This window comes from Eumetopias jubatus, unplaced genomic scaffold (assembly GCF_037043125.1).
Source record: "Eumetopias jubatus isolate StellerSeaLion01/CBP00866 unplaced genomic scaffold, mEumJub1_p1.0 scaffold_6, whole genome shotgun sequence".
In the NCBI taxonomy this organism is placed as follows: Eukaryota; Metazoa; Chordata; class Mammalia; order Carnivora; family Otariidae; genus Eumetopias; species Eumetopias jubatus.
The window spans coordinates 120,133,186-120,267,640 of NW_028274812.1; the positions used below are offsets into that span (position 1 = coordinate 120,133,186).

The following is a 134,455-nucleotide window of genomic DNA, read 5'->3' on the forward strand; positions in this document are numbered from 1 at the left end:
AAGTTAGAAACCAACAACAACAGTAAAACTGGAAAACTCATAAATTTGTGGAAATTAAACAACACACTTTTAAACAATCAGTGGATCAAAGAAGAAACCACAAGGGAAATTAGAAAATACTTAAAGACAGATGAAAATGAAGACACAACATACCAAAACTTACGGGAGGCAGCAAAAGCAGTATTAAGAGGGAAATGTATAACTATAAACACTTACATTAAAAAACAAGAAAGTTCTCAAATCAATAACCTACCTTTACAACTTAAGTAACTAGAAAAAGAACAAACTAAACCTAAAACTAGCAAAAGGAAGTAATGAAGGTCAGAGCAGAGATAAACAAAATAGAAATTAGAAAAACAGTAAAGAAAATCAATGAAACCAAAAGTTGTTTCTTTGAAGAGATCAACAAAATTGACAACCTTTTAGTTGGCTGGACTAAGAAAAAAGAGAAGACACAAATTACTAGAATCGGAAATGAAACTGGGGACATTAATTCCAGAAATAAAAAGGATTGTAAGTGAGTATTGTGAGCAATTGTATGCCAGCAAATTGGAAAACCTAGATGAAATGGTCAAATCTATTTTTAATAACATGTGACACTTCACCTTTGACACACCCACTGGCATTATCTTTTTTAATTGAGATATAACACACATATAGTGCATTAATCTTAAGTGTACAACACATTGACTTTTTTTAAAGAATTTATTTCTGGGACGCCTGGGTGGCTCAGTCGGTTAAGCATCTGCCTTCAGCTCAAGTCGTGATCTCAGCGTCCTGGGATCGAGCCCCGTGTTGAGCCCCAAGTTGGGCTCCCTGCTCAGTAGGAGGTCTGCTTTTCCCTCTCTCTCTCTCTGACAAATAAGTGGATAGAATCTTAAAAAAAAAAAAAAGGTAAACTATAAAAAACTTTAACCCCCTTTGACCATTAAATGACTAAGATCAAACAAGCAAATAAAAAGACTAGACAAGACAAAAAGATCCTGCCACACAATAGGCTCTCTCAAAAATATCAAATGAATAAATTATAAAGCTCAAGGAACATAATTATCAAATCATCTTGCAAGTTACACCTACCATTGAAATTAATAAATGAGCCATTTATACATTAGACTTTCATGAGTGTTATTGGCATGAGTCAGTCCTTTGGAGCCCAGTCATATCTGCATTTTTAAAATCCCATTTCTGAGATAGACCTTTTTGAAAAATGACCAGACGAAGGTAAAGCCACCCCGTCAGAGCCACCCATTATGCTTTGCTCTGGGACATGCTACCATCTTTCTATAAATTACCACAAAACCTACCTCATAATGTTGCTGTACTAAAAAGAGTAAGGTACATAAATTAGCACCTAGCACAGCAACTGACAGAAAGCAGTAATTTAAGAAACCTTAGGCCCCCTGTAGCAGCCACTTTCTGTGCCCTGTATCTTCTCTGCCCCTCTCTGATTTCAGCTATGGCTGAGGTGGACAGTTCTTTGGAGCTCAGACTCAGCTTGTGCTAAATCATCCCAACCTGGGCCTTTTCCAGAGCCTCGGTGCCCATTGGTGGCTAAATGCACCTGCCTCCTGTCCTTCTGGTGGGCAATTTCTGGAGATGTTCTGTTTCCCTCCTCAGAAAGTTGCAGTGGAATCAAAGTCCCATCGCGCACAACAGTAACATCGCTGTCCTCCTAAATTGGCTTTTCCTTCTTCACGATATCACACTGCCTCACTTCTGCATTCTTGAATCACCTAAATTAACTGCCTAAACCTACATCTCCGCTTCTGCTTTTAGGGACATGCAAATTAAGACTGTCCCTTTCCCACTCTCCTCTCCCATAATCCATTGCTCTTCTTTCATGGGTTTTCCCCAGCCAACACGCCAGCCAAACCTGGACTGTAACAGGAACATGGAGAATTATAATCCATTGATTTACTGGTCTCTGCCCATTCCTGGGGCACAAACCGCTCAAGGGCAGGGACCCTGTGCCGTGCTTGGGATCCGCAGTGTCCAGTGGAAGAGAGAGATGGAAGCAGGTAGGCACTTCACCAAGCTGTGGAAGTCATGGAGGCCGTTCTCTAGTTTTCCTATTTTCTGCCTTCTTCCGGGCACATGGTAGGACTGAATTTCTCAGCACTCTTGAAGTTAAGCATAGCCACATGGCTAAACAGACTGGGCAGGAGAGTCTGCCCTACTCAGGAGCCAGGTTGGTGGCTTGTAAGGCAATTAGTTATATGGTATTTGAGGCAGGGAAGTGATATGATTTCTTCTTTTGTTTTGTTTTGTTTTTTAAGATTTTATTTATTTATTTGACAGAGAGACAACGAGAGAGGGAACACAAGCAGAGGAAGTGGGAGAGGGAGAAGAAGGCTTCCCGCCGAGTAGGGAGCCCCATGCAGGTCTCGATCCCGGGACCCTGGAACCATGACCTGAGCCGAAGGCAGACTCTTAACCGACTGAGCCACCCAGGCGCCCCAGAAGTGATATGATATCATCAGCATTTCAAAAAATATTATTCTGGAAACTATGGAAGGTGAATTGGAAGACCAGTTAGGAGACATTTCTAATCCTTGTAAGAGACCAGGGGCTACACGGAAGCAGAGCAGTGGGGAAGGAGAGCCAGGACAAGTGTTGAGGGGTAGACCTCGGAGGCCCCTCTGTGCTCTCTGTTGGGCTCTCACCACACCCAGGCTGCCCCCATCTCAGCGCTTACCCCAGCATACTCTGGCTACGTAGTTATTAACTGTAGTCTTCTTGGAGGTAGGAATTTTTTTTTCTTTCATTTTTGTTTTTGTTTTTGTTTTTACAAATTAACGTTTTATTATTCAATTTAAAAGGCAGTGAAATAGGGGCGCTGGATGGCTCAGTCGTTAAGCGTCTGCCTTCTGCTCAGGTCATGATGCCAGGATCCTGGGGTCGAGCCCCGCATCGGGCTCCCTGCTCGGTGGGAAGCCTGCTTCTCCCTCTCCCACTCCCCCTGCTTGTGTTCCCTCTCTCGCTGTGTCTCTCTCTGTCAAGTAAATAAAATCTTTAAGAAAAAATTAAATTAAATTTTTTTAAAAAGGCAGTGAAATATTAGAGAGGTTTTAGCTTCCTGGGAAACCAATAAGAAAAGTAAAATGTGTCCAATAAATAGGTATGGGTTTTTAGCTTTTAAAGAGATAGGTTTCTTTTTCAAGGGTTATATTTGACAGGACAATTTTCTGTATTAAAATGATTGTTCCGGGGCGCCTGGGTGGCTTAGTCAGTCAAGCGTCTGACTGTTGGTTTCGGCTTAGGTCATGATCTCGGGGTTGTCGGATCAAGCCCCACGTCAGGCTCTGTGCTCAAGGCAGAGACTGCTTCAGGTTCTCTCTCCCTCTCCCTCTCACCCACGCTCTCTCTCTCTCAAATAAATAAATCTTAAAAAAAAACAAAAACCTGAAACTCTATACCCATTAAACACTAACTCCTTGTTCCCCACTCCCCCAGCCCTGGTAACCACCATTCTGCTTTCTGTCTCCATGATTTTGACTGCTCTAAGTATCTCATATAAATGGAATCATACAGTTCTTGTCCTTTTGTGTCTGGCTTATTTCCCTTAGCACAAGGTCCTCGAGTTTCATCCATGTTGTACCATGTGTCAGAATTTCCAACCTTTTTAAGGCTGAGTAATATTCTATTGTATGTGCACCCACATTTTGCTCATCCATTCCTCTGTTGATGGGCATTTGTACTGTTTTCATGTTTTAGCTACTGTGAGTAATGTTGCTGTGAATATGGGTATACAAGTATCTCTTTGAGACCCTGCTTTCAATTCTTTTGGATGTATACCCAGAAGTGGAGTTTCTGAATCACGTGGTAATTCTATTTTTAATTTTTTGAGGAACCACCATGGTGTTTTCAGTACCATTTAGTATTCCCATCAACAAGGGTTTCAGTTTCTCCACACCCTCAGCAAATGGGTCTTACTCTCCTTTGAACTACCTGCACTTTCAGCATTGGCACATTGTAGGAACTCATATATTTATTAAATGGATGGGTAAGGGATTTGGTGGCTAAGTATATATGAGGAATGAAGGACAAAGAGAAGTCCGTATCGAATCCCAAGTTTTTAGCTTGGGTGATGGGATGGATGGTGGCACCTATATGGAGAAACAGGTTTGGGGAGAAAGAGAACAGATTCTATCCAGGACATATTGTGTTTTAAGTACCTTTAGAACATTCAGGAGAAGATGGATATTCTAGACCCGAAACAGGAGGCAGGTCTGGTGGGAGACAGAAACATGGGAATCTATATCAGTCATGGTTCTCCAGAAAAGCAGAAACATAAATACAAAAAGATTGGGGTGCCTCGGTGGCTCAGTTGGCTAAGCTTCTGCCTTCAGCACAGGTCATAATCCCAGGGTCCTGGGATCGAGCCCTGCATCGGGCTCCCTGCTCAGCAGGAAGTCTGCTTCTCCCTCTCCCCTTCCCCACTCCACCCCGCCCCCCCCCACCCGCTCATGCTCACTCTCTCTCACTCTCACTCTTGCTCTCTCTCAAATAAAAAAAATAAAATCTTTAAAAATAAATACATACAAAGAGAGTTATTTTAAGGAATTGGCTCATGCAGTTATGGGAGCTGCCAAGTCCAAAATCCGTAGGGCAGGCCAGCAGGCTGGAAACTCAGGGAAGAGTAGATGTTGTGGTCTTGAGTTCGAATTTGTAGATCAGGCTGGCAGGCTGGAAACTGAAGCAAGATTTCTATGTGATAGTCTTGAGTTTCTCTGGGAAACTTCAGTTTTTGCTCCTGGGGCCTTCAACTGATTAGATGAGGCCCCCCCACATTATCAAGGAAAACCTCCTTTACTTAGAGTCAACTGAGTGTAGATGTTAATCATATCTACAAAACACCTTCACAGAAACATCCAGAGTAGTGTTTGACTAAAGGACTGGGTACTATAGCCCACCCAGTTGACACATAAAACTAACCATCAGAGTCTCCCAGGTGGTAATCCACCTCTTAAGCGCACAAGCTATGGCCCGGGAGGAACAAGGAGAATAAAAGCCAAGGACACCAACAGTTAAGAGGTGGACAAAGGAAGAGAGCAAGGGGTTGCAGAGGAGCCTGAGGTTGTAGAAGAAAGGGAAGCTGGAAGAAAGAGGTGTCACAGAAACCAGGGGAAGACAGTGTACCAGACAAGCATAGTCAAATGCACCCCCGGCTACAGAAGGCTCAAGCGAGGTGAGCGCTGGGAGTCAGAAAGCCTAGGGTGACCCCTCACAAGCAGTGGTGGGGCCCCTGCTGGGGAGTGTAAATTGGTACAACTACTTCAGAAGATACTTCAGCATCAGGCAGGGGAGTGGAACATGTGAAGATCCCATCGTCCAGCAGTTCCACTGGTAGGAATACAGCGGTACCCCTCTTTTCCATGGCAGCATCCCCCCTTATCTGCAGCAGCATCTCCCCCTTATCCGCGGCAGCCCCCCCTTATCCGCGGCAGTTAACCCCCCTTATCCGAGGCAGCACCACCCCCCCTTATCCGCAGCAGTAGCCCCCCATCCGTGGCAGCATCCCCCCTTATCCGCGGCAGTTAACCCCCTTATCCAAGGCAGCACCACCCCCCTTATCCCTAGTTTCACTTTCCACAGCTGCTGTTACCCGCAGTCAACCTCGGTCTGAAAGCAGATGATCCTACTTCTGACGGATCGAGTGGATCAAGTCAACAGGAGCCTAATGCCAGTCATTCATCTCACTTTATCTCTCAGGCAGCCGCTTTATCATCTAACGTCCTTACAAGAAGAGTGAGTACAGTTCAATAAGACATTTGAGAGAGAGACTGCATTCATATCACTTTCATTACAGTATATTGTTATAATTGTTCTGTTGTATTATGTTACTCTTGTTAATCTTACTGTTTATAAATTCAACTTTATAAATTTATAAATTATAAATTCAAATTTATAAATTCAACTTTATCATAGGTATGTATGTGTTGAAAAAATAGTATCTATGGGGTTCGGGACCTCTGTAGTGTCAGACATCCACTGAAGGTCTCGGAATGTATCCCCCACGGATAAGGGGGGGCCTACTGTGTACTGATGCTTGCTACTCAAAGCGTGGTCCACAGACCAGCAGCGTGGGCATCACTGCGAGCTTGTAGAAATGCAGAACCTCAGGCGCCATCCAGACCTTCGACTCAGAATCTGCATTTGAACAAATCTCCAGATGATTCACATGCACAACAAAGCATGAGAAGCACTTCATCTTTGTTGCTCGTGTTTAAAAAAGTTTGTAAACTATGTAGGTATCCCTTGCACATTTTTTTTTAGATTTTTTTTTTATTTATTTGAGACAGAGAATGAGAGAGAGAGAGCACGAGAGGGGGGAGGGTCAGAGGGAGAAGCAGACTCCCCGCCGAGCAGGGAGCCTGACGTGGGACTTCATCCTGGGACTCCAGGATCATGACCTGAGCTGAAGGCAGCCGCCCAACCAACTGAGCCACCCAGGCGCCCACCCCTTGCACATTTTTATGTTACTATCTAAAATTTTCCTGAAATGTTTAAGTCATTGCAAGAAAATGCAATTTCCAGTGTGTTGTAAATACTGACCCTTTACCCTCTCTGATTCATTAAAAAGCCCATGACCACTCTCTTCTGTAACAATCAGAAATTTCACATGTTCCATTTCTTCTGAATTCATATTTCTCTTTTGACCTACCAAAACATTATCTTAATAAAATATGGCTTATGTTTGAAAGTCTTCTATTCTCTGCAATGAAAATATGTATATAGATAAAAATTGATTTTTAGGGGTGCCTGGCTGGCTCAGTGGGAAAAGCATACAAGTCTTGATCTCGAGGCTTGGGTTTGAGCCCCATATTGGGTGTAGAGCTTACTTAAAATAAATAAAATTTCTTTAAAAAACTGAATTTTTAGGAGCACCCAGGTGGCTCAGTCAGTTAAGCATCAGATTCTTGATCTCAGCTTAGGTCTTGATCTCAGGGTCATGAGTTTGTGCCCCATGTTGGGCTCCACGCTGGGCATGGAGCCTACTTTAAAAAAAAAAAAAGGAAAATTTAAAATTTCCTGTGGCCTTACAGCACTAAGTTTCAAACTTTTCCTTCTGGATTAAGTAATTGTTATGATTATCATTAAAAATTAATTTGTTAAAACAACATGAATATATGATAAACTTTGCTAACTAATGATTAAGCATAAAAAATAAAATTAGAGGGGTGCCTGGGTGGCTCAGTTGGTTAAATGTCCGACTCTTGATTTCAGCTCTTGATTTCAGGGTCCTGAGATGGAGCCCTGGGTAGGGCTCTGCACTCAGCGGGGATTCTGCTTGAGATTCTCTCGTGCTCCTTCTTCCTCTGCCCCTCCCCCCACTCACACACACTCTCTCTTTCTAAAGTAAATAAATAAATCTTTAAATAAATAAATAAATAAAATTAGATTAGAAGTGCAATTCTAGGGGCACCTGGCTGGCTCAGTCAGTAAAGCATGCAACTCTTGATCTTGGGGTCATGAGTTCAAGCCCCACATTGGGTGTAGAGCTTACTCTAATTAATTAATTAATTAACAATTTAAAAAATAAGTTAGTAATACATAACATTTTTTTTAAAAAGAAGTACAATTCTAAATAAGATGGTTGGGCCACTTTCTTTTCAATTAGTTCATGTATTTATGAACTACATGAATGAACATTATGGCTAGAATTAGACAAGATTCAGCATGAATTCTATTCCTAGTTTTCATTTTTTTTTAAGATTTTATTTATTTATTGTCAGAGAAAGAGAGCACAAGCAAGGGGAGTGGCAGGCAGAGGGAGAAGCAGGCTCCCCGCCAAGCAAGGAACCCGACACGGGACCCAATCCCAGGACCCTGGGATCATGACCCAAGCCAAAGGCAGATGCCCAACCGACTGAGCCACCCAGGCATCCCCCTAGTTTTCATTTTTATAGATTTAAGAACTGAAAATTTTGCTCCCATAAATATGTAGATGTAAATGGAAGTTTTGTCATAGCAATGTCACTAAGTTCTTTGAAATCATATGATGTTATATACCAAAACACAGTGACTTACCATCAAAAATCAATCAGCTGGTCTCCTCAACAAATGGTGCTAGAAAACTGGATATCCACATGCAAAAGAAAGACGTCGAACCCCTATCTCACAATGTATACAAAAATTAACTCAAAATGGTTCAACAACCTAAATACAAGAGTTTAAGAACGGTTAGAAGTTCACAACCTTGGATTTGGTGATTTTTTTTAAGTTTATTTATTTTTTTTAGTAATCTACACACAATGTGGAGCTTGAACTCATGACCCTGAGATCAAGAGTTGCACACTCTTCTGATTGAGACTGCCAGGCACCCCTTGGTGATTGTTCCTTAGATATGGACACCAAAAGCACAAGCAACAAAAGGAAAAATAGTTGGACATCACCAAAATTTAACATATTTGTACTTCTAGGGGCGCCTGGGTGGCTCAGTCGTTAAGCATCTGCCTTCGGCTCAGGTCATGATCCCAGAGTCCTGGGATCGAGCCCCACATTGGGCTCCCTGTTCAGTGGGGAGTCTGCTTCTCCCTCTCCCTCTGCCTCCGCTTGTGTTCCCTCTCTCGCTGTGTCTCTCTCTGTCAAATAAATAAAATCTTAAAAAAATAAAATATTTGTACTTCTAAACACTTTATTACTATTTTTTTTTTTTTTAGTAAGCTCTATACCCAACATGCAACTTGAACTCATCAAGAGTTGCACACTCTGCTGACTGAGCCAGCCAGGTGCCCCAATCTAAAGACATTTCATCAAGAAAGTAAACAAGACAACCTACAGAATGGGAGAAAATATTTGTAAATCGTGTATCTTATAAGAATCTAGTATCCACAATATATAAACAACACTTACAATTCAACAACAAAAAGGCAAACAATTAAATTTAAAAATGGTCAAAGGACTTGAATTGATATTTCTCAGAGAAGAAATACAAGTGACACCAACAACCACCTGAAAAAATACTCAACATTGTGAGTCATTAGGGAAATACAAATCAAAACCAAAATGAGCTACCATTTCATACCCACTGGGATGGCTTAAAATACATATATATATGGAAAATAAGTGATAGCTAAGATGTGGAGAAATTGGGATCCTCATACAATGTGCTGGTGGGAATACAGAATGGTTCAGCGGCCGTGGAAAACTGTTTGGTGGTTCCTCCAAAGTTAAATATGGAACTACTCAGAAATCCAACACCTAGGTGCATACCCCCAAAAAACTAAAAACAGGTACTCAACAAATACATGGGCATAGCAGCACTATTCACAATTGCCAAAAGGTGGCAATGCCAAACATCCATCAACGGAGGAATGAACAAACCAGTTGTGGTATATCCATACACTGGAATATCAGTCGGCCATTGAAGGGAGGGAGTATCGATCCACGTTGCAGCATGCATGAACATGCATTACACCATGTGAAAGAAGCCGGATCCGGGGCCACATAGTGCATGATTCCATTTACACAAGATATCCAGAATAGATAGTTCCAGAGAAACAGGATACCTACTGGGGGTTGCTGAGAGCTGGAGGGAGGAAGGGAGCACTGTTTAGTGGGTATAGGTTTCTTCTGGGGTGATGAAAATGTTTTGGAACAAGATAGAGGTGGATAGAGGTGGTGGTTGCACAACATTGTGAATGCACTAAATGCCACTAAATTGTTCACTTCAAATGGTTAATTTTATGTTATATCGATTTCACCTCAATAATAAAAAGGATAAAATAATAAATCAGCTAACACTCAACTCTGTTGAAAGGACGGAGAAAGTAGCTGACTTGCAGAATGATGTCGCTAGGTCACTCACTTTCTCAGAACCAACACAGATTCTGGAACTGTCCCTTTGGTGCCCTGGTGTTTTGACCCTCTTGAATGCCCCTGGGGCCTAGTTTCTGTGGTAAGGGAGGGCTGGGCAAGGGGATGGGGCACGTGTTTTTCCTTCACAGGGGTCTCCTCAGGACCCTACGCCTTTTGGGAGAGTCAGATCTGAAAAGGGTTCCCTTACATCCATCCAGGTCCACCTACTCCTTGGACAGTCCTCCTGCACTACAGAGATATAGGTCCCTAGTTTGAAGCCTGCTGCCCGGAAAAGCTGACATGTCCCACTCAGAGAAGAGTAAAAGAGAGCTCACAGAAGCATTGTTATGATAACCACCAGTTTAAACAACACAAATGTGGGGCGCCTGGGTGGCTCAGTCAGTTGAGTGTCCGACTCTTGATTTCAGCTCAGGTCATGATCTCAGGATTGTGAGATCGAGCCCCGTATCAGGCTCCATGCTCAACAGGGAGTCTGCTGGAGATTCTCTCTCCCTCTCCCTCTGCCGCCCTCCCTGCTTGCTCTTGCTCTCTCTCTCTCTCAAATAAATAAATCTTTAAACAAAGCAAATGTCCATCAGCAGGACAAAGGATTAATTAATTGTGGTGTAAGCATGCAATAGAACGAAAGTGAATGAATTACAACTATACAACCCAACAAAATCAGAATGAGTTAAAAAGCCTGCTCCAGAAAAAAATACATAACATATGATTCCATCTATATGAAGATGGAAGCTAAACAGCATGCTATTTAGGAATACCTACAACATGCATAGATAGTGAAATTATGAAGACAAGAAATGGACATATATTTAAGAAATTCAGGGTAGAGGTCATCCTGCAGGAAGGGAGAGGGATGCAGTTAGTGTGGAGCCCACAGGACATCAAAGGTCCTGGGAATTTATTTCTTAAGCTGTGGTCAGGTGCCCAGGTATTCTATTTCATTTTTTTTAAATATTTTATTTATTTACTTGAGAGAGTGCATGAGCAAGAGAGCACAAGCAGGGGGAGCAGCAAAGGGAAAGGGAGAAGCAGGCTCCTGATGAGCACGGAGCCCGATGTGGGGCTCGATCCCAAGACCCTGAGATCATGACCTGAGCTGAAGGCAGATGCTTAACCAACTGCGCCACCCAGGTGCCCCTGTTTCATTTGTCTTTAACTATACATGCTCATTTTTTTTAAGATTTTATTTATTTATTTGAGAGAGAGAATGAGAGACAGAGAGCACATGAGAGGGGGGAGGGGCAGAGGGAGAAGCAGACTCCCCGCCGAGCAGGGAGCCCGATGCGGGACTCGATCCCGGGACTCCAGGATTATGACCTGAACCGAAGGCAGCCGCCCAACCAACTGAGCCACCCAGGCACCCTACATGCTCATTTTATACGTTCTTCTATGTGTATAATGTATTCACAATATATATTCTTAGGAGACAGGATGAGCACGAAGGCCTGGGGGACAGTCGGAATGCTGGCTGCACTGAGAAGGGTAAGGTAAGATGTGGTGGCAGCCAAGAGGGACCAGGCTGAAGAAGGATTTTTTCTTTTAAGGCAGCAAAGGCTTGTCTGGGTTTAAAATAAAGAGGCGCGTATAAAGCCCAGGAGGGCAAGGAACAAAGCAAGGTTAAGAATGGGATGTAGGGTGACGCCTGGGTGGCTCAGTCAGTTAAGCGTCTGCCTTCAGCTCAGGTCCTGATCCCAGGGTCCTGGGATCAAGCCCCGCATTGGCTCCCTGCTCAGCAGAGAGCCTGCTTCTACCTCTGCCTGCCACTCCCCCGTTTGTACTCTCTCACTCTGACAAATAAATAAATTAAATCTTTAAAAAAAAAAAAAAAAAGAAGGATGTAAGAAGGATGGATGGGCTTTCAACAGGCTCTGAAATTAAGGAAAGGGAAATAAGGATGAGCAAAGAAAGAGATGTTTGGAGTGTGAAGGAGGGCACTTCAGTCTGCTGCGAGAAGGGGATCGGGAGAAGGGTGGGGGCTCAGGAGAGGGGGCAGAGGGGTTCTTCCAAGTGCACCAAGGGGCACCAAGAACCCAACTGAAGGGTGCCACTACGTCATAGCAGCTGAGTGCTGCACGTGAGTGCTCTCCTGGCTGGACAGGGAGAAAGGGGAAGACAAGATGCCTGGAGGTCTCCCTGGGGAGTGGGGCAGGTATACTCACTGCCCCGCAAGAGGGAGAGATCCAAGGGCTACTCAGAGAATGGTGCACTGGCATTCCAAATTTCAGAAAGGAGGAAGTTCCAGATGCTGTCAATCACCAGAGGGCGAGCCTGGCAAGAAAGTGGATGAAATGGAGTGAAGATAAAAGTTGTCAGCAGGTCAAGCAACTTTGAAGAAACCAGTAATATTGGTGGCCGGAGGGCAGGGGAACTGGGTGGGGAGGTAGCGGGAGACCTTTCAGTATGTACCCTTTTACACTTTCTGAATTTTGTGGGTTTGGGGGTTTTGGCTTTTGTTTTGTTTAGTTGGTTGTTTGTTTTTGGGGGGTTTTGTTTTGGTTACTTTTGGGTTTTGGTGTTGTTTGTTTTTGGAGTGAAGAAAAATAGGCCATTTATTGGTGTGGCATCACCCAGGAGAACAGAGAGCTAATGCTCAGAGGCCTAAGCTCCCCACCGGCTTCCAAGCAGGGGTTTTTAAAGGGTGAAAATTCAGGGGTTCCTTGGTGGCTCGGTTGGTTAAGTGGCTGCCTTTGGCTTGGGTCATGATCAGGGGGTCCTGGGATCAACCCTGAGTTGGGCTTCCTGCTCGGTGGGGAGCCCGCTTCTCCCTCTCCCTCTGCCCCTCCGACCCCAGCTCGTACTCTCTCTCTCTCTCTAATAAATAAATAAAATCTTTTAAAAAATAAAATAAGGGTGCCTAGGTGGCTCAGGCAGTTAAGCATCTGCCTTCAGCTCAGGTCATGATCCTAGGGCCCTGGGACGGAGCCCCGCATCGGGCTCCCTGTTCAGCGAGAGCCTGCTTCTCCCCCTCCCCTTGCTCCTCCCCAGCTCACGCTCTCTCTGTGTCAAATAAATAAATAAAATCTTAAAAACAAAAAAATAAAATAATAAAATAAAGGGTGAAAATTCAGGGTAAGGGTCTTGGATCATGCTGATTGATTGGCTATTAGGTCGACTATAATATTTCCTTTCTGATCATCTTCTCCTGTTTGGCATCTCCTTGTCTGGTTTTGGTGCGATTTGTAGTGAGGTGGTCGTTCTGCAGCAGGGGCCTGTTTGTTCCTCTTTAGGGGCCTGGAACTGCAAAACATTCTCGGCAGATTATGTTTAGTGATGTCACCTCTAGAGTACAAAGGCAGAAGTTTTAAATCCTGTGACTATTACTAAGCTGCAAACTATTATCTCTTTTCTTGCAAATGTGGCACATGATGTTTATCATCTCAGGCAGAACAGCATCCCACAGACTTTTCAGGAGGCAACAGAATGTGATTTCCTGAGGCAATCTTACAGGTTTCTTTAACAGTAACTACGGGCTACATGGCTGGTCAGAGGCAGCTATGTCTAAACCATGGGGTCTGTGGGAATTTGCATCCCCAGTCTCAGTGCCCCCGCCCCAGTCTTTAGTCAGTCCTCAGTCTTGAGGTATAGGAACTCTAGCTAGTTCCTGCTGAAGAGGGGTGAAGATCAGGATTAGAGGAATGAAACTGGTTTGCTCCTAACTGTAAGTCCTCTGGCCTGGCCTAACTTCAAAGCTTTGGACAACCATTAAGTTAATTCCTGCTTTTGCTGCTTTTGAGCAGGAACTCATGCCACATTTATGAGTAGATAAATCATAAAAAGCACAGTCGAGATAGATAATCCCACTTGGGTTATTGCCCAGAGTATTGATCAAATTCCTTGAGGAATCCAGAAAAACAGACCAGAAAACCAATTCCATTCTGTTCCTGGGATTTCAGCAGCAATTTGTTGCAGCCAAGTGGCTTGTTCTCTAATCTTGTCTAGGCGGATTTCTACTTCAGCTGAAGAATTAATGTAAATGCAGCAGGAAGAGTTAATTACCTTGCATATCCCTCCCTGTTCTGCCAAAATATAATCTAAGGCCATTCTACTGTCCAGAACTACCCAGGCCAAGGAGTCTAATGATTTTTGTTGAGCTACTTTTGCTTGAGCAATTTCATTGGCCAGAATTCCCAAGGTGATAGATTTTTTTTTTTATCATGTGCTTATGAGTCCTTATTCCCCACCACGGTAAAAATGTTCTCCCAAATGAAAGATATTTGCAAATGACATATCAGATAAAGGGCTAGTATCCAAAATCTATAAAGAACTTATCAAACTCAACACCCAAAGAATAAATAATCCAATTAAGAAATGGGCAGAAGACATGAACAGACATTCTTCCAAAGAAGACATCCAAATGGCCAACAGACACATGAAAAAGTGCTCAACATCGCTCAGCATCAGGGAAATCCAAATCAAAACCTCAATGAGATACCACCTCACACCAGTCAGAATGGCTAAAATTAACAAGTCAGGAAACGACAGATGTTGGCAGGGACGCGGAGAAAGGGGAACCCTCCTACACTGTTGGTGGGAATGCAAGCTGGTGCAACCACTCTGGAAAACAGTATGGAGGTTCCTCAAAAAGTTGAAAATAGAGCTACCATACGATCCAGCAATTGCACTACTGGGTATTTACCCCAAAGATACAAATGTAGGGATCCATAGGGGTACGTGCACCCCAATGTTTATAGCAGCAATGTCCACAATAGCCAAACTGTGGAAAGAGCCAAGATGTCCATCGACAGATGAATGGATAAAGAAGATGTGGTATATATTTACAATGGAATATTATGCAGCCATCAAAAGGAATGAGATCTTGCCATTTGCAACGACGTGGATGGAACTGGGGGGTGTTATGCTGAGTGAAATAAGTCAATCAGAGAAAGACATGTATCATATGATCTCATTGATATGAGGAATTCTTAATTTTAGGAAACAAACTGAGGGTTGCTGGAGTGGGGGTGGGATGGGAGGGATGGGGTGGCTGGGTGATAGACATTGGGGAGGGTATGTGCTATGGTGAGCGCTGTGAATTGTGCAAGACTGTTGAATCACAGATCTGTACCTCTGAAACAAATAATGCAATATATGTTAAGAAAAAAAAAGAAGAAGAACATAATAGGAGGGGAAGAATGAAGGGGGGGAATTGAATAGGGAGACGAACCATGAGAGACGATGGACTCTGAAAAACACACTGAGGGTTCTAGAGGGGAGGGGGTGGGGGGATGGGTTAGCCTGGTGATGGGTATTAAAGAGGGCACGTTCTGCGTGGAGCACTGGGTGTTATGCACAAACAATGAATCATGGAACCCTACATCAAAAACTAATGATGCGGGCGCCTGGGTGGCTCAGATGGTTAAGTGTCTGCCTTCGGCTCAGGTCATGATCCCAGGGATCGAGTCCTGCATCAGGCTCCCTGCTCCTTGGGAGCCTGCTTCTCCCTCTGCTTCTCTCTCTCTCTCTCCCTCTCTCTCTCTCTCCCTCTGTCTCTCATGAATAAATAAATAAAATATTTTAAAAAAAGAATTTAAAAATTTAAAAAAAAACTAATGATGTAATGTATGGTGATTAACATAACAATAAAAAATTTAAAGACGAAAAAATGTTCTCCCAAATGAATATCAAACATATTCTCTTGATAATCAAGCAAGTAATCCCCATCTGGTATTGATTCTCTTTCTGTTCAATAAAATATGTTTTTTGAGGGTGCCTGGGTGGCTCAGCTGGTTCAGTGGTTGCCTTTGGCTCTCATCATGATCCTGGAGTCTCAGGATCAAGTCCCACATAGGGTGCCTGCTCAGTGGGGAGTCTGCTTCTCCCTCTAACCCTCCCCCCCTTCATGTGCTCTCTCTCTCTCATTCTCTCTCTCTCAAATAAATAAAATCTTTTAAAAAAATAAAATAAAATATACTTTTTGAATGTTGAACCATGCAAATGACTCTAAGAAAGCATAAAATAAACCGGACAATTTATTTTTTAATTGGGGTGTGGATTAGGTCACCTGCATGGACACTGGCGGGTCTGAGAGGATGACCTGAGCCAGGTGCCACAGGCCTGGAAGTCAGTTGCTCAGGCAACAAGAAGACCGAGGGAGCAGCAGAGCAGGACTCAGGGTTCTTACAGTGAGGGTAGAGCTGAGTGTGAGTCAAAGAGAGGAAGAGATTTTGGAGGTTTTATTGTAATACAGGAAAAGTTTTATCAGCCTATGGATTTAAGTCCAATATTTCCTATTGGTAGCTCAAGGAATATACTAATTCCAGTCTAGGCTAAGCATATGGCAAAAGTACACCCACTGCCAGAACTACCTTGAACGCCCCAGAGAAACATGTAACCCTTCCTGTTTGGGATTATCTAGACCACTGCTGGCCTCCATCAGTAACCAGGAGTGGTTCTCTAAGCCACGAGCTAGCTAGTCCTCCATCACTTCTCCCACACATAGACACAAAAATACACACACCTCTCTTCAGATTGAACTTTTAAAGACTCAGGGCTGAAAGAGACTTCATAGGACAACCCCTCCTTTTTTTTTTTTAAAGATTTTATTCATTTAATGGGGGGGGGTGGGCATGAGCAGGGGGCAGAGAGAGAGGGAGAAGCAGACTCCGGGCTGAGCAAGGAGCCCGATGCAGGCTCCAGGGATCATGACCTGAGCCAAAGGCAGACGCTTAACTGACTGAGCCACCCAGGTGCCTCCTTCCATTTCTTGAAGAGAATACTGAAACCTCTGGGACCTTGATGGCCTCCAACCTGAACTAGAGCCTAGACCTTCTGTCTCCTACTTGTTTCTCGCTCCCTAGTCAGACTTTATTTCTCAAGCCCACTAAGAATCCTGAATTTACCCATCCTTGACACTATGCCAGGGAGTTTAGTACTGCAAGCCAGGGACAGGAGGGCCCCTCATCCCACACTAGCAGAAGTCTGTGACCAAGGGACAAGGATCTAGATACCCCTACATGGGCTATGTGGGAAAATAGCCCCTACAGCATCTCCCCACCAGGCTGCACAGGAGAAGACAGCCTTGTGCACTACGGTTTGTTTCCATATAAAACTGTAACTGGAGGGGCCTGGCACTTGAAGGACTCATCAGCTCTCAGCTCTACCTGCCACCAAGAACCTGTCTTAAATTCCAAGCTGAGATGAGGCCCCTCGTCCCATTCACACTCCCCTAGAAAGAAGACGTAGCAAGAAGGTGACAGGATACAAAGTTTTACAAACTTCAGTTCTTACTTTGACAGCCTTTATATTTCTGATTTCACTGGAGTGTGAACTGTTCTTTTGAGAAGTTTGGCAATGAGGGAGAGAAGAGATGAGACAGGGAAACAGAATATCCAGCTAAAGTTCTTTTGAAGATTTTGTAGTCTGTCTCCAAATTAGGCAAAGGGGAAGAGAGCTATCTCTTCTAGCACCTACTGTTTGCCAGGCTCCCTTACACCTCACATTAGCCCTGTGAAAAATCAGGGTCTCCAATTCAAAGACAAAGATGCTGTGATTCAGAAAATCAAGTAACTTGCCCAAGGGTCCTCTTTTAAAAAGTAATGGAATATGGGGGCACCTGGGTGACTCAGTTGGTTGAATGTCCAACTCTTGATTTCAGTTCAGGTCATGATCTCAGGGTCCTGGGATCGAGCCCGGGGTAGGGTTTCATGCTCAGCAGGGAATCTGCTTGAGATTCTCTCTCTCCACCCCCTCTCTCTGCCTCTCCCTCCTCTACAATAAATAAATAAATCTTAAAAAAAAAAAAAAAGGTAGTGGAATATGGCTTTGAGCCTAGGTGTGTCTGACACAAAAGCCAAAGTTCTTTCTCAGATTTATACGGCCTGACTACAAAGGAGATTTCTACAAAGAGGGCATTTTAGAATAAAGAGAACTGGGTGGAGGCATAAAAGGCAAAGAATTTAAAAGGGAAAGGCAAGAGTCAAGTACCACTAAATACTGCCCCCACTCTCCCACCAAAGGTCATCCCTTTGAGTTCAGGAATTCAATTTAAGTCAGAAACAAACTTTTTCTGGGTGGATGCTGGCTGAGCTGAAAAGGAATGACTTCAGCAGTCAGTCATTTATTGCATGCCTTTTATTTGCAAAATATAACCCATGACATAATTCCTGCAATCAAGAAGTTTACAATCGGGGCGCCTGGGTGGCTCAGTCGTTAAGCGTCTGCCTTCGGCTCAGGTCATGATCCCAGGGTCCTGGGATCAGGCCCCACATCGGGCTCCCTGCTCCACGGGAAGCCTGCTTCTCCCTCTCCCACTCACCCTGCTTGTGTTCCCTCTCTCACTGTGTCTCTCTCTGTCAAATAAATAAATAAAAATCTTAAAAAAAAAAAGTTTACAATCTAACGGGGGAAACCAGATATTGAACCCATTATTTAACAAGCAGTTTCCTCAAAATTGTTGTGTAAGAGAAATGCTCTAATCTCCTGGAGTATGTAACCAACCAATCCAACCAATGGGAAGGAGGGGCTTTTTCACCTGGACTTGGATGGGTAGGGAAGTGAGTGTGCAGGAAAAGGGGGCAGGGCAATCTCCAAGGTGTTAATAAATGCTGTTGGCGAAGCTGTGGAGACCGCAGGTTAGTTGGGAGTGACAGAGAAAGAGAAGGCAGAGGTGCAGAGTTGAGGAGAGGTTTTGTTTAGGGCGATGTAGCTCTGACCTTGCCAGCCCCGCCATCGGAAGGACAGCGGCAGTAGGAAAGATTAAAGATGGTAAAATCGTACTGATACAAATAATCGCACAATTAGAAGAATTAGTACTAGGGCTAATTATACAGTAGGGGTGAAATGGGCAAGGTCATCACAGTACACACAAGCGGAGGACGTTTGCCTTGCCACGAAGTAGGATCAATTCTAAGAACGGAGGGGAAGGTCGGATGGGTGTGATGTTACACTATCGTGAGACAGAGGAAAGTGGAGGGCACTGGATTGTTTGTATAGGAAGTTAAAACTTCGTTCAGGCCAGGAGGGCTGGGGTGGTGACTAGCTTCGGAAGAGTTGAAAGAGTCTTGAAGCGTGGCCAGAGGGACTGTGAGCATACGCAAGAGGATGCACCGCGTGGGCAACAGCGACCAACAGCTCCGATAGCCGTGGGGCGGTCTGGGTCCCTGGGAGGGGCTGCGATTGCAGCCCTGTTCCGCACAGCACAGCTGGGCCACAGCGGCACCACCCCTGCGAGCAGGTGGCAGCACCGTCGGCGGGAGCGGGGCAGGCGGGGAGCGCAGGCGGGGGCGCGCGCTGGGGGGCGCGGAGCAGAGGGCGCCGCGGGCAGCCGGGAACGGGGGGCGGGCCCGAGCAAGCGGGCCTCCGCGCGGCACTTGGCACGCACGCGCAGACGGGCGGCGGGGCCCGGAGGCACAGAGGAGGGGGAGCGAGAAAGGGGGGTGTGGAACGTATTTCCGCTCTGGCGGACAAATAATACCGGCCAAAGGGGAGGCCAGGCTATCCGGCCCTTTAACCGTGTGGGGGGGCCTGCTGCAGAAAGGGGGGTCGGGAAAGGGGGAATCCTGCTCCTTTAATTCCCTCCCCTCTTCCTCCTCCCCGAGTTCTCGCCGACGCCGAGGCGCGCGGGGCCTGGAACACACTGCACGAGCCGCCCCCGCCCCTCCCTCCTTACGCCCACGCGGAGCTGGCCCCGCGCGCGCGCCTCGTGCACCCCCGCGCCTGCGCGCTGCCCAGGCCCTGCCCGTGTTTGGGGGCGCTGCCGACCCCGGGGGGGGTGGGGGAAATAGGGGGGGAAAAAACAGCACGCGGAACCGGGCCAGGTGAGAGGCGCGTGCACTCAGGGTCGTGGGGCTGGGGGGGCGTGCCACGGAGCTATGAACGTGGGGGGGGCGTGCACGAAGCGTGCAGGCGGCGGGGGGAGGACGTGAAAAGCGCGTGCAAACGTGCAAAGGGGGGGCGGAGGAATGAAGCAGCGGGGAAAGGGGGCGGGGTGAGAAGAGGCTGCAACCCGGGCCACCCGGGAGCCCAGAGCCCCAGGCCTCTGCTCCCGGTTTTTCCTACCTTCCCCGTGGGCGCGCGGACTCGCCCGGTCCTCGCGGGCGGTCGGGCTGGGGGGTGTGGACGCCGCTGCCCCGCCCCCGGGAACCACGCCTCCGTCCTCTCGGAGGGACAGCGCTTCCCCAGGGACTGGGGAAACTGAGGAAGAGGCCTGAAGACTGGGAGATCTGAAGCTGGGAGGCTGGGCAAGAATGGGGGCGAGGGGCCTGGAGCCTTGGCTTAGGAGAGCCAGAGACCTTTGTCTCTGACCGGTTTCCTTCCCAACCAGGGTTGCCCACCCCCGCCACAATGGCCTCTGGGGTGGAAGTCCTGCGCTTCCAGCTGCCCGGCCACGAGGCCGCTACTCTGCGGAACATGAACCAGCTCCGCGCAGAGGAGCGGTTTTGCGACGTGACCATTGTGGCCGACAGCCTCAAGTTCCGTGGCCACAAGGTCATCCTGGCCGCCTGCTCGCCTTTCCTGAGGGACCAGTTCCTGCTGAACCCCAGTTCTGAGCTGCAGGTCTCCCTGATGCACAGTGCGCGCATCGTGGCCGACCTGCTCCTCTCCTGCTACACGGGCGCTCTGGAATTCGCTGTCAGGGACATCGTCAACTACCTGACGGCTGCCTCCTACCTGCAGATGGAGCACGTGGTGGAGAAATGCAGGAACGCCCTCAGCCAGTTCATTGAGCCCAAAATAGGCCTCAAAGAGGATGGGGTCAGCGATGCCAGCCTTGTGAGCAGTGTCAGTGCCACCAAATCCCTCCTCCCTCCTGCCAGGACCCCAAAGCCAGCCCCCAAACCCCCACCCCCACCCCCTCTGCCCCCTCCACTTCTACGGCCTGTGAAACTGGAGTTTCCCCTGGACGAGGACCTGGAGCTGAAGGCCGAGGAAGAAGATGAGGACGAGGACGAGGACGTGTCCGACATCTGCATCGTCAAGGTGGAGTCGGCCCTGGAGGTGGCACACCGGCTCAAACCTCCCGGAGGTTTAGGAGGGGGTCTGAGCATCGGAGGTTCCGTGGGCAGCCACCTGGGAGAGCTGGCTCAGAGCAGCGTGCCCCCCAGCACTGTGGCCCCACCGCAGGGTGTAGTGAAAGCTTGCTATAGCCTGTCTGAGGATGCAGAAGGGGAGGGCTTGCTGTTGATCCCCGGAGGCCGAGCCAGCGTGGGGGCCACCTCGGGCCTGGTGGAGGCAGCAGCGGTGGCTATGGCTGCCCGGGGGGCGGGGGGCAGCCTGGGGGCAGGGGGCAGCCGGGGACCCCTGCCTGGGGGCTTTTCCAGTGGAAACCCCCTAAAGAACATCAAGTGCACCAAGTGCCCGGAAGTGTTCCAGGGCGTGGAGAAGCTGGTCTTCCACATGCGGGCGCAGCACTTCATCTTCATGTGCCCACGCTGCGGCAAGCAGTTCAACCACAGCAGCAACCTCAACCGCCACATGAACGTGCACCGCGGCGTCAAGTCGCACTCCTGTGGCATCTGCGGCAAGTGCTTCACGCAGAAGTCCACGCTGCACGACCACCTCAACCTCCACTCCGGAGCGAGGCCCTATCGCTGCTCCTACTGCGACGTGCGCTTCGCTCACAAGCCCGCCATTAGGCGGCACCTCAAGGAGCAGCATGGCAAGACAACGGCAGAGAACGTGCTGGAGGCCAGCGTGGCCGAGATCAACGTCCTCATCCGCTAGCGGGGCGGGCTCGGAAGCCAGGAGGCAGGGGTCCCTGGGCTGAGTGGGAAGGGAGCTCCCTGGCCCAGGAGAACAGGGGGGTGGGAGGGTCGGGAACAGGCAGGTAGGTTGGGGGAACCTGAGCAGACACATCCTGAGGGAGGGACTGAAGATTCCCTGGAGAGAAGACCCCTGTCTTTTCAGAAGAAAAAAAAAAGAAGGAGAGGGTTCTTTGAGAAGGCCAAGGGGATATGGGCTCCCAGAGAAAAATTTTCTTCTCTTAGAGGTGCATGGATATGTGGAGGGAGGGAAAGGGTCTTATAGATTGAGAAGAAAAAAAGAGGAAAATACTTTATTCCTGGTTAAGGCTGCCCAGGGAGAGGTTCTGATATTTCTTGAGATGGGGGGTGGGTGGGTGGGAATTGGGAGGGAATTTGGCAGGAGGCAGCTTACATGCTCCTGCATAGAATAGATCCTTGGGAGAGGGAGTGGTAGGGGGAAAGGATTATTGAATCCCAGAAAAGGAAGTGGGGAGACAGTTCTTGCATGCTGGGGGAATGGGACTGTGGGTAAAGGCTCACCGAAACTCTAGGGAGAACCATGTCAGGTGCCAGGTAAGAGAACTTGGGGGTGAGCATCCTGGGTAGATATGGAAAAGTGGGGGACAATAGCAAGAAGGATGAATAGTGGCGGGGGTGGGGGTAGGGCACTTAGATGAAAGGATACAAGGAGGGCTGTTGGGGGGGAGGGAGAGGAGTAGAGACTTATACAGTATTTTTTAAGAAAAAACATATTTTTTAGGATTTTTTCTGGAGTTTGGGGTTTTAGTTTTTCTGCTTTTGTTTTCCACAAAATAAATAAATTAAAAAAAAAAGCCAAACCCTTTTTTTTTATACTCTGTCTGGCAACTGCGTGTATATGACTATCCCACCCTAGACAGCGTCTCCCTCCTTATTGCATTTGCTCAATCCTCAGCAAAGCTCGTGCAGGTCCCATGTCTGAAGGAGACTTGACAAGAGCACGGGATCGTGACAAGTGGGCTTCTCTGGCTGGGGACCCTCCCAGTTCTGCAACCTCAGCATCTGGCAGGTATCTCACGCTTATGTTCCGTGATTGGCCATGGTGGTAACACACAACTTCCTCTTCTATTACAAGAGTTTGGTATCAGCCTTAGGGATGAGCTATAAAGGTGATCATTATGCCCACCAAAATTGTAAGCAGGAGCCTATGTTTGGGCATTTATGTTCTGACGAAAAGGTTCATGTCCTCTGAAAAAGCTAAAAAAACACTATGCTTGGATTAGGGTATGGAGAAGACTACAAGTCCCACAAAGCTCTGGAATAGTTCTTAACCAAAGAGAACTACAGTTCCCAGAAGGCCTTGAATTGGCCTCAGGTGCCCCATAGCCCAACTACGGGTTTCTATCAAATACTGCGTGTGAAATCATAACAGGGTTTTTTCTTAACTTTGACCAGAATGTAATCCGTAAAGGGATGGTACCCTAAATAATGCTATCAAGGTTGTATATCTTGGTGTAATATTCATAATTCCACTGTTAACTGGGCTTATGACCCGCGTAGTGCCTGACTATGCTTGTGAGGTGTTTGGCAAAAAAAAAAGGTTACTTAGTAGTGTCACCAGGCAGTAATAACTCTTGGGCCTCTGGGGGCTTACTTGGATCCCTAGTTCATATGGTGGCGTAACAGGTCTGGCATAAACAGAAGAGACATTTAGCCCCAGGTTTTCAAAAGGGGACGCTGCTCCAGGAAACATGAAGCAGCAAGGTAAAAGCAGTCGAGCAAAGGTGTCCTCCGCGCGTTCCCACTGCCCCCTTCCTGCTCGTTAGAGAAGCGAGGCCAAAACTGAGCCCAAGTCTTCTTCTATCTGGCGACCCAGAAACCAGAAAGCACCCAGAGGCGGGAGAAGCATAGGCGGGCCAGAATGGAAAGACAGCCGCTGCCCAGAGCCGTGAGGGTCAGACACTTCTTTCGTTACCTAAAAACAGGCGGGGGATGGAGAAGCCACACCTGGACCCAGGCGTGCCTCACCTTCGGCTCCCCGCTGAGCTGACGCCGGGATTGGCAGGAATTCTCCCCTGCAGCCCCCAGCTTAGGACAGCCACTGCCATTTCCGAAGCGGCTCTCGGGGGAAAATGGCCAGAAAGCGCGTAGTGGCTCCTTTAAGGCTCCTCCTAGCCCTCCCTCCCCCGCCCACGTGACCCGGGGCGGCCGCGCGCCGGCTCGGCCCCCCGCGCAAGCGGCGATGGCGGCGGCGGCGGGAGCTGCAGCGGCGGCGGCCGCCGAGGTGCGGAAGGGGAGGGGGAGAGGCGGGTGCATGCCCGCGCGCGCGCCCGGGGGAAGCGCGCGCCCGTGCAATGCTCCGGGGGTGCAACGGGGCCGGGGGGCCCGGACGGGACCTGCAGCAATCCGGAGGGCCAGCACCGGGGGCGGATGAGGGGACCAGGGGGTGGGAGGTGGGGGGAGTGGGCACGGAGGCGCGCGTGCAGCCGCCGGCTGCCCCCGAGTGGGCGGCGGGCGCCGGGGCCCCAGGAGCACGCGCGAGGGGCACGAGGGGCCGTCCACCGGGCTGGGGGGCAGCGGGCGCTGGAGGGGTTGGTGCCCGGGGTCCCCGCGGCCTGGGGGACAAAGGGGGAGCGGCGCGTGCAGCCGGGAGGAGGGGGCGGGGCCGGGGCGCAGAGGCCCCGCCCCCTCCCCCTCCTCTCTTCTCGGCCCCTGAGATGCGGGGTCTGCCGAGAGGGAGGGGGCTAATGCGGGCCCGGGGGAGGGGTCGTGCGGCCCCCCCGGGCAGCCGAGGCCGCGGAAGGGGGGGGCCCCATAGAGGAAGAGGTAGGCCCCGGAGCCTACTCTCTCTTCCCAGAGCCCAGGCGTCCTGGGCTCCCCAACTTCCTACTGGGCTGACCAGCGCTCCTATACCTTGTGTCCCCTGCCAGGGGGAGGCCCCTGCTGAGATGGGGGCGCTGGTGCTGGAGAAGGAGCCTAGAGGAGCCACTGAGAGAGGTGAGTGCAGTAGAAACGGGCCCAGTTGGACCTTCACCTCCCCCAACACAGGATTCCCTGAGACCATAGCCCTGAACTTTTTCTTTTCCCTTACAGTTCATGGCTCTTTGGGGGACACCCCTCGTAGTGAAGAGACCCTGCCCAAGGCCAGCCCTGACTCCCTGGAGCCTGCAGGCCCCTCATCCCCCGCCTCTGTCACAGTCACCGTGGGCGATGAGGGGGCTGACACCCCTGTGGGAGCCACACCACTCATTGGGGATGAACCTGAGAATCTCGAGGGAGATGGGGACCTCCATGGGGGCCGCATCCTGCTGGGTGAGAGGCTGGGGAGCCTGGAGGGGTGAGGTGGGGTATCCTCTGACCACTTTCCCTCTTATCTTGCCTCTGCCTGCCTGCCTGTCTGTCTTCCAGGCCATGCCACAAAGTCATTCCCTTCTTCCCCCAGCAAGGGGGGTGCCTGTCCCAGCCGGGCCAAGATGTCAATGACAGGGGCTGGAAAATCACCCCCATCAGTCCAGAGTTTGGCTATGCGGCTGCTGAGTATGCCGGGGGCCCAAGGGGCGGCCACAGCGGGGCCTGAACCCCCTGTAGCCACACCCAGCCCAGAGGGGCAGCCCAAGGTCCACCGAGCCAGAAAAACCATGTCCAAACCAGGAAATGGGCAGGTGAGAATTGGGGGGAGGGAGGCAGGCATGGGGGTGGGGAGACCAGAGTAATCCACTGTGAACCCCTTGTGGACTTTTTTTTTACAGTTTAGCTTCAGACTTTTTCTCATCTATTCATGGCGCCACGTAGTTACCTAGGGGCCACTGTGTGTTAAATTCTGGGCTGGGCTTAATCTGAACAAACAGACAAGTTCCTGTCTTCCTGGAGTTTACATTCTTGGGGAGAGGGGACTAGAAAAAACAAAGGTTCCAGAGTTAATGATGTAGTTAACATCGTAATTATTCTTATGATAATGACTGTCTAAGGAACTTCAAACTCTCTACCTCAAAGTAGGCCCCAAGGGAGCTTTTTCCTCCCTTTGAAACTGCCCCTACTTCCTTTTTCAAAGGGTTTCTAAGGGTTTCTACTGTGAATCCCTACAGGGAAGGAGGTGAGGGAAGGAAAACCCCAGAATTTCAGAAGCTTTATGACAATGTTTTTGGGGCTCCTGGTATTATTTTGTTCTGGATATGGTTTAGGCAGCTTTGGGCAAGGCATGAACCTTTGTTTTCTCGTCTGTAAAATGGGTAAAGAGGGCCTGCTTCTGAGTGCTTGAAGAGGTAAGTGTTAGGTGTGGGATGTGCTTAACACACTTTCTCTCGGGAGAAGGAGTTCTCAGTCATTGCCACATTCTGGTTTATTGGAGCTTCAGATGGCATTTTTGAGGGTGTGGCTCGCCCACCCCACCCTCATCCAGGGCTCCAGGCTAATCCAGGCAGAACTACAGATGTTCCCTGACCCTAAGTGTGCTCCCTCTTGTCCCCTAGCCCCCAGTCCCTGAGAAGCGGCCCCCTGAAGTGCAGCATTTCCGCATGAGTGATGACGTGCACTCGATGGGGAAGATGACCTCAGGTCAGTCCCAACCCCCACCCGCTGGCCACTTGATAAGACCTGTCCTGAGGGTTTAAGGACAGGCCTTGCTCCTTTTTCTCTCTCTCTCTCCTTCCAGAGGTGGCCAAAAGGAGGAAGCTGAACGCGGGAGGTGGCCTGGTGAGCCTGGAGAGGCAGAAAACAAGGCCTCTCCACCTGGGGGGCGGCGGGGGGGGGGGGGGGGGGCGCTGCATCCTGTCCCCAGGGGAAAGGGGAGGCGGGAGTACCAGCAGCTTCCATTTTTCTGATCTTTTCTTCCTAGTCGGAGGAGTTGGGTTCTACGCGGGGTTCGGGAGAAGTGACCGTGGAGAAAGGGGATCCAGGGTCCCTGGAGGAGTGGGAGACAGTGGTGGGGGACGACTTCAGCCTCTACTACGACTCCTATTCTGTGGATGAGCGTGTGGACTCCGACAGCAAGGTGAGAAGGAGCCAGCCTACCTCCCTGCCAGCACCCACCTCGCCCAAGGCTCACTCTCCAGGCCTTCCTGCCCATGCCCCCCCGCAGCTTTCTTTCCTTTTTACCTTGTGACACCCCCTAATTCACCACCCCATCCTCTTTATAACTTCTTCCCCGTGTGTGCTCCACCCCCATCCCCTTGCCCCTCCCCAAGGTGGTAACCGCCCTCCTCAACTTTGGGTTTAGCATCCCACTTTGTTGTTTGTTTGCTTATTTATTCTTTTGCTCTTGGTTTGGTTTTGTCTCATACGTGTTTGCTTATGCAGTATAATGCTGTCCCACCCGACATGCTTTTTATTTAACATGATATCATGGGAAATTTCAAATACATAAAAAAGAACAAACGGTAAGCTCTCACGAAGCCTCAGCCGGCTCCAGCAATTGTCAGTACACGGCGGCTCTTGACTCAGCTCTTCCTCCCCCAGCCTGCCCACCTCCCAGACCGTTGTAAAGTAGCCATCACATCGTTTTATCTGGAACTGTTTCCATATGTATCTCTAAACATGAGGCCTCTTCCTGTGTTTTAATATCACGGCTTCACTGTGTTCACAACCTCAAAAATGTCCCAGTGACTCCTTAAAACCATCACCCTGCTACCAGGGTTCACAGTGCCTCCGTGGTTTCGTAAATGGGGTTTTGTTTGTCCGGATTCAAAAGTGCTCCATCCACTGGTTTGATTGACATTTGCCTTAGGTCTCTCTTGATGCATGGGTGCCCCTGGCTTTCAAAAAGAAGTTTTTCTTGTCATGTATTTGTTGAAGGAACCAGGTCACTTGTAATACAGAATTTCTCAAATGTAGGTATTTGCTGATTGGGTGGGGACTGACATGTTCCTCCCTGCCCAATATTTCTTGTAAACTAGATCTAGAAGCATGATCAGCTTCGGGTGATTTGGGGTTTTTTTTGTTTTGTTTTGTTTTTAATGGTAAGAAGATTGATAGCTAGTATGCATGCTTCCTATTGCCTCACATCAGGAGGCATAGAGCATCTCATCTTTTTATCGGTCCTATTTAAGATTGGTCAGTGGATTTATGGAATGTCAACTTCGTCCTTATTGTAAAGTTCCTCATTAGCTTTTCATCTAGCGTTTTGAGCAGCCGGGGGTAGTCTTATCTCCGTGTGAACTTCATAAAGAGTATTAAACCATGTGCTTGTTTTCTGGAACTTGTTTTTCCTTACTCTGTTGCCAAGATTCACACACATTGTTGTAAGTGAGTTTTTGACAGCTGTCTAACATTCAGCACCCTTTCTCTCTTTTCCTGTCCGTGCTCACCTCCTGCAGGGAGCCATCCTGGGATAGTAGTAGCAGCTCTTTATCCTGCTTCATTGTCTCAGTCTTGGGGGTTGGATATGTCCTGCCCTCTGCCTGTCTCCCAAGCTCCCGCCAAGAGAGCGCTGTGGCCTGGAGGTTGCTGTTTCCTCAGACCTGCCTTGCCTCTCTCCCAGTCTGAGGTTGAAGCTCTGGCTGAACAACTGAGTGAGGAGGAAGAGGAGGAGGAGGAGGAGGAAGAAGAAGAAGAGGAGGAGGAGGAGGAAGAGGAAGAAGAAGAGGAAGACGAGGAGTCAGGCAATCAGTCTGACAGGGTAAGGGCTGGAGGCTAGCATCCCAGGAAGTGGGGGGCTGTGGGGCCCGATGTCTGAGTCCTCAGAGGGGAGGAGGGGAGAGGGGTCGTGGGCTAGGGGCCAGGCTCTCTAGTTCTTCCTCCATCCCAGAGTGGCTCCAGTGGCCGGCGCAAAGCCAAGAAGAAATGGCGGAAGGACAGCCCATGGGTGAAGCCGTCCAGGAAACGGCGGAAGCGCGAGCCTCCCCGGGCCAAGGAGCCACGAGGTGAGGAGGCTCCTCTGCTTTTGGGTCCCCTCCTCCAGCCCCCCTCCCGGCCCCCAGAGAGCGGGCACTAACACCGGCCCACGCATGTGCTCACGCACGTACACCCGCACGTACCCACGCGTCCGGGCATCTGTGAGCTCGCACTCTCACTCTCTCTGTCTCTGTGTCAGGAGTGAATGGTGTGGGCTCCTCAGGCCCCAGTGAGTACATGGAGGTCCCTCTGGGGTCCCTGGAGCTGCCCAGCGAGGGGACCCTCTCCCCCAACCACGCTGGTAATTGCCGATTGCTGGGATGGCGAGCCACTAGGGGGCACCCTCTGGGCTGGAGGGAATGGGGAGGAGCGGGACCCCACTGGAGCCGAGGTGTCCGTCCATGGCCAGGCTTTGGGAGTTCTAGAGTGCAGAGGGAAAGGCATGGCAGGGGTGAGAGGCCCCACCAGGGGTCCCTGTGGGTGATGGGAATGGCCTCCTTCAGCTCCCTTTTCCCTCCGTCCAAGGGGTATCCAATGATACATCTTCCCTGGAGACGGAGCGGGGCTTTGAGGAGTTGCCCCTCTGCAGCTGCCGCATGGAGGCTCCCAAGATTGACCGCATCAGCGAGAGAGCTGGGCACAAGTGCATGGCCACGGAGAGTGTGGACGGAGAGGTGGGCCTGAGGGCCAGTAGGAGAGGCACCGGCAGTGGGGGCCCGGCTCCAGGCCCCAGCCTCACCCTCTCCCTGCCCGTTCTCACCGCCACAGCTGTCAGGCTGCAATGCCGCCATCCTCAAGCGGGAGACCATGAGGCCATCGAGCCGCGTGGCGCTCATGGTGCTCTGTGAGACCCACCGTGCCCGCATGGTCAAGCACCACTGCTGCCCAGGCTGTGGCTACTTCTGTACAGCGGTGAGCGACCGGTGGGGCGGACAGGCAGCTGTGCCCCGCGGGGGAGGGCTCTCCCGGAGCCTGACCGCCTTGTTCCCCAGGGCACCTTCCTGGAGTGCCACCCTGACTTCCGTGTGGCCCACCGCTTCCACAAGGCCTGTGTGTCCCAGCTGAACGGCATGGTCTTCTGTCCCCACTGTGGGGAGGATGCATCTGAGGCCCAGGAGGTGACCATCCCCCGGGGGGATGGGGTGACCCCACCAGCTGGCACTGCAGCCCCTGCCCCCCCACCCCTGGCTCAGGATGCCCCCGGGAGAGCAGACACTTCCCAGCCCAGGTACTGGCCTCCCCCTTCCCAACTGTCCGTTCCCTGCCCAGCGCCATTGCTTGTAGACATCATCACCTTCTCTCACAGTGCCCGGATGCGAGGGCATGGGGAGCCCCGGCGCCCACCCTGCGACCCTCTGGCTGACACCATCGACAGCTCGGGGCCCTCCCTGACCCTTCCCAATGGGGGCTGCCTGTCAGCTGTGGGGCTGCCCCCGGGACCCGGCCGCGAAGCCCTGGAGAAAGCCCTGGTCATCCAGGAGTCCGAGAGGTGAATGAGGGGTTGCTCTCGGGGAGGGCGGCTGGGGCTGGGGCTGGAAGGTGGGTCTGCAGGTGCTGAGGGGGATGCTCCTTCTGAGGAGCCCACCCCTCTCCCTCACCGTGGCAGGCGGAAGAAGCTCCGTTTCCACCCCCGGCAGTTGTACCTGTCAGTGAAGCAAGGGGAGCTGCAGAAGGTGATCCTGATGCTGTGTGAGTATTCCGCTCACTTGTTTGTTTTGCGAACCTTGCTGGAACAGCACTTACCCGCCAGATGCTGGGTGCAGGGCCGGGAGCAGTGAAGGTCATTGTCCTTCCCCAAGTCACTTAGCGGGGAGGGGAAGACAGACACACAGATAACCTGTAATGATGGGGACAGTGGTGACAATGAGTACATAGGTGCTGGGGACGGTGCTGAATCACTTCAACCTTCCCAGTGGAAGCCCAGAGAGGTTAACTACGTTGCCCAGGACGGGGCCCTGACAGCCTTCCCGGAGGAGGTCCCACCCCCACCCCCCACCCCGCCAGCTCACTTACCACTTGTCCTTCCCTCTTCCGGTGTGGCGGGCTCTCCCCGCAGTGGACAACCTGGACCCCAACTTCCAGAGCGATCAGCAGAGCAAGCGCACGCCCCTGCACGCGGCCGCCCAGAAGGGCTCCGTGGAGATCTGCCACGTGCTGCTGCAGGTCAGCCCGGGCCCGGCCCTCTGCCTCATGGACCATGCCCTCGCACCCCCTCCCTCGCCCAGCCCTTCTGTGGCGCCAGCCCACGTGCACCCTCCTTGCAGGCGGGAGCCAACATCAATGCGGTAGACAAGCAGCAGCGGACGCCTCTGATGGAGGCCGTGGTGAACAACCACCTGGAGGTAGCCCGCTACATGGTGCAGCGTGGCGGCTGCGTCTACAGCAAGGTGTGCTGGGCGGGCCAGCGGGGCACGGGCCAGAGGCCGGGTCTGACCTGCTGGCAGGGCGCTCATCTGCCCGCATCTCCCTCAGGAGGAGGACGGCTCCACCTGCCTCCACCACGCAGCCAAAATTGGGAACTTGGAGATGGTCAGCCTGCTGCTCAGCACGGGACAGGTGGACGTTAACGCCCAGGTCAGCGGCCTGGCTGCCTGCCCAGCCCCCTTCCTCCAGGTCCTGGGCTCAGCCTCAGGCTTCGGGCCCCCTTTCGGCCTCCACGGACCTCTGACCCTTTCCCTGAATCTCAGCCCTGTTCCAGTCTGTCCCCATCTCTTTCTCCCTCCTCATTTGTATTATTTTCTTTACTTTTCTCTTTTTTGCTTCTTTCTATCAGTTTCCAGAATGATGAGTCGCTGCCTTAATCTCTAGAAATGTGCAGTGATGCTCTTTTTTACCTCTGTTTGTTATATGTTGGGTGTGTTTTAGCCTATTACAGTCACTCTTTAATCTGAATTGTTCCATTGTTTGTCCAGGAGGAGCCCTTCAACTAGGCTCCTGTGGCTTTTGATACAACCCAGCAACTTCTGAGAGCATCTTTACCTTTTTAGCACATTGCCTGCACCAGGCTCAATCTGCCATTTCTCTAAGAGAGTCTGGTTCCTTTAAATGGGAAATATTTTTTAGAGACTGCAGTCTGGGTGCTTAGGAGTGGTTTTGCTGTTGGGTCATCATACTCTAGGACTTGAGTGGAAAGACCTAGGAAATGTGTGTTTTCTAGAAAGAAAAAAATTACTCCACAACTTTGAGTAGTAGATGCTATTAGTCCCGTTTCATAGATCGGGAAACTGAGACCCAGAGAGGTGAAGAGAGTTACCCAGGGGCGCCTGGGTGGCTCAGTTGGTTAAGCGACTGCCTTCGGCTCAGGTCATGACCCTGGAGTCCCAGGATCGAGTCCCACATCGGGCTCCCTGCTCAGCAGGGAGTCTGCTTCTCCCTCTGACCCTCTTCCCTCTCATGCTCTCTCTCTCTCATTCTCTCTCTTTCAAATAAATAAATAAAATCTTAAAAAAAAAAAAAAAAAAAGAGAGTTACCCAGGGTACCACAGCATGTGAGTGGTGGAGCTGAGACTATGCTTGGAGTCTAGCTCTGGGGCCTATGCTCTAGACCACACGCTGCTTTGGTAAGCAGGGCCAGCTGCTGGGCGGACCCCAGGCCCCTCACCCTCCTCCCTCTCTCCCCACCCACAGGACAGTGGGGGGTGGACGCCCATTATCTGGGCCGCAGAGCACAAGCACATTGAGGTGATCCGCATGCTGCTGACCCGGGGCGCCGACGTCACGCTCACGGACAACGTGAGATTTTAGCGGGGGTTGGGGGAGGTGGGGGCTGCCCTGGCCCCCTCTGAGCTGGGTTCAAGGGCTCACGGCTTGGGCCCACCCCCGCCCCTCCCACCTGCATAGGAGGAAAACATCTGCCTGCACTGGGCTTCCTTCACCGGCAGTGCAGCCATCGCCGAGGTCCTCCTCAATGCCCGCTGTGACCTCCATGCAGTCAACTACCACGGGGACACGCCCCTGCACATCGCGGCACGGGAGAGCTACCACGACTGCGTGCTGTGAGCCCCTGCCCGCCCCATAGCCTGGCACCCCGATGCTGGGTCGCGGCCCCAGGCCCCACAGGCTTCCTGTCCCCTCCCAGGTTGTTCCTGTCACGCGGGGCGAACCCGGAGCTACGCAACAAGGAAGGGGACACAGCATGGGACCTGACTCCTGAGCGCTCCGATGTGTGGTTTGCGCTGCAGCTCAACCGCAAGCTTCGGCTGGGAGTGGGAAATCGGGCCGTCCGCACTGAGAAGATTATCTGCCGGTGAGGCCCTCTGCACCTGGAACAGCCTTCTGCCCCCTCCCCAAGCCCTGTTGAACCCTCAGAACATCCCTCAGACCCTCCCCAGGCTCCGTTGAATCCCCAGAGCCAACCCCCAACCAGGATGCCAGATACAGTAAATGAGAATAGAGCTAAATGAGGATTTCAGAGGAGCTGTGCCTGTTTTTTAGTGTTAAGAGGGTCCCATGCAGTAGTGGGGACATTCTCAGTTATCTGAAATCCAGTTTTCATTGGGTGTCGTGCGGTTTATTTGGCAACCTTGCTCCCCTTGCCCGCCCACCCAGAACCACTCCCTTCCCTCCCACGGCCCCAGGAACCTCTCAGGCCTCTCCTTGCACCTAGTGGACCCCCGCACCCCCTCCTCTAGCGCCCCCAGCCCCATCTCCCTTCTGTCAGGGATGTGGCTCGGGGCTATGAGAACGTGCCTATTCCCTGTGTCAACGGCGTGGACGGGGAGCCCTGCCCTGAGGATTACAAGTACATCTCGGAGAACTGTGAGACGTCCACCATGAACATCGACCGTAACATCACCCACTTGCAAGTGAGTGGGGGGCCCTGCACCCTCTCAGAGGGACATCCAGGGCTGCCAGGGACAGTTGGACAAGTCGTGGGCCAACAGGGGAGCGGGGCCAAGAGGGAACTCAGGTGTGGGCTTGCATCCATCTGGGAAAGGCTCCTTTTTTTAGGCCACATGAAGGTATATGGGCTCACGGTAGCCCCGGGACACCCCTGTCAGCAGCATCTTGATTCCCCCTCACACTGGGACCATCAGCACCCACTGTCCTAAAATAATGACCTCAGAGGAAGGCCAGTGGCTGGGGGTCAGGGAGCGCTGGTTGCTGAGGGGACAAGGCCGCTTCTGAGGGCCGAGCTAACCCTGCCCCCTGCCCCAGCACTGCACGTGCGTGGATGACTGTTCCAGCTCCAACTGCCTCTGCGGTCAACTCAGCATTCGCTGCTGGTATGACAAGGTGCGTGTGCTTGCCCCGCTCACCGCCGCCAGGGTGCAAACCAGCGGCCCACTGGGGTCCTGGTCTCTGAGCTCAGCTCACATGGCCTCCCCCAGCCCGTCCTCCCCGGCTGTGGGGTTGGGAGCCCCGCAGTGGGCACCACATGGAAACCACTTGTCCTTCCCTCCCTCGACCCCAGGACGGGCGGCTGCTCCAGGAATTTAACAAGATCGAGCCCCCACTGATTTTCGAGTGTAACCAGGCGTGCTCCTGCTGGAGAAACTGCAAGAACCGGGTGGTGCAGAGCGGCATCAAGTGAGGCCCACCCCTGCAGCCCGCCCTCAGCCCACCTCACCCCCGCGCCCCTCCATCTAACACCAGCCTCTCCCCCGCCCCCCAGAGTGCGACTGCAGCTCTACCGAACAGCCAAGATGGGCTGGGGGGTCCGCGCCCTGCAGACCATCCCCCAGGGGACCTTCATCTGCGAGTGAGTAGGGGTCAGGGGCTGGGTGCCCACCCGCAGCTGACTCTCAGGTCTCCCTCCGCTCTCCTCCCTGACGGGCACTGCACCTCCCTGGCCCCCAGGCTGCCCAGACCGCAGAGCTCTTGCCACCACTGCCACACCGCCCCTCCCCTGCCTTTCCAAGCTGGGAGACAGACCTGGGTTTGAGCCGCAGTCTGCTGCTGAGCATCCTTGGCCAGGTTCTTAACCTCTCTGAGCCTCATTTCTCTTGTCTGCACAATGGAGGTGATAAGGCAACTTTTCCGTCCACCTCCACTTTCTTTTCCCAGCATCTGTCACCATCCCTGTCTCCTGCCCGGCTCCTCCCCCACGGCTTGCAGACTTCATCTAGGCCTCCTTTGGCCCCATTTCCCTATTTAAGGGATCATCCATTTTCTCTTGTTTCTTTTTTTTTTTTTAAGATTTTATTTATTTATTTGAGAGAGAGAAAACAAGTGGGGTGGGGGCAGAGGGAGAAGCAGGCTCCCCACTGAGCAGGGAGCCCGATGCGGGGCTTGATGCAGGACTCGATCCCAGGACTCTGGGATCATGACCTGAGCCGAAGGCAGATGCTTAACTGAGCCACCCTGGCACCCCCATTTCCTCTTTATTGGGTCATCTTTTGGGGCGCCTGGGTGACTCAGTCGTTAAGTGTCTGCCTCCGGCTCAGGTCGTGATCCCAGGGTCCTGGGATCGAGCCCCGCATCGGGCTCCCTGCTCCGCGGGAAGCCTGCTTCTCCCTCTCCCACTCCCTCTGCTTGTGTTCTTGCTCTCGCTGTGTCTCTCTCTGTCATATAAATAAATAAAAACCTTAAAAAAAAAGAATAATTCTTGGGTCATCTCTCGACTTTGTTCAAATGGCCCCTCCCTCCCTCCTGGACCTTGAGTTCCCCACCATGGGCTCACTGCTCGTCCCTGCCGGAATCGGCCTCTGCCCTCACCCTTCGGCTGATGCTGCCTCTCTACAGCCTGCACCCGCCCCGGGTCTTGGTCCTCATTCCGGTGCCTGCTACCCGCCTTGCTCTGGCTCCCACGACACTGTCCTCATCTGGACTCCCCCTTCCTTCCTCTTCACCAGCTTCTCTTCCTCTGCTTTCTCAGGGTGGCTGTCCTTGTCCCCAGCGCCTTCCCAGAATCCCTCACGGCCCCTGTGGCTCCATCCATTCTTGCAGGCTGCCGTCTCTCCTGTCCTGCAGCCTGGCCTCGCCAGCACGGGCTGGGTGACTCCTACTGCACACACCTCCCAGTCACTAAGCCCGCACAGATTGCCCCACCCAAACCAGCTGCCCGCAAATACGGGTCCCCTTCATCACAGGGGCTTGGCGTCAACCTGCTCCCTGATTCTGCCTCCGGCTCAGCTCAGGCCCTGCCCTTTACCTTCCCCGCGGCTCCTCCTCCAGCTCATCCCCAGCCCACCGGCCCCCAGCTTCCCCCACATGTGCCAGTCCTGCCCGTTGTTCCAGCTGTCTAGCAGTAGACCCCAGCCGGCTGCAGGAGGCCCTGTGTGTCCCCTCCCATGCTGGTGTCCCCTTGTTCTTCCTCCTGCTCCTCACTCCGGCTGGGAGCTGCCCACCTCCCCCAGCCCGTGATGCCTGATGTCCGCTGTCCGTGCCCGCTCTGCCTTGGCTGCGCACCCCAGCCATGTAGATCTGTGGGATCCATGGATGCGGAGTGGGGCAGTTGACAGATCGTGAAGGAGGATTCCGCGGGGTTCTGAAGAGGGACGGGGCCTGGAGCTGGCTCCCGATAACCCCCGCTCACCTTCAGAACCACCACTTCCTGTCCCACAGGTATGTCGGGGAGCTGATCTCTGATGCCGAGGCTGATGTGAGAGAGGATGATTCCTACCTCTTCGACTTAGACAACAAGGTGGGCAGGAGACCCCTCTGTGCCTTGCAGCCGGTCAGCAGATGGAAACGTGGGGAGGAGGGACTGGGGGTCCGTCCGTGGGTGGGGAGGTTGGCCAGGCAAACAGGGTAGTGGTGATGTGAAGAGTGCTGCCCTCCCCTCAGGATGGAGAAGTGTACTGCATCGATGCCCGTTACTATGGCAACATCAGCCGCTTCATCAACCACCTGTGTGACCCCAACATCATCCCCGTCCGGGTCTTCATGCTGCACCAAGACCTGCGCTTTCCACGCATTGCCTTCTTCAGTTCCCGAGACATCCGGACTGGGGAGGAGCTGGGGTGAGGTGTCTCCGGGGTGTGCCCGGGGTGTGGGAGATGCAGCGAGCCTGGGACCAGACGCCGGAGGCTGGAGCGTGCCTGGTGTCTAGGCATGGATTAGAGCCGAGCCTGTCAAGACAGTATGAATGGAGTCCTGGGCCTCACAGGTTTTGATTCAGTAGATCTGGGATGGAGCCCAGGATTCTGCACGTCTGACAAGTGCGCAGGCAGGGCTAGTGCGGCGGGTCCTTGCGCAGGGAAGGGCTGGGAGCCTGTCGGAGACAGTGGGGGTGGGTGCTTTGGGGTAGGCCTGGGCCACTGGCTCTGGATCCTGTAGCCTCCTGTCCTCCTCCGACAGGTTTGACTATGGTGACCGCTTCTGGGACATCAAAAGCAAATACTTCACTTGTCAGTGTGGCTCGGAGAAATGCAAGCACTCCGCCGAGGCCATCGCCCTGGAACAGAGCCGCCTGGCGCGCCTAGACCCCCACCCCGAGCTGCTGCCCGAGCTCAGCTCCCTGCCCCCCGTCAATCCCTGAGAGCGGACCACACGCACACCCCACCCCCGGGTGGCCGCCAGCTCAGCAGCCCCCTTGGCCACTTGCTGCTCACAGCCCACACCTTGGGGCGCTGCCATCTTCTCTCCCCTCCCCCTTCACACATTCCTTGGCCCAAGACCCCAGCCAGGCCCTGGAGGTCTGACAGCCCCTCTCTCCCAGAGCTGGTTCCTCCCTGGGAGGGTAACTTCAGGGCTGGCCACTCCCTGTTCCCCATCCTCAGCTGAAATTCGATGAATTGAAATTGGGCCTCTATGCCAGCTCGTTTCCTTTGTTCTCAATAAATACTGGGTTTGGTAATAAACTGTCTTGATGACTGTTGGGCTGGGGGCTTGGTCAGGGCGGAAACACACACAGCTAGAAGGAATGTGGGTCCAAGGGACCAAGCAGGATGGGAAGCAGGCTGGACAGGTGTGGCTGGTGTGGACAGCCACCCGAGGGGAGGAGAGGGTTGTGGGGAGACCACTGTGGACAGGGTCCAGTCAAGGGCTAAAAGGCAAATCTCAACACTTCATCGTCGGCAGGAGAGTGTAGGTGTGAGTGAACCACAGCTGAAGTAATTTGCAAAAACAGGAAGGATTTTCTTAAAGCGTGCCCTGGTCCACGGAGCCCGCGGGAAGCAGGCAAGCAGCCCTGAGCCGGTCCCAGGCTCGGCCTTCCAGGCCTCCAGCAGGGCACTGCCCAGGCGGAGTTGAAGAAGGAGGAACCAGAGTGTGTCGGGGCCACAGGCGGAGGTGGGGCTGTGACGTGTGGGAGGGCGGGGCGGGCGGCAGGTGAGTTGCTAGGTCTCCCTGGCTCCAATCACTCTGGAGACTGAGCCATGGGGGGAAAACAGGACGGGGAGGAGGCCTATGGTGAGTCTGAGGGCAAGGCTGGGGCAGAGGCCCAGGACCCTCGGAGGGAGGGGAGCGATGGCTGGGGCTGGCCCCGGGGAGAGGGGCTGAGGGGAGTCTTGCCTGGGTCCCTGAAGGGAGGGCTTGGAAAGAGCTGATGGAAAGAAGTAGAGTCAGGGTCCTGGGACGAGGATTGGGTTCAGGGGCTGGGGGCCTTCGCCAGGGAGCCTTTGGAGAGTGAAGCTGGGGAGCTGGGGCTGGAATCTGGGTCCCTCAGGGCAGGGCCCTGGGAAGCAAAGCCTCAATGGAAGAAGGCAGGGTCAGGGTCCTGAGCAGGAGGATGGGTCTCAGGGGCCGGGAGGGTCTATGTGCTGCAGAGCCCATGAGGGGTGAGGCTGGGGTCTGGGCCCCTGTCAGGAGGAACAGCTGGGATCCCTGTGAGGAAGGGGAGTTTCAGTCCTGGACCCTGGGTGTCTGAGGGAAAACAGTGCTAGAAGTCGGCTTCCCAGGGTCTCTGTGAGCAGTGACAGCAGGAGTGGGGTGTGTTTGGGGGTCCTGTGAGGCATTAGGACTGTGGGCCTCTGTGGAGAGGGGGCCGGGTCCTGCCTCTGGGGTCTCTGTTAGGAGGGGAAGACTTCTCAGGGTACCATGAGAGATAGGCGCAGGGGCTTCACAAGGGCTTCCTGGGAAGGGTAAGGCGAGGGGAGAGGGAGCAGGGAGCCTATCTGCAGAATCTCCGTGAGGACCCAGGGCCGGGAGCCTGTCCCAGAGACCGCTAGGATTAGGGGTGGGGTGTTCTGAGACGAGAGGGAACTGGGACACGAGCCTCTGAGCTCCCTGTGAAGCAGCAAGGGCCACGGGCCTGCCTGCAGGGGTCCCTTGGGGCTTGAAGGTCTGAGCTCCTGGTCTGAACGGGAGGGAAGCCCAAGGGAGGGGCCTCCCAGAGGCAAAGCTTGGGTTCCTAAGCAGGCTAGGGGAAGGAGCAGTAAGGCCTCCCCAGTAGACTTCCTGGAACAGCTTTGGGTCAATCATTGATCTCATGTGTGAGAGCCATGGAGGGACAGAGTCCAGAACACCTAAGGAGAAGGAATCTCACGCCTTCCCACACTCTTGCCCAACCCTCTGCCCTCCCTGATCTGTGCCAACCCAGGACCCTACCTAGCTGCCTGGCCCCACCTCCACCCTGTGTGTACTCAAGGAGGACCAGGAACAGGACATGGCCACAATCTAAACCGACCACAGTCCCAACCACCAGGCTCAGGTGCCACCCTGACTGCTCACCCAGAGAATGGCAGTGGCCTGGGGTCCGTTTGGGTAGGGGGCCTTACAGGGGCCCCTCCCTGCCCGGGTCCTGCAGGAGTTAATGCCTTTGGCTCCAGTCTCTTTTCCTGTGGTCTTGGGCCAGAGGGTGGAGGTAGGGCCTGGGGCAGCTGTGGGGAGGGGCTGTGACCTCCCTGAGGTGCTCTAGATTTGTGCCCACCCTGGCCTGGGCACAGGGAGGGGAGAGGGCTAAGGACTGGCGCGGGAGAGCCACTGAGGTGGCCTGACTCAGAGTCCCACACCCCAGCCAGGGGGAGACACAGGGGAAATGGGCCAAGATGGGGGCAGGAGGTGAAGGCTGTTTCCCTGGCTGACAGCCTTGAGGTGTGAGCTGGAAACAACCTGTTAAGACCCCCTTTTGCCCTCCCTCCAAAGCCAACTTGGTAGAGTTCACGGTGAGCAGTGAAGCTGCGGCCCAGGCCTTAATCCTACCTCTCCTGCTCTCCAACTTCTCCCACCAGCTCTGCCCCTGCCCATCTCCCCCCGAACTCCCGAGGGCCAGGAAGGATCCTGGGCCAGGGTAGGAGCACACTGCAGGGAAGGATGTGGGAGGGACAGGACATGGGGAGAGACATGCACTCAGGCTTCACTCTCCCTACGCCTCCCCGTGCCCTCAGGGAAACCAGCCAAATATGACCCCACCTTCCGAGGTCCCATCAGGAACAGGTGAGTTCTGGGCACTGGCCCAACTAGGGGGTGGGGGTCTTGGTTTTGCATTGTATTTGCTGAAATATTGGTAATAAGTTTATAAAAAAGAAAACTCCTGCCCCAGGAGAATGGTGCCCTTGGGTGGACTCTTGTGTCTGGGGCAGGCACAAGGGGCCTTCTGGGGTGCCGGTGATGTTCTGTTGCTTGACCTGGGAGCTAGCTACACGGGTGTGTGCGCTTTGGGAAAATTCATCCAGCGAGGCAGTTAGGAGTTGTTTACTTTTCTGTGTCATACTTCAGAAGTTTACTCACCCAGAAAATGGTTATTTTGGGGTTTTTTTGTCGTCCCCCCCCACACACACACACCTTCCTGAGGACAAATGGAAACAAGCGCTTCTTATTTATTCCCTGGTGCATTATGAGAAAAAGGTTTTCTTAGAAAAATAAAATAAGGGCGCCTGGATGGCTCAGTGGTTAAGCGTCTGCCTTGGGCTCAGGTCGTGATCCCAGGGTCCTGGGATGGAGCCCCGCCTCGGGCTCCCTGCTCAGCAGAGAGTCTGCTTCTCCCTCTGCCTCTGCCTCTCCCCCTGCTTGTGCTCTGTCTCTCTCGCAAATGAATAAATAAAATCTTAAAAAAAAAAGAAAAAGAAAATAAAACCTACCGACACGCCTTCTCCAGCATCTCCCAACTCCCCAGCCCATGACTCCTCCAAACCACGCAGCCCGCCTCCCCCGGCACAGCCTCCCCCACTTCTCTCCCAGGAGCTGCACGGACATCATCTGCTGTGTCCTCTTCCTCGTCTTCATTCTGGGTTACATCGTGGTGGGGGTCGTGGGTGAGTTTCCAGCGGGCACGGTGCTGGGGCGGTGGTGGGACGCGGGGGCGGGGCCGGGGGAGAGCAAGGACCATCCCTGAGGCTGCTCCCCACCCCCCAAGTCCCACCCTCCGGTGATTCAACTCTCCATCTGCTTTCAGCTTGGGTGTATGGAGACCCCCGGCAAGTCCTCTACCCCAGGAACTCGACCGGCGCCTACTGCGGGGTGGGGGCTAACAAGTGAGTACAAAGGCAAGAGATGGGCAGGTGGGGGCGCCTGGGTGGCTCAGTGGTTAAGCGTCTGCCTTCGGCTCGGGTCATGATCTCAGGGTCCTGGGATCGAGCCCGCATCGGGCTTCCTGCTCAGCGGGGAGCCTGCTTCTCCCTCTGCCTGCCGCTCCCCCTGCTTGCGCACTCGCTCTCTGACAAACAAGTAAATAAAATCTTTAAAAAAAAAAAAAAAGAGAGAGAGAGAGGGGCAGGCTCCCAAGCACGGTCCCAACACTCAGGCTCCAGATCCTTCCTCTGTTGCCCCTCACCCCCCGGGCCACAGCCTCCCTGAGTCTCCCCAGGCGAGGCCGCATTGAGCAGCCTCCATTTCTGAGCAGCAGGCTTCTGATGCCCTCCAAAAATGGAAGGCAGAGCCATGGTTAAGTACTTGGGTTTTTAAAGTTCAGACTTTAGCGTTTGACTCCCCAACGGGGCTAAGTTAAGTTCTGGTCGTATGGCCTTGGGCAAGGTCGTCAACCTCTCTGAGCTTTTGATTTCTTAATCTGAAAGTCAGGGGGGAGTCCCTGAAACCATGCTATCAGTTCCGCCAGCAGGAAACTTCCAGTAAATAATAAAACCTTCCCAATGACACGGCATTTCCTACGTTCCAGGCAGACCAGACGGTGTACTTTGCACACACACACTCATTTAAACCCTATGAAGCAGGTCCTATTACCTTACACCTGATGGGATTGAGGCAGTGAGCAGCTAAGTGACTTGCTCAAGGTCGTAAAACTCTTAGCCATTTGGTAGCAGCTTTGATGCTCAATTACTCTGGGAAGTCTTCCGGGTGCCTCCTGTATCTTCCCAGCTGAACTGAGCTTCCTAAGGCCAGGAGCTGAGTGGTGTGCATCAGGGTATGGGTCCCACACACACTTCCGCTGGGCCCACTGTATTCTTGAGCCAGGGCCCCGGCGGTCCTCCCCTTTCCCCACACCTGACCGGGCCCTGATGCCCACACTTCCTTTCCTCCCACAGAGATAAACCGTATCTTCTCTACTTCAACATCTTCAGCTGCGTTCTGGCCACCAACGTCATCACGGTCGCTGAGAACGGCCTACAGTGTCCCACAACCCAGGTCAGAGCCTGGGACCCGCCTCTGCCCCGGTCGCCCCCAGGATCCAGGTACCAGCCCCTCAGCACTCTCTCTGCCCCCAGGTGTGTGTGTCCTCCTGCCCCAATGTCACGTGGACGGTGGGAGCCGACCAGCTCTTGCAGAAGGTTGGGGAGGTCTTCTACACGGCCGACAGGAACTTTTGCCTGCCAGGGGTACCCTGGGATATGGTGAGAACTGCCTCCAGTGTCATCCCTGTGGCCAAGGAGGAGTCACCTGGGTGGGAGGAGGGGGAGTTGGGTAGGTGACTATGGTGGTGAGGGGGTGGTGTGGGGGGGCTCCCTCCTTCATTCTGCTCTGTCTGTATGTCCTCCCCCGACCCCCAGCCAGTGACCCAAAGCCTGCAGGAGGAGCTCTGCCCCGGATTCCTCCTCCCTTCCACTCCAGGTGAGAAGCTGCATTCCTTCCTCGGGCAGCATCTAGTCCTGTATTCTTACTGCTCAAATGAGGAAACCAGGCCCAGAGAGAGTAAAGTCATGCAGCTTGTCTGGCCTAACTGGAATTAGCACTGGGTCTTCATTTTGCCCTCTGCAGCTTGACCCTACCATCTTGTGCACCTGCTGGGCCCCAGGCACCCAGGCGAGTCACAGGGCAGATGAAACTGCTCCGGGTTCGAGCTGCATTTTAGGTGCAGAGATCAGAGATGTTGGCAAAGACACTACATGAGCATCCCACAGAAACACAGCTGGGCCAATGTACCCACACACGTTAATGTCTGTGCTCTGGGAGCAGACTGGATGTCCAGCCAGACTCACAAGCAAATGTGGCTGGGTGCTGGGCTCGCAATTGACTTTTTAATTTTTTCTATATGTTCTTCTTTCCAATAGTCAATGGTATTTTTAATAGGAAAAAATTTTAATTTTAGCATGAGAAAACATAGCCAATTCTCAAATAAGTACAATAAAAAGACCTCAAATGAATGCTCCAAACTCAGATCCAGATTCCAGCACTTTCCAGCTGTGTGGTCTTGGGCCAATTACTCAACCTCTCTGAGCTTTGTTTCCTCATCTTTAGAATGTAAATGCCAAAGCCAGCTTTCTTGGCAAAGCCGTTGGAAGGGTGGAGATAAAGGATTCTGTAGGCACATAACAGGTGCCGCAGGAGTTGGGGAAGGGGTGAGAAGGCTTCCTGGAGGAGGTGACATGGAGATGGAGCTGAACAGGGAGTAATGGATGGGATTTCTGGAGGGAGAACACTCAGAGAGAGGCTCAGGGAGAGCAGAGGTAGAGGTGAGGGGAAAGTGGGCTGAGCTCCGATGGTGGGGCCTTGAAGCCTGGCCAGGGAGCGTGGGCACTCCAGGGCAGAGCTGCTGGAAGTGTCTGAGCAGCAGAATGCTCTAGAGCCCGGGAATGAGGAGGCATGGTCTCCCTGACACTCGGGCAGAGGGGGGTGGAAGGGTGGAGTATAAGGGTGGGTGGAGGGTGGAGCGTAAGAGTCAGGCCAGAGGAAATGCAGGTCTCCACCTGGCAGAGACAGTGCGGGGGGGGGGGGGGGGGGGGGGGGGGATGGTCCTGAGAGACTGGGAAGGAAGCTGACCAGGGCCCCGCGGGCGGGAACTCCCTCTTGGCTGTGGAGTCAAGAGCAGCTCTCTGGATGGGGAGGGGGGCAAAGCCCATCTCTCCTGTCTTCCCTAAGGCCACTGGGGTGCTGGGTGGAGGCCAGAGGCTTTCAAGGCAAAGCTCTGGGCCTGCCCACCCAGGAGCCCCGGTTCTCTCCCCCCAGCTCTGGGGCGTTGTCTTCCATGGGTGAACAGCAGCACTCCACCTGAGCTCCCAGGGATCCCCAGCAACACCACCATCTCCCAGGGGATCAGGTGGGCATCCTCCTGCCCCCATACCTCTGTCCCGTACCCCTTCCCCCCAAGAGCCCCATCTGACTCTGCACCCCGCCCCCGGAAGCGGTGTTCTTGACAGCCTCAGTGCCCGTGACATCACTGTGAAGATCTTCGAAGATGTAGCCCAGTCCTGGCATTGGATTCTTGTGTGAGTCCCTGGTCCCCCTACTCTCTCCCTCCCTGCTGCCCTCCCCCTCCTCTGGCCCCTAGCCCAATGTCTGAAGCAGAAACTTTGGACAGAGGAGGAGGAGCCTGGAGCTCAGAACTGACCCCACATCCAACAAGATTTGTAAGAGAAAGGGGGTCTAACCTGGGGACATCGGGAGTGTGAGGCATTCAGGAGCCTCGGAAAGGGAGAAGATTTAGGGGCCCAGGGATGACTCTCAACTACCTCACCCTGCCTACAGCGCCCTAGGTGTGGCTCTGGTCCTGAGCCTGCTGTTTATCCTGCTTCTGCGCCTGGTGGCCGGGCCGCTGGTGCTGGTGCTGATCCTCGGGGTGCTGGGCGTGCTGGCATACGGCATCTACTACTGCTGGGAGGAGTACCGAGTGCTGCGGGACAAGAGTGCCCGCATCAACGAGGTGGGCATCACCACCAACCTCGGCGCCTACCGCAACGTTCAGGAGACCTGGCTGGCCGCCTGTGAGTGCCCTGCCCGCTTCCGGACCACCAGCCGCCCAGGGACTGGCCCGGGCCTTGCCGAGCCCCGGCCCTGACGCAGGCCCCTCTGCTCCCTGTCCGCCCCCAGTGATCGTGCTGGCTGTGCTTGAAGGCATCCTGCTGCTGCTGCTCATCTTCCTGCGGCAGCGGATCCGCATCGCCATCGCCCTCCTGAAGGAGGCCAGCAAGTCAGGACCTGTCTGGGAGGGAGATGGGGCAGAGGACAGGGGTGCAGGCATGGCATGGCAGTGCTGGGAAGGTGGCGGGGAGCCCCAGAGGAGAAGGACAGAGTTACGCAGTGGTTAACCCTGCAGTGTGACTCAGTTTGTCTGAGACTCGGTTTACCCACCTGTGAAATGGGGACAATAATAGTTTTTTTTTTTTTTTTAAGATTTTACCTATTTATTTGAGAGAGAGTGAGGGAGAGAGAGCATAAGCAGGGGGAGTGGCAGGCAGAGGGAGAGGGAGAAGCAGGCTCCCCGCCGAGCAGGGAGCCCGATGCGGGACTCGATCCCAGGACCCTGGGATCATGACCTGAGCTGAAGGCAGATGCTCAACCAACTGAGCCACCCAGGCGCCCGGGGGTGGGGGCCAATAATAGTTCCTACTTCATAGGGTCGTCATGAGGATTAAATGAGTTAGTGTCTTGTCAGGCCCTCAGAGCAGGAAGCGCACTCTCCGTGAGGAGCGGTCAGAAAGGTGGTTGCTGTGGTGGTGGCTGGCGGGCGCGATGGCAGGAGCCCAGGCTTGTTCCCACACCAGCCCTACCTGCCGAGCCCATCAGGAGACTGGACTTTGAGGACTCTGCTCCCTTATCTTCCCTGAAGCTGCCCCGGGTGGCTTCTCTGTGACTCTAATTTCCTCTAAGGGTCCCTCGAGCCTGGTTTATTCAATTCCGTTCATTCAGTGAGCACCTACTGTGTGCCCAGCCTAGGGGACAGAGCAGACCCTGGCAAGGATAGTGGTGGGACCTTGTCAGGGTCAGCCCCAGGACAGGATGATGGGTGGGCGCTGGGGCCCGGGGCCGTACTGATGGACCACTCTTACCTCCCTACAGGGCTGTGGGGCAGATGATGTCTACCCTGTTCTACCCTCTGGTCACCTTTGTCCTTCTGCTCATCTGCATTGTCTATTGGGCCATGACTGCCCTGTATCCTTTGCCCACATGGCCAAGGCCCTCCTGAGGCGGGGTTGGTGGCGGGGAGGAGGGCGGTGGTGGCAGGGAAGGGGCAGTATTTACCTGTACAATGCATTAGTGCAATGGGAAGAAGATGCCCCTTCCTTTGGGCAGACACAGGCCTGCCCCTGGACAGAGTTGAAAGACTGAGCCCAGGCTGATTTCCAACCCTTTCTGCAGTGAACAACCTGCGCAAGTGCCTGGGAAGGTGTCCCTGAGGAGGGGACCCGTGGAGACCGCCATGTGACTACGCCTTCTTCCTTGACTCCCCTCTGGGTACCTGGCCACATCCGGGCAACCCCAATATGTCCTCTGGGCGCCCAACGCCAGCTTGCCCAACTGTGAGAAAGTGCAAATGAATACATCGTGCAACCCCATGGTGAGGGGATTTGGGGTGGACATGGTGGTGGGCACCAGCAGGGCTGAGGTGACCTTAGGGGCCAGCTGGTCCAAATCCCACATTGTGCAGCAGAGACTGAGGACCAGAGAGAAAAAGGAGTTCCCTCACGGTCACATGACAGGCCCCCAGCAGAGCCAGAAAGGGGGCCAGCAGTGGACTCCAGATCCAGTATGCCTCCCCCTCCGCCACCCCTTACTCAGAGAAGGAAACTGAGGCTGGAGGCGGCGTGCGTCTCTGGGAAAGCGGGGTCGGCACTTCCCACCCTCCCCTGGACTGGCCTCTGCCAGGAGGACTGTTAGCCACTTCAGCCTCCAGTCTCAGTCCATTCGTCTGTAAAATGGAGTCAATCATAATACCTGTCCCTCAGGGTGGCTGAGAAGATTGAATGACATCAGGCACATAAAGTGCTTTGTACAATGTCTGGCACCTGATAAGAGCTGATAACTGTAGATGGGTTTTGTTTCATTTTTTGAAGCCTTTTTCCTGGGAACACAGTGCCTTAGGCAAAAGGCAGGTGGGGCTGGGGGGTGGGGAAAGAGAAGCCGCTTCCCCACACTCTCCCCTGTGGGGTTCCCAGAAAGTGCATGGGACTGCAGGGGATTTGCTGTCCTCAGAACTTTCATGGGGCCACCTCTTGGAAGCTGGGATTGGGGGCTTTGCTCCCAGGCATTAGTCCACTCTACAACAGGAAAGGGAGGGAGGTTGGTTTACATTTAGGGAAGACCCACCCTGTGCCAGGCACTAGGTATGCAAAGCTCCAAATGACCTGGTTCTCGCTTCCAGCTTGTTCAGGATCTAGCAGTGGAGACTGCTAGAAACCCACAATTACAAAGTGGAAAGTAGTTTATTTTCCTATTAAAAAATTTCGAAGACACACAGCAATTTCAGCAATTCTTAGATTTTTGTCACATTTGCTGGAAAGGGTTGTTGGGTTTTTTTGTTTTTTGTTTTACTTCTGTGTTTTTTACTTTTTATTGTGGAAATTTTCAAACCCACACAAACTCTCACCTTCCCACTGTCCTTGCTTCATCCATCTCCACTCCCCCACCCCCCACAATCCTTTTTCCTGGAGTTTTTTAAGGTAAATTCTGGACATAAGTGCCAGTTCACCCATAAACACATCAGGATGGATCTCGACAGATAAGCACTTTTTACTTTTTTTTTTTTTAAATAATCTCTACCCCCAACGTGAGGCTCAGACTCACAGCTCCGAGATCAAGAGTCGCACACTCTACAGATTGAGCCAGCCAGGCGCCCTGACAGATAAGGACTTTTAAAAGCATAACCAAAGGGGCGCCTGGGTGGCTCAGTCGGTTAAGCGTCTGACTCTTGATTTTGGCTCAGATCATGATCTCAGGGTGGTGGCCTCAGGGTCACGGGATTGAGGCCTGGGGCAGGCCCCCTGCTCAGTGGGGAGTCTGCTTCAGATTCTCTCCCTCTCCCTCTGCCCCTCTCCCTGCTCTCTCTCTCTCTCTCTAGAAAGAAATCTTAAAAAGAAAAAAACACACAACCAAAAAAATAAAAAATAAAATAAATTTTAAAATAAATAGAAAGCATAACCACCATACCATTATCACACCCAACAAGATTAACGATAATTCCGTAATACCATCCAATACCCAGGCTGTTCATTTTTGCTAGCAAGCATTTTGGTTGAAGTTGCAGAGGCTGTCTTTTTTTTTTTTTTTTTTTTTAAGATTTTATTTATTTGACAGAGAGAGCACAAGCAGAGGGAGAGAGAGGGAGAAGCAGGCTCCCTGCTAAGCAAGGAGCCCGATGTGGGACTCAGCCCCAGGACCCTGGGATCATGACCCGGGCCGAAGGCAGCCGCTTAACCAACTGAGCCACCCAGGCACCCTGCAGAGGCTGTCTTAGAGCGTCAGGGAGAGAGCTAGGTGCAGGTCACACTGCCTTCACACCATTAAGGCTTGGCCCACGCAGCCTGGGAGCTCTTGTGCCCATATGGAGACTGAAGGAAAGCTAACTACTCTCACACACTAGGCAATCTAAACCCAACTAGAACCTGGAGAAGGATCTCCTGGAAGGAAATGGCTTCCCCAACTCAGGGAGGCTGCTACTTCCCTCCCTCTCCTCTGGGAGTGGCAGGAGTTGGCTGTGAATGACCGTACTGTCACCCCCAGGCCCAGCCCATGAACTACTCATGCCCAGGGCTGAAGTGCGTCTTCCAGAGCTACTCATCCACAGGCCTGGTTCAGCGTTCTCTCTTCAACTTGCAAATCTATGGGGTCCTGGGTCTGTTCTGGACCATCAACTGGGTACTGGCCCTGGGCCAGTGTGTCCTGGCTGGGGCCTTTGCCTCCTTCTACTGGGCCTTCTACAAGCCCCAGGACATCCCCACCTTCCCCCTGAGCTCTGCCTTCATCCGAACACTCCGGTAAGCCCAGGGCAGGGGGCTGGGAATTGTGAGCCTGGGAGTCTCTGGGGCCCTGGAGCTGCCTCTGACTGCCTGGCCCCTCTGCAGTTACCACACTGGGTCCCTGGCCTTTGGAGCCCTCATCCTGACCCTTGTGCAGATAGCCCGAGTCATTCTGGAGTACATTGACAGCAAACTGAGAGGTGAGCAGCTGGCCCCTTGGGGAGGGGCTGTCAGGGGACAGTGACCAAACAGGAGCTCCCCCTTTCTCCCAGGAGCCCAGAACCCTGTGGCCCGCTGCATCATGTGCTGCTTTAAGTGCTGCCTCTGGTGTCTGGAGAAGTTTATCAAGTTCCTAAACCGCAATGCCTACATCATGGTGAGCCCCGCTGCACGAGCAGCCCCTTGTTCTGGGGTCCCTTGGCTCAGGCCCCTGCCCTGGTCCAGGTAAGCTCCACACAGGTGACTCTGACCTTTCAACCCCACTCAGATCGCCATCTACGGGAAGAATTTCTGTGTCTCTGCCAAAAATGCCTTCATGCTGCTCATGCGGAACATTGTCAGGTCAGGCTCGCCCCCACCCCCAGGATCTCCTACCCGAGGTCGGCTTCGTGGGCATGCGGTGCTCAGCAGGGCCTCGAGCTTGGTTGAATGTTCTGCTGCCTTCATCTTGAAGTGTGAACGATTTTCATTTTGCATCTGTCCCAGCAACTTACATAGCCAATCCAGTTCCTAGCCCTGCCGGACTCCCTCATGCCCGACCCACCCCAACTTCCCATACAGGGTGGTGGTTCTGGACAAAGTCACAGACTTGCTGCTGCTCTTCGGGAAGCTGCTGGTGGTTGGAGGTGTCGGTAAGGGCCAGCGCTGGGCGTTACGCGGACGGAGGGCAGGGGCAGAGGGCAGCCGAGGTGACCTCAGAGGAGTGATGACACTGACCTCCAGACCCTCTCCCCCAGGGGTGCTGTCCTTCTTTTTCTTCACCGGTCGCATCCAGGGGCTGGGTAGAGACTTTGAGAACCCCTCCCTCAACTATTACTGGCTGCCCATCATGGTGAGTGACTCCCCAGCTCTGCCTCACTGTCCAACCCCCCAAGGGAATCTAACATGCCCTGGATATTCCAGATCTCCATCCTGGGGGCCTACGTCATTGCCAGCGGCTTCTTCAGCGTTTTTGGCATGTGCGTGGACACACTCTTCCTCTGTTTCTGTGAGTGACAGCCCCTCCCACTCCCCCCAAATTTCAAGGTACCAGATTATTTAGGGTGTTTTGGAGACTTGGGACTTCTAGAAACAGCAACTTTGTGAGTTAAAGGAGCCAAAGTCAGAGGAAGCCTCTTCTGCCATCCTCAAGCCAGGGGCTTGCGGAAGAAAAGAGGAAGTGAGCTGCCAGGCTGGCAGGGTCTCCCAAGAAAGAGCATTCCAGGGCGGAGGCCTCTGGTGTCTCTCCGTAGAAAATCGAAGGTAGAATGGCCACAAGAGACTTCCCAGCAGGTGGCTGTAGTGAGTGGGGATTATCTCACCCTCCTATGACCATTGAACAACCTCATTTTTTCCCGGATAAATATAGTAAGTACTGTAAACGTATTCTCTTTTCCTTAGGATTTTCTTAACATTTTCTCTTCCTTAACTATTTTATTGTAAGAATACAGTATACAGTACATATAACACACAAAATAGGTGTTAACTGACTGTTACCAGTAAGGCTTTGGGTCAACAGTAGGCTATAAAATTTGGGGGGAAAACAGTAATAGGCGGATTGTTGATTGGGTGGGGGGTGGTCAGCGCCCCTAATCCCTGTGTCGTTCAAGAGTCAGCTCTACATCCATTCAGGGTTTAGTATGCACTGCAGTCTGCAATACGCGGTTGACATGCATTTCTGTTCTTAAGCTCTAGCACGCTGTGAAATACAGTATTACTGACCCCATTTTACCAAGAAGAAACCGAGGTTACATATAGGTTACCAAAACTGCCCAAAAGAACAGCCCGTGGCGGTGCAGCCTTGAAACCAAGCAGCTAGGGGCGCCTGGGTGGCTCAGTTGGTTAAGCGACTGCCTTCGGCTCAGGTCATGATCCTGGAGTCCCCGGATCGAGTCCCACATCGGGCTCCCTCTCAGCAGGGAGTCTGCTTCTCCCTCTGACCCTCTTCCCTCTCATGCTCTCTGTCTCTCATTCTCTCTCTCTCAAGATAAATAAATAAAATCTTTAAAAAGAAAAAAAGAAAAAAAGAAACCAGGCAGCTAGTCTCGTCTTCCCCTATCTTCCGGGGGAGTGGGGTAGCTCCGGAGGGTCCACTCTAACGGTCTCTGTTGCGGCTCAGTGGAAGACCTGGAGAGGAACGCCGGCTCCCTGGACCGGCCCTACTACATGCCCAAATCCCTCCTGAAGATCCTAGGCAAGAAGAACGAGGCATACCCAGGGGACAAGAAGAAGAAAAAGAAGTGAGAGACGCGGCCCTGATCCAGGGCTGCACCCCTCCGGTACGGCCTCCCAGCCTCACCCCGCCTTCCAGATCTCGATTTTGTAGTTAAAAAAAAAAATTATTAAAGGTTGATACTTTGTTTTCTCAAATAGTCCGGGACTTTTATTTTCTCCATGACGACTTGCAGCTTTTTTCCGCCTCCTGGCTCTTTAAAATAGGCCCCGCCCCTCTAACGCGCCCTAGGTGCCATGGCCAATCAAAAGGTTCCTGCGGAGTGATGCCCGCCCTTCTTCATCCCAGCCAATAAGCTTCTAGTCGGGGTCACAAGCTCCGAGGCTTCAAAAAGGAGCCAATTGGAAGGTCCGGCTCCGGTCATGTGAGGAGTCTGAGTGTGTGAGGGCCAATTAGAGTCGCGGAAGTGCGGCAGGTGGCTGGACTCCGGGCGGTTTTGGGGGAGTTGTGGAGGCGGGGCGGGGATGAGTAGTAGCTGGCGTTTAAAGGGCCCGGTCAGCTGGGCCACTGCAGCCCGCGTCTAACCCTGGGGGCCTGGGTCCCGGCTGCCCAGGAAGAGATGATGGCGAACCGACCCGGCACAGTGCTCCTGGGCAGGCCCGGGGGACCGCGGATGCCCGGGTTCTGGGGAGGATGTAGAGTTCAGGTATTTGCCGCGATCTTACTGCCGCTGTTGTGTCTGGCAGAATTTGGGGCTGCGATAAGGAACGACTTCAGTCTGGTGAGTCTCCCCTTGTATTACCCATCCCCGACCCACGCGGGTCGTCTATGCCCAGCGCCCCCCGGGACGCGGGCTGCTGAGACCCCCTCCTCCGAGGGACTCTCCCGCCGCTCTCAGACCCCGTTCCCTCCATCCGCTCCCAGCCTCTCTCCCTTCCCGGGCCCTTGTCCTCCTGCCCTCCGAGTCTCCTCTTCATTCGAGTTCGTTCCCTTTGGAGGTCCCCCACCCCCGCGCTGCCCGAAGGCGCCTTCTCCTCTTATAGCCCTTCCCCGGTTCCGAGCCCCCCCCCCCAGCTTTGCTCCAGACTCTCCTCCGGTTCCCCTTCCTCATTCTGCCCCCCACCCACACTCTGACCCCCAACATCCCGGCCTTCCCAGGAAAACTCGACCCGGAGCCACTATTCATCAGTCCTAAAACCCGAAATAGTTTGTCCGTTGACCCTTCCTTCCTCCTCCCTTCGCAGGTTCAGCCGCTGGTGACCATGGAGCAGCTGCTGTGGGTGAGCGGGAGGCAGATCGGTTCTGTGCACACCTTCCGAATCCCGCTCATCACAACCACTCCTCAGGGCACTCTGCTTGCCTTCGCCGAGGCCAGAAAAATGTCCACATCGGATGAGGGGGCCAAGTTCATTGCTCTTCGGAGATCCACTGACCAGGGTATAAAGATGCCTGGGTGTAAAGGTCTGGTGTTGGGTTGCATGGGTGGGGAGCCTGACCTGCCCAAGGGCCCTGAGGATAGGATAGGACCACTGGGAGAGCTGGAGGCCTGGGTCCCTGAGGGGTAGAGGGAATTGAGGAGAGAAGCTGTCCAGAGCAGGGATCTAGAAATTGTGATCACCTAGGAGTTGAGCGTTCAAACATTTATTGAGCACCTGCTATATCCCAGGCCCTGTTCTAGATTCTGTGAATACGCTTGTGAACAAAGCAGATCAAAAATCTCCGCCCTTGGGGCGCCTGGGTGGCTCAGTTGGTTAAGCGACTGCCTTCGGCTCAGGTCATGATCCTGGAGTCCCAGGATCGAGTCCCGCATCGGGCTCCCTGCTCAGCAGGGAGTCTGCTTTTCCCTCTGACCCTCTTCCCTCTCGTGTTCTCTATCTCTCATTCTCAAATAAATAAATAAATAAAATCTTAAAAAAAAAAAAATCTCTGCCCTTGTGGGGCTTATATTGTCTGTGGGGAGACAGACAATAAACATAATAAATAAGTAAGTTTATTTTTTGTTGGAAAGTGATAAATATAATAGAGAGAAATAAAGCCATGCTGGAGATTGGGTGCAATTTTATTTTTTTAGTTTTTTTAAAGATTTTATTTATTTCTTTGAGAATCGCTTCTTGGCCTTTTGGCTAAGATCAAGTGTATTTATTTATTTGAGGGAGATCTAGAGTGAGAGAGCACAAAGCAGAGGGAGTGGCAGAGGTATACCAGTCAGATGTCACTAGCCTGTGCGGAGGCCTCCCGGAGAGAAGTATCTGAGGAATGGGAAGGAGCTTGGGGGACATGACGGAGTGAACAAGGGTAGAAGAGATAAGGTCCGAGAGATGAGGTGGGGCAGGTCTTGTAGGGCCCTGGGGCCACGCTGAGGCCCTGGGTCTCTACCAGGAGGTGGAAATTAACAGGGAGTGGTAGAAAGGGCACCTTCAGAGTACTCACCCTGGATTACTTCTCTTTTCTCTCCAGGCAGCACATGGTCTCCGACAGCTTTCATCGTAGATGATGGGGACACCCCAGATGGGCTGAACCTGGGGGCAGTGGTGAGCGATATGGAGACAGGAGTGGTGTTCCTTTTCTATTCCCTCTGCGCTCACAAGGCTGGCTGCCAGGTGGCCTCCACCATGTTGGTGTGGAGCAAAGATGACGGGGTTTCCTGGAGCCCTCCCCGGAATCTCTCGTTGGATATTGGCACCGAGATGTTTGCCCCTGGACCGGGCTCTGGCATCCAGGTCTCTGTCCTGAGATGGGTGGAGGGGGCTGCCTTTTGAGGAGTCTGGGAGATGCCCCCAGTTGGGCTTTTTCCCCAGGGAGAAGGTCTCGTGAAGTCAGGTTTCTGCTTAGATGGCATTCCTTGGAAGAAAAGGACATCCTGGGAGGAACTCCCTCCCAAGGGAAGATGGAACTTTGCCATCGCCTTCCCATCTGGGGGTTGTCAACAGGGCCTTATTAGTCTACATGGTACCTGTGCAGAATGGAAAGAGGCACCCCTTCCTTTGAGCAGACACAAGCCTGTGCCGTGGTGCGCAGCTTGGTGAGTGAGCACACCAGGCCTGGCTCTAAGCTCCCACGCACCCCTGTGGCTAGGCCCTCTGGTCCTGTGCACAACCTGTCCTCCAGTGTATGCCCCGGATGTCCTGAAGAAGCTCATTCTGCAAAAAAGCTCCTTGATTCAGGCAGTGGTGTTTATGGGATCCTCCTGGGACCCTCAGGAGCCAGGACAGAACTGGAGGGGACCAGAAGTGTTCTCACACTTGGGAGGTAATGGGTTCCCCTTCTCTGCCTGGGAGCCCCTTCAGTGACTGCAGCTTCCTTTCCTGCAGAAGCAGCGGGAGCCGCGGAAGGGCCGCCTCATCGTGTGTGGCCATGGGACGCTGGAGCGGGACGGGGTCTTCTGCCTCCTCAGTGATGATCACGGTGCCTCATGGCGCTATGGCAGTGGGGTCAGCGGCATCCCCTACGGCCAGCCCAAGCGGGAGAACGACTTCAACCCTGATGAGTGCCAGGTCAGGAGGCCCTGGCGCTTCCCCACCTGCCCCGCCTGCCCTGCCTCACAGACCCAGGATCTGGCCACCCAGCTCTGTGCCACCGCCTCCCCCGCCCCCCTGCCTGCTTCCTCAGGGACAGGGTCCCTGGGTCTTGCTGAAGCCCTGTTCTCCCCTGCTAGCCCTATGAGCTCCCAGATGGCTCAGTCGCCATCAACGCCCGGAACCAGAACAACTACCACTGCCACTGCCGGATAGTCCTCCGCAGCTACGACGCCTGTGACACAATACGGCCCCGGGATGTCACCTTTGACCCTGAGCTTGTGGACCCTGTGGTAGCTGCAGGAGCCATAGCCACCAGCTCTGGCATCGTCTTCTTCTCCAATCCAGCCCATCCCGAGTTCCGTGAGTGTCTGTTGGGGGGGCGGGGGGAGCCAGCGAGGGGAGCCTCCCTTATCTAGAGAAGGTGTGCCCAGAGCCCCTCCCCTGACCCTCCCGCCCTCCCCAGGTGTGAACCTGACCCTGCGCTGGAGCTTCAGCAATGGTACCTCGTGGCGGAAGGAGACGGTCCAGCTGTGGCCAGGCCCCAGCGGCTACTCCTCACTGGCAGCCCTGGAGGGCAGCATGGGCGGGAAGGACGAGGCCCCCCAGCTCTATGTCCTGTATGAGAAAGGCCGGAACCAGTATACAGAGAGCATCTCCCTGGCCAAAGTCAGTGTCTACGGGACACTCTGAGCTGTACACCTGCCACAGGAGTAGAAGGCCTTGGACTTAGCCTTCGGGGCCATGGGTCCATAGAGATCTGCTAGAGTTGCCTAAAAGACAGTTCCACCTTCTTTTAGACTCTAGCCTTTTGCAAAACCAAGTTCTCTTTGACAGGGAAATCACTCTGTTAGGACTGCAAGCCTGGCTTCTTCCACACAGGAAGTCCTGCCCTCACTTGAGAGCACTTTCTTTCCATATCATTGCTGGGTTTGGCCCCCTGCCCCTTCTGCCTTCCTGGGGCAATGATTGGTCCTTTTCTAGGCAGAGCTAGGCAGGCCTGTAGAATTGAATAAATGCAAACTCAGGGAATTGGGGAAAGCTGAGCTTCCTCTTTGGGGTAAGATGCTGGCTATGGTGTGGGCTGGTGAAAGTTCTGGAAGGGCAATATTTGGATTCAGGGTAAAGAACTAGGTGCACCACCCACCTTGACTATTTATAAATTGAAATATTTGTAACTTAACGTTTTTAATGAAGGAGAATGAGCATTTGTCAAGTCTGTGTGGTTCTATCAATGCACATCTTCCTGTCCATTCCTCCTGTATGCTTTTAAGAGGCTGGGAATGAGCTTTGGGGGGGAAGCTGGTGTGCTTACTGCCTGCGGAAATCGGACTTCAGCAAATTAAATCCTCCTTTCCCTTTCTCATTCTTCTTTCTCACAGGAAATCAGATCCATCTTCATAGGTATAATGAGGAGTAGCAGGGGGAGCCCCGTGAGATATTAAAACTCCTGCTCTGTTTCATATTGCTAAGATGGAGTCCTCTGGGAGGCAGGGGGCAGGTGTGTCAAATGCAGATGGGAAGCCTCTCACCTAGGCCAACCTGGCAGAGAAATAAGCACGGTGACAAATTACGTGAGAAAATAGCACCACCCTCAAGCAGATGCTGTGAAGAGAATGGGCAGCCTACAGATGAGTGGGAGAGCCATACGTAGCTTTCCTCCATATGGAGGAAGAAAGAAAATATGATGCCTAGATGAGGTGATGAGAGTGTTAAAGACTGAGGAGTAAGGGTCACATTCACTTACAGTTAGAGGTTCATTTTACTTTCAACTTGCTTCTCTAATTATCCTAACATGTAAGAAATGTTAGGATAATTCATTCTGTCAGATAGGAAAAGTGGAATGATCCCACCGTCTGTGAGGATATGGTTCAATTTTGTATTTGATCCAGAATTTGTGACCAATAAGATAATACTTCAATTTTTTCACTTACACACATTTTTAAAAACACAAAGGTAGAGAAAATAGCCTAATGAACCTCCATGTACACCCTATGTGTCCAACATTTGCTTCCTCCAATTCTTTTCTCTTTTCCTTTCCTTGGTTAAACTACTTTGAAGCAAATCCCAGACTTTGTGACATTCACCCCTACGTTCTTAAGTATGTATCTCATTCTTTAAAAATGGAACATTTTATTATATAACCATAACACCACTGCACACCCAAAACATTAACAATAATTCTGGTATCATCTAATATCCATCCAATGTGCAAATTTCATCAAATGTCTCAACGTCTTACAGTTTTGTTCAAATCAGGATCCAAAGAAAACCTACACATTTCATTTTGATGTCTCTTAAATCTAGATTAATCTGCCATCCCACCTCCCCTCTTTCAATTTTTCTTGATACCATCTATGCAGAAATAGAGACATTTATCCTATAGAACGTTCCACTCTGATTTGTGTTTGCTCCTCAGACTGTCCATTTAACTTCTTCCTCCATCCTTCACATTTCTAGTTATCAAACATGAAGTTCTGGCTGCCGATTCCATTTTGGGGGCAGGGGCAGGGGAGAGGGCAGCAGGATAAGATCCCTTCCCAGGTGGTGTGTACTTCCTACTGTACCCCCTCAGGGGTAAAGCTGAGCTTGAGCAGTGGGTTCAGGTGGCCACAGCCTGACCCCTCCTTTGTAAGTTCCCCCCATCAACCCTCCAACTGACAATTTCATCCACAGATGGGTTTTGCCTGAATCATTTTGAGGGGTTGTGAAATGTTGATTTTTTAAATTCTATTATTTCTACCCGTTACCTGAAATTCTTCAGTAAAAAAAGAGCTTTCCCTCTGGGCGCCTGGGTGGCTCAGATGGTTAAGCGTCTGCCTTCGGCTCAGGTCATGATCTCAGGGTCCTGGGATTGAGTCCAGAATTGGGCTCCCTGCTCCTTAGGAGCCTGCTTCTCCCTCTGCCTCTCTCTGTCTCTCATGAATAAATAAATAAAAAATCTTAAAATAAAAAAGAGCTTTCCCTCATCAAAGCTGTTGGGTTACCCTGAAGCATTGTTTGTAGGGAAAGGCAGGATAAATGCTTAACTTACCCCCCTTTTAATTGCCAGTTCTCAGAGTAAACTGACTGATGTAATACTTTGTCTTGGCCGGTAAACCACACTGTTACCAACCACACAGGGGACATATAGAGGAAGAATCTGGCCGGCAGGAGGAGGCAGGGGGACATCTGAGGGAAGAAAGGAGGGAGAAACCCAGGCCCCAGGCAGCATGGCTGGTGGGGTGAGGGGGTCTGTTTTTCTAATACAGATCAGGAGATAGGTATGATGCGAGAAGAACGGAGAGGGTGGTGTCTGCAGCAATTGGGACATCTGCTATCTAATAGCACTAAAAACTGCACCTCTGACAAGGTCTTGCTAACAGTGCTTTTAGAAATACTGGGGAAGGGGCGCCCGGGTGGCTCAGATGGTTAAGCGTCTGCCTTCGGCTCAGGTCATGATCCCAGAGTCCTGGGATCGAGTCCCGCATCGGCTCCCTGCTCCTTGGGAGCCTGCTTCTCCCTCTGCCTCTGCCAATCTCTCTCTCTCTCTCTCTCTCTCTCTCTCTCTCTGACTTTCATGAATAAATAAATATTTAAAAAAAAAAAAAGAAAAAAGAAATACTAGGGGAGGGGGCGCCTGGGTGGCTCAGTCAGATAAGAGTCTGACTCTTGATCTTAGCTCAGGTCCTGATCTCAGGGTCATGGGTTCAAGCCCAGCACGGAGCCTACTTAAAAAAAAAAAAAAAGTACTGGAAGAAAGAGAGGAAATGATACCATGAATGTCTGACCCATGAGCTACTGTGTCATTAAGTAGATGTGGCAGAAGGGACCTTGTTCCTTTTTAGCCAAGAACCGTCAGCTAAGAGAGGATCCTCCCCCAGGAGGGTGTGGGGCAGAGCCCTGGGCCCCATCCCTGGGCCCCATCCCAGAACTGCAAGTTCAGTATTTTAGAATCAATCTGGGACTTTGCATTTTAAAGATTTATTTATTTATTTATTTATTTATTTATTTATTTATTTATTTATTTGAGAGAGAGAGATAAACCCTAGTGGGGTGAGGGACAGGGGGAGAGAGAATCTAGAGCAGACTCCCCTCTAAGTGAGGAGCCCATTTAGCCTAGACTTAGAAAGAATAGACTTCAAAACGCTGTAGAAAAGATTTCAAGGGGAGCCTGGGTGGCATCTGCCTTCCGCTCAGGTCATGATCTCAGGGACCTGGGATCAAACCCCACATGGAGCTCCCTGCTCAGCGGGAAGCCTGCTTCTCCCTCTCCCTCTGCCCCTCCACCCCTGCTCATTTTCTCTCTCTCAAATAAACAAATAAAATCTTAAAAAAAAAAAATCTCAAAAGAGAAACTGTTTCAGTAGGAAGAATTTATGTTCAAAAAACAAGTAACCCTAATAGCCGGCTGGGACCAAATCTGCTTATTTATCCCAGCACCTTGAATGCCCCCACAACAGCTGCCATATGGTGGTGCCTCATACTGGAGGCAAGACAGATCCAGGGTGGGTAAGGAGCTAGGCCAGTGGTTCTCAAAGTATGGTCCCAGATGGTCACAGGCGATCTCTTTTAATGTAAAGGGGGGATTGGGAGGAATGTCTGGAGGCTGTAAGAGGAAGGTATAGTGCTTATCTGTACAAATGGGGCAGAGCAGACAGAACCTGCAGCCTGGCCAGTGCTTCCTAGGCGAGCAGCCACATTCTAGCCTAGAGCTGGGCCCCTAGCACAGGCCCCTCCCCTTCACCCACCCCAATCCCCCTCCCTGCCCCTCAGCTCAGGACTGAACTCTGGGCTCTCTCTCCCTGTCCTCAGGCTGCCCTTAAACAGTGGGAAAAGATCATTAACAACTTAGGTTGAGCAGCAAATACCTGGGACTAGGCACCAGGTACACCTTTTCACTAGTCAGTCCTCACAACCAGAAGTCCCTACCAGGAAGGAGCAGGAGGAAGTCAACCAATTTTGCCCAAAGAAAGATTAGGAGAGGGGTACCTGGGTGGCTCAGTCGGTTAAGCATTCACCTTCCGCTCAGGTCATGATCTTGGGGTCCTGGGATTGAGCCCCATGTTGGGTTCCCTGCTCAACCGAGGGCCTGCTTCTCTCTCTCTCTCCCTCTGCTGCTCCCCCTGCTTGTGCGCTCTCCCTGTCAAATAAATAAAATCTTTTAAAAAATTAAAAAAAGAAAGATTAGGAGAGAAGATCTAAGACAAAAGCCTGCACTTCTTCTTGACCAACAAAAAACCTGACTCAAATTACCACAATGAAAGAGTAGGTTTCCCTTTCCTAATATTCTGGATAGAATATTTTTAAGAACACATTTTTAGGGGCGCCCGGGTGGCTCAGTTGGTTAAGCGACTGCCTTCGGCTCAGGTCATGATCCTGGAGTCCCGAGATCGAGTCCCGCATCGGGTTCCCTGTTTGGCGGGGAGTCTGCTTCTCCCTCTGACCCTCCCCTCTCTCATGTGCTCTCTCTCTCTCTCTCATTCTCTCCCTCAAATAAATAAATAAAATCTTTAAAAAAAAAAAAGAACAAATTTTTAGTGTAAGGCTTAGCTGACAGATAAATAAGGGAAATCTTCAAAAACCGTAAATAATAGAAAGCAAGAATCCAGAAAATCAAGTGCACCTGGAGGCTCTGTTTGCCCTGGGGACATCAGCCAGTGCTCAGTGCTGACATCACTGTTGCAGTGGATCTCAGATTTGCAGTCAGGAGATAAAGCCAGGTGCCTGAGGACTGAAAATTAAACAAGAAAGTTCTTCCTGTCCCCCCAGCCCATCCCCAACAAAGCAGGACTGCACTTTGGGTACATAATTTTTAAAAAAAATTTTAAAATATTTTATTTATGGGCACCTGGGTGGCTTAGTTGGTTAAGCGACTGCCTTCGGCTCAGGTCATGATCCCGGAATCCTGGGATTGAGTCCCACATTGAGCTCCCGGCTCAGGGGGGAGCCTGCTTCTCCCTCTGACCCTCTCTGCTGTTTCTTGCTCACTCGCTCTCTAATAAATAAATAAAATATTTTATTTATTTATTTGAGAGAGAGAGAAGCATGAGCAGGGGTAGGGGCAGAGGGAGAGGGAGAAGCAGGCTGCCTGCTGAGCAGGGAGCCCCAGTGTAGGACTCGATCCCAGGACCCTGGGATCATGACCTGAGCCGAAAGGAGATGGTTAACCAGTTAAGAGAACACAAAAAACTTAGGAATCAAGATAAATAAAGTTTGAATGCAATATTTCTTAAAAATCAAATTGGCAAACTACAGCTCACAAGCTGGCTGCCTCTTTTTGTAAACAAAGTATCAAGAGGCCACATCTTCAGTGGATGAACTGGCGTCTGACTTTGTTCTGGATCAAGGTCAGGGAAGTGTCTCTGGAAAACTCCTAATAGAAGTTCATACTCCTGTGGGATTGGGACCAGAAATCACATCCTCTGTGGCCTCCAAATCTGCAAGCCACAAGTTTAGCAGTACCAGATCTTAAGCTCAGCGGTAAGTACATGTTGTTTATTAGTCTTCTTTAAAGTATATGTGATTAGGGGCACCTGGCTGGTTCAGTGGTAGAGCAAGTGACACCTGATCTTTGGGTCATGCATTCAAGTCCCACATTGGGCCTAGCACTTACTTTTTAAAAAAAAATAATAAATTGTACATTATTATACACACTATATATATGATATATACATAGTTGGCTTCTTGCCTCAGTATCTTAAGCCCAACTTTGCTATGTTGCTATCAATTAATCAATTTAAGGGACGTGTATTGTTTGACAATTACCGATCTTGGTTCTGTTATTTTTAAATCCCTGGAGATGTGGCGATGCCCTTGCTATTGGAGGTGGGAGAAACAGCCAGGAACTATCGTGGGTCCGCTGAGGATGTCAGGCCAACCCCACGGGCATTTCCTTGGCCACAATTTTAAAAACAGAGATCAGAGGAAGACCAGTGTCTCAGCGTGTCTGGGTCTCAGCAAGGCATTTGATAAGGTCAAAGGGTCCACAGGGAAATTTTCTGGACCCATGTATAAAAAGAAGAGAGGGAATTCATTTGCCACTGTTGGAGGAGACTTTTATACCAACTCCGCACACACACAAGACTGTAAATAAAGGGAAAAAATGAATCATTTATCCTGCCTTTGCAGTGGAAACAAGTAATTCAGGTTAGACAAAATACTCCTCATCTCATCTCCTTTCGGCTCAGGTCATGATCCCAGGCTCCTGGGATGGAGTCCGGGGCTCCCTGCTCAGCAGGGAGTCTGCTTCTCCCTCTCCCTCTGCCCCTTCCCCTGCTCATGCTTTCTCTCTCTCAAATAAATGTTGGTGAAATGACTTATTTATTGCTCCTTTTACAACAGAATATCATCTAATAAGTGGAGGAAGGATAATCAAATTAGAAAATCATTTTGCAAACCTGAATGAACTAACTCAGGTGAAGGAGTTCAGAGCGTGTCGCCCCAAAACATGAGGTGTTGGCATATTGATTATTTTGAGTTAAAGGCACTGGAGAAACAGCAGGTGCAAAGAAGGCCCTCTGTCCTTCCTTTTTCTTCCTGAAAGCAGGAAATAAAGCTCCCATGTGAAAGGTGCCCTCCCTGTAGCCGGAGGAAGACATTCTCATTATCAAGGACGAGAGGCTGAGACTGAGCGAACGCTACACAAACAGACTGTTAAAATAATTCCGATTTCCTGTCACTTCCCCACAGTTTAGTTGCTTTGTCACAACTGCCTCTCTTTGTTCAACCCAACAGAAAAGCAAGTAGTCACAGTGTCCTTGGGTCTTCGTTTCCACGTAAAGTCTCCAGTGTCATGGGAAACTTATATTAAATAAATGTGTATGCTTCTTTTCTGCGTATTTGTCTTAATGTTCAGACCCAGCCAGGGACCCTACGAGGGTCAGGGAACACTTTCCTCCTCTATGCAGACAAAGATCGTCAATGGATGCTAAAACCATTAGGTTAAATGTTGATGGGGAACTGGATATTCATTCATATGGTGCCAAATCTTGTCAACCAAAAGCGGGGAAAGTACCTCGACAATGAAGCGATCTAGGGGTCACCACTTTGACTGGGTGATCAAGCTGAGATCAAGAATGGGACTTGTAGGGGGTGCCTGCTGGCTCAGTCAATGGAGCATGCGACTCTTGATCTCAGGGTTGTGAGTTCAATCCCCACATTGGGCATGGAGCCTACTTAAAAAAAAAAAAGTATGGGACAAGTAGATATGATGATACCCCCGACCCAAGGCCCTGTGAAGCACATAGCATGTGGTAAACTGAAAATGATCCCCTAAAATATATCCACATCCTAATCCCTGAAACCTGTGAATGCTACCTTTCACAGGGGAAAAGAGAATCTGCAGGTGTGATTGAGTCAAGGATTTTGAGATGGGAGATTATCCTGGCTTATCTGGTGGACCCTAAATGCAATCATTTATATGGTTGTATCAGGAAGCAGAGAAGATTCACACACAGAGTGAAGAGAAGGTGATGTGCCACAGAGGTAGACTGGAGTGATGTAACCACAAGTCACAAGGAATGCCAAGAGCTACCAAAAGCTGGAAGAGACAAGGAATGGATTCTCCCCTAGGGTCTCTGGAGGAGACAAGGCCCTGTGGACACCTTGATTTTGGCCCAGGGAAAGTGTTTTAGATGTCAGGCCTCCAGAACTGTGAGGAAATAAATATCTGTTGTTGTAACTCCCCAAGTATGTAGGACTTTGTTACACAGGCCACAAGAAAGTAATACATAGTGTCAGACATGAAGTATTCTCGAGGAGGCGATGTAACCAGAATCTACATAAGCCTTTAAGGGCAACTTCCAGTTTAAAGGAAATGCAGAGATTGAGGAACAAGTTCAAAACATCAAGAGGGCACAATTAGACAAAGCCAATATGTGGAACATTCTACAAGATGACTGGCCTAGTCTCTTCAAAAGATCAATGTCCCAGAAAGGAGAAAAGAAGGGGGTCATTCTAGAATCAAAAGACTAACAAGATAGAACAAAAAATAAAGTGCTTGATCCTTGATTGGATACTGGCTCTTTAAAAAATTATAACTGCCAGGGTGCTTGGGTGGCCCAGTCAGTTAAGTGTCTGACTCTTGATCTCAGCTCAGGTCTTGATCTCAGAATTCAAGCCCTGTGTTGGGCTCCACATTAGGTGTGGAGCCTACTTAAAATTAAAAAAAAACCCTGCCATTTATATAGAGATAAAATGTCATGGTGATTCACTTTGAAATGAGCCTGCCAAATGTGTGTATATGCATACACATAGACATATATAATTTAATATATATATGTATATATATTTTATTTTTTTAAAGCAATCTTTAGGCCCAACATGGGGCTTGAACTCAGTGACCCTGAGATCAAGAGTCACATGCTCTACTGACAGAGGCAGCCAAGTGCCCCTAATTTAATACATATATTTGACATATTTTTATTTTTTCTAATTTTTTTTTCAAGACTTTATTTATTTGAGAGAGAGAGAGATAGCAAGAGCAGAGGGGAGAGGGAGAAGCAGGCTCCCTGCTGAGCCAGGAGACCCACGAAAGGCTTGCATCCCAGGACCCTGGGACCATGACCTGAGCCCCCAGGCTGAAGGCAGACACTTAACCAACTGAGCCACCCAGGTGCCCCACTGACATATTTTTAAATTCAGAAAAATGTTGACAATTGTTGGATTTAGATGTGGGTATATGGGTGTTCTTTGTACTATTCTTTCTACTGTTTTTTTAGGGGGGGGGGCTATAGAGAGGGAGAGAGAGAATCATAAACAGGCTCCACACCCAGTGCAGAGCCCAGTTCGGGGCTCGATCTCACAACCCTGAATCATGAGCTGAGCCAAAACCAAGCATCAGATGCTTAACTGACTGAGCCATCCAGGCGCCCCTTCCTACTGTTTTAAAAGCTTCGGGGGCACCAGGCTAGCTCAGTCAATAGAGCACACAACTCTTGATCTTGGTCCACGTTGGGGGTAGACATTATTTTAAAAAAAGTTTTATAATAAAAAGTTTAAAAAACTAGTTTTTGATAACAGTTGCTTAGCCTCCTTTAGAAGACATCCACCCGTGTGGAGCACAGCCACTCTCTATACGCCACTAGGAAATGGGAAGCACCCTGATCCAGATGATACCTGCTGTGGCAGGCTCTTTAGAGACAGCTCTCACCCCTCCCCCACCCCCACTTGGGTTTATTACCTGATGCCAGCAGATAACTGGGGATTATTGGTGACATCTCTATCTTTGTTACATTCTTTAGAATTCAGTGGTTTACTGCCAGGCAATAGTCAGCCTAGAATTGACCCACTACCACCTGAGGTTCACCTGACTGCCTGCAATTACATTTAATATTTGAAGAGTCAGCAGATATACTTTAACCCTTAGGGATAGCCTGTTTCCTTACTCTTTGAGAAATAACACAACAGGGGCGCCTGGGTGGCCCAGTCAGTTGAGTGCCTTCGGCTCAGGTCATGATTCCAGGGTCCTGGGATCGAGCCCCACGTTGGGCTCCTGGCTCGACGGGGAGCCTGCTTCTCCCTCTGCCTCTGCCGCTCCCCCTGCTTGTGCTCTCTCTCTCACACACACATAAATACATACATACATACAATCTTTTAAAAAAGAGAAATTACAACAATCAAAAGATAATCGTGGGAAAGTAGGGTGTTAATGGACAGGCAAGTACTACAACAAAGGAACAGATGGCTGTGTGCGCCTGGGCACAGCTGTTCTGGCCTCGGCATTGTAACAAACCGACCAGGTGAGGGCAGCTCTAAACACACAATGCCAAAGGTTGGAGCATCTCCTACCATCCTTCATATTAACTTTCTTTCAAATTATTCACTTGTTTTATTTTTTTTTAAGATTTTATTTATTTGAGAGAGAGAGACACAGCGAGAGAGGGAACACAAGCAGGGGGAGTGGGAGAGGGAGAAGCAGGCTTCCTGCTGAACATGGAGCCCGATGCGGGGCTCGATCCCAGGACACTGGGATCATGACCTGAGCCGAAGGCAGACGCTTAACGTCTGAGCCACCCAGGCGCCCCCAAATTAAAGATTTTTAAGTAATCTCTACACTCAGCTTGGGGCTTGAACTTACAACTCCATAATCAAGAGTTGATGCTCTACTGACTGAGCCAGCCAGGTGCCCCTCATTTGTTTCCTTTTCAAATCCACCTGGTCTTTCTTTGTAATACCCTGTTTGTGTGCAATAGATTAAATTTATCTCTTTGAACGTCTTCAGCCTTCATACATGCTGTTATCGGAGTTTCTTAGCTATAAAGTCACCTGCTGTTGCCTCTGCTGACTTGCTCCTGTTGGGGCGGATGCCCAGGGTTTTGGAATCTGGCTTATTTTGGATGTCTTCCAAGGAAGCTCTATGTCTGAACTTCAGAATCTGCAGGTGTCCCTGTGGGAGTGACTTAGCTTTTGCCTTTGCTCAGCCCTTCATAGGTCCCAAACCATGTTTTTACGTTATTAAGAAATAGTTCAGGGCAGCTGGGTGGCTCAGTTGGTTGGGCGACTGCCTTCGGCTCAGGTCATGATCCTGGAGTCCCGGGATCGAGTCCCACGTCGGGCTCCCTGCTCAGCGGGGGCTCTGCTTCTCCCTCTGACCCTCTTCCCTCTCATGCTGTCTCTCATTCTCTCTCTCAAATAAATAAAATCTTTAAAAAAAAATAGTTCAGACGTAAAAAAATATGAAAAATTATACAGTGAGCTCCCATGGAGCCCCCATGTACACCACCTTGACTGCATCACTCTCTCTACTCACCCCCTGGTCACAGCCCAGGTAATTACTAGCTTGAATTTAGCATTTAGCAATCCCATGCATTTCTTCTACTATATTTAACTCTAAACAATAGTTTAGCTATATAGTGTAAGTACATAAGTATAAGCTATAACATTACATACTACATTTGGGTACCTAGGTGGCTCAGTTGGTTGAGCAACTGCTTTCGGCTCAGGTCATGATGCCAGAGTCCCGGGATCGAGTCCCGTGTCAGGCTCCCTGCTCAGCGGGGGGTCTGCTTCTCCCTCTGATCCCCGCCCCCTCCTGCTCTCTCTCAAATAAATATCTTAAAAAAAATCTTTAAAAAAAATACATTACATACTACATGTGTATTCTTTTTTAATTTGCCTTTTTTTCCCTTCACATTATATTTGTGAGATTAATCCATGCTGCCATGTTAGTCATACCACTGCATGTAACACATCACTGCTCTCTGGTATATTTTATGAAAATACCACAATTTGTCCATTTTTCTGTTGGAGAACATTTGTTTCCTCCCCCATCCCTCTTACAAACAATTAGCCATTACCAAAAACTCATTACCACCAAGGACTTTTGTCTACATAACCTTATATATGCATGCAAGTTTGTTTAGGGTGTATTTAGGGTGTATTCCAGAAGCGTAAACACTGCATTGAAGAGAACGTGCATCATACCTCATAGGTATTGCCAAACTGTTTTCCAAATGGACTGTATAAAGTTAACAGTTCCACAAACGATGTCCAAAACAGTTTTATTTCTCCACTCTAGGATTTCCTCACCACCTAAATGACATCCACAAGGTCTGTTGACAAGTTTCAGTCTACCCTACAGACCAAGGCATGTGGTTGTGACCCCAGCCAGCAAGCAAAACCTTTACTCCCTGAACACTGACAGGAGAGTGCCCACCAGCTCCTGGCTTCATGCTATGTAGCTGAGGCAGAGTGGAGAGTAGGAGAGGAGTTCAAAGGCAACAGAGCTAGACCTGGGAGCACCTTGTGAAGACTTTGGCTTTCACTCTCAGTGAAATGGGAACCATGCAGGATATTGAGCAGTGGGGAGACAAGTCCCAAGTCATGGCGTGGAGGGAAACTTCTGGCTGCTGTGTGGATATAAGACTGTAACGGTGTAAGGGTGGAAGCCAGGAGACCAGTTAGGAAGCTTTGTTGCAGTCATGTAAGTGAGCTGATGAAAGCACCTACCAGAGTGGAGGTGTGAGATGCAATCCGATTTTGGTGTTATTTTTAAGGTTAACACCAGCATTACTTGCTGACAAATTGGGTGTGTAAGGACAGGAGACTATTAAAACTGACATGTATGTATAAGGATTCATGTACACAAGTCCTTGGTGGTGGGGCGTTTGGCTGGCTCAATCAGTAGAGCACATGAGTCTTGATCTCAGGGTCGTGAGTTGAAGACCCATGCTGGGTGTAGAGCTTAGTTATAAAGAATAAAAAAAGTCAGGGTGCCTGGGTGGCTCAGTTGTTAAGCGTATGCCTTCAGCTCAGGTCATAATCCCAGGGTCCTGGGACTGAGCCCCATATCGGGCTCCCTGCTCTGCAGGAAGCCTGCTTCTCCCTCTCCCTCTCCCTCTGCTTGTGTTCCCTCTCTCGCTGTGTCTGTCAAATAAATAAAATCTTTAATAAATAATTAAATAAAATCCTTGGTGGTATTGTTTGTAATGGGGAGAAAAAGAAGTAACACACATACTCTCCAACAGGGAAATGGATAAATTGTGGTATATTCGTAAAATATAACACCATAGAGCAGTGATGTGTTACATGCAGTGGTGGTATGACTAACATGCCAGGATGGATTAATTTCACAAAGCTAACATGAAAAGGCAAGTCACTGAATACATATATAGTATATATGTTTAAGAACATTTACAGCTAAACAATGGATCATTTAGAGTTACAGAGAACATAAAGCAAACTCCAAGGGTTCTGAGCAACCCAGCGGGGTAGAGGTGTCCCGTTACCAGACTGGCCAGAGGCTGAGGATTCCAGGGATGAGAGGTCTGGAGAGACAGGCGGAGGCCAGGCCCTGGGAGGCTCACTGTCTTGCGGTGGCTGAGAGAGACCAGCCTCTGCCCAAAGTGTAGAGAGCTGTGAGGAGGGAGGGCTGTTTACTTCTGAAGTTACTCCACTTGTAGAGCATGGGGAGGTGAAGAAGGTTTTAGGATAGTGGTCTTAACAAATGACCATCATTCCCGAGGGGACACTGTGGGGCTCAAGGATGCAGAAAGCTGGAATGTATTTCCAGGCCTGAAATAAAGTTCATGTGATGCTCACCATGGCTGTAGCTCAATCTTACACCCCAAACCTGGGGCTGGCTCAGGAAGGAGGGTCCCAACACCCAGGGGAGGACTTGGACCATACAAATAAGGGCAAGAGAATGCAGGAGACCTTAGGGACAAGAAAGGAAGCTGACCATTTACTAGTGGGACGAAGGATGAGTGAGGTACTGACTAGGCTATGTACATTCATGATTAAGCTATTTGAAATAATATAACTGTAGCTAATACCTAAATAGGGTTTAACACGTGCGAGGCACTGTTTAAGTTCATTTGCACATAGGGGCGTCTGGGTGGCTCAGTCCTTAAGTGTCTGCCTTCTGCCTTCGGCCCAGGTCATGATCCCAGGGTCCTGGGATCGAGCCCCGTGTCTGGCTCCCTGCTCGGCGGGAAGCCTGCTTCTCCCTCTCCCACTCCCCCTGCTTGTGTTCCCTCTCTCGCTGTCTCTGTCAAATAAGATCTTAAAAAAAAAAAAGTGCATTTGCACATATTTAAACCTAAGAACTCTTTGTTAGGGTAGGTACTCTCACCTACTGACAAATGAGGAAACTGTGACAGAATGGGTAAGTAACCTAGCCAAAGTCAATCAGTTTTGCTCCAGAATCTTGACCACTCCCCTATACTTCCTATGTGATAGTTTTTTTTTAATTTACTTTTTTTTAAGATTTTTTTATTTATTTGAGAGAATGAGATAGAATGAGCATGAGGGGGAAGGGTCAGAGGGAGAAGCAGACCCCCCACTGAGCAGGGAGCCCAATGCGGGACTCGATCCCGGGACTCCAGGATCATGACCTGAGCCGAAGGCAGTCGCTTAACCAACTGAGCCACCCAGACACCCCCCCCCATGTGATACTGTTAACCTAGAAAAATGCAGTTACAAATAGAAGTCCTCATATATAGTACCTTGAGTCACCCATCAACATAAATGAAGTTTTTGAAGTTTTTTCCAAAATAAAAATGGACAGAAATGTATTAGGGTGAAATCTAAATTACAGGAAAACATATAAACAACAAAAAAATCAAGTTGCAAGGGCGCCTGGGTGGCTCAGTTGGTTAAGCATCGCCTTAAGCTCAGGTCATGATCTTAGGATCCTGGGATCAAGCCCTGCATCAGGATCCCTGCTCAGCAGGAAGACTGCTTCTCCCTCTCCTCTCCCCGTGCTTGTGTTCCCTTTCTCACTGTCTCTCTGTCAAATAAATAAAATAAAAAATAAATAAAATTTTTAAAAAATCAAGTTGCTGTAGAACTACATGAACCATTATCCCATAGTTCAAAAAGATACAAAACACTATATATTGGGCGCCTGGGTGGCTCAGTTGGTTAAGCAACTGCCTTCGGCTCAGGTCATGATCCTGGAGTCCCAGGGTCGAGTCCCACATCGGGCTCCCTGCTCAGCAGGGAGTCTGCTTCTCCCTCTGACCCTCTTCCCTCTCGTGCTCTCATTCTCTCTCAAATAAATAAAATCTTTAAAAAAAACAAAACACTGGGGCACCTGGGTGGCTCAGTCGTTAAGCGTCTGCTTTGGCTCAGGTCATGATCCCAGGGTCCTGGGATCGAGCCCCGCATTGGGCTCCCTGCCCAGGGGGAAGCCTGCTTCTCCCTCTCCCACTTCCCCTGCGTGTGCTCTCTCTTGCTGTGTCTCTATCAAATAAATAAATAAAATCTTAAAAAAAAATTAAAAAAAAAACACTATATATTGTTTAGGGGTATATTCAGAGTAAAACTAAGAAAGGTCAGGGAATGGTAATAGCCACAATTCAGCTGGGTAGTTTCCTGTGAGTGGGAGGGATTAAAAGGGAAAGTGAATCAAAGGCAGGTTTGCTTCAGTTACTGGTAATGTTCTAAAGCTGGGAGACAGGTATAGCAGACAGAAAGGAATATGAATCTAGACTAATACTTTCTGACCTTAAGCTAATTACCTCACATCCTGAGCTTTCCTTTTCTTGCCCCTGAAGTGAGGTAGAGAGTATCAAAGTAGTAAGGTTGAGTTTTAAGGATTCCATGCAGTGAAGCACATGAAAAGCTTAGTGCAGATCTGAGCACGGCTGCTGGAAAGATAAAACAGGATGATCCCTGAGAGCCACACACAATTACGTACTTAGGACCTTGTATCATAAACTAGTACATTCTTAGTGGTACTAATTCAGAAATCCATGGAGGAAATAGTCCAAGTCTCCTCCTACCCTCACCCCACCCAGTCTCAATCCCCTCCACAAAAGTAACCTTGACTGGTAACAGACTAGTTCGGTTCTTAAGAGCCCAAGCGAGGGATTTTAAGAATCTTAATAAAGTATTACCTACTTTAATCCATGAAGGTTTAGAGAACAAGTCCCTTTCTCAACAGGGCTAATCCTAAGGTTTGGGCCAAGGGCTGAAGCCCAGGGAACCCTTTGCTAGGGAACAGCAACGTAAGCAGCAAGCTGGACTCGGTCTTCCAGTACCACCCAGAGCAATGTCAGGAAGAAAAAAATAAAACTAGCAAAGGTGCTTAAGGAAAATAAAGGTTGGGAAATAATCTTTCCTAATTTAAGATTTATTTTAGAGAGAGCTAGCATGTGCACAGGGGAGGGGCAGAGGGAGAGAACCTGATTCCTTACTCCATCCCACAACCCTAAGATCATGACCTGAGCTGAAATCAAATCAGACGTTCAAGCAACTACACCACCTAGACACCCCAATCTTTGCTAATTTAAAGTGGTGGTGGGGTGCCTGCATGGTTCGGTTGGTTAAGTGTCTGACTTTGGCTCAGGTCATGATCTTGGGGTCCTGGGATGGAGCCCTGCTTAGGGCTCTCTGCTCAGCCAGGAGTCTGCTTGTCTTTCACTCTGCCACTCCCCCAGCTTGTGCTCTTTTCTCAATAAAATCTTTAAAAAAAAAAAAGTGGTGGGGACCAAACTGGAAATGCTCAGTAGGCAGGGGCACCTGGGTGGCTCAGTCAGTTGGGCATCTGCCTTCAGCTTAGGTCATGGTCTCAGGGTCCTGGGATGACCCTGGGATCAAGCCCTGGCAGGCAGACACCCTGCTCAGCAGGGAGTCTGCTTCTCTTTCCCTCCTGTCCCTCCGGCTCATGCTGTCACTCTCTCAAAATCTTAAAAAAAAGTTCAGTAGGCAAATAGGGAAAAAATGTAATTTTTAAAAGATGACTCAATAGGTAGGGGCATCTGGCTGACTCAGTTGATAGAGCACGGGACTCCTGATCTCAAGGTTTGAGTTCCAGCCCTAGAATGGCGGTAGAGATTACTTAATAAAGTGGCAAAGATTAAAAAAAGACTAAAAAGTAATGAGTTAATAGCACCAAACTGGTGCCAAAAGTGTTACCACTGGGAGTAGTGATGACAGGTATAGGGAAAAAAGGCAATCTTTTGACACTGATGTCACCGAGCATAAACTGGTACAACCTTATGGAATATACTATGCGTTGTTTACATGCTTAAATCCTTTGAAATTCTATTTTTGGAAATGTATTCTACCACACTTCAGATGGGTGCAAGTAACAGGTATACAGCATGAACAGAAACCTAAACACCCCCCTCCCAGGAACTGGATAATTTAGAAGTCTTACAGCAACGGAAATTTGTACATGTTGCTGGAAAACCATCCTTGAAATAGTGGAAGTATGAATATGCTTCCCCCCCAATTTTTACTGTGGTGAAATACACATAAAAGTTGCCAACTTAAAAAAAAAATTATTTATTTGACAGAGCTAGAGACTAGAGAGCACAAGCAGGGGGAACCACGAGGGAGGGAGAAGCAGGCTCTCCACTGAGCAGGGAGCCTGACTCAGGGCTGGACCCCAGGACCCTGGGATCATGACCTGAGCAAAACTCAGCTGCTTAACTGAGCCACCTGTTTCCACTTATTCTTCAAAAAGCAAACTAAGCACCTGTGTTAGTATTTCAACACCCTAAAAACCTTTACTACTTGTTAACATCTAGTCCATTAAAATTCTATGGCAGACCACCTAAAATCCTTAATTCTAGTGTCAACCTGGTTTTAGCTTTTTGTATACAGTCGCCAAGAGGTATAGCTATCAGCTGTGATGTTCATTCACAGATGGTTACCTTTCACTTCCCTAAGTTTTTTTGTACCATCTTGTATTTATGGAAACCAAACTTTTATTTTGCTTTAAAATATTTTATTGGAATTCTTTTGATAAAAACAAGTATTTGTGTTAAAAAAAGTCTAACTGATCTAAAAATACTTAAGCATCTCAAAATTTCTGGGCAGTTTCTTTCCTCCAGTTGACAGCTGCTCACACAGGTTAATGCAGGAAAGCTAGATGGAAGCTCCTAGGATCTGCCCCACACCAGATAGGAGATATCCTCTGCGTTAACAAAAACCTGAAATTTCATAAAAAGAACATGTATTAGAGCCACGCAGGCAACTGGAATTAAAACATGAACCTGGGTGGGTAGGAAAGACATGAGTAAATCAGTGATTTTCAAACATCCTCAGAGAAATGCTCATGGTCCAAAAAGGTGATCATTACCACTTTGGGGATGCAAGAGAAAAGGGCACTCACCACAGTAGCCAGGGAGAAAGGACGCAGCTCTTCACTTCTCATCACAGCCTATAGGTTCAAGTGGCAGGAGCCGTTACCTAGGCATCACAGATATCTCTCCACAGCATCTCTCCCAGAGGGCGAATTCCAAACTTCAGCCCTTCAGCTACCAGATCGGTGCCTAATCTGAAAGGGTACCACCCTAGCTAGGCTCCCAGAATAATCGTGCTAGAAAGATGAAAACAGGACAACCAATGAGAAGGACAAGCAAAGTTAAGCACCCCCACACATTGGCCCCTTCTGAGACTCAAGTATCCAGTTCTCCAAATTGAGTCAGAATTTAATTTTTGACATCAAGACCAGCATCAGAGACTCTAGTCTGAGAAATCATCATTCCCAATTTAAGAGACCTGGATCGGGGAGGCCACTCTGCGAAGGGATGTAATACACTGAAAGGCAACTGACCCAGTATAAGGATGTGGCAAATGAAAACATGGAAGTGGAAGAGAGTAAAGTCGGGGGGGGGGGGTGGAATCCCCTCAGAACTGCAAAAAATTACCTCCACAGGGAAGCCCAGCATGTAGGAGTGTACATAAGAAATATGTTTAACCAGGCTTGGACAAAAACATGGGGAGTTAGAAAGGATTTTTTAATAGTCACAAGAGAAATGTAAACCAAAAAGCAGTCCTTGGAAAATCACCAGGGAATATACTTGCATTGCTTCGCGTGTTCGTTAGAAAACGAACTCCATACTGGCCCCGTGAGAGAGAGTCTTAAGGACAAGATAGTGAGAAGTACTGAGAAGGATCTCACACCTAATACTCACCTCACCGTTATCCAACAGTAACACACCGGCGGGCTCTTAAAACACCTAATGGATAAATCAAACACACGGATTCGCGGCTAGTAAAGGTTCTCGGCCATCAACTTCTCCCCAGCCCAGATATCAAGAAACCCCAGCCCGGGGGAGGGAGACGGTCAGCGCGCTGCGGTGATGGCGTCAGCGAGACACTCAGAGTCACCTGGGTTCATCATTACCCCCGTCTTCCCCCAGGACCACCGCCAGCCACTCCATCTCGCACAATCCACTCACCCTCGGGGCGCTGCGGACCAGCGTGCGAGGACCAGGGGCCTGGGAAGAAACAGGGAGTCAGCAGATGCCGGGGCGACTCCAGCAGAGTTCCCCCTGCCCTGGGCTGGGTCAGTTCTAAACAGTGGCGTCATGAACGCATCAGAAACTCTAGTCTGTAATGGTAAATTCATCCTGCTCAGCCCGAGATTGCGGCCCCCTCACCCGGCAAGGCCCCGACATACCTACACGCAGGAAGCGGTGCAAACACAGCGCAGGACGCCGGGGCCTCCCCTGGTATAGGGGAGGGAGCCGCAGGAGCCCCCACGGGCACCGCAGCATGCCGACAGCGCGAGGCAACCAGACCTGCGCACAAAAAGAGCTACCACGGTAGGGCCCCGGCCATTTATAGCCGCGTGGGGTTGGGGGCCTGACGGGCATGGCTGTCTTCGTCGATGCCGGGCTCAACCCACGGCCTGGTCCCCTTCGTTCGTCCAAACAAGAATAAACCAAGTGAAAGAGAGGCCAGGGGTGAATGTTTCAAACCTTCCGGGCAAATATTCGGGCATATTTTGTTAATTTTGAAAAACAAAAGACAGAGGGTCTCTCGACTGGCGGGCCGGGCGCATGCGCAGCTGAGCTGTCTTCCTTAGTAGCCTCCCGAGGGCAGGCCAGTCCCCCTCTGGAGACCTATGGACCCCTCTCTTGTCCTCACCAGTGCACTTTTGGGGTCCATGTCCCTCCGGAAGGCTGTCACTCGCTTCGTCTAGCCAGCGAAATCTGAATTCGCAACCCATTCCAGCCCGCAGACCTGTCAGGCACATCAACCTTAAGGTTTTTTTTTTTTGACAGCTTTAAGATATAAATGATATACAATAAACAATTAAAAAAAAAACACCATTTGAGGGTGCCTGGGTGGCTCAGTCTGTTAAGGTCGTGATCCCAGGGTCCCTGGGGTCGAGTCCCGCATCAGACTCCCTGCTCTGAGGGGAGCCTGCTTCTCCCTCTGCCTCCCTCTCTCGCTCTCTCTCAATCTGTGTCTCATAAAGAATAATAAATAAAATCTTTATTAAAACATAAAATACACCATTTGAAAAAATACACCATTTGATAACTTTATTTTTTCCAAGTATTTTTTTTTTTAATTTTTGTGAGAGAGAGCGCGCAAGCGCGCGCACGGAGCACCGGGGGAGGGGCAGAGGGAGAAGCAGGCTCCCCAATGAGCAGGGAGCCCAACGCGGGGCTCGATCCCAGGTACTTAAAAAAAGCGTTCTAGGGCGCCTGGGTGGCTCAGTTGGTTAGGCGACTGCCTTCGGCTCAGGTCATGATCCTGGAGTCCCTGGATCGAGTCCCGCATCGAGTCCCGCATCGGGCTCCCTGCTCGGCGGGGAGTCTGCTTCTCCTTCTGACCCTCTTCTCTCTCGTGCTATCTCTCATTCTCTCTCTCTCAAATAAATAAAATCTTTTTTTTAAAGGTTTTGTTTTGTTTTTTAAAGATTTTTATTTATTTATTGAGAGAGAGAGAGAGAATGGTAGAGAGAGAGCACGAGAGGGAAGAGGGTCAGAGGGAGAAGCAGACTCCCCGCCGAGCAGGGAGCCCGATGCGGGACTCGATCCTGGGACTCCAGGATCATCACCTGAGCCGAAGGCAGTTGTTTAACCAACTGAACCACCCAGGCACCCATAAATAAAATCTTTTTTTAAAAAAGCGTTCTAACCTCCTTTAAGCGTAGTGTTAACTGTATTCACACTGGTGTGCAAACGATCTGCAGAATTTTCTTATCTTACATTACTAAAACACAATACCATTAAAGTACTCCATTAAGCTAAACTACTCCCATTACACGACACCCCATTTCCTGTTTCATGTCCTCTTTTTTTTTTTTTAAGATTTATTTATTTATTTTGAGAGAGTGAGAATGAGAGAGAGAGAGAGTACACGAGACCGGGAGGGTCAGAGGGAGAAGCAGGCTCCTCGCTGAGCAGGGAGCCCGACGCGGGACTCGATCCCAGGACTCCAGGATCATGACCTGAGCGGAAGGCAGTTGCTTAACCGACTGAGCCACCCAGGCGCCCTCATGTCCTCTTTATGAGCAGTGCATGGCCTGGGAGTTGGCCAGAAACAGTGACCTGTGTTCAGTACACTCTAAATAGCACCCTATATCTCAGGGGGGTTGGAAGCAAAACAAATTATGGTGGTGTGGCAACATCCAGGCCCTGTTCTCCCTTTGCTAATTTTTGCTGCCCCAGAAATCTGGTCATTTGCTCTTGGCCACTTAATCCATCAACTCATAAATTATCCCAAATCCCACCTTCCTGGACCCTTCTATACCTCCTCATTTATAAATGCAGTTATGTTTGGTGATGTATGCTGGCATCTTCATCTTTTGTGAGAAAGCCACTTACGTGAAGGGATGAGTTGGGGGTTCCAGATCATAGGAAATCAGTTTTTTTTTTCCTTAGTAGTCCCTACACCCAACATGGGGCTCAAACTCATGACCCCGAGATCAAGAGTCGCATGCTCTATTAACTGAACCAGCCAGGTGCCCCCAAAATCAGTTTTAAGTCACATAATTTAGGCACAGTGAACACAGATTAAAATTTGGAAGAAGGCCATTGTGGGTATAGAAATATATCCTTTTACTTCTGCAATCATCTTTCATCTGACCTCCCTTGCCCCACAATTTCAGACTTCCAACAAAAAATCTCTCCCAAGGTGTGCCTGGCTGGCTCAGTTGGTACAGCGTGCAACTCTTGATCTTGGGATGGTGAGTCTGAGCCCCAAGTTGTATGTTGAGTTTAAGAACAAAAATAAATAAAAATAAAGAATAAAAACAAAAAATCTCTTCCAAGAATCCTATAGTATTCACTTGTTCATTTGATACATTTCTCAGCTCCCAGGGGCTGAATCCCATCCATAGTTGATGTTGCAAAGTAACTTTGCTTTAAGTTCCAATATGTGTGTATATGCAGGGAGCCTATGAATTCTCATATTCTTTTTTAATTTTTTTTTAACATTTGGAGGGTTTTTTCCCCCCAAACATCTGGTGGTGCTTTTTGTTTGTTTTTAACTCTCTACACCCAACATGGGGCTCAAACTCAGGACCCTGAGATCAAGAGTTGCATGCTCTTCAGGTGCCCCTGAATTCTCATATTCTGATGTTGCTCCCTAAAGAACCACTTCCCAGCCTCAGGGATTCTCTTTTTTCACCCATTAAGCTGTCCTGGGAGATTTCCCTAACCTCTATCACTGCTGCTGCATTAATCAACACTCCTAGGTCTTTCAAGCCTTCAGGTTCCCATTCAGAGCAGAAAGCCCCTTCCCACTAACCGCTGCTCCTCCAGGCACTGACAGCTTCCTCCCTCTCCCATATCCCCTGTCCTCTAAAAACGTGATCAGGAGCACCTTCTGATGCAATCAGTTTTCTCAATGCTGCCTGCACGTTGGAAACACTCAGGCAGCTTGAATTCTCTACAATGCCTTAGCCCACTCCCAAAGATTCTGACTCCTAGTGGAGGCCTGGCAGTGGGTACCTTTTTAGCCTCCCCCAGTGATTTTAATACACCACCAGGTTGGAGAAACATGTCTCCAGTACCATGCAGCTATTTATTCCCTCTACTACCTGGCAGGGTGGGGGAGGGGGAAGGTAAGAAAGCTGGCAATTCAGTTGCTGCAGCAGTTAAAGTGCACTTACTGGGGCACCTGGGTGGCTCAGTTGGTTAAGCGGCTGCCTTCACCTCAGGTCATGATCCCAGGGTCCTGGGATCAAGCCCTGCATCAGGCTCCCTGCTCAGCAGAGAGCCTGCTTCTCCCTTTCCCTCTGCCTGACACTCTGCCTACTTGTGTTCTCTCTGTCAAATAAATAAATAAAAAATATCTTTAAAAAAAAGTGCACTTACTATATCCTATGGTAGGAGGCTGTCGTATTATATAGTTCACTTATTTTGTGAGTAAAACAGGCCTTTGAGAATTGGTCCGGGAACCAAAAGACCTTACTATATTCCTTTTCCTTTGCAAGCTTTCAAGGAGAGCTTCCTCTACTTTGTCATTCCTAAAACATTGGATTTTTCCCAGAGGGTGAAGATTTATTGAAACACAGAACTTGAACTTTGTTTTTATTTTGGAGTAGTTCTTTCCAGCCTCAGTTCTGGGGAGGCAGGAGGTTGGGATTCTCTCAGGCTAAGGAAAATGTTAAGGACCTTTAATCTAACTGCTAGGGCAGGAAGAACCCCCTAGAAGGGCTTGTATGGAGGAAAGCCCATTTCCTTGATCTTCCCAGCTCTATGCTCCACTCCTTTCAGCTCCTCCTTCATAATTAAATTTGATGTTACTTTAAGTTCCTATGGTTTTGAGACTGTACCTAAAAGGTAAAGGAGGTTACTGATCGTTAGAACTGGGGTAAAACCGTCACTCAGAACCGGACAGGAACCCAATGTCAACATGTTCAGGCAGTGTGGAAAAAAACAGTATTTGTTGCTGATTCTGCCCTGGATGTAGTTGAAGTGACCACTTCCACATGCTAATCTATGAAAAAAAAAAACTTAAAATACCTAATTAGAAGGAGGGGAGATGAGAATTACTTAAGATTACTGGGATGAAGCAAAGATACAAATGTAGGGATCCGAAGGGGTACATGCACCCCGATGTTTATAGCAGCAATGTCCACAATAGCCAAACTGTGGAAAGAGCCAAGATGTCCACCGACAGATGAATGGATAAAGAAGATGTGGTATATATATACAACGGAATATTATGCAGCCATCAAAAGGAATGAAATCTTGCCATTTGCAATGACGTGGATAGAACTGGAGAGTGCTATGTTGAACAAAATAAGTCAATCAGAGAAAGACATGTATCATCTGACCTCACTGATATGAGGAATTCTTAATCTCAGGAAACAAACTGAGGGTTGCTGGAGTGGTGGCGGGTGGGAGGGATGGGGCAGCTGGGTGATAAGACATTGGGGAGGGTATGTGCTACGGTGAGCACTGTGAATTGTGCAAGACTGTTGACTCACAGATCTGTACCTCTGAAACAAATAATACGTTATATGTTAGAAAAAAAAAGAAAATAGCAGGAGGGGAGGAATGAAGGGGAGGAAATCGGAGGGGGAGATGAACCATGAGAGACGACGGACTCTGAAAAACAAACTGAGGGTTCTAGAGGGGAGGGGGGTGGGAGGATGGTTAGCCTGATGATGGGTATTAAAGAGGGCACGTTCTGCATGGAGCACTGGGTGTTATATGCAAATTATGAATCATGGAACACTACATCAAAAACTAATGATGTAATGTATGGTGATTAACAATAATAAAAAAAAGATTACTGGGGTGAAGCAAAGAACCTGCTTCATTGTCATGCCCCCCAAACCCTCAGACTCTCCCTCCCCCATGCCCCTGCTTGGATAACTGTAGCCAGGGTGACCATGGCTGAAGATGTTGCTTGTCTATGCCACGTTTCTGCTCAAAATGATGTAGAACTTTAAAAGTGAGGTCATTCAGACAAATTGCTTTAAAGTGAGACAACCAAAACTAAGGCTAAGTAATTTGCACTTGGTCGCCTAGCTGGGATTTACAGAGCTACACTGTGACTTTGCATTTCCTTTTTTGCTGCTTTACACACCCCCAATATCATTCACAACCTAATGACTAGAAGACCCAAAACTCAGAAGGGACAAATTAATGGCTCTGCACACATTAAGAGCGAGAGAATAAGGAACCATGAACCTCTCTCAATGCTGCCTTTGAACCCACAATAACTTCTCCCCCAAACAATTTTTTGCAGCTCCCGTTCCTACTTTTCCCCTAAAAAAAAAGGTGCACCCGGGGCACCTGGGTGGCTCAGTCGTTAAGCGCCTGCCTTCGGCTCAGGTCACGATCCCAGGGTCTTGGGATCAAGCCCCGCATCAGGTTCCCTGCTTCGCGGGAAGCCTGCTTCTCCCTCTCCCACTCCCCCTGCTTGGGTTCCTGCTCTCATTGTGTCTCTCTTTGTCAAATAAATCAGTAAAATCTTAAAGAGAAAAAAAAAAGAAAAAAGGTGCATCCACAAAAATGGGCACCTGGAATTTTGTTTTCTAGCACAGATGTCATTTACAACCTACAATTAAGTCCCAACATAAACAGCCAGTCATGGCTCCTCACAGTGCATGTCTCTTCAGAAGTACTGTCCCTTTCACCGGTCTATGGAATTCAGACATTCCAAGAAGAGTCCATTACCCCCCTCAAATAAAAATAGCCTAATTTTTAACATTTTATTTTTCATCATGAAGTATACAAATTATAAAAAACCAAACCAACCAACAACATTCCATTACTTCCGGGGTTTACATAGCAAAATTGGACAGAGGGTGGCAGTGTTTACTCATTTTACAGAGAAGGGGGGAAAAAAAACAACACAGTACCAATTACTTTAAATGCAAAAATTCTAACAAACTGGTATACCACAAAGAAATTTAACACAAATACTATCAGGTTACAAACTAACTTTAGAATGAACTGAAATAGTAGAACACTAAAGGTAGAAAAAAAACCCAGTGCAATAGCAAGGTCCTCAGGTCACCTCAATTTGAAAAGAAACATGGAAAAAGAAAAGAAAAGAAACATGGAGCAAAGAAGGTAAGGACCCTAATCCACCTCCTCAATGGTGGGGCCAGACCCAGAGCCCCCTTTGGGGGCCTGAGCCCCAAAGCCTCCAGCCCCGGGGCCTCCCGCCCCCTGGTACAGTCCGGTGATGATGGGGTTACACACCTGCTCCAGCTCCTTCCTCTTGTGCTCAAACTCATCCTTCTCGGCCAAGGTGTTGGCGTCCAGCCAGGAAATCACCTCCTGGCACTTGTCCAGCACCTTCTTCTTGTCCGCCTCGCTGATCTTCCCCTTGAGTCCCTCATCCTCCACGGCACTCTTCATGTTGAAGGCGTAGGACTCCAGGGCGTTCTTGGCGGACACCCTGTCGCGCTGCACCTCGTCCTCGGCTTTGTACTTCTCGGCCTCCTGCACCATGCGCTCGATCTCCTCCTTGCTCAGGCGGCCCTTGTCGTTGGTGATGGTGATCTTGTTGGCCTTGCCCGTGCTCTTGTCCGTGGCCGTGACGTTCAGGATGCCGTTGGCGTCGATGTCGAAGGTCACCTCGATCTGGGGCACTCCCCGGGGGGCCGGGGGGATGCCGCTCAGCTCGAAGCGCCCCAGCAGGTTGTTGTCCCGCGTCATGGCCCTCTCGCCCTCGTACACCTGGATCAGCACGCCAGGCTGGTTGTCCGAGTAGGTGGTGAAGATCTGCGTCTGCTTGGTGGGGATGGTGGAGTTGCGCTTGATCAGGGCGGTCATCACGCCCCCGGCCGTCTCCAGCCCCAGCGACAGCGGAGCCACGTCCAGCAGCAGCAGGTCCTGCACGTTCTCAGACTTGTCCCCCATCAGGATGGCTGCCTGCACCGCCGCCCCGTAGGCCACTGCCTCGTCGGGATTGATGCTCTTGTTGAGGTCGCGCCCGTTGAAGAAGTCTTGCAGCAGCTTCTGCACCTTGGGGATGCGGGTGGAGCCCCCCACCAGGACCAGGTCGTGGATCTGGGCCTTGTCCAGCTTGGCGTCGCGCAGCGCCTTCTCCACGGGCTCCAGGGTGCTCCGGAACAGGTCGGAGCACAGCTCCTCGAACCGCGCCCGGGTGATGGACGTGTAGAAGTCGATGCCCTCGAACAGGGAGTCGATCTCCAGGCTGGCTTGGGTGCTGGACGACAGGGTCCTCTTGGCCCTCTCGCAGGCGGTGCGCAGCCGCCTCACGGCCCGCTTGTTCTGGCTGATGTCCTTCTTGTGCTTCCTCTTGAACTCCTCCACGAAGTGGTTCACCAGCCTGTTGTCAAAGTCCTCCCCTCCCAGGTGGGTGTCCCCGGCCGTGGCCTTCACCTCGAAGATGCCGTCGTCGATCGTCAGGATGGACACGTCGAAGGTGCCGCCGCCCAGGTCAAAGATGAGCACGTTGCGCTCCCCCTTGCCGGTCCTGTCCAGGCCGTAGGCGATGGCGGCGGCCGTGGGCTCGTTGATGATCCTCAGCACGTTCAGCCCCGCGATCACCCCCGCGTCCTTGGTGGCCTGGCGCTGCGAGTCGTTGAAGTAGGCCGGCACGGTGATCACCGCGTTGGTCACCGGGTAGCCCAGGTACGCCTCGGCGATCTCCTTCATCTTGGTCAGCACCATGGACGAGATCTCCTCGGGGTAGAACGCCTTGGTCTCCCCCTTGTAGCTCACCTGCACCTTGGGCTTATCTCCGTCGTTGATCACCTGGAAAGGCCAGTGCTTCATGTCCGACTGCACCACCGGGTCGCCGAACTTGCGGCCGATCAGCCGCTTCGCGTCGAACACGGTGTTCTGCGGGTTCAGCGCCACCTGGTTCTTGGCCGCATCCCCGATGAGCCGCTCGGTGTCCGTGAAGGCCACGTAGCTGGGGGTGGTGCGGTTGCCCTGGTCGTTGGCGATGATCTCCACCTTGCCGTGCTGGAACACCCCCACGCAGGAGTAGGTGGTGCCCAGGTCGATGCCGATGGCCGCGGTTTTCGCCATGCCGCTGTCCTGCTCCCTTGCCCCGCGCTCAGGTTCAGGCTCTGTGAAAGGCGGTCGGGATCCGCGACGAGGAGCTCGGTCTTTTCTGAAGCTGCGAATTCGAGGACGTGCGGGATCGGGACGCGGCGGGTCTGCGAAAGTTGCGGCGGCGGACGCCACACGCTGGGCTGCTGTCTCTCGGCAGGTTTGCTGTTTGTCAGCGGCTGGGCGGCTCTGTGTTTATAACGCTTCACCCGGCCCCGCCTTTCCCGTCCTCGGCCAATCGCGGAGCCCTGCGGGCCTGCCAGGTCGGGAATATTCCACCGGTTTCGTCTCGCGTCCTGCCTCCAGGCTTTCTGGGACCAATCGGCGTCCGGGGTGCCGCCCCTCCCAGAACTCTCCAGACTCTTCTGGGATTCTTGGGAAGGGACCCGAGTCCTAAGGGGAGGGAGGAGAACAGCTGGGATCGGTGGTTGTTGATTCCGCCCACCCAGTCTCGTACCCGCTGGCGATGCTGTGCTCTGGTGTTGAAATTGACCAGAAGGACTAGGACTAGGCTGGTAATTGTAGGGCGGTGAGGCTCGTGGGGTTCAAACTAGTTTGATGGCTTAAGATAGGATGAAGGGCTACGCGACTCCCGGGGATACCCCAAATACAGAAAGTTCCGGAGCTTTTCGAAGTGGGTGGGGTGTCTGTGGGTCAGAGACTCTGATTGGACTGTGGTGCTGACGGACGGGGCCGCGTTTAGGCCCGCTAGCGGATCGGTGCAAAGGCCTGGGCTGCCTGAGGATTATTGCCTTGGCTCTCCGCGGCATTTTTCCCACCTTCGATTTAAAAAGCGGAAAAGAGAAGGAAAGATAATGCAATATAGTTTTGACATCATCTTTAACCTACACGGATGGAATATCTTGGGTTGGGGAATTTGAATTTTTTAAAAGAAAATCAATCAAGTAAACAGGTGGTTCTTAATCTGGACGAACGTCCCCATCGCCCCAGAAGGAACAAGCTGAGTCAAGGGCGGGGGGAGGGGAAGGGCAGGGCTGGATCTGCTGAACCCATTTGCCTCCGGCTGGGCTCAGGCGGGAGGAAGAAAAAAACTTTCCATAGGACTTCAGCTGTCTTTAAGGCCTTTGGGGCTTTTCCGTTTCCCTGTTCTTCCCAGCCTGTGGATCTGGGCCCCACCTTTCCCTCTTTTCCGGCTGTTAATTACTGGTTCATACTCAGAACGCAGAATTCGGTCTTCTGCCGAATTCTTTCGGCCTTAGGCTTTCCATCCTTTTTAAATGAAATGCAGAGGATGGGGAGCCGGCGAGGGAAGGGTGGGGATGTTCTGTCCTCCTTAACAGCATCATAAACGACAGCTGGTTGCAGGTGGTCCCTTTTAAACTGGTCGGGGATCCTAATGCTGGAAGGTGGGAGGAGTTGATCGAACGCAGGTCCTACTTCCAGCTTCTTTAAAACTTATTTGTCGTGCATTTAATTCACCCACTTAGTTTTTTATCCTAGATTCCAACTTCCTGCACGTTATCCTCCCTCCTGCTTTGAATACGAACATTTGATCATTCATTCCGCCCTCCCCCCCCCCCCCGCCCTTTTAAATCCTTTGCAGGCACGGAGAACCATTTGTTGGCTGGCCTGATATGAAAATCTAAGGGACATTAAAGTAATAGCGCCGGGTTCACAACCCACCAAAAATAGACTCGTTCCTGTATACACATAGTTGAGCACAGTAAACACAGTGGGAGAAGGCAGTTTTCTGTATGTTTTTCTCTGAAAAGGCAATTTTTGACGAAGGGAAGGAATCTAGCTTTTGAACATTTTGCTCAGTTGGAATTGCCTTCACAATCCCGTGTGTGTTTGCGCAGGCAAGTGATAACTTTTTTTTTTTTAACATTCAGATGTAGCTCCCTAATGAGTCACCTCCTAATCTAGTCAAACTGGTCAAACTTAAGGAATTTTCCATTTCTTTATGCAATCTCTGGCGACTCCCCAAGCTTCCGTTTTAGCTGCCCAATGTGTCAACACTTCTAGGGACCCTTAACCTCACCTCCTCCTCCCGCTGGAAGCTTCCTTGCCATTAGCTGCTACTAGAGGCAGTTCTGGAATTACTCCTTCCTTCTCTCAGATCTGCAATTTAGAATACTTTACTGGCTGGACGCAAAGGGCATCACTGTACCCACTGCCTGGCAGGTAGACATGGTGACAGGACCTCAAATCTTGCTACTGTTGGTGTAGCAGAAAAAAAATCCCCTAGAAATAGTTTTCCATGAATCATCAGCTACACCCTATAGCTGATCTACCTTTTGAGTTAAATCTCTCTGTGTGGACTGGTCTGGAAACCCAAATGTCTATATTACTGTCCCATTTCCTGACAAGGAGAGGGTCTCCTGAATTTTCCCTTTTACACTGGATGCCTCCCAAGGCAAAAAGCCTGTCACAGGTTTAACTGGTGTCTAAGGTGACTGTAAGAACCCCAAGAGATTTTCCAGAATTTTATTTTGACTAATTTTGCAATGAGGTTTTTATCAGATTTGGCATTTTAAAGGATCAAGTCTCAGGTTCCCCAAACTGGTGGGGCTGTCAGATACTTAAAGGGTGGGGAACAAAAGAGAGAGAGAGCCAAGAACTCTGCAGTGGAGGAAGTGAGCCTTCATCACCCTGAAGCTGTTGGGTTTTTTTTCTTTCTCTCCTTTTTCCTGCAGTTTCTCAAACAGTAGTTTTCTCCTCAATTCTTTTAGTTTTAAAAGATGGTACAATTCTAAGGTTAGAAAAAAGCTAAAGAGACAACTTTAGTGGGAGAAGGCAGTTTTCTGTATGTTCTGCATGTTCTGTATGTATGCCACAAGTCAGTGTCAAAGGCTGCAGTGACTGGGGAGTGCTGCAGATTTCCAGAAGCTTGGGAAAACCTGGGGAAGGGAAAACCTGTGTTTGCATCTGACTCTACTTCCTTGTAAAGGCTGTTTTTCTTCTTCCTCCTTGTCATCCTCCTTCTTCTTCACCATGCAGTACTTGTAAGGTAACTAACACAAGTCTCTGTATCTCTAAAATAGAATTAATAATATCCATCTTATAGGATGGTAGCATCAGGAATTAATAGGATAATGCTGCTCAGGCCTTAGTTCTGTGACTGGGACAGAGTAGTGCTCAAAAGTTTGCTCCCTTTCTCCTGTCTTTGTTGGGAGCCTACACTCTAGGGTCTGACCTCTCAATCTTTTTTCTTGAGGTGCTTACAAGGTTGGGGACTACTGCCAGGACAATGGCATTACTTTCAATTTACTGGAGAAACTATTAAGATTTTTAGGCAGAGGCCATTCAGCCAAGCCTTTTCATTTTCAAAGACGAACACAAAAGATCAGAGGCTCAGTGGCTTAGTCTGGCCACCCTGAGAGGTAATTACAGAACTGGTGATTGAGCCTACATGCCCTCATACTCCCCTATTTTGGACTCCTCTCAATGCTGGCACAGGCATCCTATCCTTTCATTCTCGAAAGAGAGGAAAACAAATGGCCACAGAAGGGAGGGAAGTGAATGTCAGGGCTCTGTGCGCATTAGGGGCATCACGGGGTTATGTGACCAGCCGGGGCCTCCCCTCCTGGCTGCCACTTCTGACTCATGATCATCCCCGGCCCGCGGCTACCTTTCCCACCCTTCCAGATCTCCCAGCCCCGTCTCCCCTTCGCTTCATAACAGACTGTTAGGTCGGAAAGGGGAAACCGGAGTGTGTGTGTGGGAGCCCTGTAACTATGGCTAGGCTGGACATAGTTCACAGAATCTTCTGGAAATTAAATATAGAGCCATGACTAAGCTTGATGTTTTAGGGCGGGGTTGGGGGGGTTGGGGGTTGGGAACCTTGGACGGGGCAGTTTGTTGAAGAGTGTTCTTACGAGTCAGTCCCCGCCCCCGAACCGAGAAACCTCCAGAAAGTTCCTGACAGCGGTTGGAAGGGGGACCAAGCGCCAGGCGGCGGGATGGGGGCGGGATGGGGGCGGGGGCGGGGGCGGGCCGCAGAGCGCGGAGGCCGCCGCTGGCAGCTAGCGGCGGGGCTGGCCGCAGGATTGCCTGGCCGGTACCGGGGTTTTGTGATTGTTTTTTCAAGACGGGATGAAAAAAGAAAAAAGGCGAGATCTTCACAGTTTCTCTCACACTAGGTAATTTATGCGACGAAAGCATGGGAAATAACTAAGCCTATAACTAAGCCGGAGGAATCGGGTGACCCGACGCCAGAAGAGGAGGCCCTCTGAGCCCGAGGCGAGCGCGCACCGGGCCCGGCGGGCACGCGCGGCGGGTGGGTCCCTGCTGGCCTCGCTCTGCCGCCGCCTCACCGCCGGCTCTCGCTCCTCGTCCCCGTGCGGATGTTGGGAGCGGTAAAAAAGGTCAAAAGCCCTGGGAAGTGATTCTCGTCTTCTGGACTCCGTCTTCCCCCCGCCCCGGTGTTCCCCGGTTGTACCCAGTCCTTCGATCCTTGACGGGGCGCGGAGGGGCGGGGCGGGTTCACTCGGGCTTCCGGAATTTGCTCCGCGGCCCGAGCCCTTAGACTTTCTGGGAGCTGTGCTAGGAAAGGGGGCGGGACTGGTGGCGTTGCCCTGTCCCAGTGCAGCGGATTCCCAAGAGGTGACCCAAGGAGACGGATTTAGGGTTTTCAATTAGAGTGAAGGTTGATGATAGTTCCCATTTTTTTTATCCCTACCATAAGGATCGCCCCCTCACCTGAAATAACCCCATCTCCTCTTTTAACCGAAAGCCCATGTCCATGCCCACTTCTTTCATATTTATAAACATTGTTTTGATTACCTTTTTCATTTTTGATGACAATCCTGTTAAACACCAGAAATAACAGTAAGTATATATGTTGCTAATAAAGCAGTATCTTGGATTCAAAAAGCATTTAAAATCAGTTGCATTACCATAGCCTCTTGCCTTCTGAGGGCTGGCATAGGGAGATAGGTGGGATTGGAAAGGAATTAGGGAAGGTATTTGATTTAAAACATTCTTTCCTCACCCAGTTATGTTTCCTCGATGTACCTCCCTACCCGCAAAGTTTCTTCTGTTACCCAAGGCATCACTTTCTCCAGGGGTGGCACTGCATTCTCTTTACTTTAAATCTACAATTTTGGGATGCCAGGCTGGCTCAGTCAGTTGTCTCCCTTTGGCTTAAGTCATGATCCCAGGACTCTGGGATCCAGTCCCCCCCGTTGGGCTCCTTGCTCGGCTGGGAGCCTGCCCTGCTTGTGTGCTCTCTCTGACAAAATCTTAAGTAAATCTACAATTTCATCAGCCTGATCCCCTTTGATGTTACAAAGTGATTATTTCAGTCCTCAGTGCAAGGGTGTGCCGGCTATAACTTCTTATATTGATTTCTTAATAAAGCACCCACTCAATAACTTGACTAATCAGGCCATAGGAACTTACTTTCACCAAGGTTATTTCTGGAGATTTCCCTAAACTCTCTGATGAAAGGTGTTTGGTAGGTCCTTCCCAGTCTCCACCCTTTTCCATCCACCCTCCCTGTCCCCTGCCACCTCTCTCCTAAGTAGTGGTAGTGGCTGCTGGCTTGAAGTCACTGTTATTTGCAAATGACAGTCACAGATGTTCCTGCAGCTCTAAGGGGGAGAGGAGGTCCTGTAGCAAATGCATATCCTCATGAAGACTGATTGTAGCTAGAGTCCATAGCCCTCCAGTTCAACTGCCTTGAAGGTTAAAAGTGCCTTTATAAGCGTCTCTTAGCTTTCCATTTCCATACTTCCAGGACAAAGTCTACATGTATGTGCCATTCCCAGAATACTGATTTTCTTCAGAGGCTATTTACTAAAAGGTTTGGTGGGCTCTGAAGAACATATAAACTCAGAAAATGCTTCTATGGAATGTTGAGTGAGACCATTCTTTAAAAATTGTTTTTGTTGAAGTGAAATTCACATAACATAAAAACCATCAAAGTACACAATTCAGGGGCACCTGGCTGGCTCAGTCTGAAAAGCATGCAACTTGATCTCAGGGTCACGAGTTTGAGCCCCACGTTGGGTAGAGATTACTTTACAAAATTAAAAAATAACGAAGTGGACAATTCAGTGGTAGCAAGTATATCCACAATGATCTGCAACCACCACCTCTATCTTGTTCCAAAACAATTTTGTAAACTGCAGATGCAACTGATTTTTAAAGGGGTTCACTCCCCAAGCCTTGAGGATTGCAGCAGAGCCTTTTCCAAAGAGGTTGTGAAGGGGATTATTTCTAGAATGCTACCAGCTAGGATAGGCAGTATCTCAAAGGGAAGGTAGTGGTGCATGGGAAGGAAACCTGTAGTAGGCCTCCCCTCTTCTAAGTCTCCCCCCTCTAAGGTAACAAATACTAAGCCTTTGTTATCAATCCTAGTGTTTATCTGATGTAATTGTTTGGGATCCCATAAAGTAAAGGCAAAGGGGTAATGATTATGAAACCCAAGTTAGAACCAACCCAGAACCAGGCATAGTAAAAAAAAAAAAAGTACTGTGAACCTGGGACGGCCTGGCAAAAACTGATGAAACCAGAGTTGGAATCCAGGTTTAACATCTTTGCCAAACTGGAAATTTTTTTAACCACTTACATAATTTTAGTTAAGCTGTAACTTTTAAGTCCTCCCATGTGTTCACCTGTGCAAGTTAGACACTACCTAAACTCAGTGTCGTGGAATGAGGACTCAAACATAAAAGGCCCTAAAACAGTGCCCGGTACATAAGAGCACTGAAATATTAGGTCCTTCTGCTGGGGCACCAAAGTCAATGACAGTTCCTTGCAGATACTCACTGGGTACTTTTTTTTTTTAAGATTTTATTTGACAGAGAGACAGCGAGAGAGGGAACACAAGCAGAGGGAGTGGGAGGAGAAGCAGGCTTCCCGCTGAGCAGGGAGCCTGATGTGGGGCTCTATGTGGGGCTCGATCCCAGAACCCTGGGATCATGACCTGAACCAAAGGCATACACTTAACAACTGAGCCACCCAGGCACCCCTACTCGCTGGGTATTTAAAACATAAATAACCAGGGCGCCTGGGTGGCTCAGTCGTTAGGCGTCTGCCTTCAACTCGGGTCAGGATCTCGGGGTCCTGGGATCGAGTCCCGCATCAGGCTCCTTGCTCGGCAGGAAGCCTGCTTCTCCCTCTCCCACTCCCCCCCTGCTTGTGTTTCCTCTCTCGCTGTGTCTCTATCAAATAAATAAAATCTTAAAAAAATAAAAAAATAAAACGTAAATAACCATTGGCAGAAATGTGACACTTCTATCTGGATAACCTCTCAGAAATGAAAACTATAGACTGAGGCATCAGGCCAGACTCTTTCATTTTAACAAATGAGAAAGAGAGGTCAGCGTGGCTAATGCCTAACTGGGCAAGCCAGTGCTTGAACTCACATTTCTTCATACCAATTTAGGACTCACCTGTTCTTTCATGCTGAAACCAGATTACATAGCATGGCTCTGACATATCAGGCGAACTTACGGGAATGGGCAGCCAGGACCTTCCCACCTAACTGCCTCTCCCTTCTGTCTTTTGTCAGCTTCTCCAGGAACACCCACCCCATACCCCTTTTCCAGGCCACCCTTACACAGGGTCAACCCCTTCACCAAACTTGAGGCCACTAGGTCAGTAGCCCTTAAATTTTTCTACACCCACAGACCTAACCCACTCAAAATGAGCAGTTTTTAAAAAAAATCTCCCCGGGCGCCCGGGTGGCTCAGTTGGTTAAGCGACTGCCTTCGGCTCAGGTCATGATCCAGGAGTCCCTGAATCGAGTCCCGCATCGGGCTCTCTGCTCGGCCGAGAGTCGACTTCTCCCTCTTACCCTCCCCCCTCTCATGTGCTCTCGCTCTCTCTCTCTTTTTTCTGTCTCAAATAAAAAAAAAAATCTTTAAAAAAAATAAAAATAAAAAAAACACCCCAAAACACCATTTGCCTAAAAGAAAGAGATCACAGTGCAATATATAAACTTACTTCTTCAGATCCTGGACCATTATCTAAGAAACAAATTACCAGTTTTAGACCAAGACAACCTATAAAAACTCTAACCTCAAAATAAAACACAGAAGCAATCAAATTATTCAATTTATTTGCTCAGCAGAAAATAGTTAAAACAACAAAACAAAAGGCCCGAGTTTGGTGTGGATATTACAAAAAAGAAAGTCACAAATGATGGCAGTATAAATTTTTGCTACCTTTAGACTCTAGAAAAAAAGGAACTTCATGAATTCACCAAAAGAGACAGCTGAAATTAAGCAAACAACTGGCAAAGTTGAGAGCTGATGAAACAGACATGGAGGCAACGCAAGAGTCCTGAAACCCAACAGTCTCTGACACAAACACAATTTGAGGAAGAAGTCTTAATCCACCTCCTCAATGGTGGGGCCAGACCCAGAGCCCCCTTTGGGGGCCTGAGCCCCAAAGCCTCCAGCCCCGGGGCCTCCCGCCCCCTGGTACAGTCCGGTGATGATGGGGTTACACACCTGCTCCAGCTCCTTCCTCTTGTGCTCAAACTCATCCTTCTCGGCCAAGGTGTTGGCGTCCAGCCAGGAAATCACCTCCTGGCACTTGTCCAGCACCTTCTTCTTGTCCGCCTCGCTGATCTTCCCCTTGAGTCCCTCATCCTCCACGGCACTCTTCATGTTGAAGGCGTAGGACTCCAGGGCGTTCTTGGCGGACACCCTGTCGCGCTGCACCTCGTCCTCGGCTTTGTACTTCTCGGCCTCCTGCACCATGCGCTCGATCTCCTCCTTGCTCAGGCGGCCCTTGTCGTTGGTGATGGTGATCTTGTTGGCCTTGCCCGTGCTCTTGTCCGTGGCCGTGACGTTCAGGATGCCGTTGGCGTCGATGTCGAAGGTCACCTCGATCTGGGGCACTCCCCGGGGGGCCGGGGGGATGCCGCTCAGCTCGAAGCGCCCCAGCAGGTTGTTGTCCCGCGTCATGGCCCTCTCGCCCTCGTACACCTGGATCAGCACGCCAGGCTGGTTGTCCGAGTAGGTGGTGAAGATCTGCGTCTGCTTGGTGGGGATGGTGGAGTTGCGCTTGATCAGGGCGGTCATCACGCCCCCGGCCGTCTCCAGCCCCAGCGACAGCGGAGCCACGTCCAGCAGCAGCAGGTCCTGCACGTTCTCAGACTTGTCCCCCATCAGGATGGCTGCCTGCACCGCCGCCCCGTAGGCCACTGCCTCGTCGGGATTGATGCTCTTGTTGAGGTCGCGCCCGTTGAAGAAGTCTTGCAGCAGCTTCTGCACCTTGGGGATGCGGGTGGAGCCCCCCACCAGGACCAGGTCGTGGATCTGGGCCTTGTCCAGCTTGGCGTCGCGCAGCGCCTTCTCCACGGGCTCCAGGGTGCTCCGGAACAGGTCGGAGCACAGCTCCTCGAACCGCGCCCGGGTGATGGACGTGTAGAAGTCGATGCCCTCGAACAGGGAGTCGATCTCCAGGCTGGCTTGGGTGCTGGACGACAGGGTCCTCTTGGCCCTCTCGCAGGCGGTGCGCAGCCGCCTCACGGCCCGCTTGTTCTGGCTGATGTCCTTCTTGTGCTTCCTCTTGAACTCCTCCACGAAGTGGTTCACCAGCCTGTTGTCAAAGTCCTCCCCTCCCAGGTGGGTGTCCCCGGCCGTGGCCTTCACCTCGAAGATGCCGTCGTCGATCGTCAGGATGGACACGTCGAAGGTGCCGCCGCCCAGGTCAAAGATGAGCACGTTGCGCTCCCCCTTGCCGGTCCTGTCCAGGCCGTAGGCGATGGCGGCGGCCGTGGGCTCGTTGATGATCCTCAGCACGTTCAGCCCCGCGATCACCCCCGCGTCCTTGGTGGCCTGGCGCTGCGAGTCGTTGAAGTAGGCCGGCACGGTGATCACCGCGTTGGTCACCGGGTAGCCCAGGTACGCCTCGGCGATCTCCTTCATCTTGGTCAGCACCATGGACGAGATCTCCTCGGGGTAGAACGCCTTGGTCTCCCCCTTGTAGCTCACCTGCACCTTGGGCTTATCTCCGTCGTTGATCACCTGGAAAGGCCAGTGCTTCATGTCCGACTGCACCACCGGGTCGCCGAACTTGCGGCCGATCAGCCGCTTCGCGTCGAACACGGTGTTCTGCGGGTTCAGCGCCACCTGGTTCTTGGCCGCATCCCCGATGAGCCGCTCGGTGTCCGTGAAGGCCACGTAGCTGGGGGTGGTGCGGTTGCCCTGGTCGTTGGCGATGATCTCCACCTTGCCGTGCTGGAACACCCCCACGCAGGAGTAGGTGGTGCCCAGGTCGATGCCGATGGCCGCGGTTTTCGCCATGCCGCTGTCCTGCTCCCTTGCCCCGCGCTCAGGTTCAGGCTCTGTGAAAGGCGGTCGGGATCCGCAACGAGGAGCTCGGTCTTTTCTGAAGCTGCGAATTCGAGGACGTGCGGGATCGGGACGCGGCGGGTCTGCGAAAGTTGCGCCGGCGGACGCCACACGCTGGGCTGCTGTCTCTCGGCAGGTTTGCTGTTTGTCAGCGGCTGGGCGGCTCTGTGTTTATAACGCTTCACCCGGCCCCGCCTTTCCCGTCCTCGGCCAATCGCGGAGCCCTGCGGGCCTGCCAGGTCGGGAATATTCCACGGGTTTCGTCTCGCGTCCTGCCTCCAGGCTTTCTGGGACCAATCGGCGTCCGGGGTGCCGCCCCTCCCAGAACTCTCCAGACTCTTCTGGGGCTTGCTGGGGCTGGCAAGGCTTCGGGGAGGGTGGAGTCGGTGCGAGAAGGTGGGAGGGGCTGGGAGGGGCTGGGAGGGGCTGGGAGGGGCTGGGAGGGGCTGGGAGGGGCTGGGTGGGGCTGGGAGGGCGGGAGGCAGGGTGGGGGTGGGAGTGTTGACGCTGCTCCCCTAGACGCGTTACAATGGGGGTGCTGCCTCTGACCTCATGGGTTAGTAAGCAATCCGGATGGGAGGACCCGAGTCCGCTCAAAGTTGTAGGGCGGGGCGGGTGGGGGTGGGGGAACACCGGCTGCGCATTTTGGTTGTTGAAGGAGCCCCCACCCTCAGGGGCTCCGCAATCAGAACATTATCAAACTGGATCGAAGGCGGCGGGACAATAGGTGAGCCTGGAGGGCTCTCACTGAAATGGAATGGCAGTAGGCAAGATTAATAGATCCGTGTTTGAGAAAGTGCTGGAACGTTCTATAGTTTTAGTCTAAGGTAATGGGGCATTGACCAATCAGGGAAGGGGAGTCCTTTGGTAAGCGCCAAGGTGGGTGGGATTTGTTAGTGCTGCTGGAAAGAGGTGGGGGAGCTGATCTGTTAGTGTCTTCAGATAGGAGTTATTCCAAAGACTGGAGAAAGATTGCTTGTTGGCGCTCAGTCTCGTCGGAGAAAGTTTGTGAGGGTTTGATTGGGTTCTTAGCAGCCATTTTCAGACTGCCCCAATAGTACTCCCGACAAATCCCTAACTGAGGGTAAGGGAGCTGTGGAAGGTAGCTAAATCGAAGTGTGGAGATTAATGTCTCCTGAGGAGACCAGACTATAAAATAATCTTAGTTCAGCAGGAGGACAGGTACAATCGCAGAATAAACATCACAGCCAAAGGAACAAGACAGTTGAGTTAGGGCCTGTGAAAATTGAACACAGTGTATGCTAACTGCCTCCCACTTGCTTCCAGTTCGCTAAGAATACTTTAGTCCCAAAAGCACTCTCTGTGAAAGAAGGGACTGGAAAAAGATACTTGTACACCGAATTTATGGCAGCATTATTCACAATAGCCATAAGGTAGAAGCAGCCCAAGTGTCCAAGGAGGGAATGAATAAATAAGCAAAATGTGTTATATACTTATAATGAATATTATTCAGCTTTAAGAAGTAAAGAAACTGACATATGCTGTAACATAGATGAACTTTGAGGATATCTTTCTATGTGAAATAAGCCAGTCACAAAAAAGAAATTACTGTGTAATTCTATTAATAGTAGTCAAATTGATAGAGACAGAAAGTAGAATAGTAGTTGCTAGAGGGAGGAGGGGAATGGAGAGTGGCTTTAATGGGTATAGAATTTCAGGTTTGCAAGTTAAGTTTTCTGGACGTTGGTCAACAATATGAATGAACTTACTGCTGAACAGGACACTTAAAAAACAGTTAAGATGGTAAATTTCAAATTATGTGTATTTTACCACAATTGAAAGTAATAAAAAAGCCCTGTGCCAAAACTTTACCTCATTTTTTCTTCTCAGGCCTCGGAAGACCATGGCTGCTGCTAAGGGAATGGCCATTGGCATTGACCTGGGCACCACCTACTCCTGCGTGGGGGTGTTCCAGCACGGCAAGGTGGAGATCATTGCCAACGACCAGGGCAACCGCACCACCCCCAGCTACGTGGCCTTCACAGACACCGAGCGGCTCATTGGGGATGCCGCCAAGAACCAGGTAGCCATGAATCCCCAGAACACTGTCTTTGATGCCAAACGTCTGATTGGCAGGAAGTTTAATGATCCTGTAGTGCAATCAGATATGAAACTTTGGCCTTTTCAAGTAATCAATGAAGCAGGCAAGCCCAAGGTATTGGTGTCATACAAAGGGGAGAAAAAAGCTTTCTATCCTGAGGAAATCTCTTCTATGGTACTGACAAAGATGAAGGAGACTGCTGAGGCTTTTTTAGGCCACCCCGTTACCAATGCTGTGATCACTGTACCAGCCTATTTCAATGATTCTCAACGCCAGGCCACCAAGGATGCAGGCGTGATTGCGGGTCTCAATGTGCTAAGAATCATCAATGAACCCACAGCTGCTGCCATTGCGTATGGCTTAGATAAAGCAGGTCAGGGAGAGCGACATGTCTTGATCTTTGATCTAGGTGGAGGCACATTTGATGTGTCCATCCTGACCATAGATGATGGAATTTTTGAAGTGAAGGCCACAGCTGGGGACACCCACCTGGGAGGGGAGGACTTTGACAACAGGCTGGTGAGCCACTTCGTGGAGGAGTTCAAGAGGAAGCACAAGAAGGACATCAGCCAGAACAAGCGGGCCGTGAGGCGGCTGCGCACCGCCTGCGAGAGGGCCAAGAGGACCCTGTCGTCCAGCACCCAGGCCAACTTGGAAATTGATTCACTTTATGAAGGCATTGACTTCTACACGTCCATCACCAGAGCCCGGTTTGAAGAGTTGTGTGCAGACCTGTTTAGAGGCACTCTGGAACCTGTGGAGAAGGCTCTTCGGGATGCCAAGATGGATAAGGCTAAGATCCATGACATTGTGTTAGTGGGGGGCTCCACTCGTATCCCTAAGGTTCAGAGGCTGCTGCAGGACTACTTTAATGGTCGTGATCTCAACAAGAGCATCAATCCCGACGAGGCAGTGGCCTACGGGGCAGCGGTGCAAGCAGCCATCCTGATGGGGGACAAGTCTGAAAAGGTACAGGATCTGCTTTTGTTGGATGTGGCTCCCTTGTCCCTAGGGTTGGAAACGGCTGGGGGCGTCATGACAGTCCTGATCAAGCGCAACTCCACCATCCCCACCAAGCAGACACAGATCTTCACCACCTACTCGGAAAACCAGCCTGGCGTGCTGATCCAGGTGTACGAGGGCGAGAGGGCCATGACCCGAGACAACAACCTCCTGGGGCGCTTTGACCTGACTGGAATCCCTCCTGCACCCAGGGGAGTGCCCCAGATCGAGGTGACCTTCGACATCGACGCCAACGGCATCCTTAACGTCACGGCCACAGACAAGAGCACGGGCAAGGCCAATAAGATCACCATCACCAACGACAAGGGCCGCCTGAGCAAGGAGGAGATCGAGCGCATGGTGCAGGATGCTGAGAAGTACAAAGCTGAGGATGAGGTCCAGAGAGAGAAAATCTCTGCAAAAAATGCTTTAGAATCTTACGCTTTTAACATGAAGAGTGCAGTGAGTGATGAAGGCTTGAAGGGCAAGATTAGTGAGTCTGATAAAAAGAAAATACTGGATAAATGTAATGAGGTCCTTTTGTGGCTGGAGGCCAATCAACTGGCTGAGAAAGAGGAGTTTGATCATAAGAGAAAGGAATTGGAGCAGGTGTGTAACCCAATCATCACAAAACTCTACCAGGGAGGATGCACTGGGCCTTCCTGTGGGACGGGGTATACACCTGGAAGGGCTGCCACAGGCCCCACCATTGAAGAAGTAGATTAATCTTATCTGGAGCTGGAGGGTTCTAGGGTGCCTCTAAGGTGAATTTTGTTCCCCTCATCTTCAAATTGACTGTCCTGAACCTAAGTTACCATCCCTTTGGGTTCTGACAAAAGAGTCTTGTATACCACCTTTTCACAATCCATGTTTCTGACTCAGGAAAACTAGGCCCCTCTGAACCATTTGATGAATTCGAATGTCATTTATTTCTGACCTCCCCAACTTTCTTCCTGTGTGGATGGTTAAATGTCACTCAGTAAATTTCTTCCTAAAACAAATTTCTTCTGGTATCTTTATTGATTTATTAGTTTTAAGTTTATTATTTTTTTATTTTTAAAGATTGATTTTAGAGAGAGAGAGCACGCACATATGCGTGAGCATATGTGAGAACGCTGAGGGGAGGAATAAAGAGAGGAGAGAGAAACCCTAGTGGACTCCACACTGAGCTCAGAGCCTGATGGGGGCTCCATCCCACCACCCTGAGATCATGACCTGAGCCGAAACCAAGAGTCGGATGCTCAAATGACTGAGCCACCCAGGAGTCCCTATTTTTTTTAATTAATTGATTTAAGTCGTCTCTACACCCACTGTGGGGCTCAAACTCATGACCCTGAGATGAAGAGTCGTGTGCTCTTCTGAACCAGCCAGGCACCCCTCTTCTGGTATCTTTATAGACTGTGAGCGTACCTTGAAAAGTAAGGTAAAGAAGATTTCATGAAGAGTGTGAGTGTGGTTTGATTGTGAAATCATTGTGATTAATTAAACTGGTAAGGGGAAAGTACTTGAATTATCATGAGCTAATTGTTTCAAGCAGGAAAATAACTTTTGATCATCAGGCGCCTTTAGCTCCAGCTAGAGCAGTTGCTATCTATAGTTTCTGCTGGTACTCAGTGATAGACTGGTTTAGGTGCTTAGGGTTTAACTGGGGGGAACAAACTTCTGCTTGATGTCCTTATGACATTTATAGGTGGGGTCTAGGACACCCAACATCTGTGTATTCATGGAGTCTATTATTACATCCTTTACATGCAGAAAACATTTTTACAACAAACTGCTGACAAATGGATACTTTTCTGCAAGATGAGAAATGGAGGATTTAGTAGTCTTACTCCTCGAAAAAAGTATTTTCACCTATTGTGTCATAATCTCACATATTTATAAAACCCTTAGGGGCATGAGTATAGAAGTCTGTGTAACTGTGCACTTGTGTCCTTTAGTGTTTGAGGGGGCATATTTGGAAGTAAAATATTAGAATAGGAATTTCTACCCCTGAGCAAGCTTCTGTTTGGTTTTAGTCCTTTACAGGACAGCCCTAGGCAAAAGGGTGTAAAAAACATGGACTGAGATTGGGTTCTTGGGAGAAAAATGTTTATTGGGAACCTTTGATAAAATCAAGATTAGTGCTCTGGCTCCTAATCTCGGCGACTCTGCAACATTTTATTTTTTAAACTTTTTATCGAATATAGAAAAGTGCACAATCAGGAGTTTTCCCAAGTTCCTCGACAGTTTTCAATAGAGTGTCTGTAGGGTGTTAGCACCGTGGCCGGCTCTATCAAGAAAAAACCCCGGAGAGGCGACGAGCCTCTTCAAACACTCGGGTAACAGCTCGGACTAGCGCCTGCGTGGTGGAAGCCCGCCACTCCGGGAGGAAGTGGGAAGACAGGAAGACCCGCCCCTTTCCCGGCTTAAACGCCCCCTCGGCTCTCCCCTGCCCGCTTTCCTGGAGTCGCGAGTCCGCCGCGCGCTCCTGTCATTAGTCAGAGCTTCCGCGGCTTTTCTCGCTGCGCCTGCGCGATTCCGTCCCGCCCCACGCGCGGGTTCGCTTCCCAGTTGCGGCCCGGCCCCAGGCCCGCGGTTCCCGGTCCTCGCCTTCTCGGTCCGGCCGGCAGCCCGCGGCTTGAGCACCATGGTAGGTACCGTGACGTCACAAGGGGGGGCGCCCTGGGGGAGCGCGGGCGGGCCGGACTGTTGGAGACGGCGCGCGGGGGAGGGGAGGGTCGGGGGGCCGTCTAGGTTTTGACCCTCGGGACCGGAGTTGGGCTCTGGGGTTTGCCCTCTGTTCTTAGTTGCTACGCCTCGCATTCGGGGGGGACACACTTGGGAGCAAATCGGATTTTTTTTCCCCCTTATGCGGGGAAAAAAAACAAAAGAAACGCGCGGGAGAGTTGGGGACAGGAGGGGAGGGAAAAGCTAGACCTCAGGGAGTATTTCTGTGACGGAGGGTGAGAATGGGATGCTTTCTACAATTCTGCCCACTGGGAGTTGGGGGGGTGTGGGGGTGGGCAGGAGCCCAGGAGAGGTGGTCGATTGAGAGACCGACCCGGAGAGCTCGAGGGGTGCAGGGCAGAGCGTCTCTCTGGAGCTTTAAGTCATGCTAAGTGAAGTGTATTTGGGCTCCAGCTGGTCCTCCCTGTCAGAGTATTGTTTTCCGTGAAGTTTTGAGAACTGCCAGAGATGTGGTGGGGATCCCAATACCAGTATTTGGGAATACAAGCAGAGGGAGGGACACTCCTTCCTACCGTGTACCGTCCCAGGTGATGGTTTTTCCTCTCTCGCCCAATAGCTCTTCTATTCCTTTTTCAAATCCCTGGTGGGCAAGGATGTGGTCGTGGAACTCAAGAATGACCTGAGGTAGGCACCTGTTCGAGCAAGTCCGTTGGGGGTGGGTAAATGCGGGGCTCTGGAATCTCTTTGACAAGTATTATTTGAGGGCTGTATGAAGTGGGAGAGATACAAAAGAAATAAATGACCTGTGCCTTAAGCTTAAAGTACTAGAGAGCCGTCAGAGGGCAGAGGCATCAATAAAGTTTTTTTAACAAAACGAACATAGTTTTGTTTTTTCTGACCCAATTATAGAAATGCATGAATCAGTTTCACAAGTAAAGGTGTATCACAGGGGTGTTTGTAGTTTTATTTGCAATAGCCAAAAATTGGAAGCAAATAGTCATCTATAGGGAATGGGTTAATTAAGTTGTGGCACTTCCGTAATATACAGCTGTCACAGAGGAATAAGATGTATTGCTATGGAGAGCTGTTGCAGAATAGTAGATGTGGCACAATCTCCATTTTGTTCAAGAAAATGTAAAGGATAAACCAAAGATCAGTGCGGTCCCTTATGTCTGTACTGCTTTTACATCCTCTACCCCCTTCTGTCATTAGCTCCTAATTAGCATCCAGGACATGGATAAATGCTGTATCCTTGGAGAGACATTTTTCCTGGTCCTTCTAGCCAAGTAGTATCTCTCATATAGTCTATTTTTTTTCCTAGTGTGTGCTTCTTAAATTGTGATTTCATACAAGTATGTTTATTGTTTACGGCCTGTCCTTCCTACAGGGCCAGGACCATGTTTAAGCTCACTTTTGTGTACCTAATGTCTACCATAGGCGTGGTATATCGTAGGTGCCTAATAAGTGTGTGCTGAAAGAAAGAAAAATAGCTAACATTTGAGAACATCCTATCAAGCACTATTCTGAATACATTTATTAACTCGTTTAATTCTCGTAACAACTCTATAGGGCACATACTGTTATTGCTATCTTAAACATGAGGAAACTGAAGCATCGATAGGCTAAGAAACTTGCTCAAGTCTACACAACTAGTAGATGACACAGCCAGAACTGAAGTCCAGTTCTGTCTGGTGTGCGCACATTTACGCACTCTCTCATAAATTAAAAACAATCGGTCAGAGAAAGACAAATACCATACTCATACGTGGAATTTAAGAAAATTTAAGAAACAGGGGCGCCTGGGTGGCTCAGTTGGTTAAGCGACTCTCTTCGGCCCAGGTCATGATCCCAGGGTCCTGGGATTGAGCCCCACATCGGGCTCCCTGCTCGGCGGGAAGCCTGCTTCTCCCTCTCCCACTCCCCCCGCTTGTGTTCCCTCTCTCTCTGTCTCTCTCTGTCAATTAAATAAATAAAATCTTTAAAAAAAAAAGAAAATTTAAGAAACAAAACAGATGAGGGCGCCTGGGTGGCTCAGTTGTTAAGCGTCTGCCTTCGGCTCAGGTCGTGATCCCAGGGTCCTGGGATCGAGCCTCACATCGGGCTCCTTGCTCCGCAGGGAAGCCTGCTTCTCCCTCTCCTACTCCCCCTGCTTGTGTTGCTTCTCTTGCTATGTCCCTCTGTCAAATAAATAAAGAAAATCTTAAAAAAAAAAAAGAAAGAAAACAGATGAACATGGGGGGAAAGAAAAGATAGAGGCAAACCAGAAAACAAACTTTTTTTTTTTTTTTTTTTAAGAATTTATTTGACAGAACGAGAGGGAGAGAGCACAAGCAGGGGGAGCGGCAGCAGAGGGAGAGGGAGAAGCAGGCTTCCCGCCGAGCAGGGAGCCCAATGCGAGGCTCAATCCCAGGACCCTAGGATCATGACCTGAGCCAAAGGCAGACACTTAACCAACTGAGCCACCCAGGCGCCCCCAGAAAACAAACTCCTAACTATAAGAACAAACAGGATTGCTGGAGGGGAGGTGGGTGTGGGGGCATGGATTCGATGGGTATTAAGGACCGACACTTGCTGTGATGAACCCTGGGTATTCTATATTAGTGATGAATCACAAAATTCTACACCTGAAGCTAACATTGCACTGTATGTTAACTAACTGGAATTTAAATAAAAACTTGAAAAAAAGATAAAAATGGGGTCATATTCTTTATGCACCTGTGAAACTTGCTTTTCATTTGGCAGTATGTTGTGGATATTTTCCATGTCAATAAAGTTGATCTTTAACATTTTTTTTTAAAGATTTTATTTATTTATTTGACAGCGAGATAGAGAGCACAAGTAGGCAGAGCGGCAGGCAGAGAGAGAGGGAGAAGCAGGCTCTCCGCTGAGCAGGGAGGCTGATGCGGGGCTGGATCCCAGGACCCTGCGATCATGACCTGAGCTGAAGGCAGACGCTTAACTGACTGAGGCACCCAGGCGCCCGATCTTTAATATTCTTAATGTCTCTATGGCATTTTTATTAGCTGGTGGGAACTAATTTAATTAAGACTTTGCTGTTGGACATTTAGGCTGTTTCCAGTTTCTTGCTTTTACAAACGATGCTGCCCTGGACATCCTTATGTGTGCAACTTTGTACACATCTCTTTCTTTAGGAAAAAAAGTCCTTTAAAAAAATCCTTTAAATGAAGTATACATTTAAAGTATTGTTACTTATTCCCTGACTCTCCTTTAGAAACTTCTATTTATTTATTTAATTTTCTCAATTTTTAATTTAAATTCCAGTTAAAGAGTAATTTAGTTTCAGGTGTAGAATTTAGTGACTCATCACTTACATTCAACACCCAGTGCTCATCACAAGTGTTCTCCTTTTTTTTTTTTTAAGATTTTATTTATTTATTCATGAGAGACAGAGAGAGAGAGAGAAGCAGAGGGAGAAGCAGGCTCCCAAGGAGCAGGGAGCCCAATGGGGGACTCGATCCCAGGACCCTGGGATCATGACCTGAGCCGAAGGCAGACGCTTAACCATCTGAGCCACCCAGGCGCCCACAAGTGTTCTCCTTAATACTTAACTTTTTTTTAAAGATTTTTTAAAAGATTTTATTTATTTATTTGACAGAAACGGCAAGAGAGGGAACAAGATTTTATTTTTAAGTAATCTCTATACCCAAAGCGGGGCTCAAACCCACAACCCTGAGGTCAAGAGTCGCATGTTTTAACAGACTGAGCCAGCCAGGCGCCCTTTCTTTGGAAACTTTGAATCAGTGTACCCCCCTGCCCCCCCAAAATAGCTCCCACATTTCTTTGTGAGATAATTTCTCAGTGTGGGAAACATTGACATGGTATTGATGGCATATAGATTGGGGCCATATAGCGAGACAAGAATGGAAGTCAGAACCACCGAGGCAGTTCTGTGAGATGATTTGTTTTTGGTTTTCCTCTTTTCTCCTTTCTGGGTCTTCCACATGGCAAGAATAACTTACGTTATAGCCCCATATCCTAATACAGGGACGAGATTTGAAGGTAGTCCATTGGTATAGAAAAAGAGCTCTTTCTCTCGTGCTTCTTTTCAGACCATTGTTGTGCCAGATATTAAGAGACAGAATGAAATGACACCACCTATGCAGTTTCAAAAGTCACTTCACCGCTGCAGATGGTAATAGGGTGTTGTCACAGTCTTCCCAGCAGCGAGGGATGTGGGGAAACCACCACTGAGGAAGTATGTCTCTCAGGCAGTGGATTTTAAAGACTTAGAATTTAACAAAAATTGGGGGTCCAACAGAGAACTGCCAGCTTTATTTTTGGCAAGATAAGGACTTTTTTTTTTTAAGATTTATTTTAGAGAGTGAGGGGGAGAGAGTCTTTCTTTGTTTGTTTTTTTTTTTTTTAGAGGGGCAGAGGGAAGAGGAGGGAGAAAAGCATACTCCATGCGCAGTGCGAGCCCCATGCTGGGCTCGATCTCAATCCTGAGATCATGACCTGAGCCAAAATCAAGAAAATAAGAGTCCACAACACTTAACCAACTGAGCAACCCAGGCACCCCAGGGGGAGAGAGCCTTAAGCAGACTGAGCGTGGTGCCTGATGCGGGCTCGATCTCATGACCCTGAGATCACGACCTGAAGACCTGAAAGTGGCTAAAACCAAGAGTCTGACGCTTTTTTTTGTTTAATGTTTTATTTTCTTTGCAATTCTTTTTTTTTTTTTTAAAGATTTTATTTATTTATTCATGAGAGACACAGAGAGAGAGAGAGAGAGGCAGAGGGAGAAGCAGGCTCCCAAGGAGCAGGGAGCCCGATGCGGGACTCGATCCCAGGACCCTGGGATCATGACCTGAGCCGAAGGCAGACGCTTAACCATCTGAGCCACCCAGGCGCCCCTGCAATTCTTTTTTTAAGATTTTATTTATTTGAGAGAGCATGAACGGGGGGAGGAGGCAGAGGGAGAGGGAGAAGCAGACTCCCCACTGAGCAGGGAGCCTGACACGGGGCTTGATCCCAGCACCCTGGGATCGTGACCTGAGTGGAAGGCAGACACTTAACCTACAGAGCCACCCAGGTGCCCTCAATGGTCTGACGCTTAAGCAACTGCACATTATAATCATTTCATTAAAAATTTTTTAATAACAAAAATCGCAAGGGCAATTAAAGAGTTATTCTTTGGGAAGAAAATACTGACAACCTTTAGCATACTACATACACACTCAACACAATGCTATACTACCTGTGTTTTGTTTTGTTTTGTTTTTTAAGATTTTATTTATTTGACAGAGAGAGACACAGAGAGGGAACACAAGCAGGGGGAGTGGGAGAGGGAGAAGCAGGCCTGCAGAGCAGGGAGCCCGATGCGGGGCTGGATCCCAGGACCCTGGGATCATGACCTGAGCTGAAGGCAGACGCTTAACGACTGAGCCACCCAGGCGCCCCTCACCTGTGTTTCTTTATCTCAGACTTATAAAACCTTTGAGCACACATCAGTGTTTGAGAACCACAGTTCTAAGGAACATAGAATCTGGTGATGGCGTGTAGGTGGTTAGGATAAAGGCAGCCAGGATTGAGGTGTAATTAGACCTTGGCTTGTAGAAGTCAAACTAGAAAGAATTATAGAGATGTTAGGAAAATGTCGCCAAATGATGGGGACATGGGTCATGGAGGATGGTGAAGTACAGCTCAGGATTTGAGGTTGTGAGACTGTTGAGGCCATTGACAGAAAGTAAAGAAGTTGGGAGAGAGGTAGCATGACTTGGAGCCCTGGTGTTCTGAAACATTTCAGAGGGCCCAGGGACTGAGGAAGGGAGAGGACATCCCTGTGCCTGCATCATCAAGAACAATGTTAAGCTACTTTGTCTACTTTACATATGGGGTTCCAACAAATGTTTGAAAATAGCTGATGGTTTGGGGATCAGACCGATGTGAACTCGAGTCCCTGTTTCTCCTACACTTGGGCACATTACACAGTCTCTGAGCCCCTGTTTGGTAATAGCTACCTTGTGAAGTAGCTGTAAAGATTGCAAATACTATGTGGAACACAGGCCTAGTTTATAACAGTTGTTTAATACTAGCTGCTAAGAGTGCCTTGGTTTTAGGAGATGATATGAGGTCCAAAATAACACACTGCAATAAATGCATTGTCTTTCTTGTTCCTGAGCTTAGGAATGCCCCATTTTGGTTCTCCCTTTTCTGGCTTCCTCAAACCTTGACTTCCCCAGCCATGTTCTTATCCATGCTCTGAAGTCATCTGTCTTTTGATTTTGGTGTAAACTGATTTGGTTCTTTCTTCCTTCTCCCCCAATAGCATCTGTGGAACCCTCCATTCTGTGGATCAGGTAAGATACATGGGAGCCTAGAATGAGGTCTCGGGGAAGGAGAAGGGAAAGTTTCAGGGCAGGGTACTTGCATCTTGTCTCTAGAGCTAATGACGGTGTTCATCTTCTTTTCTTAGTACCTCAACATCAAACTAACTGACATCAGTGTTACAGACCCTGAGAAATATCCTCACATGGTGAGTTGGTGATGGTGAAGAGGAAACAAAAGGAGGCCGCTCCTGGGTGGATAGCTGACATGCTTTTTTTTAAGATTTTATTTTTATTTATTTGAGAGAGCATGCGCGTGAGAGTGAAGCACCCTGAGATCACTACCTGAGCCAAAATCAAGAGTCAGATGCCCAACTAACTAAGCCACCCAGGTGCCCCAGACAGTGGACAATTTTAAGGGTGTTTTCTTATTTGTCTTTCTTGGTCTAGTTATCAGTGAAAAACTGCTTCATCCGGGGCTCAGTGGTCCGCTACGTGCAGCTGCCGGCCGATGAGGTGGACACACAGTTGCTACAGGACGCAGCAAGGAAGGAGGCCCTGCAGCAGAAACAGTGATGGTCCCTCCCCTCCCTGTCCCTCTTCTGTTGGTGACCTTTCACCTCAAGTCGCAGCCCAGGACCCCTCCCTCCCATATTTGAGGGGTTTTTGTCTTTTGTTTTTTTCCTTTAAGGGATGAGTGGATGAAAATAATAGTGGGGAACAGCTCTCCTCTGTTGAGGAGGGGAGGATAAGTAGGCTGGGGAACTGCAAAGCCTGCCTTGTCCTCAGCACCTGCCTTTCTCACTCCGTCCCAGGATATGGTGGGAGAATCGCCTAAATCTCTCCAGGGCAGCATGTGATTCATTTTGGGGGTGGAAGGAATCTGTCCCGCATCGGGAATAAACTTATGATGCATATTTGAGTTCTGGTTCTGCGTGTGTTTTGGGAAGGAGCCTGGAGAGTGGGAAAGGAATGTTGAATTCACCCAAGCCCTGCTACTCTATTACCCCAGGCAAGAGTCCAGCCTGACTTCCTAGCATTGTCTGCCACTCTTCTCCCTGGTGTAAACCATATAATCCCTCACCTGGGCTACACCGTGTTTCTTGAACATGCCCCCACCTGTATGGCTTGCCTACGGTGGCCTGCTCGTACTGTAATCACAAGGAGTACCTGCTGCCTTTCTATCTGTGTCCTGTTAACCTGACAGTTAATGAGACACCAAAATGCATTTGATGCTGCCGGATTGCCTCCTCAACCCAGCCACCCTTCATATAGCTTTCTGACTATAACCGATTAATACGAGTGGCATAATTTTTATTGTGGAGCGTTAGAACTGGGAACGAACCAAACCGGCTCCTGCAGGAAACAGGAGTTTCCCCTATACAGGAGTGCTCGGCACTAAAGGACCTTCCGGGCCGTCCAGCGTGACGCCTGCTTCTGCGGGAGGCACCGGCGCTCCGGGAGCAGGCTGGGCGCCCCCGGGGTCCTCGGCCGGCAGCGCCCGACCCGCGGGTTCCCGGGCTGCCCGCTGGGTGCCGCCCTCCCGCCCGGCCCGCCCGAGGACCCGCGCGGGGTGCCCGCGGTGGCGCCTGACGGGAGCGCGGTCCCGGGAGCGTCCTTCGCTCCTGTGCCCGCGCTCCGCGCCGTCCCTCGTGAGCTTGGCCGGCGGCGGGCGGCGCGGACCTGGGCGAGTGTCGGGCGGGGCAGCCCCCGCCCGCGCAGGCGGAGCACGGCCGCCCGCGCCAGGACCCGCAGGCCCGGAAACGCTCGTTGTCACAAAGCCGGGCGGGGGGGGGAACACGTGGGCTCCCACGGCCCGGCGGCGGTCGCAGGGAGCTGGGGTCGCCCGGAGAACCGCCCACCGTCCCCGCTCGCCCGACTCCTCGGCTCCGGCCGCCAGGCCGGTCCACCTTCGGCCGGCGTCCGGCCGCAAGGTGGCTGTCCGGCTCGGCGTGACCACCTCCCGCTAGTACGTACCTGCGGCCCGAGCCCGCGTCCTCCCGGACGCCGAGGGGCTGGCTAGCCCGAGCCTTCCGCAGTCCCCGAGCACGCACGATCATGGGGAGTCTCCCATCGGCACTGCCACTCCGAGAGCCAGGCCCTTGGCTCTTAAGGCCGGGTCAGACCTCCAGCCCTGGGGGTCCCGGACGCCTGCGATACAGGAGTCCCCACGGGGTCCCCTCTGTTCTCCCGATAGGACGCCTCTGAGTCCCTCAGTCATCCCCTGTCTCTCTTGCTCCTTAGGTTCTCTTCCACCTCGTTCGGACTCCCTGCGTAACCATGTCCATCCTGTATGTCTCCCCTCATCCCGACGCCTTCCCCAGCCTCCGTGCCCTTATAGCGGCGCGCTATGGGGAGGCTGGGGAGGGGCCGGGCTGGGGAGGAGCCCACCCCCGAATCTGTCTCCAGCCACCTCCGACCAGCAGGACTCCCTTTCCCCCACCCCGCCTGCCCGCCCTGGAGCAGGGGCCCGGTGGGCTCTGGGTGTGGGGGGCCACCGCTGTGGCCCAGCTGCTGTGGCCGGCAGGCCTAGGGGGCCCTGGCGGTAGCCGGGCCGCCGTCCTGGTCCAACAGTGGGTCAGTTATGCCGACACGGAGCTAATACCAGCTGCCTGTGGAGCAACGCTGCCGGCCTTGGGACTCCGGAGCTCTGCCCAGGACCCCCAGGTGAGTGGGAAGAAGAATGGAAGAAGGAAGAGGGGGAAATTTAGAAGAAAGAGTAGAATGGATAATGAGACAGGAAGACTGCGTGTCAGAGGTAGAGAAACACTGATCACATCCCAGATTGCCACCTGGTATGATAACCTTGGGCAGGTTTCTTAAACTGAGTCTTGGTCTTCCCATCTTTGAGAATGGAAATTTCCATGTTGAGGAACACGTTGAGAAGATGAAAAGAGGTGTGCAGAGCATAGTCTGGTGCCAGGTGTTTTAAAGTCTGGGAGTAGAAGTTTGAGGAGTCTGAAGCTGATGAAGGTGGTTACTGAGAAACATAGGAAAAGACTGGAGAGAAGAGAGGCAAGTGGGGTGGGAGAGGTAGCCGTGCTGGGGGAGATGGGGAAGGAAGAGGAGAGAGAAACTAGACCAGACTGAGGCTGTGAGTCCTTCCAAAGCAGACCACCTCTTTGCAGAGTTTTGAGCACATGGTGGATCCTTAGTATTTCTTCAATGAATGAATGAGTGAATGAGATGATTATGTGACCCTGGCTTGCTCTCTCATATCCTGCTTACTCTGTCTACCATAGAGGTCCCCTCTCTGGAATGCCTTGTCCCCCTCAGCCTGATTTATTTTTCTTCATAACACTTACGGAGAAAAATAGGGTAACTTAGGGAGAAAAATAGGGTAATGCATTCTGTATTTGCGCGTTTACTGTCTCCCCTACTGGAGTGTAAGTAAACTCCACCAGTCAGGGTCTGTGCTTGTCTCCATGTTATTTATAGAGAAGTGCCCGACCTGTAGTAGGTGCTTAATGAATAAATACTTCTTGAAGCAATTACTGGGTTGATTCATGCAGTCTTTAACTTCTGATGTTTAATACATTGCATCTGGCACATAGTAAGTGTTCAGCAGGAATTTATTGAACCAATGGGAATACTTTTGTTATGACCATTTGGCCTCAGGTGGTGATTTGTGGGAGCAGAAGGGGGCCACATGGATTGGGTGGGGGTAGGGGTGGGGATTGAGGTGGGCCAAACCTTGTCTCATAGCCCTTCCCTCTCCCGCTAGGCTGCCCTGGGGGCCCTGGGTCGGGCCCTGAGCCCCCTGGAAGAGTGGCTTCGGCTGCACACCTACCTGGCTGGGGAGGCCCCCACGCTGGCTGACCTGGCGGCTGTCACAGCCTTGCTGCTGCCTTTCCGTTACGTGAGTCACAGGGGCCTGGGGAAGAACGAGGGCGGCTCTCCTCAGACTAAGGGTGTTTCATTTCTTTTCACCCACCCAGGTCCTGGACCCCCCTGCGCGCCGGATCTGGGGTAATGTGACGCGCTGGTTCATCACGTGTGTCCAGCAGCCAGAATTCCGGGCAGTGCTGGGAGAGGTGGTTCTGTACTCGGGGGCCAGACCCCTCTCTCAACAGCCAGGTGAGGAGGGCTTCCTCTGGGCCTTCTCTGTAGCTCACTTTCCTTTTTTCTTTTAGGAATGGCGAGTCACTCGGGAAGGGGCCTGAGGGAGGGTGAAGTGGGAAACCAGCACGGGGAGCCCTGGGGCGGCTGGAATGGCCCATGCGAAGCATCATGGCGTGGTTAACAGAGAGGGTCCCCAGTGGGCTAAGGTGGCGTTTCTGTGCCTCTCTCTAGTTCCCGAGGTCCCTGCACCCCCAAAGACGGCTACTCAACTCAAGAAAGAGGCAAAAAAACGGGAGAAGCTAGAGAAATTCCAACAGAAGCAAAAGACCCAGCAGCAGCAACCCCCCCCAGCAGAGGTGAGAAGCTAAGGGTCGAACTGGAAGGTTGGCACCATGGTGGGTGGATGATTTCTCTGCCTATATCTTTTCCCTCCCAAGCAGAAGAAACCAAAACCAGAGAAGAGGGGGAAACGGGATCCTGGGGTCATTACCTATGACCTCCCAACCCCAGCTGGGGAAAAGAAAGGTACAAGAAGGGGAAAGGACCCCCACCCTTCATTTCCACCCTCCTCAGCTGCTGCTTTCCTTGGTGTTAGCCCTTCCTGCTCTGCCCTTGCTCCCACCACTTGGCTTTGGAGGATTTGCACAGCCGCCCAGATTTCCCAATGCCTGTCTGTCCTATGATGTGAGCCACAGAGGCCCGGCGCCTCTGCTGGCCCATTGTCCCAGCTGCTCCCATTCTCAGGCACTGACCCTCCCCATGTCTCCCCCAGATGTCAGTGGCACCATGCCAGACTCCTACAGCCCTCAGTATGTGGAAGCTGCCTGGTATCCTTGGTGGGAGCAGCAGGGCTTCTTCAAGCCGGAGTATGGAGTGAGTGGGCTCTGCTGCCCAGGCCTGGAGGACATGTGGGAGGGCGACAGCAGGGCCGAGGGACCCCTTGCCTGGGAGGGGGCGGGAGAGGTGATGGGAGGCCTTAGCATGTGCCCATCCTTCCTCCCCCATCAGCGTTCCAGTGTGTCCGCACCAAATCCCCGGGGAATCTTCATGCTGTGCATCCCACCCCCCAATGTGACAGGCTCCCTGCACCTGGGCCACGCACTCACCAATGCCATCCAGGACTCCCTGACGCGGTGGTAAGCTCCTATTCTCTCCTTCCACCTGTTCCCTCTGCCTTCTCTGCCTCCTCTCTCTAGTCCTCCCTTCTCTTCCTGAACAGTCCTCTGTCCTCTCTTCTTTCATATGCGCCCTCAGCTGTGCCCCCTCGTGGCGATCCGCTTCTCTCCCCATCAGTCCCATATCTGATCATTGGCGCCCTCCCTTAGGCAGCCGGCACCCCTCGCTTGCAGACTCTCGTCTCCCTTGTCTTGGTACTAAAAGTAACTTTAGGAGCGCCTGGGTGGCTCAGTCGTTAAGCGTCTGCCTTCGGCTCAGGTCATGATCCCAGGGTCCTGGGATCGAGCCCCACATTGGGCTCCCTGCTCAGCGGGAAGCCTGCTTCTCCCTCTGCCACTCTCCCTGCTTGTGTTCCCTCTCTCGCTGTGTGTGTGTCTGTCAAAGAAATAAATAAAATCTAAAAAAAATAAAAACAACTTTGAGTTAAACAAGAAATATGTAAATATGTTTTTGTAAGAAATTTAAAGCTTTAAGTCTTTTTGCCTACGTCCCTGTAGACCTAGTCCCTCGCGAACTTTAGCCATTATTACCACTTTTATGTGTATCATTCCAGATCTCTTATCTGTTTACTTACAAATACGTGTATCCATAGAAATTTATAATTTTCTTTTTGGGTGGGTTTTTCTTTTTTCTATTCTTTAACAGAAGAGACTCATGCCAAACATGTTACTCCACAACTTTTTTCTTATACTTAGCAGTCTATTTTGGAGATCTTTCCTTGTTTTTGTACACAGACTGACTCCGTTTTCTTTTATTGTGCCACAGCTTTTGATAGTGTGGTTATACCATAACGGAGTCACTTTCTTAATAATGGTTGTTGCCTAGTTTTTCTGTTTCGAACACCTGGCTGGAACGCACATTCCTGTATATGCTTTCTCAGGTGTGAGTGGAAGGATTTCTCTGGTGTACTACCAAGAAGTGAAACTGCTCCGTTGGAGGGGCATGCTTATATTAAGTTGCCTCCACAATGGCTTCAGTGACTTACACCTCCGTGAACTGCCTGTGAGGGCATTCATTTCCCCATGCCCTTTCTGACCCTGGACATTATCGGTGTGTGTCTGCCAATCTGATGGGCAAAAACATGGTACCTCTGTTACTCCTCATTTCCGAGGCCATGCCTGTTCGTGTTTCTCGGCCAGTCAGGTTTCCTTGTATATAAATCATCTGTACCTATCTTTCATCCGTTTTCCTATTGATTCCGTTTTTTTTCTTTAGTTGGTTGGAAGATTTAGTTGTTGGAAGATTCTTTAATATTCTGGATACTGATCTTTTGGTTTGTTACGTGTATTGTGAATGTTTTCGCCTGTTCTAGCACTTGCTCCTGCTCCCGACACATTAACAGTGTTCACAAGTATATAACCTAGTATTCCACGTGACAAGTTCTTTTAAAAAAGTACTTTTATTTATTTTAGAGAGAGAGCACAAGCAGGGAAAGGGGCAGAGGGAGAGAGTGAGAGAGACATGCAGACTCCCCGCTGAGCGCAGAGCCCGAGGCGGGGCTCTATCCCAGGACCCAGAGATTGTGACCTGAGCTGAAATCAAGAGTCGGATGCTTAACCAACTGAGCCACCCAGGCGCCCCTAAAAATGTATTTTAAAACAACTTTTTATCTTTGGAAGCCAGAGTTTATTATATTTTAAGTTTTAAGAAGTTTTTTTAGAGTCCTACTTACTAAATTAATTTGATCGAAAAATACTTATTGGACATCACTATGCCAGCTCTGCTCTGGGCACTGGGGATACAACATCAGATTGAGAATTTTGCAAGGAATTGAAAGCTGGAAAAACAGAGTTGTGTTAAATATACGTAACACACAACGGTCAAGTTATTAACAGAAAAGAACGAACACTTTTAGAAAACTCTTAAGGTAGCAACCTTTTATTTATTTATGTATTTGAGGGCGGGGCACAAGGTGGGAGAGGGGCAGGGAGAGTGGGAGAAGCAGGCTCCCCGCTGAGCAGGGAGCCCAATGCAGGGCTGGATCCCAGGACCCTGAGATCAGGACCTGAGCCGAAGGCAGACGCTTAACTGACTGAGCCAGCCAGGCACCATGGTTTTTTTTTTTAAGATTTTATTTATTTATTTGACAGAGACAGCGGGAGAGGGAACGTAAGCAGGGGGAGTGGGAGAGGGAGAAGCAGGCTTCCCGCGGAGCAGGGAGCCCGATGCAGGGCTCGATCCCAGGACCCTGGGATCATGACTTGAGCTGAAGGCAGATGCTTAACGACTGAGCCACCCAGGTGCCCCTTAATTTTTTTTTTTTATTCTTTTAAAGATTTTATTTATTTGTCAGAGAGAGAGGTCACAAGCAGGGAGAGCTGCAGGCAGAGGGAGAAGCAGGCTTCCCGCCAAGCAGGGAACCTGATGCGGGGCTCGGGCCCAGCACCCTGGGATCATGATCTAAGCTGAAGGCAGACGCTTAACCGACTGAGCCACCCAGGCGTTCCTCAGGCGCCCTGGTTTGCCAGTAGTTCTTTAACTTTGTGTCTTGTTAAAGAAGGCCTTTCCTACCTCAAATTTAGAAACATTTTCATCTGTGTTGTTTTTTTCTTTTTTTTTTAGTTTTGAAAGTATGTCATTTTTTTCCTAACGCTTTTCTAATAGTGTTGAGTTCATGAATCGGACTAGGATTTACCTTTGTGAATATTGGGAGGTAGGGCACTAATCACTAGTTGTCCCAAACAGATTTATTCGGTTGATTATCATTTCCCTACTGATAAGAAATGTTACTTTCAACGAATACTAAGGTTGCTCAGATCTGTTTCCAGACACTGTTTTGTTCCCTTAATCTGTAGCTGTGTTCCTCCGTAGTAACTCCCTGTTTGAATAATCGTAACCCTCTCCTATGTTTTGCTTTCTGGTTGGGCACAAGCCTCCTTGTTCTTTTGTCAAACTGCCTTGGCTGTCCTTGTACATCTCTCCCTGAGTAATTTTAGAATTGGGAGGATTCCTCCCCATCTCCCCCTTTTTTCCTGAGTCCATTAACTCCCTGCCCAGGAGCCCCTTTTCCTTTGGTGCCAGGTCCCCTGGCCCACTCACCTCGGGTCCTCTTGGCTCTTCCCACAGGCACCGCATGCGCGGGGAGACCACCCTGTGGAACCCTGGCTGTGACCACGCGGGCATTGCCACCCAGGTGGTGGTGGAGAAGAAGCTCTGGCGCGAGCAGGGCCTGAGCCGGCACCAGCTGGGTCGAGAGGCCTTCCTGCAGGAGGTCTGGAAGTGGAAAGAGGAGTGAGTGTGAAGCACCCCGTCCCCTGTCCAGATAAGACCTCTGTAGCCTCCGGCCCTGGCTGCGGGGCCAGGCCCTCACAGAGGCTGAGGTTCAGTTGGCTCTGGGGCCCAGGTCACTTTCAGAGGGATGAGTGGTTCCCCGTCCCATCAGCCACCTCATGTCTCCCTCCAGTCCTGGCCTGAGTGCCTCCGGGCCTGTCTGTCCACTTCCAGGAAAGGTGACCGGATTTACCACCAGCTGAAGAAGCTTGGCAGCTCCTTGGACTGGAATCGAGCCTGTTTCACCATGGACCCTGTGAGTAGGAGGGGTCTCAGGCCCGGGGCAGAAGTGGGAAGCTCCTCAGAGCGAGTAATCCGCGGAAGAGAGCACACACACTGTGGCCCTCCCCTAGGAGCCCACCACCTAAAGGAAACCACTAAGGGCTCAGCTGCAAATACCACTTCTCGCCCCTTCTCATGGCCCTTGGTTCCCTGGGAGCTCAGATTCTTCCAGGTGGCACATGATAGGGCCTCCCTGTGGAGCCTGAACTCCCAGGATTCTCTTCACTAGCACCTCTCCATAGCTGAGTGGCTTCTTGTGTCCCCATAGCCCTCTCTCCTCTTCAAGAAAAGTACTTCTCCCCTCCAGCCCTCAAAGGGGTCTGTGAGCTGGTCGGTGGGACTCTGGACAGCCGAGGTCTCACCAGATCCTGCTGCCTGGGCCCCTGGGCAGCTGGGCCCAGCTCTGCCTCCCCCTGCTCCCCAGAAACTCTCCGCAGCTGTGACAGAGGCCTTTGTCCGGCTCCACGAGGAAGGAGTCATCTACCGCAGTACCCGCCTCGTCAACTGGTCCTGCAGCCTCAACTCTGCCATCTCTGACATCGAGGTGTGCCTCCACCCCCAGCCCAGGCTGTCTCCATCTCCACCCCCAGCCCCGGCTCCTAGGCCACTTCTCTTAATACCCATGTCACAGGTGGATAAAAAGGAGCTGACAGGTCGCACTCTGCTCTCTGTGCCTGGCTACAAGGAGAAGGTGGAGTTTGGGGTCCTTGTCTCCTTCGCCTACAAGGTCCAAGGCTCAGGTAGGAGCCAGGGGCACCAGGGTCCTGGGCTGGGTGGAGAAGGGGCCAGAGCTGAGACCCACAGGCCGCATGTCACCCCAGACAGTGACGAGGAGGTGGTGGTGGCAACAACTCGGATCGAAACAATGCTGGGCGACGTGGCCATAGCCGTGCACCCCAAAGATCCTAGATATCAGGTGTGGCGGGGTGCTGCCCACAGCTGGGGAGGAGTGCTGGCTAGAAGGGGCTCCCACACTGTGAATGAGGGTGGGATGGGCACCGAGCCCCTTGGCTGAGAAGAAAATTGGCTTAGAAACTCATTTTTAGGGGCACCTGGGTGGCTCAGTGGTTAAGCGTCTGCCTTTGGCTCAGGTCATGATCCCAGGGTCCTGGGATCGAGCCCCACATTGGGCTCCCTGCTCCGCGGGAAGCCTGCTTCTCCCTCTCCCTCTGCCCCTGCTTGTGTTCCCTCTCTTGCTGTGTCTCTCTGTCAAATAAATAAATAAAAATCTTTAAAAAAAAGGAAAGTCATCTTCAGCTCCTTTCTGGCCCTGAAGATGGAATTTGGGTGTTGGGACAACACCTCCCTGGATAGGAGGGAGTTGGGTCCAGGCCTTCTTGAACTTTTGACGTCACCCTCTGTCCCCAGCACCTGAAGGGGAAGAGCGTGATCCATCCATTCTTGTCTCGGAGCCTCCCCATTGTCTTTGACGATTTTGTGGACATGGAGTTTGGCACAGGTGAGCAGGGGGCTGTCCTCTGGAGAGAGGAGGCCGTCAGGCGCACTCCAGTCATTCCTCTTCCCGATCGAAGAAAAAGAAACAAGCTTTTCCTGAAGCAGCAGGACCTGGGCTGGGTTTCAGGGGACTATACTAGAGAAGGGTGGTTTGGGAGCCACATCTTTCAGCAAAAGGGGGTGGTAGAAAGAGACTCCACCGAGTCCCTCATGCCCCGGGCACCCCCACGTACACCCCAGGTGCGGTGAAGATCACCCCTGCACACGACCAGACCGACTATGAGGTCGGGCAGCGGCACGGCTTGGAGGCCATCAGCATCATGGACTCCCGAGGGGCCCTCATCAACGTGCCCCCACCTTTCCTGGTGAGACTGCTGGGGGTGCGGGGGCCAGGTCGAGAGACGGTGGGGTACCTAAGCATGGCCGTGATGGGGCCTGTCTCCCACCCAGGGCCTACCGAGGTTTGAGGCCAGGAAGGCGGTGCTGGCAGCACTGAAGGAGCGGGGACTGTTCCGGGGTGTCGAGGACAACCCCATGGTGGTGCCGCTTTGCAAGTGAGGCTGGGGGCCGGGGTGGGGAAGGGGCTCCTCGCGGCACTCCACCCCTTGATCGCCCCATCCGTGTGTCCCCACAGCCGGTCCAAGGATGTGGTGGAGCCTCTGCTGCGGCCGCAGTGGTACGTGCGCTGTGGGGAGATGGCCCAGGCCGCCAGTGCCGCCGTGACACGGGGCGACCTCCGCATCCTCCCTGAGGCCCATCAGCGGACGTGGCATGCCTGGATGGACAACATCCGGTGCGTCAGCCCCTCGATGTGGGGAGGGGCATTGGGTGAGAGGCCGGGCAGGGCGCAGGCCAGGGCACCTCCCTCCCCTGCCTGATTCCACCCCCCCCCGCCGGCCCCCCTTGCAGGGACTGGTGCATCTCCCGGCAGCTGTGGTGGGGCCACCGCATCCCAGCCTACTTCGTCACAGTCAGTGACCCCGCCGTGCCCTCAGGGCAGGTGAGACCTGGGCCGGAGTTGGACACTGGCCCATCTCCAGGAGCTGTGGTTTCCTTGGGTCCTCGCTGGCGGGAGGGGGTGTGGCGAGGCCGAGCCGCCCCCTCGGCACTTACTCTACCTGCAGGACCCGGATGGGCGGTACTGGGTGAGCGGGCGCAGCGAGGCCGAGGCCCGGGAGAAGGCGGCCAAGGAATTTGGAGTGTCCCCTGACAAGATCAGTCTCCAGCAAGGCAAGGCAGGGCCTGGGGGGTGGAGGGCAGAGCCGGGGCTCTGATCCTCATCTCTCCCTCCTCTGACCTCTGACCTCTGGCCTCCCTCAGATGAGGATGTCCTGGACACGTGGTTTTCTTCTGGTCTCTTTCCCTTCTCCATTTTCGGCTGGCCCAACCAGGTATGTTCCTGAGGGACTGGTTCAGGGTCGGGTGGGGACCTGGGAGGTGGGTGCTTGGCCCCCCCTCATGCCCTGCTCCGCCCCCAGTCAGAAGATCTGAGTGTGTTCTACCCGGGGACGCTGCTGGAGACGGGCCATGACATCCTCTTCTTCTGGGTGGCCAGGATGGTCATGCTTGGCCTGAAGCTCACTGGCAAGCTGCCCTTCAAAGAGGTGTGAAGACTGCCGAGACTGTCCCACAGTCTCTACCTCACCCTGCTCCCGTGCCGCAGCTCAGGCTCAGCATGCATGGGGACACAGGGCGCAGCCCGGCCAGGGAGGGCTCGTGGGGACTGAAAGCCAGCCGGGGCTGCACACAGTGATTCTGTGCCCTGGCTTCCTGGAGGAGGGAGTACCTCTAATTCCCATGAAGGTGCTGAGTGGACTGACAGGGACACCGAGGGGTCGGGGGTTCGGTATGGGGCTGACTCGGTGCAGGGCCCGGGGCAGGCACTGGGGTCTGGGTGAGGAGACCCATGGTCGTGGGCCTTCCCTGCCAGGTCTACCTCCACGCCATCGTGCGAGATGCCCACGGCCGAAAGATGAGCAAGTCTCTAGGCAATGTCATCGACCCCCTGGACGTCATCCACGGAGTCTCCCTGCAGGTGGGGCTGTGCTCTGGGCCAGGCTGGGAAGGGCCGTGGGGCTGTGGCCGTGGGCCCCCTGACCGCTCCCACCTCACCCTCAGGGCCTCCACGACCAGTTACTGAGCAGCAACCTGGATCCCAGTGAGGTGGAGAAGGCTAAAGAAGGGCAGGTACCGAGGGCGGGCTCTGGGGCTTGGAGTGTGGGCTGAGGGAGGTGCGGCCGCCTCAAGGCGCTCCTCCATTGACTCCACCCCACAGAAGGCAGACTTCCCGGCCGGGATTCCCGAGTGTGGCACCGACGCCCTCCGGTTTGGACTCTGTGCCTACACATCCCAGGGTATGGCCTCCAAAACCTCTTGGCCAAGTCCCTTCCCCACGGTGGGCAGAGTCGGGAGGGAGAATGGCAAGGATTCACCCTTCGCTCCCACCCAGGTCGTGACATCAACCTGGACGTGAACCGGATATTGGGGTACCGCCACTTCTGCAACAAGCTCTGGAACGCCACCAAGTTTGCCCTCCGGGGCCTTGGGAAGGGTTTTGTGCCCTCACCGACCTCTGAGGTGAGAACCCGCTAGGTGGCCAGGGGGGCAGCACCACACAAAGGCTGCACGCTGGCCACCAGGCATCAGGCGTGGCCCATGCTGTCAGGATCCCAGCCACGGAGTCAGGTGGCCCAGCTCCTGCCCTGGAAGAGCCTTCATGTAACTGAGGGGACGGATGGACACAGGACAGACCGTTACAGTGAAAGCCTGGGGCACTGGGGCAGGCCTCTCCGTTTTCCTCCCCATACTGAGCACATGATGGTGGCTTCGGACCTATCAGGCTCCTGGAATGCAGGCCTGTCCGTGGTTCCTGCCCCCCCCCGCCCCCAGGGCTTCTGCCTCCCTGCCCCTGCGCGTATGGGACCTCCTGGCTGATACGCTCCTTCTTCCCAAGCCTGGAGGCCATGAGAGCCTGGCAGACCGCTGGATCCGCAGCCGGCTGACTGAGGCCGTGAGGCTTAGCAACCAAGGCTTCCAGGCCTACGACTTCCCAGCCGCCACCACTGCGCAGTACAGTTTCTGGCTCTACGAGCTCTGTGATGTCTACCTGGTGAGGAGGAAAGGGGGGGGGGCGGGGGGGGCGGTGGAGCCCTGGGCCTTGCTTTGCCGGTGGCTGGCCATGAGACCTGGACCAGCCTGTCACCTTCCCAGTCCTCCAGGCACAGGGAGGGCTGGAGGCCAGACCTTTTCCACCCGAGCCCTGTGCTTCCCGGCCCCTAGGAGTGCCTGAAGCCCGTGCTGAATGGGGTGGACCAAGTGGCGGCCGAGTGTGCTCGCCAGACCCTCTACACCTGCCTGGACGTTGGCCTGCGGCTGCTGTCACCCTTCATGCCCTTCGTGACTGAGGAGCTGTTCCAGAGGCTGCCCCGGCGGACACTGCAAGCTCCCCCTAGCCTCTGTGTTACCCCCTATCCGGAGCCCTCAGAGGTATGGGGTGTGGCTGGAGGGGGGGGCTCTGGCCTGCCGCCCAGCCGCCCTCACCCCCTCCTCCCCCCGCAGTGCTCCTGGAAGGACCCTGAGGCGGAATCTGCCATGGACCTGGCCCTAAGCATCACGCGAGCTGTGCGCTCCCTGCGGGCGGACTACAACCTCACCCGGATCCGGCCTGACTGTGAGCCTCAGGCCCCCACCCCCACCCGGGTCCACTCTGGGACCATCATCCGGCACGGTGCCTCGTGTCATGTCTCCTTGGGGCCACATCTCTCCTCCCTCCCTGCCCCGCAGGTTTCCTGGAGGTGGCTGACGCGGCCACAGGTGCTCTGGGGTCGGCGGTGTCGGGCTACGTGCAGACGCTGGCCAGTGCGGGTGTGGTGGCCGTCTTGGCCCTGGGGGCCCCTGTGCCGCAGGGCTGTGCCGTGGCCCTGGCCTCTGACCGCTGCTCCGTCCACCTGCAGCTGCAGGGGCTGGTGGACCCCGCGCGGGAGCTGGGCAAGCTGCAGGCCAAGCGCAGCGAGGCCCAGCGCCAGGCCCAGCGTCTGCGGGAGCGCCGCGCTGCTGCGGGCTACCCTAGCAAGGTGCCCCTCGACGTCCAGGAGGCAGACAGAGCCAAGGTGTGTGGGGTGGGCGGGCGCTCCTTCCCCGTATCCCTCCCCGTGCGCTCGCTCCGTCATCAGACCCCGTCCCCACAGCTGCACGCCGCCCAGCCCTGGGCAGTCACGGGGGAGCAGGTAGCCTGGGCCCCTTGAACAGGTGGGGTCCGTGTAATCTGTTCTCTTACACGAAGAAAAGCCGGGAGCAGGGGCATACCCCCGGGTCACACAAGGTGAGGACGGAGGCAGACCTAGAACCAGGTATCCTGCCTCCCAGGCAGGGCCCTTGTGCCTGCCCCGGTGCCTGGAACTTGGCATCCCACATGCCTGGAGCTGGACTGGGGACCACCTACAGTCAGAGAGCCCGGCGGGCTCACCTGGGATCTCTCCAGGGCGGAGCAGTGGGGTGAACCGCAGGGACGCACACAGAAATGAGCAGAGGCTGAGTTACAGAGCCTTGGCCGCTGAGCGGGGCTGTCTCCATCCGTTCTCCCGGAAGTCCGTGCAGGGCTCAGGGTATTACCATTGCCATTTTACGAATGAGGGCCCAGTGGCTGCGTAGGAGCCTCTGTCCCTAACCCCTGTGCCCTACCGTCCACCCCGGGGCAGGGCTGCTGGCTCTGAGGCCCCTTTGTCTTTTGGGGCCTGACCACTCTAGCAGAAGGCAAGAACTGGGAGGTCAGGGATGCCGGAAGAGAAGGCGGGTGCTGCTGGGGAGGCTGGTGAGAATTAGGGGGGAGCGGTCCAGCCAGGCTCACACAGTCCCCAGAGTACTCCCTGCCTGTGGTCCTCAGCCATCTTTCCAACTCGGACCCCTCTGCCATCGTGGGCATGGGCTGTGCCCCCGCTCCTGGCGTTGGTCTCCTCTTGGGCCTGGGTCCTCACCACCCACCGCCCCCTCTCCTTTGCTCCACCCCCAGCTCCAACAGACAGAAGCAGAGCTCAGGAAGGTGGATGAGGCCATCGCGCTGTTCCAGAAGATGCTGTGATACACCCGACTCCAGTCCTCATAACCCCCAGTGTCCACCATGGGGTGGCAGCAATAAAATATTTTGCCACAAAACCAGCTGTTGTGTGTGCGTGCTGGGGCTGGGGTGGGGCGCTGAGGGCCTGGATGCCTGCACCCTCGGACACAGCGGGCTACCGGCCAGGCCAGAGGCACCGGGTGGGCAGAGGGGTGCATCTGTCTGGGTCTGTCCCTGGCACTGAGCCAGGCCTGAGTCACGTTGCTCACTCCCTCCCGCCAGCTCTTCTCCACTCACCTGTGCCCTGCGGCTGAGGGAGGCCCGCCCTGGTGCCGGCTGCTGCCTGTGGTCTTGTGCGGGCATGAGTAGAGGGGCCGGGGGCTGCCCGGCCTGCCGCCCCCTCCAGGCCTCCCTCCCCCTCCGCTGGGTCCCGCTTAGGTTAAGTATAACTCTGACCTAAGTGCCCTGTGATGCCACGCCCTAGCGGCCCTGCCGGAGACCCAGCAACCAGGTAGGGGACAGGCCTAGAGAGGGGACTCAGACTCTGTGCGTGGGGGTGTGGCAGGGGTGTCAGCCTGGGGGCGGGGAGGGGGATTCTAGGGGAGGAGCCTCAGCCCCTCTCCTGCAGGTGCCTGGCCCTATTAGCCTGATAAGGCCCTCAGGTAATCTGGGCGACTGAGGGGAGAGAGTGGGGAAACCAGCTGGGGACCCGTCGGGTTCCTGAGGTAAAAGCAGGTGCCCAGGGAGAAAAAACAGTTGGACCTGCCCAGGACTCGCAGCTGCCTCCTGCTCTTCAGTGCCTTCTGTCCCCCAGGTCCGTGTCCCAGCCATGCTCCCCGCAGACGTGCCCCTCTCCCACCTGAGTCCCTCGGCTGCCACTGCCCCCCGCAGCTTCTTTCTTCCCCAAAATCTGGAGCCTCCTGGCCACCCCGGGCTCCATCACCTACCAGCACCTGACGGAGGAGGTGGCCCTCAATGTCACCCTGGAGCTTTTCCTGGAGCAGCAGCCCCCAGGGCAGCCCCCCACTTCGTCTTGAGGACTTCCTGGTGAGCGTCCCCAGGCCCTGTCACATCCCAGCTGGATTCCCTAATTCCCTGGGACTTCTACTCCCTGAGGGCCCTTCTTGCCAAGAGAAGGGACATCCTCTCTTCCGCACCTCCCCCCACCTCTACCGCCTGACAATACCCAAGAGTCCTGGTCCTGAAATCAAGAGCCCCCACTCCTTAGAAAGGTCCAGAATTGCCCCGCCCTCGTAGGGCCCAGCACGCTCAATTCCTTGCACACCCGACCCGAGTGACGGCTGCTGAGAAAATGTGGGCAATGGTCCAATCCCAGGGGCCCTGTCCCCAAACCCACTCTCTCCAGGGCTGCACCCTCCTCACCAATGACCTCTGCTGCCTACTACTTTTTTTTTTTTTTAAGATTTTATATATATATTTGACAGAGAGACAGCAAGAGAGGGAAGACAAGCAGGGGGAGTGGGAGAGGGAGAAGCAGGCTTCCTGCTGAGAAGGGAGCCCGATGTGGAGCTCGATCCCAGGACCCTGGGATCATGACCTGAGTCGAAGGCAGATGCTTAATGACTGAGCCACCCAGGTGCCCCTTTGCTGCCTACTCGGGACCTGGGTTTCCTTCTCAGCCGCTCCGAGCAGCCTTAGGTGAGGTGTCTCGGGCCAACGCAGCCCAGGACTTCCTGCCAACATCCAGGAACAACCCTGACCTGCACTTCGATGCCAAGCGGCTGGACCAGGGCTCATGCAACTGGCGGGGGCTCTCCGGGGGGCCAGGGGGGCGGCCAGAGCCCTGGAGCACACCCTGGCCCGTCAGCGCCTCAGCGCCGCGCTTCATGCTTTGCAGGTGAGAACAGCCTGAAATGGTCATGGGGCGGGGGGGCTTCACTCAGGGTCTTCCCATCGCCCAGATAGAAGCTTCCTCACGGTGCCTCCTTGACCACACCTCCCCCTGCTCAAGAAGGGGTGGGGGCTGCTTGCCAAAGCCCTGAGGCTGGTCCCTAGGTCCCTAGGTCCGGTGGGAAGAGCAGGAGGCCGGTGTGGCTGGAGAGAAGAGGGAGGCGGGAGGTCTGAGGTGGGCCTTTGGGCTCTGAGTGAGATGCGAGGAAACACTGGAAGACTCCCACTGGGGGCAAGCCCCGTCCTGGGCAACGGGCAGAGCCCGTGGGGGGCACTTGGGGTAAGAGGAGGCTTTCCAGATGGGGACCTCAAAGGAGTGGGAGTAAGGGCTGGAGACTGTGGTGACAGTTCCCTTCTGCCCTCTCCCCCCCAGGATTTCGACAGTCACAGCAACTGGGTGGACCTGGGGCGGCAGCAGCCACACCCTCAGCTCCTCTGGCCGACGCAGGAGCTCGGGAGCCTGGCACGAGGTACGGCCATGACCCTGGGGCTGGGGGAATCCCGTAGAGACTCATCCTGGCAGCCTACCCAGCCACTGTGTCACATCCTCAGGCCACATAGGATGTGACATTGCTTCTTCTCTGGAATGACCTGTGAGGTCCCCCAGCCAAAGGCCAGGTCACTTAGGTAGTTTCCCCAAGGTCACCCGGGGAGGACACAGCCAGGACCAAGGTCTGCAGACCTCCACTGAGTTCTCTTTCATGTGGCTTCCTCGCCCAACATGGCATGAAGCATTCAGGGCTCTCCCTCTTAGTCCCCTCCTCCTTCCACGTGCACTATGACCGGAAGCTACCTCCTGTCCACTACAAGTTGGCTTCATGTCCACAGCTCACAGACGGCTCAGTCCCTGCAGTACTGCTCCCCACGCTTCTGGGTTTCCTAGCACAGGCCCTGTCTCGAATACTGTCTCATCACCAGATGATCTCCAGGTTTTTGTTCAGAAAGCCTAGAAGAGTACATGTGGGCTTTGGCCAACCGCGAGAAAGCCAAAGTTCGAGTGGATGGGGATAAAGGTCAGTGGTGGCAGAATCTTGGGCTCTAGACCCCTGTCCTCTCTTCCCAGTAGGCGATCCTACCTGCTCTGATTGTGAGGAGTTGCGCTGCCCCGGGAATTTGCTGGGCTTTACACTCCTCACGTCTGGCTACCTTGGAAGTCATCTCTCCAAACCTCCAGGTACCAGGCAGAAGTAAGGGGAGAAAGGCCCTTCCTTTCCCCTGGCCCTCTCCCTAGGGATTTCAGAACTGTAGGCCCTTGTCCCATTTCCTATGGCATCACTTCTTGGAAGAAGTTGAGGACGTTGGGAATGGCCAGCTGAGGAGGCCATGATTGCTGCTGAGGGTGGAGAGCTTCTTACTCAGCTGTTGAGACTTCTCCATTACCCAATGGCAGCTTCTGGGGGTTGACTGGAGGGATCAGGGGATGCACCGTGTACTGTGATCACTGACCCCTCAGGACTCACTCCAGTTTGCCCTCCACAAACCGTCATCTTTCCTGCTGGCCCTTTGCTGAAGACTGAGAGGTCAGGCCAGGTCAAAGAGGGCCTAGTTCTCTTAGGAGGCGGTGGCTTGCCCAGATCGCTTCCCCCAACCCAGAGAAATGTAGCCATGGGGGCCGTTTTGACTGGAGGAGCTCCCAGCCACCACGGGGCGGCATCAAGAAGGATAGCACATCCCCGGGCTTCTCTCCCCACCACATGCTACACCTCCAGGCAGCAAAACTGGCCCTTCTGGCCTCCATCCAGCCTTCAGTCTCCTGAGAAACCGCCTGGGAGACAGGGCTTTCTCCCGGTGAGTGGCCTCTGCGAGATGCGCTCCCTAATGGGCCTGTGCTCCTGGGGTTGCTGAGTAAACAGGGGCTGGGGACAAATGTGCGGACTCTTCCCTGTGTCTTCGGCCTGCCCCCCAGGCTGCTGGACATCAGCCCAGCCTCCAGCCTGAGCTTTGTCGTGGGCAGTATGGGTGAGGAGATCAATGCTGCCAAAATCCAGGCTCGCTACATTGTGGAACAGCGACGGGGCCGCCCCATGGAACCTGTCCACTACGTCCTGGTACCTTTCCAAGATCCGGGTAACTGTGGTCTGGGGAGGACAGTGGAAGGAAGGAAAGTCCAGGGCAAGGGGTAAGTGCCACTGGCAGGGAAGTGGGCCTTGTGGCTCCACTTCCTTAATAAAATGGTAACACTTCCCGTGGTTGAGTCTTTATGGGTACCCGTGTGCATATAGGAAACGATCGGCCACTTCTGTTTCCAAAATGGTAGAACTTTCCGTATGAGGTTAATCGTGATCTGTGCTTAGGCTTCCGTGCTAATCAGCCGTTCTCAATTCTCTCCGTTTCCTGTAGACGGGTGTTGGGATGGGACAGGGGTTGGTGGGCGCGGGCCCCCGTGAGGCCTCTGAGACTGCTAGTTGTAGTGTATTTCCTTCCCCCACGGAACCCGAGGTCAGACCATCCGATCTGGGTCGACCAGTCACTGTGCATCCTTAAGCTGATCTTTTAGCCTTTTTTGCCTCAATTTCATCATCCATAAAATGGGTCAGTATGTGTCTTATCCTGCCTATCTCCTAGGGTTGAAATGACTATCAAATACCCATAGGACTGAGAACTCCCTATGGGCAGGAGTTGAGTCTGATTTACCTGCATAAATCTCACAGTAGCTGGCATTTAATAGGGGCTTCACACACATTTGATGAAGTTTTTTTTTTTTTATAAAGATTTTATTTATTTGTTTACGAAAGACAGAGGGAGAGAGAGAAGCAGAGGGAGAAGCAGGCTCCCAAGGAGCAGGGAGCCCAATGCGGGACTCGATCCCAGGACTCTGGGATCATGACCTGAGCCGAAGGCAGACGCTTAACCATCTGAGCCACCCAGGCGCCCACATTTGATGAAGTTTTGAATAATTAAGAATTTAGCACTTATGGGTCAAAGCACTGTTCTAAGGTTTACAAAATCAGCTCATTTCGTCTTTTTTTTTAAGATTTTATCTATTTATTTGAGGGAGAGAATGAGATAGAGAGAAAGCATGAGAGGGGAGAGGGTCAGAGGGAGAAGCAGACTCCCCGCTGAGCAGGGAGCCCAATGCGGGCCTCGATCATGGGACTCCAGGATCATGACCTGAGCCGAAGGCAGTCGCTCAACCATCTGAGCCACCCAGGCGCCCTCAGCTCATTTAGTCTTAATGACATTCCGAGGTAAGTACTGTTATTTTTCTGACTTTTCTGGTGAGGAAACTGAGGCCCGGGTCTTTTTCATACTTACACACATACCCAGGAAAGGCCCGCTCAGGACCACAGGAGATGCTGCCGTTCTGCTAAGGAAATGAGGTCCACTTCCCCACAAGGTAACTAGCCCTTGCCCTGCCCCGCACATATAAATATAAGGGAATGTTGTTATTTCCATACTTGTTTGCCCCTGGAGCACGGCAGGCCTCTTGACTGGGGAGGTGGTCCTGGGTAGGGATAGGGGATCCCTCTCCTCACTCACCTCAACCTCCCTTCTGCCTCCCCAGAGTTTGGCCCTGTCTTTACAACCAGTGACCCTGACAGCTTCTGGCAACAACTCAATGAGATCCATGCCTTGAGGGGGTGGAGAGGAGCCTGAGATGTGCCTGTCAGCCCTGGAGGTCTGCCCTCCCCCTCCCTTCTTCTCCCTCCCCTTTCCAGGTCCCACCACCAAGGGGAACTAGAGCCTTCCTGGGACCTCCACCTCCCACCCCACCCTCAGAGCTTAGTCCCCCTAGCTTCCCTCCAGGGTTCCAGGGTCCTATTTCCTTCAGTTCTGTCCTCCCTGGTTCTACATTCCCCCGCCGCTGCCATTTTTAATACCAGCGCTGCCCTTCTCTGCCAGCCGGCTCTGCTGCACACTCCTCCACTCTCAGACATCTTTGTCTTCGCGGACGCCTCCCCCAAGGACGCCGTGCTCGCCAGCCGGGTGGAATCTTTGACTCAGGAGTGGCACTGCAGAGTGAGCACAGCTGATGGGAGACCCGATGTAGCCACCCAGGGATGCGGGGAACCCTATGGTGACAACCTCCTAACGAGCCTCACCCCACACTCTTGTGGCTGCACCAGCCTTGGCGTGGGGTGGGAGAAGCAGACAATGAGTGTAACGTTTCTGGATCCCTTATTTGATGCAGAATTCGTATTTGAACGTGTCGCCAACAAACCACTTGAAGAACTGGAGATCTAGTTGCCAACAATCCACCATGTGGGTGACATATGGTGACAGTTACAAGGGAGTGGCAACTACTAAGTGAAGGCCTAGGGGTTGTGTCACTGGGAGACCCCGCAGTGGCAGTCAGAGGGCAGACAGGGAACTTGCCACTGGTCATCAGCTCTGTAGAGCGCCTGGGCACAGGAGACCCCCGTTCACAGTGGTGGACGGCACTGGGAGTACTCAAGAACTGGCCTCTCTTCTGGGTACAGGTGACATTCCTAGTGACTGAAGACCCACTGAGGGTTCAGGGCCGAGCTCGGCGTGAGGTCTTGTCCCCTCTGCATTTTGAGCCATGTGAAGCAGTGGCCCTGGCCTCAGGAGGAGAGGTCATCTTCACCAAAGACAGCACATTCAGGATGTGGCCGCCATTGCTGGGGACAGCATGGATGACCTGGTGCGTAAGTGTGGGCGCCCAGAAGGACTAATGTTTTCAGCTGAGAACTAAGGGTGTGGGTGACGACACGGCCTTTTTCTTTCTCGTGGGGTAATGGTTTAACACGGCCGTGTTGCCACTGCAGTCAGAAGGGTGGGAAAGGAAGTTTCTCTCCCTCTGAGATCCATGGCTACCCACCTTCCACATTGCTCCTTCCCTGTGGGTACTGCCCCTGTCCCCTAGCCTTGGCCTCCAAGTAGTCTGTCCTCAGGCTACCACAGGAAGTCCTGCCATCTTTGAAGGAGGGACAAGAAGCGATGGCCTCACCCTCAATCCCTTGCCTCCACTTTGTGGTTGACCGTAACTCCCTCCCCGGTCCTCTGCCCCTCTCACTGGCCTCCCTTCTCCACATGTGACTTAGTTTCCTTCTGTCTCCACCCTTCTCCTGCCTCTGCTCCTCCCCCATTCACTGCCTTATCTTCTCCCCCACTTTGCGCTTCTGCTCATCCTTCAAGGTTACCCTTCCCCTGGAACCTCCTGTTGTGGTGTCTGGAGGCCACTTGTGTTCAGTGTGGATGTGCTGCTCCAGAGGGTCACAGTTCAGATCCACAGGGAGGTCAGCAGCTTCTAGATCAGGAACCCTGCAGGTACTTCCCCGTGTGTGTCTTGAGGCAGGGGGAAGAAGGGAGGAGAATGAAGGGTGACGTATTAAAGGACGGGAATCGTCCTCCACTCCCATCAGGGGTCTCCCAGGGCCAGGAGGAAGGCGAGGGGCCTCTAGGTCACACGCGCCGCTTTGGGCTCTGCATAGTTACCATGAATGGCCCCCCACAGACAGGGACCTGGGCGGTCTGGGTCACAGCTGAGGATGCGCCCCAGGTGAGAGTGCAAGGTAAGGAAGGGAGATATTCCTGGGAAGGGAAGGGAAGGCTGCGGAGCTCGGAGAACACTAGCAGTCGCATTCATCGCAGGAAGGTCTCTGATTGCCTTGGCCCTCCTCAGCTCAGACATCCCTGGACGTCCTCTTCTACTTTCGGATTCCCAGGGAGGACGGCCCCCACCCTGGCCTCTACCCCCTGACTCAGCCGGTTGCAGGTATATCTATCCCCCTGCCCCAACTTGTCCATTATTATTTTTTTTTAAGATTTTATTTAGTTTTTCGAGAGAGAGAGAGCACGAGCGAGAGCACAAGTGGTGGGGAGGGGCAGAGGGAGAGGGAGAAGCAGGCTCCCCACTGAGCGAGGAGCCCGATGCGGGGCTTGATCCCAGGACCCGGGATCATGACCTGAGCCAAAGGCAGATGCTTAACTGAGCCACCCAGGCGCCCCCATTATATATTATATATATAATTATATATTTAAATTTTTATTGAGTTATAACATATTTAATGAAGTGCACCAAACTGAAGGACACACTGGATGGATTGCATATAATGCACCCATGTAACCATCCTCCGTCCAAGACTTAGAGCATTTCCAGCATCCCAGAATCTTTCCTGACGCTGCCCAACAATATCCCTCAGACGTAGCCCCTTTTCTCCATCCATACTCCTCAGGGGTAACCCCTATTCCAAAAGCCATTTGTTTTCTTCTCCCTGTCTCCGAATCTCCTGCGGACCATCGTTCTCCCTCCCGGCCCCTGTCCCAGGCCTCCAGACCCAGCTGCTGGTAGAGGTGACAGGGCTGGGCTCCCGAGGCAACCCCGGAGATCCTCGGCCGCATTTCTCCCACGTCCGTCCTTCGAGGGGTCCCGGAGGGTGCCGAGCGGGGCCGGGTGCCTCCGGAGCCCACGGGACCGCGGAAGCGAGGTGTCCTCGCGGCCTCGCTGCCGCCCGCGCTTCTGTCCACCGCGCGACCCTTCTCTCTCGAGCTGGTCGGCCTGGACGGAGAGAGGCGGGGCCCGCACCGAGCGGCCGCCCAGCCCTGCACCGTGGTCCCGGTGCTTCTGGAGGTGAGACGCCAGGGGAAGGTGCGCGTGGGGCCCCCGAGAGAGCCGCAGCAGCTCCTACCCTGACACGCCCTCCGCCCTCCTCCTCCGCAGCTCGGCGGCCCCCCGGGGTTCCTGGCTCCGGGCAGCAAAGCCAGGCTCAGCCTCCGCATCGCCTGCTTCTCGGGCCCTCAGGATCTCGACCTTAGGCCATCTGTCAGCCCCAGCTTCCCTCTCACCTCCAACCTCTCCCCGAACCCTCCTGCTCAGTTCTGGCCCACCTTTCGGTTCCCGGGCTTGGGAGTCTGATGCTTTAAGGCCCGCCTACAGCGGCCCCCTCCGATGGGCGCTCAGAGTCTCGCCTCGCCTCGCCTCGCCTCGCCTCGCCTCCCTGCCAGCGCTTGGCTGGGACCCTCGGACCCTCGGCTCTCAGCTCTTCGGAGCCCGGGGCCTTCAGCTGGGTGTCTGTGTCCACTTGGCAGGGTTCGCCTGGAACCGAATGAGTCCGCCGGGGGACGCCTATGGTTGGAGGTCCCGGACTCAGCCGCGCCAGACTCCGTAGTGACAGTGACTGTGACCACAACAGGTCGCAAGGCCAGCCCAGTGCCCCCGACCCACGCCTTCCTCCGGCTCCTGGTGCTGGGCCCGGCCCCGCAGGTGAGGCACCCCCATTCCCATCGCAGACCACGCAAGCTAAGGGGAGGGCGCTGTAGGCTTAATTTGGGTACAGACACCCTGACAGTCTCCCCCTTCTCTGCAGGACCCGCTAGCCGCCCCTGCCCACTCCATCTGGCCCCATCCTCGCCTCAACCAGCCCTGCCTCCACTTTGGTGACTCGGGGAAGGGCGGGGGGCGGGTAGGCAGCCCCTGGTGGGGCACAGTTGGAGGGGTGCTGCTTCTGCTAGGCCTGGCCTCCTGGTGACACAGGAGGGATGGGTCTCCAGAGCTATTTTCAATCCTGCTCCTTTGGTGAGAAGGTAACATGGGCCTCGGGACCCCACCTCTCTCAGCTGGAGGTTTTCTCTCTCATGCACTTGTCCCTCTTTTTCTTAGTGAGATTGGGATAGAAGGCAAAGGATTTTCCCACAGTGCACTTTCTCTAACCCTGGTGGGAACCAAACCAAATACCTCTTTGTGGAGAAAGTTGGTTCCTATCTCTCCACAGCATCTCTTCATTCCACTATTTATTCGTGCTTTCCTAAGCTCAGGTAGAAGGAAAGATGTATGGGGAGGAGACTAAGGTTGGGAGTGGGGTTTATTTATAGAATTGTTCTTATTTGAAATTCTGAAGAAGCCCCTATTTTATTTTTGTATTTAAAGTTGAAGGACAGGGCACCTGGGTGGCTCAGTTGGTTAAGCGACTGCCTTCGGCTCAGGTCATGATCCTGGAGTCCCTGGATCAAGTCCCGCATCGGGCTCCCTGCTCTGCGGGGAGTCTGCTTCTCCCTCTGACCCTCTTCCCTTTCATGCTCTCTATCTCTCATTCTCTCTCTCTCAAATAAATAAATAAAATCTTAAAAAAAAATAAAGTTGAAGGACAGTTTCAATAAACATGTCTTCTCTAGAGACGGATTTCAAAGAAAGATCATTTATGCATATCATATAAGGGAGAGTGAAGGCATAAGACACGGAGAAGATGAAATGGAAGTTTTCAGTTGCAGAGAAGAAACTTTACATCAAGATGTTTGGACTTCAGTTGACCCACCACCTGGAGCCATTTATCTGTTAAGTCAAGAGGCAGAATGAGGAGACTGGGGTTTCTGAGTCAGCCTCCCCCCTCACCAAATGAGGAAACCCAGAGGAGGCTTTATACATGGGTTGGGCCCCTCTGCATCTTGGGGCAGCCCGGCTGAGTGGTCTCGCTTTTTGGCTGAATGCCTCCCTTCTGCTGCCTCGACAACTCCTGGAGAAAGGAGAGAAACAGTGTGGGCATCTGCACTGCCCCCCCCCCCCCCGCGTGGGCCCAGGGCTTCCGCCCTCCCCTCCACTCCCCTACAGTTTACCTGTTGCTGCCGTAAGTTCTGCTTCCTTGGCCTTCCCTTCCAGTCCTGGGCAGGACAGGAACTAGCCTTATTTAAGGGATGTGGGGAGAACTGGGTGGGGGGGGGGAAGGGCAGGATTTGCTTTTTTCTGTTAAACCAGTGTTGATCCCAAGTCCCCTCTCTTCCCTCACTTCCCAAAAATCTAAACGAAAAACAATAACTCACCTTCTGAATCAGATTCTGCAAACACATGTTCACCTTTTGAATCTGGGCTAACTGGGGGCCATGAGACTCTGAGTGTAAATCTGTTAGAAAATTCTAAAGGAGGAGTTGGAGGCTGACAACATGGTGAAAACATGGTGAGGTCCATCTGCCACTCTTTCTGTCACCACAGGCCATACCTCTTCTCCATCTGGGTCCCCTCATCTCAATAGCCCTCAAGGTAGCTGGAAAAATCAGATACTCTCCACTCCCATCTCTTTGAAATCCAGTTCTTCTACCCCCTCAAATAGCACAGTACCCCTTTCCTTCCTTATTCTTTATGGATCCTCCCTGTCTAGTCCTAACCCATTGGAATAATCCAGGCCACTCCCCCATCTCAATGGGGTGATCCAAACCATGGTCCTCTGAATGGAATGCAGACCGGCCCCCTCCAATCCCAACAATGAACACCAACCTAACTGCTTGGTGGCATCCAGTCATTACAATGCTGCTTCCAGTTCATGATCCCTGCCCGTTAACTCTGGCCTTCCCAGGGTGGTGTCAGGCTGTCCACATGTCCCTGCTCCCGCACACCACACAGCAGCCCCGTACCTCACCAAGAGCCCCTAGGTGCTGCTGTTGTTGCAGTGCCTCCCTCAGACGGCCCTCAAAGCAGGCCTGGCCGCGCTCCAGCAGCTCCAGCCCCTGCCACAGGGCGTCCTGCTCCCTCTCCAGAGCCTGCATCCTCTGCAGCTGGGAAGGCAAGAAGCGGAGGCTGACTTGCTCCACAGCAGGGCTCTGGGCCGTGGCCCTTCGTCACAACCCTTGGCTGGGTTCACTGTCTGGTCACGGAGTGTGAGCCCAGACTGACCACTGAGCACCTGGAGGGCAGGGGAGGCAGGGGAGAAGACTTATGGGTCCTCAAAATTGAGGGGAAATGTAGGGGCAGATCCAGGGAGTGGGCTTCCCTGGGACCTCTTGCTGGACTAATACTCACCCAGAGGAAGAAGCTCCGGGCCCCTGGGTGCCGGCGGCTTGTCCCCAGTGGCAGCAGCAGAACCGTGTAGGGAGCCCCGCCGCGGGGCGGCCCGCCAGGCCCCTGGCTCCCCATGGCTCCGAGGTGGGAAGGGCGGAGCCACGCCCACTGGCGCCTGGGCTGGCTCCTCCCCTCCGCCCCCCTCCTGCCCTGTGCGCGTCCTACCTTCTTTTCCAGCCCCCCCCCCCCCCCGGGGCCCTTTCTGCTGTGTCTGTCTGAGGCTGGGGTGTTCCTACTTAGGGGAAAGATCGTCTCTGTTGGGTTTCTCTGTCTTCCTTCTCATCTGCTTTTGTAGGGTCTGTTGAAAGGGCTGGTCCTCGTGACGTCCCCCTGGGTGGGACCCAAGGGTCTCCCTACAGCAGTGTCACTGTGTGTGTGTGTTTAAGTTGATTTATTTTTAGTAATCTCTACACCCAACGTGAAGCTCGAACCCACGACCCCGAGATCACGAGTCGCGCACTGCCGACTGCACCAGCCAGGCACCCCACGTCCCTGTGTGTTTAATGAGGCAGGGCAGGCCCCTCTGTGGACTTCTGCTTGGTGTTTCATCTCGTTCTTAGTCTTTTGTTTTGTATTGGCTGGTCTAAAGAAACAATAACTTTCTCTGCAGTAAACTTTATTCCTAATATGAAACAAAATTTCCATGAAAGCTGAGAGTTCTGCATCTGGGGAAGGTGAGGAAACAGGTAGAGGTGGAGGAGGGCCAAGGAGGGGCTCTCAAAGGATGGCAGTGGCAGCAGGCAGCACTTCCTGACTCATGAAAAGGTCCAGGTCCAAGTTGGGATCTTCCAGATCCAGTTTCAGAAATTTATCTACTAATGTCTGGCAACTGAGGGGAGAGAGGACAGCAGGGTTTATGGCAGAATGGAAAACTGAGTCCCCAGGCAGAGGGGAGAGGCTGTGGCACAGGGAACCCAGGAAAATTTAGGGATTTCGAAACAAATCCTGGGTCTTTGAAGGTCAAAGAGGCTGTCAGGATCCCTGAAAGGGGGAGAAGAGCCGCAGAACATGCTGAAAAGAACCAGGACACTGGGCCACACACACTCACTTTTCCATTTGCTTCTCCTTTAGCAACTCCTTGACAGGCTTGATAGGTTTCCCACTGCGGATCAAGTCTGAGACCTAGCAACAAGAAGTGGGGGTGGGGTGGGGTGGGGTGGGGTGGGGGAGTTGGGTAAGAGAATTGGAAATAAGGGTCAGAAATCCCATGGACCCAGAAACCCAGGCCCCTGAGAGGAGTAGGGACAACGGTAGGGAGCCCTGATGGAGGTGTCTGACCTTTGGATCTCACCTCCTTGCCACGAGTAAGGAGTTGGTCAGGAAGCCCAGCCTGGGCAGCTGTGTGGGAGGCATGACTGGCCTTGGCAATACCTTCACACACCTGATAGAAGAAGACTAGGTCGTCCCCATCCTCACAGGCCTCCATGGTCTTAAAAGAGATAGAAGGGGACAGTGTGTCATGAGTCACTCTGCATCCTGCCCTGAAACCCTTGACCAATCCCTGTGGGGAGTGAGAAACAGGAAGGATGCCTCTGTTCTGAGGAGCCTGTTCTGGGTTCTGGTAAATGCTCCTCCTAGGGAGCCCCAGAGGGCTAGATTGGTATCCTTACCAAATATTGCACAAGGGGCCCTTGTGGCAGCAGCTGGAGCTGAACAAGGCTCAGAAAGTTGGTGGCCACAAAGATGTGAGGGCACGTGGGTCCAAGTGCCAGCCAGTGTCGCAGGACAGCGGCCAGAAGTGCGAGCCCATCCACCTGCGCACAGGGCAGGGGTGAGGGTACTGAACCACAGGTGCCCCCGTGTGCACCTCTCCACCTGCCCTAGCCATCCCCATCTTGCACTTTTCTGTTTCTTTTCTGCCTACATACCCCCTATTCCTCTCCTGAGCCTCCCCACCACTTCCCCCTCCTCAGTTTCTCATCAGCTTGTCTCCTTACCGTGTTGGTTCCCTTTCCAAATTCGTCAATGAGGACCAGAGACTGCTTGGTGGCATTGTTCACTGCTTTCGCCACCTGCTGGGCACCAGGTGGACAAGGGAGCGTTTCAGTAGTGTTCAAGGCCTGCAATGCACTGACCACAGTGTGCCTGTGAGTAAAGCTGCTTGTGTGTGTGTCCACCCTACTGGACTGCAAGTTCACTAATGGCAAGACTCGTGTTTTGTTCATCTTTTCATTGCCAACAGTGCCTCATGCAAAGCAAAGGTTCAGTAAAGGTTCATGGTATTGATTCTCCCAGTGTCTGAACTCGGTGCTCCCTGCCCCTAATATAGAAGGCATGCAGCAGACAGAATGGTTTTCTTGTTCTGATCATTTTTCGAGAATAGAGTTCCTTCCGCACTAACACCCTCCCGCAGCCCCACCGCCCTTTGCTCCCTTTGACCTGGTTGAGGTCGATCATGAAGGTAGAGAGGCCCAGGGAGATGGAGTCACAGCTGTGGATTCGGGTAAAGATGGCGTCTACAGCCCCAATTTCGGCTTCCTCTGCTGGCACAAAGCTGCCCACCAGGGCCATGAATGTGATCAAGCCTACCTAAACATGGAGGAGACAGGGTCTTGGGCCTGGTGGTGTGGTCCGGCCTGGGGGTTAGGCAAGGCTGAGGGGTGAATTATAGATCAAGGAGGGGCGGACACAATTTAATAGGAGAGGATAGCCCCCTCAGCTCTCTTTAGAATCAGGAAAGAGGGCGGGAGAGTGGACAGAGGCACACTTGGGAGCAGCACGGCCCTGTTCAGAGGTGGGGAGAGGCTATCAGGCCACAGAGGGATCTGTTAGAGCACGGCTCTGCCTCAAGTAGAGAGAACATGTGTGCACGATGGTCTTTCCATGACAGGTCAGGGTCAGAACACCAGGGAGGAGCTGCAGGGACTTGTGTTTGCAGGCAGGTGGGAGATGGAGACAATGAAGAAGATGCCAGAGGCCCAGTGTGCAGGGACTCTCCTCACCTGTTTGAGGTATATGCTCTTCCCT

At 51.9% G+C, this 134,455-nt stretch overlaps 12 protein-coding genes, 2 long non-coding RNA genes and 2 other non-coding genes across 25 annotated transcripts in view; 8 read left to right on the forward strand and 8 right to left on the reverse strand.

Moving 5' to 3' along the window:
- Window positions 1–726: 726 nt before the first annotated feature.
- LOC114222262 (uncharacterized) lies at window positions 727–8,127 on the reverse strand. The gene is made up of 5 exons (XR_003611895.2): window positions 8,032–8,127; window positions 5,606–5,736; window positions 4,543–4,693; window positions 4,176–4,229; window positions 727–876 (listed from the first exon to the last, which is right to left on the reverse strand). It is a non-coding gene; the product is annotated as an uncharacterized LOC114222262 (long non-coding RNA).
- Window positions 8,128–19,548: 11,421 nt separating this feature from the next.
- Window positions 19,549–21,861, forward strand: ZBTB12 (zinc finger and BTB domain containing 12). Its single transcript, XM_028120722.1, has 2 exons — window positions 19,549–19,577; window positions 20,084–21,861. Exon 2 carries the CDS (start codon window positions 20,104–20,106, stop codon window positions 21,481–21,483), a length of 1,380 nt encoding a protein of 459 aa, XP_027976523.1. The 5' UTR covers window positions 19,549–19,577; window positions 20,084–20,103; the 3' UTR covers window positions 21,484–21,861.
- A 1,835-nt stretch (window positions 21,862–23,696) lies between these two features.
- On the forward strand, window positions 23,697–37,054 carry EHMT2 (euchromatic histone lysine methyltransferase 2). Of its 4 annotated transcripts, XM_028120637.2 has the most exons (28): window positions 23,697–23,766; window positions 24,413–24,479; window positions 24,576–24,794; window positions 24,891–25,144; window positions 25,952–26,036; window positions 26,134–26,174; window positions 26,317–26,472; window positions 27,958–28,095; window positions 28,225–28,339; window positions 28,510–28,611; window positions 28,836–28,984; window positions 29,079–29,222; window positions 29,303–29,538; window positions 29,617–29,799; window positions 29,917–29,999; window positions 30,367–30,473; window positions 30,575–30,697; window positions 30,783–30,884; window positions 31,938–32,042; window positions 32,151–32,305; window positions 32,389–32,556; window positions 32,971–33,115; window positions 33,468–33,545; window positions 33,724–33,839; window positions 33,925–34,011; window positions 35,817–35,895; window positions 36,039–36,214; window positions 36,552–37,054. In XM_028120637.2, the coding sequence occupies exons 1-28, from the start codon at window positions 23,725–23,727 to the stop codon at window positions 36,730–36,732; spliced, it is 3,636 nt and encodes a 1,211-aa protein (XP_027976438.1). In that variant the 5' UTR covers window positions 23,697–23,724; the 3' UTR covers window positions 36,733–37,054. The 4 variants fall into 4 exon arrangements, with proteins under 4 accessions (XP_027976438.1, XP_087880184.1, XP_027976437.1 ...); XM_088024058.1 differs by lacking the exon at window positions 28,510–28,611; XM_028120636.1 differs by lacking the exon at window positions 23,697–23,766 and having other exon boundaries at window positions 24,198–24,479.
- Window positions 37,055–37,570: 516 nt separating this feature from the next.
- On the forward strand, window positions 37,571–50,641 carry SLC44A4 (solute carrier family 44 member 4). Its single transcript, XM_028120664.2, has 21 exons — window positions 37,571–37,604; window positions 39,521–39,569; window positions 40,314–40,387; window positions 40,528–40,606; window positions 41,615–41,714; window positions 41,795–41,920; window positions 42,077–42,137; window positions 43,473–43,563; window positions 43,649–43,732; window positions 43,992–44,227; window positions 44,334–44,433; window positions 45,303–45,395; window positions 45,699–45,801; window positions 47,964–48,217; window positions 48,305–48,399; window positions 48,472–48,575; window positions 48,687–48,760; window positions 48,980–49,050; window positions 49,156–49,250; window positions 49,322–49,406; window positions 50,517–50,641. The coding sequence occupies exons 1-21, from the start codon at window positions 37,571–37,573 to the stop codon at window positions 50,639–50,641; spliced, it is 2,133 nt and encodes a 710-aa protein (XP_027976465.1).
- Window positions 50,642–51,064: 423 nt separating this feature from the next.
- NEU1 (neuraminidase 1) lies at window positions 51,065–55,301 on the forward strand. Of its 3 annotated transcripts, none has more exons than XM_028120723.2 (6): window positions 51,065–51,351; window positions 51,815–52,007; window positions 53,028–53,290; window positions 53,882–54,064; window positions 54,226–54,448; window positions 54,552–55,301. In XM_028120723.2, the coding sequence occupies exons 1-6, from the start codon at window positions 51,190–51,192 to the stop codon at window positions 54,776–54,778; spliced, it is 1,251 nt and encodes a 416-aa protein (XP_027976524.1). In that variant the 5' UTR covers window positions 51,065–51,189; the 3' UTR covers window positions 54,779–55,301. The 3 variants fall into 3 exon arrangements, with proteins under 3 accessions (XP_027976524.1, XP_027976525.1, XP_027976526.1); XM_028120724.2 differs by having other exon boundaries at window positions 53,885–54,064; XM_028120725.2 differs by having other exon boundaries at window positions 53,028–53,101.
- Window positions 55,302–71,784: 16,483 nt separating this feature from the next.
- Window positions 71,785–74,068, reverse strand: LOC114222059 (uncharacterized). The gene is made up of 5 exons (XR_003611864.2): window positions 73,926–74,068; window positions 73,705–73,743; window positions 73,438–73,482; window positions 72,633–72,839; window positions 71,785–72,450 (listed from the first exon to the last, which is right to left on the reverse strand). It is a non-coding gene; the product is annotated as an uncharacterized LOC114222059 (long non-coding RNA).
- Window positions 72,942–73,009, reverse strand: LOC114222289 (small nucleolar RNA SNORD52). Its single transcript, XR_003611901.1, has one exon. It is a non-coding gene; the product is annotated as a small nucleolar RNA SNORD52 (small nucleolar RNA).
- LOC114222290 (small nucleolar RNA SNORD48) lies at window positions 73,588–73,650 on the reverse strand. Its single transcript, XR_003611902.1, has one exon. It is a non-coding gene; the product is annotated as a small nucleolar RNA SNORD48 (small nucleolar RNA).
- Window positions 74,069–79,917: 5,849 nt separating the features above from the next.
- LOC114222097 (heat shock 70 kDa protein 1) lies at window positions 79,918–82,427 on the reverse strand. The gene has a single exon (XM_028120424.2). It carries the CDS (start codon window positions 82,228–82,230, stop codon window positions 80,305–80,307), a length of 1,926 nt encoding a protein of 641 aa, XP_027976225.2. The 5' UTR covers window positions 82,231–82,427; the 3' UTR covers window positions 79,918–80,304.
- Window positions 82,428–86,248: 3,821 nt separating this feature from the next.
- On the forward strand, window positions 86,249–96,586 carry HSPA1L (heat shock protein family A (Hsp70) member 1 like). Of its 3 annotated transcripts, none has more exons than XM_088024067.1 (2): window positions 86,249–86,357; window positions 94,380–96,586. In XM_088024067.1, the coding sequence occupies exons 1-2, from the start codon at window positions 86,311–86,313 to the stop codon at window positions 96,316–96,318; spliced, it is 1,986 nt and encodes a 661-aa protein (XP_087880193.1). In that variant the 5' UTR covers window positions 86,249–86,310; the 3' UTR covers window positions 96,319–96,586. The 3 variants fall into 3 exon arrangements, with proteins under 3 accessions (XP_087880193.1, XP_027976478.1, XP_027976477.1); XM_028120677.2 differs by lacking the exon at window positions 86,249–86,357 and adding an exon at window positions 93,028–93,084; XM_028120676.2 differs by lacking the exon at window positions 86,249–86,357 and adding an exon at window positions 93,161–93,255.
- Window positions 90,267–92,689, reverse strand: LOC114203960 (heat shock 70 kDa protein 1). Its single transcript, XM_028097216.2, has one exon. It carries the CDS (start codon window positions 92,478–92,480, stop codon window positions 90,555–90,557), a length of 1,926 nt encoding a protein of 641 aa, XP_027953017.2. The 5' UTR covers window positions 92,481–92,689; the 3' UTR covers window positions 90,267–90,554.
- A 1,555-nt stretch (window positions 96,587–98,141) lies between the features above and the next one.
- LSM2 (LSM2 homolog, U6 small nuclear RNA and mRNA degradation associated) lies at window positions 98,142–105,471 on the forward strand. The gene is made up of 5 exons (XM_028120586.2): window positions 98,142–98,224; window positions 98,879–98,946; window positions 104,552–104,582; window positions 104,699–104,758; window positions 105,000–105,471. The coding sequence occupies exons 1-5, from the start codon at window positions 98,222–98,224 to the stop codon at window positions 105,123–105,125; spliced, it is 288 nt and encodes a 95-aa protein (XP_027976387.1). The 5' UTR covers window positions 98,142–98,221; the 3' UTR covers window positions 105,126–105,471.
- Window positions 105,472–106,437: 966 nt separating this feature from the next.
- VARS1 (valyl-tRNA synthetase 1) lies at window positions 106,438–119,945 on the forward strand. 2 transcript variants are annotated; one of them, XM_028120584.2, is made up of 30 exons: window positions 106,438–106,518; window positions 106,794–107,216; window positions 108,274–108,408; window positions 108,488–108,626; window positions 108,843–108,967; window positions 109,049–109,136; window positions 109,384–109,484; window positions 109,620–109,747; window positions 112,854–113,018; window positions 113,232–113,313; window positions 113,764–113,883; window positions 113,971–114,079; window positions 114,161–114,255; window positions 114,708–114,798; window positions 115,035–115,159; window positions 115,245–115,348; window positions 115,429–115,587; window positions 115,704–115,794; window positions 115,919–116,024; window positions 116,115–116,185; window positions 116,273–116,398; window positions 116,725–116,829; window positions 116,913–116,981; window positions 117,070–117,148; window positions 117,244–117,371; window positions 117,748–117,903; window positions 118,074–118,280; window positions 118,353–118,464; window positions 118,578–118,903; window positions 119,803–119,945. In XM_028120584.2, exons 2-30 carry the CDS (start codon window positions 106,830–106,832, stop codon window positions 119,869–119,871), a joined length of 3,798 nt encoding a protein of 1,265 aa, XP_027976385.1. In that variant the 5' UTR covers window positions 106,438–106,518; window positions 106,794–106,829; the 3' UTR covers window positions 119,872–119,945. The 2 variants fall into 2 exon arrangements, with proteins under 2 accessions (XP_027976385.1, XP_027976386.1); XM_028120585.2 differs by having other exon boundaries at window positions 109,052–109,136.
- Window positions 119,946–120,676: 731 nt separating this feature from the next.
- Window positions 120,677–129,191, forward strand: VWA7 (von Willebrand factor A domain containing 7). Its single transcript, XM_088024064.1, is given in 25 exon segments — window positions 120,677–120,714; window positions 120,716–120,866; window positions 120,868–120,894; window positions 121,214–121,239; window positions 121,451–121,599; window positions 121,602–121,705; window positions 122,132–122,228; window positions 122,822–122,932; window positions 123,352–123,498; window positions 123,501–123,546; window positions 123,665–123,825; window positions 125,264–125,334; window positions 125,336–125,377; window positions 125,602–125,718; window positions 126,180–126,312; window positions 126,315–126,364; window positions 126,859–126,892; window positions 126,895–126,990; window positions 127,086–127,235; window positions 127,346–127,438; window positions 127,991–128,076; window positions 128,078–128,293; window positions 128,384–128,538; window positions 128,752–128,926; window positions 129,030–129,191. Coding segments are annotated over 25 exon segments (2,637 nt in total).
- An 856-nt stretch (window positions 129,192–130,047) lies between these two features.
- Window positions 130,048–131,563, reverse strand: SAPCD1 (suppressor APC domain containing 1). Of its 2 annotated transcripts, XM_028120496.1 has the most exons (5): window positions 131,450–131,563; window positions 131,065–131,205; window positions 130,477–130,569; window positions 130,273–130,362; window positions 130,077–130,172 (listed from the first exon to the last, which is right to left on the reverse strand). In XM_028120496.1, the coding sequence occupies exons 1-5, from the start codon at window positions 131,561–131,563 to the stop codon at window positions 130,077–130,079; spliced, it is 534 nt and encodes a 177-aa protein (XP_027976297.1). The 2 variants fall into 2 exon arrangements, with proteins under 2 accessions (XP_087880199.1, XP_027976297.1); XM_088024073.1 differs by having other exon boundaries at window positions 130,048–130,362.
- A 622-nt stretch (window positions 131,564–132,185) lies between these two features.
- The window catches only part of MSH5 (mutS homolog 5), a 23,489-nt gene continuing 21,219 nt past the window's right edge, over window positions 132,186–134,455 (reverse strand). The window contains exons 19-25 of the mRNA XM_028120631.1: window positions 134,431–134,455; window positions 133,868–134,017; window positions 133,426–133,500; window positions 133,099–133,242; window positions 132,780–132,917; window positions 132,537–132,610; window positions 132,186–132,317 (exon numbers count right to left, since the gene is read on the reverse strand). The exon at window positions 134,431–134,455 is cut by the window's right edge and continues 102 nt beyond it. Coding sequence (XP_027976432.1) covers window positions 132,206–132,317; window positions 132,537–132,610; window positions 132,780–132,917; window positions 133,099–133,242; window positions 133,426–133,500; window positions 133,868–134,017; window positions 134,431–134,455 — 718 coding nt within the window. The 3' untranslated portion in view covers window positions 132,186–132,205. The remainder of the gene's footprint in view (window positions 132,318–132,536; window positions 132,611–132,779; window positions 132,918–133,098; window positions 133,243–133,425; window positions 133,501–133,867; window positions 134,018–134,430) is intronic.

Coding starts and splice junctions, on each gene's coding strand:
- ZBTB12 (XM_028120722.1), top strand. CDS start 20,104: ATGGCCTCTGGGGTGGAAGTCCTGCGCTTCCAGCTGCCCGGCCACGAG.
- EHMT2 (XM_028120636.1), top strand. CDS start 24,200: ATGCGGGGTCTGCCGAGAGGGAGGGGGCTAATGCGGGCCCGGGGGAGG. Junction 29,223..29,302: donor GTGGCTACTTCTGTACAGCG/GTGAGCGACCGG, acceptor CTTGTTCCCCAG/GGCACCTTCCTGGAGTGCCA. Junction 32,043..32,150: donor ACGTCACGCTCACGGACAAC/GTGAGATTTTAG, acceptor CCACCTGCATAG/GAGGAAAACATCTGCCTGCA.
- SLC44A4 (XM_028120664.2), top strand. CDS start 37,571: ATGGGGGGAAAACAGGACGGGGAGGAGGCCTATG. Junction 41,715..41,794: donor TACAGTGTCCCACAACCCAG/GTCAGAGCCTGG, acceptor CTCTGCCCCCAG/GTGTGTGTGTCCTCCTGCCC. Junction 45,802..47,963: donor ATACATCGTGCAACCCCATG/GTGAGGGGATTT, acceptor TGTCACCCCCAG/GCCCAGCCCATGAACTACTC.
- NEU1 (XM_028120723.2), top strand. CDS start 51,190: ATGATGGCGAACCGACCCGGCACAGTGCTCCTGGGCAGGCCCGGGGGA. Junction 52,008..53,027: donor TCGGAGATCCACTGACCAGG/GTATAAAGATGC, acceptor TTTTCTCTCCAG/GCAGCACATGGTCTCCGACA. Junction 54,065..54,225: donor TCAACCCTGATGAGTGCCAG/GTCAGGAGGCCC, acceptor CTCCCCTGCTAG/CCCTATGAGCTCCCAGATGG.
- LOC114222097 (XM_028120424.2), bottom strand. CDS start 82,230: ATGGCGAAAACCGCGGCCATCGGCATCGACCTGGGCACCACCTACTCC.
- HSPA1L (XM_088024067.1), top strand. CDS start 86,311: ATGAAAAAAGAAAAAAGGCGAGATCTTCACAGTTTCTCTCACACTAG. Junction 86,358..94,379: donor CACAGTTTCTCTCACACTAG/GTAATTTATGCG, acceptor TTTTCTTCTCAG/GCCTCGGAAGACCATGGCTG.
- LOC114203960 (XM_028097216.2), bottom strand. CDS start 92,480: ATGGCGAAAACCGCGGCCATCGGCATCGACCTGGGCACCACCTACTCC.
- LSM2 (XM_028120586.2), top strand. Junction 98,947..104,551: donor GAACTCAAGAATGACCTGAG/GTAGGCACCTGT, acceptor CTCCCCCAATAG/CATCTGTGGAACCCTCCATT. Junction 104,759..104,999: donor CTGAGAAATATCCTCACATG/GTGAGTTGGTGA, acceptor TTCTTGGTCTAG/TTATCAGTGAAAAACTGCTT.
- VARS1 (XM_028120584.2), top strand. CDS start 106,830: ATGTCCATCCTGTATGTCTCCCCTCATCCCGACGCCTTCCCCAGCCTC. Junction 113,884..113,970: donor CTGCCATCTCTGACATCGAG/GTGTGCCTCCAC, acceptor CCCATGTCACAG/GTGGATAAAAAGGAGCTGAC. Junction 115,160..115,244: donor ACGTGCCCCCACCTTTCCTG/GTGAGACTGCTG, acceptor TCTCCCACCCAG/GGCCTACCGAGGTTTGAGGC.
- SAPCD1 (XM_088024073.1), bottom strand. CDS start 131,563: ATGGGGAGCCAGGGGCCTGGCGGGCCGCCCCGCGGCGGGGCTCCCTAC. Junction 130,570..131,064: donor ACCTAGGGGCTCTTGGTGAG/GTACGGGGCTGC, acceptor CTCCTCCTTTAG/AATTTTCTAACAGATTTACA. Junction 130,363..130,476: donor TGCAGAATCTGATTCAGAAG/GTGAGTTATTGT, acceptor CCCCCCACCCAG/TTCTCCCCACATCCCTTAAA.